Raw genomic sequence first — 117,500 nt, 5'->3', positions numbered from 1 at the left:
TGAGGGTCGGCCTCTACATGAGAACTCGGGCTCAGGTCCAATATGCTGTATTTGATGGTATTTGCAAATTACAAAATTGCTGTTCCCCTCTCTCTCCTCTCTCCCTCTCCCTTTCTCTCCCTCCCTCTCTCCTCTCCCCCTCTCCTCTCTCTCCCTCTCTCCCCCTTTCTCCTTTCCCTCTCTCCCTCTCTCCCTCTCTCTATCCCTCACTATCCCTCTCTCTCTCTCTCTCTCTCTCTCTCTCTCTCTCTCTCTCTCTCTCTCTCTCTCTCTCTCTCTCTCTCTCTCTCTCTCTCTCTCGTTTTCCTCTCTCTCTCTCCATCACCCCCTCTCTTCCCATCCCCCCACCCCCCTCTCAGTGGGTGGTAGCTTCCAGAGGTCAGGACAGCTAACAGGGGGTCCAGATCAGATGAGTGTGTGTGTGTTTAACTTCTCAGTGTCTTATCAGATCCCCCACAAGGCTAACCAGGACGTGAACGGATAAAGAGATAAGACCTTGGATTTTAGAACTGGCGTGTGTGTGCGTGCACGCGTGTGTGTGTGTGTGTTCATAGAAACAGCCATTGCATGAATGAAGCTTGCCAGATTGAATTAGTTTAATATGAAACATATTGAACGTAGGTCTCAGAGTAACACTTCTGCCCTGATGGGGAACATACCCTTCACTTCACCCAGGCTCTCCCCCAAATCTCATTTGCTACACGTTTGCCACAGAAGTGAACTCTAGACGGAGCTTTGTGGCCTACTTGTTGAAATACTGGACAGCGGGCATTTTACCGCCACTGAAGGGGGCTACGAGCACAAGAAGTCAGCTAAAAGAAACCATGTGTGCTTCTGGCCAAATGTATATCCACCAAAGCAGGTTGTGTTTAACTGTAGTGGGTCCACCGTGAAGCACACTAGTGGCTACCCAACACAGAGGGCTGGTCCGAGTCTGGTCTCTCAGTCTGGTCTCTCAGTCTGGTCTCTCAGTCTGGTCTCTCTGTCTGGTCTCTCAGTCTGGTCTCTCAGTCTGGTCTCTCAGTCTGGTCTCTCATGCTGGTCTCTCAGTCTGGTCTCTCAGCCTGGTCTCTCTGTCTGGTCTCTCAGTCTGGTCTCTCAGTCTGGTCTCTCAGTCTGGCTGGAATACCACTGACGATGACTCGGTTGGACGAAAGTTGGTTGTTGTGAAGACAACAAGCACACGCACAAACATACACTCACACACAAACACATACAGACTAACACACACATACAAGCACACACACACACACTCAGATTGACCCAAACACAGCTTTAACAGATGTCACATTAACACCGGGTCTGAAACCTGACACCCAGGAAGATGTACCTGCGACACCGAGGCAGGACTCGAGACAGGGGTCATAAGAGGGAGAGGTGACGTGAGAGGAACACACTTGTAAAAGCTCGCCCGCTCCTGCACACACACACACACACACACACACACACACACTCTCCTACCGTACATACTCAGGCGCTGGTCCTTGTTCCCTGACCTTACACACCCATGCCCGCTCACACTCTCACACACACTCACCGCGGACATAGGGGAATCTTTGCCCCCGCCCGCCATGTTTGGAATGTTGGGAAGATGTGGAACACATGTCAGACCCGGGGTCAGGCACAGTGCTCTCTGACAGAGCCTCAATCAGATCCAGAACGAGGATGCTGACTCTGCCAGTCAGACTGGGCCGGGCGGGACGAACGCTGACAACGCACAAGCCTTTCCTTCACAGGACTTCACAGGAACCGTGGCAGAACCCAGAACACCACACTGCTGTCGGGCGAGAGCAAAACTCCAGGTGTTCAAGTGACACGTTGACGAACGAACGAAAGAAAGAAAAAGTGGTTGTGGGTTTGGGCTAAACCACGTTTTAATTCAAGATAGACAGGCCTCAGGAAGAGCAAACAGGCAGGCAGACAGGCTGCAAACAGGCAGGCAGACAGGCTGCAAACAGGCAGGCAGACAGGCTGCAAACAGGCAGGCAGACAGACAGGCTGCAAACAGGCAGGCAGACAGACAGACAGACAGACAGGAAGGTAGACAGGCAGGCAGACAAACAGAAACAAACTGATCACTCTGTTTACTCCCTGTCTCCTTCTTCTATCTCTCTTCTTTCCTTACTCAACCCTCTGTGTTCCACTCGTCCATCCCCCCTCCTCCACTCTCCTCCTCCTCCTTCTCTCCTTTACTCCGCCCACCTTTTCTCCTCCTCTCCTCCTCTCCTCCTCTCCTCCTTTCCTCTCCTCCTCTCCTCCTCTCCTCCTCTCCTCCTTTCCTCCTCTCCTCCTCTCCTCCTTTCCTCCTTTTCTCCTCTCCTCCTCTCCTCCTCTCCTCCTCTCCTCCTTTCCTCCTCTCCTCCTCTCCTCCTCTCCTCCTTTCCTCCTCTCCTCCTCTCCTCCTTTCCTCCTCTCCTCCTCTCCTCCTCTCCTCCTTTCCTCCTCTCCTCCTCTCCTCCTCTCCTCCTCTCCTCCTCTCCTCCTCTCCTCCTCTCCTCCCTGGGCGTGGCTAACAGCCCCGGGCCAGAAGAGAAAACAGCGCGGAGGAAAGATCTTGCCTGTGCATTTAGTTGATGTCTTTGATTCATCCATGCGAGGGTGCATTCAAGGATCGGGCTCTGTTCATCAGACCGCCCTCCCCTCCTGCTCCCTGAGAGGCTGTACTGGGTCTCTGGCCTCATCTTTACTGGTCTGCTGCCACCGTCCTGCGCACGCTGCCGTCTGGCAGAGAGCCAGCACACACACTGCCATTACACCTCTGTGTTTTACTGCACCAGCCACCGCGTGTGAATGTGTGCGCGTGTGTTTGTGTGAGTCCATGTGGATGTGTGTGTAGTGTGTGTTTGTGTGCATACATGGGTGTGTGTTCTTACGTGTGTGCTCTTGTGTGTGTTTGTGTGTGAAGGCAAACTAGGATGTTTTTGTGTGCATCAGAGAACTTCCAAAGGCAGCTGCTGTTCCGGAGTGTTCCACTGAAGAGCAGCTCTGTTGATCTGTGTCTGGCCCAGCCCAGATAGACTCCACACACATTCTGGAGGTGCTAACACAGATTGACACTCCTGTGTGCATGTGTGTGTGTGTGTGTGTGTGTGTGTGTGTGTGTGTGTGTGTGTGTGTGAGTGTGCGCGGGTGTATGCGTGTGTGTGGTGTGTGTAGCCATGCGTCTAAGTGTGTGTGTGTTTTATGAATGGAGTAGATCAGTTCTACAGCTGGGGCTCTCATTAGACAACTTCTAAAACCTGACCCCTCTCTCTCTCTCTGCGGAGGGTTTGCACAACTCTGAGCCTCCAAGCGTGACGTCCATCTCCTTACCAGAGACCACTGACCCAGACCCCCAACCAGACCAGGACCAGATCAGACCACCAACGTCTCTTGTTTAAGTGGTGTCTGGTTACCTGGTTCTATATTGGTTGTCTTGTTACGCTGAAATATCAACTCAACTCCTCATGCTTGGACAAACAGTGCACTGTTGCTGTTTGTTTGCTCGGATAGAAAGAGAGAGAGAGAGAGAGAGAGAGAGAGAGAGAGAGAGAGAGAGAGAGAGAGAGAGAGAACAAAATGACCTTAAGGCAGAGAAACAGAAAAACAGCGGCAGAGAGAGTACAGTTTCATTGTGTGTTGAAAATATGTTCTCCAAGTATCTGGAGATTTGCTTCAAGGGGAGTAAAGTTTGATTTTGATCTAGGGCTATGGTTTGGCCTGGACAATAGAGGATCAAACGCAGACGCTCGTTTTCCCCCTCCTTTCTCTCCTAAGCTAAACCTCCTACATTACCCAGACTCCACTCACCAGGGACAGGGCTCCGTCCAGGAGTAGATACCATAGGTTAGGTTATTTATGACTTGATCAGACCAGCCCAGTCATAAAGCAGAGCGTTTTTAAAGTTCATGAAGTCTTCGGGCATAAATCTTCCGAGTGAGCAGAGATGGTGTGAGGTCCTGGACCTGCCTGGTCCAGCTTCTGCTTCACCTTCTGTTCCAACCTGTTTTCCAGACAGGACATTGTTGGATTGGGCTGCGGTGTCTCACACCTTCTGAGGAGGGTTGTGGAAGTCATAACCTCCTCTCCTCTCTCCTCCCTCCTCCCTCCTCTCCTCTCTCCTCTCTCCTCTCTCCTCTCTCCTCTCTCCTCTCTCCTCTCTCCTCTCTCCTCTCTCCTCTCTCCTCTCTCCTCTCCTCTCCTTCCCTCTCCTCTCTCCTTCTCTTCTCTTCGTTCCTCTCCATTCTCCTCCCTTCTTCTCGAGTCCTTTCCTCTCTCCTCTTTCCTGTTCTCTTCCCTCCTCCCCTTAACCTAGTTAGTATCAGATGACATGTAGGAGACTGAGTGTTTGTGAACAAGCTGACTGCTTCCAGGAACAGTGCTCTCCTTTGAAAACTGTTCACTTCCACGGAGAGAGCGAGAGAAAGAGAGAGAGACAGAGAGACAGAGAGAGAGGGAAACATGGAGGAAAGCAAGTTTGTGGACATTGTATCACCTCTCCTCTGACCCCCACATCCCTCCACACCCCCCCCCCCCACCCCCCCCACCCCAAGCCCTCCCTCTCCCCCCTTTCTCTCTTCCACTGACCCCCCACCACCTTGTGATGCCCGGCCAACACAAACACAGCCAGGCGTCAACGATCCGGTTACCATGGTGAGCGTTACGTTCACAGCAGGGGTCTTGAACAGTTCCGAGAGAGAGGTCATATTCTGTCCTGTTTGTGAGCCACTTTACCTGTTGGGGAGGGGGGGGGGGCGGGGAGGGGGGCTGCTGGAGGGGACCAACAGAAAACCCCTGTTAGCATCGAGGCGAGAAAGTGATGCTAACACATGGTGTCACCGAACGAGTCAGGCCAAACAAAGAGGTGTGTGTGTGTGGGTGTGTGTGTGTGTGGGGGTGTGCAAGGCCCATTACCAGTATGCTAAGGGGTAATGAGAAGGGATATTGCTTCAGGAGGTGTAATTACCTCAAACTAACATGGAGAAAAAGCCTTCTGGCGCCTGCAGGACAAATATGAAACATATAGATATGACTTTGTCCTCCTCTGCTGCGTGTGTGTGTGTGTGTGTGTGTGTGTGAGCGTGTGTGAAAGAGAGACCCAGAGAGAGAGACAGAGAGAGAGGCTGAGAAAAACAGTGGGTGTGCACTTATGGGACTTTTGTTTTGTGCTTAGTCCTGGCTCAAGAGTTGGTATCTCTTTCCTTAAACATACTCCGCCCCCGCTCTCTCTCCCCCAAACTGTCTCTCCCCCTCACTCTCTCTCCCTCTCCTCGTTCCCTCCCCTCCACTACTCAGTCTCCCCCCTCACTCCCTCTCCCCCCTCTTTCTCCCCGGTCACTATATCTCACTCCACAGGCTCTCTCTGGCCTTGAGAGCCAGACTTTTCTTTTTCATATCAAACTCTCTGTCCATCCCTCTATCACTACATCCATCCCTCTATCCTTCCTTCCATGCAGGGTTGGACTGGACAGCCCCTTACTATGGTTTCAATGAGAACATCTGTTGCATTTACTGTCCAATCCTTGGCTTTGAACCTCCCTATAAATCCCTTATCCCTAACTAGACTGGCCAGGTAGGGTCCCTGTGGGCCACAGTGGGTTGCCAACCCAGAAACATGGGGCCACTGGTCACCATGCCAACCTTTAGAGACAGCACAGCTGGCTCCCAGCGTTCGAGAACCCCGTGGCGCTGATGTAATTTCCACATTGGGGACAGTCTATCAGTCTATCACACCCATGAGCTTTTTGCAGGAGATGTATCAGGGGGCAGTATCGGGGAGCTGTGATTGGCTCATCAGTCCCTCAGAGAACATTCTGTCGTCACTTGTTGTCGCTCCGCCAAGCTTGAGTTACTTAACTGCTAACAGGGTGTTTGTGTGTGTGTGTGTGTATGTGTATGAACAGCTTGACTGGGCTAACAGGGTTTGGACCAGGAGGAAGGGGCAACAGAGAGAAGAAGGGAGGGAGAAGGATGAAGGGAGAGGAAGAAAGGGGGGGGGGGGTTAATGGAGAAGAATAAAAGGGGGGGGGGAGGGGTCAAAGGGAGAGGGGGAAATATGGAGCTCCCCACCCCCTCCTCGGGTTCTGGTTTATGGTCATCTCTGTTATGGTCATCATATCATGTCATCGTTGAGCCCCAACATGCTGAGGAGTTTACTGCCCGTCCTAGTCTGGCCTGTGAGCAACATTATGAGGTAGGCTGGAGCTGAGGTTGAGGCTAAGGTTGAGGCTGGGCTACAGTTGAGGCTGGGCTGGGGCTCAGGCTGGGGTTGGAGCAGAGACTGGGGCTGAAACTGAGAATGGGGTTGAAAGTCAAACCATCGACCCACGTATCTCTGGATCTTCTCAGGGCTGCTTCACTGTGTTCCTGGACAGCTGCCCTCCTCTGGCTTATCCCTCCGACCACGTGCCAGCTAACCCACAGATCATTAACCAGCTCAACTCAGAATCAGGTGCGTCTGATTGGGCCGGAGGGCACCTCAGAGGCAGTTGGCTCTCCCGCAGCAGGGTGGAGCTAGAAAAAGGGCAGCAGGGAGCCTGAGATGGCAGGGAGATGGAGAGCCTTGGACCTGGGTTACTGCTAACAATCATGCGGTGTGTAGAATGAAGCAGGATAGATGGAGAGCCCTCTCTCTGGAGCTACGTGGACCTGCATTAAGATGTTCTGGCGTCCTCCTGGCCTGGACTCTGGCCCTTAGACGTTGTTTTCTCTTTTCAGAAGGGAAGGTTGTTTGCCCACGGAGAAAGGTTCGCTGACTCGCCGACCCACTGTTTCCTGGGCAACCGTGTTTCCACAACCACCGTAGTTATTCATGTATGTGTGACCACTTGGACAAACACACGACCACAAAGCAGGCCCCCGGGCACATCACCTCTGGAATCAGTCAGTCAAACTTGACTGACTGAACTTGACTTAATATGCAGAGCAGGGTGTGCGAATAGTGTTTGCGCTGCCTTTCTTGCATGTCGAAATGTGAAAAGTCTTTTGAGACAGTTTGGACGTCTGTTTGTGTTGACGTCGTTGGAGATACAGAGCGAGTTGTGTGTCCCATCAGTTGCTAGGCTGGAGGATCCCAATAGGACCTGCAGCTGGCAGGGTGAGGGTTACATTTCAGGCAAGAACGATTGCAATGTCCGAGAAAAAAAGATCTGTGCTAAAGTAAGTACATTAGACTCTCTCTCCTTCTCCCCCCCCCTCTCTCTCGTTCTTGCATGCTCGCACACGCCAGGGGAAACTATTTTCCTTCAAATCCCCCTCTCTCCCTCTGGTCCTCCCCCTCTTTCCCTTTCCCTCTCTCCTTCCCCTCTGCAGACTCTGTCTATCATCTATCACTCACCTCATAAATACTGACAGGGGACCTGAACAAGGGACAAATTGCTGCACTGAGTTCTCCAGGGCCAATTAGGCAGAGCGTTAATTAGAAGGCTGACATCTACAGGCAGGGTAGAAGCACCTGTTAATGATGTCACAGTGTCCAACACAGCTACTGGGCCAATTATGGTCAACAGGACTGTTTTTTCTTGTTTTATAGAAGGAAGGACTGGAGACCCTAGATTGTTGCTCCTGGATTTCAGAATGTTTGTGTTCGATGAATAGCAATATGCTCTGCTGGACACATTAAGAGTCAAACTATCAGGAATCACTCCATACACACCACATACGCTAGCATTCACATGCACACACCGATACACACACACACCACACACATGCACACACACACATTGTTTTTATGTGGCCCCCAGGTTCACTTGCAGTTCATGGCCTGTTATCCGCAGATCAAGTGTTAAATAAAGTGCGATAATAACCTGGCCCTGGACTCCTTCTCCCTGCAGCCTTGGCACAGAGGGCAAACCAATAAATCAGGCCTCCATTTTGCGCAGTCATCAACGCTTTTAATCACTCCTATTAGTCGTCCAGTATCCTAAACGTCATCTAATCCACTAAAAAGGCCTGTGAAGGAAGGCTGGTCCTCACACCTAATGTTTCCCCAGTGAATTCCAGTGGGCGCCTGGACTCATTCAGACAGAAGCACGGGGGGACCATGAGAGAAGCCACTCATGAAGAAATGAGCCAGGGCACCATGGTTACTTTAGTGGTGGCACGGTGGCAGGGAGATTAACATGTCACAAAAGTGATTGTGTGTGTATGTATGTGTGGGTGTATTGCAGATAAGCTACCATGGCTATCACTTAGCACAACATGCCTGCTTCCTCCATCCCTCCATCCCTCCATCATCTCACCTCCACTGTTGTTCTAGGGAAATCATTAGAGTGGACAAAGGCGTTCCGACATAAGTCCTGCTTCACCCCTGAGGAAATCACAAAAATATTTCCCCCCGGCCATAGAGGCTGTTATATTGTGCTTGCTTGAGCCCTAATGTTCTTTATTTCTCTCTCCCTCTCTCTGTCTCTTTTCATCTCTCTATCCTACTCTCTTTCTTTCTCTCTTTCCGTGAACGTACAATCCTCTCTTGCACAATAACTCTGTATCCCCCCTCTTCCCCCCTCCACACACCCACACACACACACACGCACACACACTTGGGCTCCCAACAGTCAATTTGATTGGCCGAGTCCCTCCCACCATGACTTCCTGCTTCCTGGCCAACCAGAGGGTCCCATGCTGGGCCCAGGCAGTCTCTCAGCACGGGCGAGGTCTGATGACCTCATAATGTTGCTGGCCAGAGCTCCCCAGCAACTCATAATAAAGAGCCAACCATGGCTGAGGCCAGGGAGGCTGAGGCCCCAGAGGCTGAGGCCTGGCCTCCTCAATAGAGTCTGCTGCTTGTCAGCTATGGGATGTCTTTGTCTGTCTGGAGCTGCTAGTGATGTCTGGAGAAGAACACTCGCCCCCAGGAGTAGACTGTCCATAGATCAATATTTATGTATAAACCAAAGTGCTGTACAAGAGGTCAGATGTCACAGACAACAAAGCACACAACAACGGAGATGAAAGAGACATGAGACTAGAACTCAGACAGGGCTGATAAGCATTATGGGTTTTGATTCTTGATTCTTTACCTATATCCTCACCTCCCCAGGTCCAACACAGACCCAGTGTTCCTGCCCGCTGACCCGTCATCTCTCCCTGTGTTTGTCTAACTCTGTGGACCCGAGCCACAGTCTCCCCTACCGGGACCCTCCGGTCCCTGGTCCGGTCACGGTCCCTGGCAGGCCGGTGGTCTTCATTAAAGAGCCTGGGTGTTAAAGTAGCAGCATGACCCTCCTGAGCTAGCGATGATCACGCTTGAGCAGGGCTGGCCTGGCCTGGCCCGGGACCACACCCCCAGAAGCAGCAGGGTTTACAACCTGCTCACAGCACACTGCTCTCTGCTGAGACAGGGCACATGGAGACCAGAGCTGCTGCTGTTTAAAGGCGGTGTGTGTGTGTGTGTGCACTGCTTCTCGTGATCAACTTTTCTCTTTCTAACCGTATTTCATCAGTACAACAAGAGTGAGTATATTATTGACACAGTACAGTAAAGTACAGTACTAAAAGTATTAGTTTCTTCCCTAGCGAAGCCAGCTTTGTCCTCAGACAGGATATTAACATGAAATACAGAAACAAGAAAACCCTCTCTCACACACACACACACGCACACACATCTACACAAAGACAGAAAAGCTTGCTCTCCCATAAACCAGAGCTGGGTGCGAGGCTGACTGTCATCTTTATGACCTACAGCCTCCCTTTGAGGAGAGCTTTCACTCCGAGCGTGTAAATCACTCGATAAAGTGTTACTGGGTCACCATAGCGACAGGGGGAGAAGAAAGAGGGGAACATTAGAGGGATGTGAAGGGTTGAAAGCCCGGGGGGAGAGTGTTAAACGAGTGTCTGACCTGACCTGCGAGTAAGTGTACCACCCAGTCTACTGGTGAAGGGATGAGAGGAGAGGAGGATGAACGGACTGGGGGATGAATGGAGTGAGGGTTTAGGTTACTTGGAGAGCGTGAAAGAGAAAGAAGGACGGATGGAGAAGGAACGGATCAGGCGGACTTAGGAGAGTAGAATCATTCAGACACAGCATGACTTGGAGATTGGAGTGAAAGAGAGAGAGAGAGAGAGAGAGAGAGAGAGAGAGAGAGAGAGAGAGAGAGAGAGAGAGAGAGACAGAAAGTGAGAGAGAGACAGAAAGTGAGAGAGAGAAAGTGAGAGAGAGAAAGTGAGAGACAGAAAGTGAGAGACAGAGACAGAGAAATTAATGGACAGTCCCTAACAGTTGTTTGGTACATCGTGTTCTCTTCAAGGAAGTGCTGGCCCACACTCAATGTGATGCGTAGCCTACTGTGTCAATATGCAGCGACTGTGTCATTTACTGGAAAGCATATGTGTTTGAGAATGGAAGAAAAGACAGAAGAAGATGAAGAGAGAGAGAGACAGAGAGAGAGAGAGAGAGAGAGAGAAGACGACAGCAAGAGGAAGATTATGCTTCTGTACTCTGACAGAGACTAGACCAGTCTAGAACAAGGTGTCTAGAACAGCACAAGTCTAGAACAACAAATTGTCTAGAACACCCACCTTTTACACACAACCTCCGGGTGTTCGCCCCAAAATTCTGTTTACCTGGACGACCACGGCGGTTGCTAACGGTGTTGTCAAGGCGGGGAGGTGGTTGCCAACAGCAGTTAACGACGTCTGGGTCATCGAGTGTTTGAAAGGCCACTTTAGTCTCACTTCCTGATTGCAGTGACTTCATCCCTATTTCAATCAGCCCAACCAATCAAGAAGAAGCCTAATGAAAATCTATTTTCAATCTATATTTTTAGACGGGAAGTCACTTGGACGACTCTGCTCTTGCATCAGGGCCAGACAGGGCCCTATAAATCCACATAATAACTGGAGAACTCTGTGACTTAGTCTGACAGTGTAGCAGAAAGGGTGGGGAACATGACAGTCCTGGACTAATCGTACGTGATCTTGTTTCCAGAGCCTCCAGGTAACTTTTCCCATCTTTTCCCCTCTCTCCTCTTCTCTCTCTCTCTCTCTCTCTCTCTCTCTCTCTCGCTTGTTTTGGGGTTTGCGTCCATGTTTGCAAGGTTCGGTGATGGCTCAGTTGAGATGTGGTTTTGGGAAGTATTTCTCCTGCTCCTCTTCCAAGAGAACACATGATCTAAAATAGGAGGTTGGAGAGTCAGCAGGTCTATATTGAAGTGTAAGAATAATATACTGCAGCAGTCTGTAGTCAATTTGAGTAAACTGCTATGGATGTAGACATATCTCTCTTCCTGCCTCTTTCTCTTTTCTTTTGATCTCTCTTTGCCTCCTCCATCTCTCTCTCCTCTCCCCTCTCTCCTCTTTCCTACCCCTCTCACTCTCACTCTCTCTTTCTCCACTCCTCTGTCTCTCTTCTCTCTGTCTCTCTCTCTCTCTCTCTCTCTCTCTCTCTCTCTCTCTCTCTCTCTCTCTCTCTCTCTCTCTCCACAGAGAGACAGTCCTCCGTCGTTAAACCACTCTGTGAGTGTTTCTGTTGGCCAGCTGTACCAGTCACTTCCCATCTGTCTCATCTTCCTGGAACACGCAGCGCTCCATCACACCCTGTTTGGACAGTCACATGTCCTACTGCCTGTTTTCATAGCTGTGTGACTGTGTGTGTGTGTGTGTGCGAGTCTGTGTTTCCGTACACAGCCTATTTTGTGCGATAGTATGTGCGTGAGAGTGTGTGTGTGTCTGTGCCTACTTGCTGACACGCATGCCTCTGTGGATGCGTGTGTGTGTATGTGCGTGTGTGTGCTCAGTACACACATCGACAGTAGGATCCGTCCCTGCGCCACTACTGCAGGCCAGTGGTTCTGCATGTCCAGAAGGATGTTGATGGTATTATGGTACTGTAATGATGCCCAAGATAAACATTGTCTCGGAGCTTGTTGACTCAGACTGGCTAAGCGGATGGGTAGACCGGTCTGCGTCACCTTCCCTTTATTCCAGACGGGAATACGGAAGTCGAATGTGTCCTTATCCGATCCCTCACTCATCCAAATCTGTACCATCCTCCCCTCTCCTTTCTTCCCACTCTCTTCTCCCTTTGCTCAACTCTGTATCATTCACACCTCTCTCTCTCTCTCTCTCTCTCTCTCTCTCTTTCTCTCTCTCTCTCTCTCTCTCTCTCTCTCTCTCTCTCTCTCTCTCTCTCTCTCTCTCTCTCTCTCTCTCTCTCTTTCTTTCTCCACTTCTTTTTTCCACTTCTCTCCTGTTCTCCTCTCCTTTTCCTTACTGTTCTCTTTCTCTTTCCCCTTCTCCGTTTTCTCGACATCTCTCCACCTTACTCCTCTCCTCCTCTCCTCTCTCCTCTGGTCTCCACTTCTCTCCTGACTCCTCTGGTATCCACTTCTTTCCTTGCCTCTGCTCTCTCTCTCTAGTAGTCTTGGCAGTCTGTTAGAGTGATAACCATCACCTGGGACCATGACCAAGCACTCTCTGCTTACGTAAAAACTTAATGTGCCCCATTAAGACAAACAAATTACAGCCATTTTCTATTTATGTGTTGTTAGCATAATTCCTATATAAAAGGCACAGAATTAGATTTTGCTCTTTAGAGGCAGTTGGATCTCTAGTGTGGACTGAGGTCGGTGAAGAATGAGATTGAGGAATGAGAACAGTTGGAGTTTTTGGTGTTGGCCCTTACTGATGCAACATACTCTATTGCTGGTTTCTCTATGTCAGACAGATTATTCCCTTGTTGTTTGTGAGTGCATGTGTGTTGTGTGTTGTGTGTGTGTGTGTCATTCCTGTGTTTTAGGTCTTCTCCAATCAGAAACCCAGAGTGGAAAGTCCCTTGAAGTAGACTGACGGCTTTGGTGCTACCGGGCCTTCAAACACACCCACCCACACAAAAACACACACACGTACACACACAAACACACGCTAAACAGTGAATTCCATTTGGTAGTGGAGAAGTCAATCCTGTAATTAGCACAGACAGTCCAGGAAGTTTGTACAGGTGAGCAGACCTCAGGGGAGGAGATGGATAGGACAGGACAGGCAGGGAAGGGCAGGCTAGGACACACACACACACCCACACTCACACGCAGAGGCAAACACACACACTATTGCACGCACAAACAAACATACATTATCAAACGGTACGTGGGAAGGGCAATGAATGAACTCAAGAATGACATGATGCAAAGAAAAAATGGGCTAAACTAGAACGTTTGAATTGATTTGAAAAAGACAATCAATCCATCTGTGATACTTGCTATAACCCTATGATCCACTCTCAGAGATCCTATACACTGTCCTGTATGACTTCTGCACGACACAACTGTCGGTTTGATATTCTCACAGGGAAGTCTTCATCAACTAGAGGTTCAGAACAACACACCACTTTCATGACCTTGTGATGTCATCATAGTGGAGTGGGTCTCATTGGTGGAGGTGATGGGTGGGACCTGTGCCTCTCTATCGGCATGCATGTGGCAGTGAGCTGTAAACACAGAAGAACACTGTGCTTCTTGACCAAGCAGAGTTCACTACCAGGGAAACAGTGAAACACACACACATGCCCACTCACACAGTCAGTGCAACACATGGGCCAGCAGCAGGTCCAGATGACAAGCAGGAATAAAGAGAGAGATAAACAGATAGAAAACAGAGCATGGGAAGAAGAAGGATCTACACTGCTACATCATCCTAAAAAGACCAAAACAGCAAAGCTCCCTGCTGCAGCGTTGTCCTGCACTTGTTATTGAGTATTGACTGGTTGCCATGGTTTTAGTCAAACCCCCGTGTGATGCGGTGGACACCTGTGTTGCCGAGCCACCTGTGGCGGACAGAGATGTGTGTGTGTGTGTGTGTGTGTGTGTGGGGGGGGGGGGTGACAGCTGGATAACAGGGTTAGGTGATGACAGGGTACACAGCCCTAATTAGAAGAGTCCGTCTGGGGTAAAGAGCTGATGTCAGAAAACAAGGTTACAGTGACACTGCAGCTGCTGCAGCGGTCACACACACACACACACACACAAACACACACACACACACATGGAAGAGTGTAGAGGAGTTGCGAGAGAGAGAAAGAGAAAGAAAGAGAGCGTAAGAGAGAGAGAGAAAGAGAGAGAGAGAGAGAGAGAGAGAGAGAGAGAGAGAGAGAGAGAGAAAGCGCCTGCTCAGCCTCTGGGGAGGACACCTGGCCAGGTGTGGGAGGAGCTGAGGTGTCAGTCAGCTGGCGAGGGAGAGTACCTGCTGACTAGACACATCACCTGACAACTGTTATTACTGCTGCTCCCTGGGGATCCCCTGCCACCAGGTCACCTGCCTGGATACAGACACACACACAGCGTACACAGTACACACACGCCGTACACACACCCTACACACACACACACAGTAATATCATTACCAGGGCTACTGACAGAGAGAAGATCCTGGTGCTCCTGGCCAGCAGCCTCGTATCACCGTACCTGGTGACGTATCGTCTGACTGGTCAACACGTTTATTTTTCGACATTCCTGACATCTCCACTCTTTCCTCCTGGGCCCAGTGAACTATTATGGGATATAGTCTGTCTGAAGAAGTATCTGGGCAGCATTTCGAAGTCCACCCACACACCAGGTTTTCTAGACCTAGACACACACACACACGCACTAATAATAACAATAATACCAAACCCTGGCGATTATTTGGTCTGAACTTGATAAACAAGCACAAAGGCTTCATAATCTGCCCATGTATCTGTCTGGGACTAAGTGTTTTCAGTATTTAGACTGGCTCTCAGTCCCAGGCCCTTGGTTGGCCCACCTCCCACTCCCACCCCGACCACACCAAACTGAGGCTGAGATCACCCAAGAGCCGGAGCACAGCAAATCAGCTTTCCTCCAAAAAGGGCCTAATCGTTTTTCTCCTGCAGATACAAGCCGTAAAACACACAACCGGTGTTTATTTAAAGACTGCTTATCACCCCCTCCGCTGCCCACTTCACTGACCTCACACTCCCTGAGGGAGGACGCTGACATCATCATACTGCGCCAGCACTGCCCGATAACCCTTGAACTTATGTCACCCACCACTCAATCGCAGCGGTGGTGGGGGTGGTGTGTGTGAAAGTATGTTTGTTTGATTGTGTGTGTATACTACGTGTGGGTGGGTGTGGGTGGGTGTATATGAGTGTGGGTTTGTGTGCATGCGTGAATGTTGGTGCTTTTGCTCGTGCAGGTGTATGTGTGCGTGTGCTTTTGTGTATGCGTGTGTGTGTGTATCTTAGAGGGAGAGGAACTCTCAAATGTTTGAACTGATAATGGGAAATGGACTGAAGCAGATTCCCCACACACCTACAGATTAGCTTCTAGCAGCTGCACCTTCCAAACACACACACAGCAGCACAGAACCACCAACCATGCCGAACCGACACACCTCTGCACCCTAGTGAAGTTAAAGACACCTGCTCTCCTCTTCCTCCAAAACTTTATCCCTTCATTTGAAAGTAATAAAAGCAGTTTAATATGAGAGCATATGGCACCTGTACCCACAGTCTTCCACAAACTTCCCCAAACTTGGCATGTGTTTCAAAACATGCTTCCTACACGATGGTTGGTTCATGCGTGTGGTTACTCGTTCTGTGGGTTGAGCAGTCTGTTAATCCTTTCATGATTACTTTTCCAGCTTGAGATGTCCTCTAGGGGAGGGGGGGGGGGGGAGAGGACACAAGACAAGTACACACACACACACACACAAACACACATACAGGTACACATAATACAGACCATGTCTTTAATTGTTATTGGTCCTTTTACTAGTTTAAAATGTTTCTCTGTCCTCTTCCTTTTTCCTCCTCTCCCTTCTGTCCTTGTTGTTCTTTCTATTCCTTTCTTCCTCTCTATCTCTCCCTGTCTGTCTCTGCATGTGTGCCTGTGTGCCTGTGTGCATGTGTGTGAGCGGGTTGGTCTGTGTGTTTGTGTGTGTGTGTGTGTGTGTGTGTGTGTTTGCGGTTGAGTGATTAGCTAGGAGGCGGCCTGTGTGTAATTATGGGCAGAGCACCTCAACACACCCTCTGAGCCCAGAGCAGAGCACATATGGTGTCAATGCCTTTTAATTACTCTCTCTAATTCTCCCTTTCCTGTGCTGTATGCGCTAAGACACACTTCCCCCAGTAGATTTATCACCGTCGAGGACAATGTCGGGCTAGTAGGTGGAGCTACAGTGCCCCCTTCAGGCTGAACCACGGACTGCATGACCAACCCAAACTCGAAACGTATTCTCAGAGAGACTTCTCCAAAAGATTGACTTTTTTTTTCTATGAGAGTCCTTTTTCTCTGTGAGTAGCAAAGCTCTTACAGCACGATCACGTGCTGTATGTTGGACATTCCGTGAGACTGGTCCTCTTCAGGTTCTGTGGTGTTGAAGTAGATGGGGAAGTATGCATATGACCGTCTCCTTGAGACTTAACAGCCTAACTTCCATCCACCTGACTTTCACACACCCACAGCCCCCTTTAAACAGAGCCGTTTAGAGAGAGAGAGAGAGAAAGAGAGAGAGAGAGAGAGAAAGAGAGAGAGAGAGATCAGATGTGTGTATTAACGACAGAACGAACCGGAAAACCCATCATCTTGGATGTGTTTTACGCGAGCTCTCATAGTCTGCGACCCCTTGACCCATTCAGACTGCTACGTCGAGTACATCACGGCTCCCTCCCACGTTTATAACGTCCTCGATGTCTCTGTTAAGAGCCAGTCCCTTTACTAGAGCTGAGGGTTAGCGTTAGCCACGTAGCGTTAGCCTCTAATGTCATCCACAGCTCCGCTCTGGGCGGAGGATCGACGTGTCGGCGATGTGAGCGGAGCCTGTAAAAAGAAGGGTGGATGGCCAGCACGACCAAGGAAATCGGAGACGGCTCTGTGTGCACTTGAGGCCCACTGACATGTCTCCGGTCTGCTTGGTGGCCAAGGGGCAGAGCCAGAGGCTGACGTGAGGCTAGACGCTGGGCGCAGGATAAAATGGCCGCCAGGCTGAGTGAGAGAAACAGGATCTGTGAGGAGGAAGATGGAGGTGAATGAAGGCATGGGGAAGAGGGGGAAGTAGGTGAAGGGAAAATTAATAATGAAAGATGAGAAGGACTGTCAGAGAGAGAGAGAGAGAGAGAGAGAGAGAGAGAGAGAGAGAGAGAGAGAGAGAGAGAGAGAGAGAGAGAGAGAGAGAGAGAGAGAGAGAGAGAGAGAGAGAGAGAGAGAGAGAGAGAGAGTCATGGGAATGATGTTTAGGACTTCTGCAGAGCTTGCTCTCTTTCTGATGAAAACCAGTTTTTCAGTAGTACACTGTACACACCAAGGGAACTAGTTAACGTTTGCAGTTCCGTCCCACCCAACAATATCCAAACTGAATGCTTAGTTACGTAGACAATGCAGGGATATGTAAATAGGACAGATTGTCACAGTGGACATTCAACTGCTACATGTGAAATGTAAAATGTAAACACACACACATACACACACACTGTCGTTTAGTGAACATGTATGAGGTTTCGCTCAACTAATTCCCAGGTCTGTCTGTGCAGAGGACAAGTTCAGCCACCAGGCACCATAAAGCACAGTCACGTCTCATTAAGACAAATTGCTGCAGTGTGTGTGTGTGTGTGTGTGTGTGTGTGTGTGTGTGTGTGGCTGATGGTAGGTTATGAAGGCCAGAGCGTTGCGGTGTCCAGATTCCCCAGTAATTGAGGTGAGCTTGTGTTTCTGTGAGGAGGAATGTGGTGTGAGCCTCCATCCAGCACCTCTGTATTACAAGGTGAAGCATTTGTCACGACACGGCACAGACCAGGCCCTCCACCGTACCAGAGCAATGAGTACAGCACACACGTGACTCAACACACACACACACAGGGATGTAGGCTTGCATGCACACAAACAGAAACACACACATACTCTCATGCAGTACATGCAAACAGAAACACACACATACTCTCATGCAGTACATGCAAACAGAAACACACACATACTCTCATGCAGTACATGCAAACAGAAACACACACATACTCTCACGCAGTACATGCAAACAGAAACACACACATACTCTCATGCAGTACATGCAAACAGAAACACACACATACTCTCATGCAGTACATGCAAACAGAAACACACACGCATTTGCTGACTCACTTATCTCCTCCTAATCATCTCTCTGTCCGGGTCCGAGAGTGGGGAGTGCATGGACGTTTTCCCCTCTCAGACTGACCCCTCCACACACACACACACACACACACACACACCCTCCTCGACCCCCAGCCAAGCATGGGTCTGTACAAACCTTCCTCTGGCTGAGAAAAGATTTGGGTATGATTGTTTTAGGAGCCTGACTGTGACGGGAATAACACCATGGACTTAGAACACTGTGTTGTAGCAACGGCGGGCAGGGGCAGCAGACAGGGGTGGGACTTCAACCCTCCTGTGGTAAAATAATTCGGCATGTTTGCATCAGGGCAGGTCATGCGAATCGTTTTGATAGAATTCAATGTAACAGTATTGCCGATACCACAGGAGTAAAACAGAGGACTCGGTTGCCAATTTCTGAGCATGGAGCCCATTGCCTCACATTCTTCGTACCAGACGTGACTAATGAATAAACATGTGCATTGTAAAAGTTTATTTTGATTTTCTCCATAAAACGTGACTCGTTTCAGATTATTGTTCTCCAACAGGAACAATGAAGCCAGCTAACAGCCTCGCAGATGAGTGTCGGCGATGTCTTTATTTACTCTGGGCAAGAGCTGAACAAAGAAAAAACTGAGCAGGAATGTCCGTCCTGCGTTGCGTCCAGCTCCGGCCTGTCCTGCCAGGGAAGCCTGAGCAGATGTCCCAGGCAGGAACAGCCTCCCTCTGCCAAGCCTCTGGGGGACTTCACCTTGAGGAGGATAAAGATGGAGGGAGAGGGGGGGGGAAGGGGGGGGGTAGACCGAAAAAGAAAAGCGAATGGAGAGGGGGACTGGGTAGAGAGGGTCGATAGAGAGAGGCAGGTAGGGAGATGGAAGAGAGGAGAGAAAGAGGGAGGAGGAGAGAGATGGCGGAGAGGGAAGTGAGAGAAGACGGGAGAGAGACGGAGAGAGAAAGAGAGAGAAAGGAAGGAAGGAAGAAAGAAAGTAGTTACTGCATCAGTGATGTCCTACGCAGCGACTGATAGACGAGCGCTTGGAGATGTGTATCTAGGTGAAAAATTTATGGCTTTGGAAATATCCTTCAATCTTTCCCACCCACATAATGACACGGCGAAAACCGCAAGTCTCATGAAAAACATCTCGACACGGCCAACTTCACAGCTCCCTGCCTGACAGCAGTGTTGATGATAAGTGTGTTAGCTTGTTGAACAACATTCATCACGTCTAAGATCTGTATATGATGTCTACCAGCCAAACTTTTCCCTCACAACACCAGCCAAGATGGCCCCTGACCATAACCCCCCCTCCTTCGTTCTTTTAAACAAACCTATATCATCCAATGACACGATCACCATTTTGTCACGGCCAAACCATCAAATTCTGGGATTGGTCGGAAGAGCTCAACCAAGCATGACTGACCTCACAGGATCCCATGCTGCTACCACAAACATGCTGTCACACTCTGTCACATGCTGTACCGTGACTCTCGTCTCTTATTGGGCAAAAGAATGGTTGTAGAACAGAACGCTACCTTAACCAGGGTGACGTCACTGGGCCATGGGACTGTTTACTGATACAGGGCCCTGTATTCTTTATATCTGTGTGGGGAGGGGGGATGGAGGGGTGAGAGAGGGTGAAAGAGAGTGTGTGTGTCTGAGAGAGAGATAAATAAACAGTGTGTGTGTGTGTGTGTGAGAGAGAGAGAGAGAGAGAGAGAGAGAGAGAGAGAGAGAGAGAGAGAGAGAGAGAGAGAGAGAGAAAGAATGGGAGAGAGAGAGAGAGAGAGAGAGAGAGAGAGAGAGAGAGAGAGAGAGAGAGAGAGCAAAATTAGATAAAATATTTATCCTCTTCCAACTCTCCCAGAGCCTGTTAAAGGCATATTAAACTAATCTTTACAGAAACAGACTCTCTGACTCGCTCACTGCATCCTGATGCCTTCCTCCTCCTCATCTCCTCCTCTCCTGGCATCGCTCCTCATCTCGCCTCCTCTCTTTCCTAATGATCCCCTCCTCCTCTCCCTCCTCCTCCTCGTTCCACAGCCACTCCTCCCCTGCTCCTCTCCCCTCCTCATCTCCCCCTCCTCCCCTCCGGCCCCTCTCTCCCTCCTCCTCTCCCCCCAACACCTTGCCATTCAGTGGGTTCTCAGAGAGCTCTGAAGCATTTGGCCTCTGTCACCAGAGAGGGATGATGAAGGAGGCAGCAGAGCCCACGGCCATGGCTGGGATGGGAGAGGGTCAGTAAAGTCATGATATAGTTCCTCAACTCTGACCACTGACATACTCTTTGAACTATGCACTTCTGGTCCTTGATCTTCTGCTGTGTGCACCACAGCAGAAGTGCACCATTTGTCCGTTGCATTGGATGAAAGTATCTGCTAAATGAATGAGATGTAACTCCAGAGTCCAGGGCCTTGTGCAGTCCGTTCCAAGCCGTCTCTACACATCTGTTGCTCTCTGCTGTTTGGATGTCATCCTCTCTCCTTCAGGGTACACGGCTGCCCGTTTGACTCGCTTCTGCCCACTCACACACCCACCCGAGGAGCTGTTTGCATTTGTTGTGGAGGCCGAGTCTGAGCGAGGGTCTCAGGTGGACAGTGGGGGTCGGTGGGTGGACGGGGAGTGAGCAGCGTTTAAGAAGTGAGCAGACGGGCAGGTGAACGTCCTCATGAGGACGGGTCAGTTCTTTCAGTCTGGTCTCCAGCCCGTAACTCATCCCTCCCCCTTTCAACGGTTGGATGATGAAGGACAACTGGAGACGTTCTCTGTTTGGTTCATCCTCTCCACACGGGCATCAAGTCGTACCTTAAAAGGCATCGCTGCAGGAGTGTTCTGGCGGGAAAACCATGACTCAGACGTGATCTGTTCTCCCATTGGCTGGCAGCGAGTTTGGTATAGAACACAACTTCTCCGCTGGGGTCGCGGGGGAAGCGCTCCTTAAAAGAACAACACCTCTTTTCGGCATTCTTAGGAACCGATTTCACATTGACGCTGTTGTTTCCAAATACAGAGAACATTGAGGTGCATCTCCTTGCTTTGCGCTACTGTTCACATAGAACCTCCACCCCCACCCAGCGTCTTTAACTATAAACACATCAGCACCCCCCCCCCCACTCACACACACACACACACACGCACACATATGCAGCCATCCCACAAGCACATGCAGAACAGCATGCTATAAAAGCTGTCATAAACAGCAGTGAGGTGGATGGTAGAATAACAGGTCAGAGGAACCCAGGCGTGACGCTCACACTGTCAGAGCCGGGCCCTGCTGTTTGTCTTGGACCGGCCCGCAGGAGCCACGCAACAAACCAACGACCCCTGTGAACTTACAGTCTACTGTACTCTCTGGGACAGGGGTAGGCCCTTGTGCATGTGTGTGTGTGTGTGTGCAGGGGAAAATGCCTTTACACAGACACACACCACACACCACACCACACACACACTTTATGCGGGCGGGAGGTGGTCACTGTCAAGCCTTACTAACGTTTACTGGGGTCTTTATGAGGCTGATAGAGGCTGGGACTCCTCCCGCTGCTGTCCCATGAGCCTCTGCAGGGACCGCAGGATGTTGCGACATCAGCACATACATACGCACCAACACAGTACACACGCACACGCAAACATACTGGGCACACACACACACCACACATATACAGTACCAGTCAAAAGTTTGGACGTGCAAACACATAAACAAACACATACTCTGTGTAAACACACACAAACGCACACATTTTGTATGTAAACACACACACACACACACACATTCTGTATGTAAACACACACACACACACCCACACACAACAGCAAGAGTTAAAGCTCAGGCGGACAGCTGTGAAATCGTCCATGTGGGAGACTGCAGAAGTCCTGGGGATGTGCTACAGTAAAATAGTTCCCCCGCTCCTCATGCTCTCACCTCAACATCCGTTCCCCCTGGAGACTCTTTACCAAATGAGGTGGAAACCTCCTCCCGGGTCACAGGCTCAGGTATCCATGGAGACGTTAGTGTACACATGCTTTACTGCTGTGAGGAGTTTAGAGGAAGGTGTCCTGTCAATAAACTGGCCCTATAAATTCTGTAATTTACTGACATTTTTCAGTTGGTTTCAAATATACTCTCTTCCAACCTTCTTAATGTTCCTCAAGGTAGTGTTTTGGTTTCATATCTTCCAGTCTCCAGCTTCTGCTTAGTAGTGGTTTAGGAATATTGTACGTACACGCACACACTCATGAACATACAGGGCAGAGGAGGATGAAGTCATATTGTGAGCATATTGTCCTGCAGGTGACAGGGCCTTCCCTCCATGCTAGTTTGAGATGACTTCCTATTAGGGTTAAGTCACCTCCTGAAGCATCTCTCTCTCTCCCTCCCTCTCTCTCTCTCTCTCTCTCTCTCCTCTCTCTCTCTCTCTCTCTCTCTCTCTCTCTCTCTCTCTCTCTCTCTCTCTCTCTCTCTCTCTCTTTCTCTCTCTGTCTCTCTGTGTCTCTCTCTGTCTCTCGTTCTCTCTCTCTCTCTCTCTCTCTCTCTCTCTCTCTCTCTCCCTGTCTCTCTCTCTCTCTCCCTCTCTCTCTCTCTCTCTCTCTCTCTCTCTCTCTCTCTCTCTGTTGTTTGCTCTCTCCCTCTCAGTTGCTCTTTTTTCTGACACTGTCTCCGTCTCTCTTTGTCTCTCTCTCTTTCTTTCTCTGTGTCACCCACCTACACACACACGCTCATGTGTGTGCAGCCTGCTCCGAGACTGTAAACATGTGTCTGCAGTGGAGGTCTTGCAGCAGTGTCTCGCAGGCCCCTGGAGGACAGGGTCCATGGATGCTAGATTAAACTAGATTTATGTCCCTCACCCCTCCCTGTACCTCAGCATCCTCCTCCCAGGCCCACTGAAACAGATTGTGGGTAGAAAACCATGGTAAGGTATCTCCCAAAGGAAATATTCTTAGAAATCCCTGCATATTGCTGTTCTCCACCCTTGACACACACACACACACACACTTTTACATAAACACACCCTCAGTCACACCGACACAGGTCAGAGAAAGGAAGAGTTGGCTGTTTTCTACATGTTTCTCAGAGGGGTAGCATCTCGTTGGGTCTCGTTCCTTGCCTCTCTCTTTTTCCCCTGTATTGCTCTCCATCCCTCCCACTCTCTCTCTCTCTCTCTCCCTCTCTCTCTGTCTCTCTCTCTTTCCACTGCCAATATCTAACTATCTTCCTCTCTCTCTTTCTCTCCCTCTCACTCTGTCATCATTTTAATTTCTTTTGGAACATAAGAAGCATGAGAGGAGATTTTCTTCTGATTGTGGGTTTGAGGTTGTTTTGATACAGAAAGAAGGAGCTGACATGAGCGAGGTCAGGCTGTTAGCTGATTGAGTCAAATTCTTAAGTTTGTCATTGTTTCATATGCTCAGGTTTGGCCTCTTCAACGGTCATTCATCAAATCTGTCCAGAGACAGTGGAATCTACTCAGAGTGGAGAGAGTGTTACACAACTCCAGATGAAATCAGACTCTTTTAGAAAACAAAACACGCAGAGAACCTGGAATTGTTCCTCCAGGTCATTGAACGGAGATCCTGAGAAGAGAGAGAGAGTGCCTGTCTGTCTCAGTCTAGCCCGCCCGGACTGACATGAGGTGAGGAGACGATTTAGTGTGTTTTCGGGAAGAAACATTCTTGTCAACATTCCTCAGCTCCTCACGAACACACACACGCAGCGATGACCTGACATGACATAGAGGGGGAAGTGTGGGGTGGCTAGGAGAGATAGATGGCTGAATGGAGGGCAGAGGGTTGATATGTGCTGGTGGTCAGATCTAGGAATGGAGTGGTGGAGGGATGGAGGGGTGAAGGGATGGAGGGGTGGAGGGATGGAGGGATGGAGGGATGGAGGGATGGAGGGATGTGTATAAGGATGCCAGAGTTGGAGGTGTCTGTCCAGTAAAAAAGGACAGTGTGTTTGTTTGTCCAGTCTGATTTACCGGGGTGCTGACAGGAACCCCTGGACTTCACGCCTCGCTCCCTAACCCTAAATCCATCAGCAACTCTTTACTGCCCATCCTCCCCCACTCCCCTCCTCACCCCACTCCTCCGTGTCCCAACCTGTTTATAGCACCAGCCGGGAGGGCTGGAGGGGGCCAGGGGTGGGGCTGGAGGGGGCCAGAGGTGAGCCTGGCCTCGCCTGTGATGACACATAAACACAAGTACACACACACACACCCACACACAGACATACACACACAGACATATTAGTGCTGTTGATGGCTCTATAAGTTCTCTGCATGTTGAAAAACCAACGAGACACAGAAATTGGGAGGAAAAGTCAAACAAACACTATGATCTCGTCTCCGTCTACCTCTCTCGGTCTGCCACCTCATTCTCTCGTTCTCTCTATCTATTCCCTAACTCGACCTTTCTTCCTCCATTTCTCCCTTTCTCTGCCTCTCTCTCTATCAGAGCCAGATTCAAACAGCGGGAGGCCTGTGTAAAACCGCCAAAGGCTGAAGACAGAAAAAAGGCAAGAAAGAAAGCCAAAACGAGATGATGAATATCAAATGTATCAATATCCATTACCCGGGTTTTATTTAATCAATGTAATGTGCCATTAGATCAGTGTAATACAGCTCAAATGTTTGAGGATGGGTGGTCCAAACGTGAGCATGGAGAACGACCAGGGCCATATCCTTGGTAGACCTTGACTGTAACCATGTTGACTGGTTTTACAAACTAGACGATGTTTACAAAATGATTTGTTACTGTTGTGTATTCAGCCTCACACACACACACACACACACACACACACAGACAGAGTTCCTGCTGTGATCTGCAGGGTAGCTTTTGCTGCGCTGATGTTGTGTTGAGATCACAACTGGCTTCACTGTTGGTCTTGGCAACGTCACTGGACCCCAAATTTCCCCGTATGAAATCAGCCAAGGTTACAACCTTCCCTCTCTCCTCCTCCCTCTCTCCTTCACCCTCTTCCGCTCCCCCTTCCTCCCCCCTCCTCCTCCCCCCTACGACAGCTCACTACTCCTTCCTCCACCCTCCTCCTCACAACCTCCCCCCTCTCCTCCTCTCTCTCTCCTTCACACGCATCCGCTCTCCTTCCTCTAACCTCCTCCCTACTCCTCCCTCGCATGTTCCCTCTCCTCCTCCCTCATCACTTAAACCAACCCTTGCTCCTTCCATCACCTTCCACCCGCTCTCCCTCCATCCAGCTCTAGATTTTCCCTCCTTCACCTCCTCTGCTTTTCACTCCCCTCACCTTTCTCCCTCCATCCCTGCCTCCTTTGGCTGACAAGTTAAAAACTACTGTTTGTTTTCAGGCCAGCTAATCCTTGGTGGTTGAATTCTTGTGTGAGAGGGTGGGGAGGGGGGAGTAACCTTTTTATCGTCATTACACACTGGTTACCATGGAAACCCTTTTTTTCATCCCCCAGTTTTTCTATTGAGTTGAACCAAAAATGCAGACCAGTTAATCAGTCAGCCATTCAGTCGGGAGTGAAAACAGTCAGGTCACAGCTAGTCAGACAGTCAGCCAAGCCAGCCAGCCAGCCATCTAATTAACCAGCCAGTCAAGCAGCCAACTAGTTATGAGGACTTCTCAGTGTCTGCCAGGTCAGTCAGGACTGATAACATACAGTCAAAATCCATCCAGCTAAGTAATCAGCCAGCCAACAAGACAGCCAGCACACGTACTGGTTTAAGTAAAGGTTTTTTTAGTTTTGGATCATTAATAAAAGATAATTGCAGCAACTGTTGCTGTTATCGACTACTACTAAAACAAGCTATGTGCTCTGAAACCAGAGATCCGCTCCATCTCAATTAGGCCTGTGATGGCCAAAGCCCAGTTTGTATTAACACTTTATAAATCCTGTCTGTGAAGCATACAGATCCTTAGAGTCTATCTCTGCGGCACGCAAAGGTAGGGCCCTGGCTCACACTGCAATAAGGCCTGTTGCCCCGGTTCACAGAGGAATTACAACTAACCACAATCCGCCCAGAAGAAAAGGAGGAAAGAGAGAGAGAGAGAAAAGAGAAAGGAGCCTGGATCATGATTTTTTGATTTGCCTTTAGGACTTATTGCCTTTGTCTGCTGTAAGAAAAATATACATGTTTCATTTGTGGGGGAAATCAGAGACAGAGCACTGGAAGAGCTGCCAAAGGAGAGGGAGGGAGGGTGGGAGGGAGGGAGGGAGGGAGGGAGGGAGGGAGGGAGGGAGGGAGGGAGGGAGGGAGGGAGGGAGGGAGGGAGGGAGGGAGGGAGGGAGGGAGGGAGGGAGGGAGGGAGGGAGGGAGGGAGGGAGGGAGGGAGGGAGGGAGGGAGGGAGGGAGGGAGGGAGGGAGGGAAACCACTGAAAATTGTTACTCAGCTTGGCAGGAAATTACAAATCCACCCTTCAGACAATTGTGTTTTACCTGTACATCACTCAGTACTGAGGACTGGAGACCGTAGAGAGAGAGAGAAGCAGAGGGAGAGAGTCAGACAGAGAGACAGAGAGAGGGGTGGAGAGAGGGATGTATATAGAGAGTGCCAGAGAGTTAGGGATGGAGAAAGAAAGAAAGAAAGAAAGATAGAAAAAAAGAAAGAAAAAATGAAAGAAAAAGAGCACAACTTATATAGCCATATGAAATCTTTGAGACAATGAGGTCTATTAAGATTTGAAGACTGATTCATTCCATCAGTGTCCTTGATATCTGTCTGTTTGTTGTTCTTCTTAACATTAACACACACGTCTTCGTGCAATCCATCATGAATGCACACACACATAAACCAGCTGGCTGAAAATGCAGAGAACGATTCACTACCCGTTTCTCATCCATGGGAGGTCGGGATGGAGGGACAGAGAGAGAGAGAGAGAGAGAGAGAGAGAGAGAGAGAGAGAGAGAGAGAGAGAGAGAGAGAGAGAGAGAGAGAGAGAGAGAGAGAAAGAGAGTTTGATGAGGATCCAAGTGAACAGAACACATGGCTTATAAACGTCTGTCCAGTCGACATGGGGCCCATTAGGACCTCAGCACTCCATACTGTCGGGGGAGGAGATGGGCGATGGGTCTTTATGGTGGATGTCTTCCATATGAGAGAGAGAGAGAGAGAGAGAGAGAGAGAGAGAGAGAGAGAGAGAGAGAGAGAGAGAGAGAGAGAGAGAGAGAGAGAGAGAGAGAGAGAGAGAGGGGGGGGGTGTTTGAAGTATTTATTCCATATGCAGGAAGACTCTCACCTTGGACCTCGGTGATCACTGTCAGAGACCTCCAGGGAGATAAGGGCCTTGCTTGGCTATTGGCCCACAACTAATGAGGTCATCTTGTAGGTGGAGTTTCAGAAATCCAGTAACATTAATGTAGAGTTATCAACAAATGCTGGAGTGATGAGGAGTAGAAAAAGTATTATTGAGAAGAAACTTGCCTTTCTCTCAACACAGTTTTTTTCCCACTGGGGGTTCAAATGTGTCACTTTCCAAACCTTCCAAATTTTAAGTAACATAAGAAAGAATGAAAAGGAATGAATAGGAGGTTGGGCTGAGTTCCAGCCATGCTCGCACCATTAGCGTAAAACCTAGTTCCAACTCATGACCAGTTTATATAAACAACCATTTGAGAAGTGACTAAAAGAGAGAGAGATATGTATTTAAGATAGCTTTCAGTGGAGGGACCTTTGAATAATAGGTTGGCAAAGTGAAATAGGTGCCAAAGGAAACACAAAGACACACTCACACACGTACGCAAACATGCGCACACAAACCTACAAACACACCCATACAATACACTCCACGCATTGTGCGAACAGAAACACACACCACCACACAGAAACACACACCGCATGCCTAACGTCCATACCAAGGACCCATAGCGGGTCACCAGTGTGTGTTCTGTAAGCGTGTGTGTGCGTTTGGCCCGGCCCGTTGGAGCCAGTGGACAGACAGAGAAAAACAAGCCCTCAGCAGCAGCCTGTTTGGCCAGTCCAGTCCAATCCTCGTCACCAGGGCTCTGCGCTGCCACGGGACAGGGCAGGGCACCGCCTGGATGCTGGCACAGCCCCTGGCAGAGGGGCGGGAGGCGAAGTGCGGGGAGTGAGGCAGAGTGGTGGGGTGAGAGGCAGTGGGGCGAGGGGTGCGAGCGGTGGGGAGCTGGTAGCTGGGGAGGGAGGGGCAAACGCTGCCGTTAGAAAAGGACCCCCACCTCCCTTTTCTATCCCTCCGCTCCTTCACCCCGTCCCCCCACTCCTCTGTGCCTCCATCCCTCCCTCCCTCCCTCCATCCTCCTCCTCTCTCCTTCACTATACCCACCCCTTCCCTATTCTCCTGTTCTCCATCCTCCCAACCCAAGCACTCAAGCACGCGCGCTCACTGTTGGCTGAACAGAGTCATTATGAGTGTAATTAGAAACAGGGAAATCTAATATGTTACCCTTCTGTTGCTGATATTGGAAAAAAAAACGAATAACACACACTCATACACATACACACACGCAGTGCAATGTTTCACCAATCGTAAAATATCATCTGAACCGTAACAACTTCCTAGATGAAGTAGTGTCTGGGCAGCTAGCTGGTGAAAAGGTGAGGGGCTGCTCTCTTATTTTGAGAAATGAGAAGGCGAATGTACAACAGGTTCTCTCCCTTACTCTCTCACCCCCCCCCCCACACACACACTCTCATGCTGATGCCAATTCAAAATGTCCACCGACTCGTTCAACTCGGACTACAAATTGAATACATGACAGATCAAACTCATATGGGAAGAGTCAACGGAGAGGGGTGTGTGTGAAGTACTAGGCCTGTGTGAAATACACACGAGCACAGGCCCCGGGGCTGACGGGGTGCTCAGCACCCAAACAAAACCACCCGGCCCCTTGTTTTGCTGCTTAAACACAGACAAATAAAGCGAGCGCTTGGTCAATCGGGTTATTTTGGTTTGTGAACTGCGTGGCAACTGCCAGGGGGATCCGAACTCAGAACCACGCGGGGGGTTTTGGTTCTGGTGCTCTTTCTGCAGCCTTCTCACACAGGCTTGTTTCTAAAGCTCTCACCATTCCACAGAGAACGAGACAGCATGATGAGATTATAATTGAGAGCAAATATTATTACCTGACACTTGATACAGTTTGGTGGGTGTGTGTATGAGCGTGCTTAAGTAGGAGGTATGGTGATCGAGGTGCTATACAGGGAAGCAATCAAAACACACACGTGCATATATACACACAGACTCTCTTTACCTCTCTTTTTCTGTCTTTCGTTCTCGCTTTCCCTCCCTCACCCTTCCTCAAACACGTCACACAAGTAAGAGGAGGATGTGAGATTATGAGAAACTTCCAGAACTGAGACCACACAGCTAAACCACACATGATCAAACACCATTTAATCCACTCTCTCTGTCTTCCTCTCTGTCTTCCTCCCTCCCTCCCTCCCTCCCTCTACCTCCGTTTGTCCCTGCCCTCTCTTTCTGGCTCCCGTCCCATCCTCGAAACCCTCTAAAGCCTCTCTAGCGCGGCCCGTGTACCTTTGTCGTGGTCATTTCAAGGTCAGACAGTAATACTAGACGGTAACAGCCAGTCCAGACAGGTTGTCCTGTCTGAGGCTTGCCTCAGCTCGGTCCCAGTGTCAGACCTGATCAGGAGATCTCGAGGTGGGTCTACCAAGGCTCCAGTCACTATTACACTCTGACGCTGCTGTGTTCCTGCCACGGAGGAGAAGAAATGGCGTCATGTTACGGCGTCTCTTCCCCTGTCGTCTTGCCGTTTTATTCCCCCCCCCCCATCTCCTCTACTCTCTCATCCCCTCTCTCCTTGCCTTTCCTCTTCCCCTTGTCGTCTTTCTGCACTCCCCTCCTCTCTTCTCCCAGCCTTAACCGTCACCCTGTCTCTCAGCCCGTTCCGTTCCTCCACTTGATCACTGTCTTCGCCCATGCCTCCCCCCTTTCCATCCACCCTTCCTCTGCCCCCCCCCCCCCCCGGCATGCCACTCACCGGTCAGTGCAGTCTGGCAGCAACTCCGCCCTGGTGTGTCAGCACCGCTCACTGAGTCTGTTCACACCGTGCCCGCCTGTCAATCAATGAGTGTGGAGGGGGGAGGGTGAGCGAGAGAGAGAGAGAGAGAGAGAGAGAGAGCGAGAGAGAGAGAGATAGAGAGAGAGAGAGAGAGAGAGAGAGAGAGAGAGAGAGAGAGAGAGAGAGAGAGTCTTTCCACTGTCTAAATATATAGAGGTGACAGGGCTGATCACTCTAAATGACCAGAGAGGAGAGTTTTTCTGGAGGGAGGCGGAGAAAGAGACAAAAGGATCAAGACAGATAAAGGAAACACAGATAAAGGGAAAAAGACTGAGATAGATCATGTAGAAGTCTGGTCTATGTGTCAGTTTTTCACCAGTCGGCATTCTCTTTTCCTGTGTCTGGTCAACTACTCTTTCAACTACTCCCTGCCCAGTCGTCCCACAGACTTGCGTTATCAAGATGAATGGAATATGACACAGAGGATAATTCTAGAACCAGAAGTTTAGTGTTTTAACTTCATATCAAAGCCATGCTGGAGTAACCAGTCCCTCGGTATGGAAACACAAGATGCAGCATTGCTTGTTATTCAATGCCAGTGACCAGTCAGACTTAGCTTAAATACTGTCTACATGTTTGAAGATGACTTGCTAAAAGCTTTCATATTACTGTGAGTTGAAGGAAGCTGATTGGTACTTGAATAGGAATCTACTCTCAGATGTAATGTATTCACTCCATTTAATGGGTTTTAATCATAGGGATTAGGAGAACACGATGGTTTGTTGGATACAGTTTTACATTAGTCAATGGCGCCATCTGCGGTAAGAAAGAGAGTATAGCCATTTTTATCCGTCAGACGACCTATGGTTAAAGTTTTTAAAAGATTTGATGCAGATGCAGTTATACTGTACAACTGTGTTCCACAAAACTTGACACATAAGTTACATTTTTGCGCCTAACATCAAGTCCTTACCGAGATTAACATGTCCATTAAGAGTAAATGTCTTTCCCCGACGATAGGGCGACTGTCAAACCGTGTCTCCCGCCCGGTCTATCTCCGCCCGGTCTATCTCAGATCGGCACATGGCTTATCCAAACATTTGAAGAGATCCCACACACTCGCTTTATAGAGTGCAAAGGGGGTTCCACGTAGACCTAGGTGTTGGGAGTGACGCACATATAAGACGTACCCATGGTTTCCATGGTCAATGTCACGTTGTTTTTGGGGGGGGGGGGGATTGCGCAATGAGGGGCACCTACGTTATTAAATGCAATCAGTGGTTATCTCCTCTTCTTTGTGCTGGTTTTTACGGCCCTAATAGACATATATCTACCTTCTGACAGCCAGCTGTGGGCCCGTGTCCAAGGTGACAAGAATGAGTGAGTAATTGATTCTTATTGAGGGGGGATTATCCTGTCGTTGGGGTTCAAGGGACATTAATTTAATTAACATGTTATAAGTGAAAGCTCCATTGATCAGTGGAACGATCTCAAGAATTTGATCCCTATTGTTAGTTTGATTGATCTGAGATCATCCGCGATTAATTTAAAAGACGAATAAACATCATCTGCGATTGTGGAGACACCCACGCTCTCTTAAACGATCATTCTGTGAGTCACTCTTCAAACAAGACCCAAACGGAGAGTTCCCAGCGTGCGGTGCCATGGACACAAGGACCAGCGCAGTTTTTTGAGGATTCAACATCAAGGAGGCCAAGCCTTAGTTTTCATTTGCGTCACAGGTGTGGTTATTCGTTTGCTCTTGTTCCTGTGATGGCCAACTGGCCTCATACAGATAACGGATAAACGGAATGGTGGAACACGCGAGGACAAACTCAGCAAAACATCCATCTTGGTGTTGCCAATTCATGGACGTCATCCATGCGCTTTCTCCTACGCGTGATCTATTCCTTGTTTTTGACGTGTTGACAGGGATATATTTGATAAGACAAAGGGGTCAGAAGAACCGCTGTGGGTTATGTGGGTCAACTGGAAATCATGCATATTAGACAAACTAAATTTGTATTGGCTATCTTTTTTCGTCTGTCACTCAAACCCTCTTCAAACGTTTAGGCTACTTGATTATAGATTTATAATGATCATCCAATGATCCCAACCAATCAGCTGTAAGCCCTTTGTATGCCTAAAACTGGGTGTCTCTCTCACGTATCAAAGGCAGTCATATTACTAATTACCAACTCAACAGATTAAGCTCAGTCGCTAGGATGATTATGAAGAGTCTATTCGTCTGGCTCATATTCACACTGCAGATGAGCCTCGTGTCTCTCGTCAGTATCTCTTATGATGGGGTGTCCAAAGAGGCTCCTCGTTCGACTGTAACCAAAACTATTAAGAAGCTGGAAGAGCTGTTCCACCGGAACAGTTTGCCTCAGAGTTATTCGGGGCCGCACAAGAAGGCGCCCAAGTTTATGTTGGACTTGTACGACGCCGTGGCAGACTCGTACGGAACACCCCGGAACCATGAGGTCTTGGAGGGGAACGTAGTCAGGAGCTTTGAGGATAAAGGTGGGTCACCTAGTGTGCGTAATTGCGCACATAATGTGCTTTGTCCTGCCTGTGTTAAAAACTTTCATGACCGTTCAAATGACAATTTGAGAAAGATTCTGAATGTTTTATGCAATGCTATGTATGTAAGTTTAATATTAGGTATGTTGGTTCTCAAAGGACACACAGGTGAAAGGTTTCACTTCTTCAACCTCTCATCTTTTGCACGAGATGAGAAGATGATCAAGGCGGAGTTCCGCTGGTTCAGGCACAAACAAAGACAGTTTGGAGGGATGTCCTATGGACCCCACTTCTACAAAGTAAGTTGAATGCAGATTCATTTATTGTAGTTCTCCACGTCATAGGTTGTAGGCTATGTTTGTAGAAATGTATGCCAATTTCCACTGAATATCTGACACTTTCTGCGCAGGTGGACTTGTATGAAGTGTTGGACAGCAGAGTTAAGCCTTGGAGAGGAAATTTGATCACATCCCGTCTGGTGCCAATACACACTCAGGGATGGGAGGTCTTCAATGTCACGCAAACGGTAAAAAAAAAAAAAAAGAAGAAAAACATACGCCTGACATAAGTTTTGATTAAAACTATTTACTTATAAAATTGTGATCGTTCATGACAGGTGTCAAAGTGGATCCGGAACAGCGAGGAGAACAATGGCGTTCTGGTAGTTACAACGCTGCCTTCAGGAGACTGGGTGGAATCTGTGGTTTCGTCGCTGGGGGAAGATAAGGACGCTTATCTGGTGATATTCTCAGACGACGGGAGACCGGGCACCACTAATCACCAATCACCGAAACTAGGTATTGTTTTCATGATGAGAAGGTTGTTATTAATGGGGTATATATGACGATGCACTTCATAGGCTAACGTTTTATTGTCGGTTATGTACCGTACGCTTGCAGGGCACGCCAACCATGTAGCAGAATCTGGAGATCAAGAGAACAACCGAGCGAGGCGGAGGCGCGAGGCAACTAGTTACCTCCGCAACCGTCCCTTGACGTGTCAGAGAGTACCTCTTTTCGTGGATTTCGAGGAGATAGGCTGGTCTGGCTGGATCATATCCCCGCGGGGATACAACACCTATCACTGCAAGGGTTCTTGTCCGTTCCCCCTTGGCGAGAGTCTCCGCGCCACCAACCACGCGACTGTGCAGTCCATCATGTATGCACTAAAGGTCTCCAACGAAGTGGATACACCGTGCTGCGTGCCTGACAAACTTCAGTCTATCAGTTTGCTTTATTTCGACGATGAGGAAAACGTAGTTCTGAAACAATACGATGACATGGTGGCAATTAGCTGTGGCTGTCATTGAATGAGTTGGCATCACACACGTTGTTGTGAATTTACAGCTTATATTTTCCTCGTATTCAAATTATGTACTGGGTACCCTGCAGGAAAATGAATGAAATGTACAAACTATGTTGCGCTTTTTTTGAGGAATAAACTATTTAAAAGATGGTTTATTTGTGCAAATGCTCGGTGCTGGCCATGGTGCTGATGCCGCGCGTTCCCGTGGGTGGGGATAATAGTTCTCCCGTCCATTACGGTATATGGATTTTTTCGATTGTTCTTCTTAGATATTATAGATACTTATTAGTTTATCAGCGATGTTGTAATATCACCCACAATTAAATCAAAGAGTAGGCCTTGTAATTGTTGCTATGCACAATTATTATAATTGCACAATGTGAATAAAATACATATATTTAAAAAATTATCGAAATTAAAAAGTTGTGAAACTGATGCCCAAATTGCTTGGACCTTCTTTTACGATAGTAATGTTCTCACACTTTATCCAATTTATGTTATTAAATAGATTTTATCTGTTTTCAGCGATTAAGCGAACTTCTTCGCACACTAGATGGCCCACTGATCTGCTGATTGAAATCACCTTCGTAAAGTAGCCTATATTCTGTGTTGCTTTAGACAGACATTTTGGGTGACATATTTAGGAAAATCTCGACCGTAGAAGGTATCAATGTATGGCTAGAATCAGTCTTTAACATAACATGTCTTTATTGGAATGGTTCACAGACAAAATACAGCCCTGCATTATGTAGACATTGGATGCAAAATACAACCAAAGTGCAAGACATGTCCACAGCTCCTGCATGTTATAAAATATATAAAGTATTGCCACTTGTGCCAATGCCATTCAAACTCGCAAGTATATTAGCATCAAACAAAACATTGTCTGACAGACTCACCACCAATTCCATCAATTGAAAACCATAGTTCCATCAATTGAAAACTTCTGCATGCAAGATATTCTTTATTATACTCGGCCTAATGGGCATTTTAATCAAGACTTACTGAAACGTAGATCGAAACGCGATGCAAATACTTGAAATCTAATCTCATTTTTATCAATCAATTAGATAAACTTCTAATTGTGAGATTTAACTGTTTGGTGAAAAAATAACTCGAAAAAGAAACAGAAACTTTACACAGCATTAAAATCAATTTAACAACATCAACAAAAAACTGAAATATAGAGACCACCACTTCAGTTGAACATATTAAACTCATTTTAAGATTTACAATCAATCTGCCTGTCTTTGTTTACATGTAAAATACATAACGTAGGTCTACATGGAACGTCCATGTTCTTTTCACACTGTTATACAGTATTTTGCCAAATTGTACAAACTGCAAATATTATACAAATCATTCACAAATCCCTGAAACCAGACACCTAAAACGCGATTTATCCTTGAGTTCCATTTCTTACAAATTAATTCAAGCTCTATCTCTCTTTCTCTCTCTCCCTCTCTTTCCTTTCTCTTTCCCCAGGTATAAGTCGTATCTGTCTTTGTACAGTGTGGAGGAGCTCCCTCAGGGTTCAGGATGGGAGCAGGGCCACAACCAGTCTGCCCCCTCACCCTTCCTCCTCTGAACCAGTCTGCCCCCTCACCCTTCCTCCTCTAAACCAGTCTGCCCCCTCACCCTTCCTCCTCTAAACCAGTCTGCCCCCTCACCCTTCCTCCTCTAAACCAGTCTGCCCCCTCACCCTTCCTCCTCTGAACCAGTCTGCCCCCTCACCCTTCCTCCTCTGAACCAGTCTGCCCCCTCACCCTTCCTCCTCTGAACCAATCATTTGTATAAAACAACAACAAAGAGGACTCAGAATCCGTGTCAAAAGCTATTTAAATCAGTTAGTCAGCACACACAGTCCACCACACATTGCCTTTACAGTGCCTCCCCCAGGTCTGCCTCAGGGCTGCTGTCACCCCCGGGTGAGTGGGTCCAGAAGGCCACCAGCAGAGCTATCTATCAGCTCATGCAGTCCAGTTCCTCTGTGCCCAGGAACTCCCCCAGCATGTGGTCTTGTGATCGGTACACCGGCTCCAGGTAGGGGTGTCCCTCCCTGCTGTGCTTCTGCCTCGCCATCTCCAGACGCTGCTCAAACTCCTGCTCCTGCTGGGAGACTTGGACCGCCGACGGCTGCGCCGTCACGGACGACACCGGCACCGGGACAAAGCCATGGTACAGCACCAGCGGGGTGTTCAGGACCTCCATGGTGGAGGCCTGGGGGACAGCGCCCTCTGGAGGCCGCACGGGCAGCTGAACATAATTCCCAGTCTCCGGGTCGAAGAAAGTCTTGGTCTTGACCTGGACAGGCATGTCTACAACAAAGTACTGGCCCGAGTCGGGGTCCTGGAGGAGCTTGCGCTGAGTCATGGGGAAGGACTGCGTGACGATGGTGTGTTCCATGCTGGACTGGCGGGAGAGCTGGCCGGTGTAGCTCGACTGGCGTGACAGGTTAGCGGGATTGGACGGAGCGTCGGCCGTCTCGCTGATGTAGGTGTCGATGCTGCGGCTCCTCTGGCCCTGCCTGTCTCTGGCGGGCTTGTCTCTGACCCTGCCTCTCTGCTGTAGCTCCATGATGGAGCGCTCGATTCGCTGAGTCCTCGGGTCGGCCCTGTCGCACGTCGGCTCCTCACTCGCCCTGAGCCTGTGTTCGGCCTTGTCAGAGACATACCTGTCAATACTCTTAGACCTTTGGAGCAGTTGGTTGTTTTCAGGGACAAGGTGTCTGTCGCCGGGCAGGGCTTTGTAGACCGGGACGTCGCTGATGATCCTGTCGGCGCTGTGGTACTTTTCGTGGCTGTGTTTGCTGGCACCGTGTCCGGGACGCTGTGAAGGCGAGGGACCCGGGTGAACCTTCTCCCCGGTCTCTCGGTTGTGGCCGCCGTGGTCGCCCCCTCCATGATGGTGCCTGTTGCCGTGGTTGCGGCGGCTGTGTTCCGCCCTCGGTTCTCGGCCGTGCTTTCCGTCGCCGTGGCTGCTGCGCTCCGTCGTGTCGCGGCGTTCACTGTGGCCGGGATGCTCCGCCCTGTCCCCATGGTGTTCCTCCGAACCCGGGTGCCTCTCCTCCACACTGCTACTCTTCTGCTCCGACTTCTCCCCTTTTCGCTTGTTGCTTCCATGTTTGCTGCTGCCACGACTCTTGTGGGATGGCTTACTCTTGGCCTCCTCCTTCTGGATCCTCCTGGTGGTCAGCTTCATGGCCCGCAGGAGGGCCTTCTCCGATTTGGGTGGGACCACGGGGGGCTTGCTGGGGCCTTGGGAGTCGTTCCCGCTGCAGACAGAGCCCGACCTCTCACTGGGGACCTTGGAGGCCTCTTCCTCCGTGTCCTCCAGGACGGCAGGGTTGGACAGAGTGTCCGTGTCCCCTGTGTCCGCTGTGCTGGCCGCCAGGCTCTCCCTGCCCTCAGATGAAGGGCTCAAGCCCAAGCCTCTGTCGTTCTCCTGGGGCACTGCGAGGAAAGACCCGTACTGGCTGGCCTTGAAGCTGTCGGGCGCCAGGTTTGAGGGGGACATGGGTGAACAGGAGGAGGGGGTGGCGTGCTCGGATGTTTCTGTCGTTTTGATGGAAGGTTTATCTGATTTGGTGGCAGAATATCCTGGCTGATAGGGGTCAACATTGTCTTTGGGATGTTGGTGATCCTCTTCCCCTCTCTCAGAAGCACTCAGACTCTCTCTGGGCAGCTGAGGTCGATCGACTGGGTCGTGGATGGGCAGTTGCAACACGGGCCGTTTGTGATTGAACTTGTTGTCCTTCACTTTGAATAAAGCTGTTTTCTCAATGGTGGGGGAGCAGACGTTGCTGCTGGCAGGTGACTGAGTGGTTGGTGATAGGTTATTGGTTGGTGAACAGACATGGTTATTGGGCGGTGACTGAGTGGTTGGTGATAGGTTCTTGGTTGGTGAACAGACATAGTTATTGGGTGGTGACTGAGTGATTGGTGATAGGTTATTGGTTGGTGAACAGACATTGCTGCTGGTGGATGACTGAGTGGTTGGTGATAGGTTATTGGTTGGTGAACAGACATTGCTATTGATCAGGGATTGAACAACCGGAGATAGGTTGTTGGTTGGAGAACACACATCACTGCTGGACGATGATTGCACAGTTGGTTCTTGGCCCTCATCATCATTCCTCTTCACCACATGCGACCATAATATTTTTCTCTTGACCTCAGGGTGAGGTATTTCCACCCCTTCTGGCTCAGCAGCAGACATCTCTGACATGTCCTCCACTTCCGCATCACTGTCATGGTCACTAACAGTGTAATACTTCACTTCTGTCTTCCCCAGATCCTCTCCGACATTCTCCTCCTCCTCCTCCACCTCATCCATCTCATCAATCAGGTTGTCCAGGGAGTGGTAGATGGCGGAGTCGGTATCTGTGTTTCTGTGCAGGGTGCTCTCTACGGAGAAGTAGGACGATTTGGAGGACTGACTGCTCCTGTCTGGCGGACTCTGGTTGGACGTGTGAACGTTATGGAGGGATGGGGAAACCGTCTCTCCATGGACATCCACATCATAAACAAGTCCATCTCCACCAGAAGAGATGTCCTGGTGAATTGTATTAGGTGTTTGGGGTTTTTCAGTAGATGGATTCTGCATGTCTCCCTCTTTGTGTGCTGGGCTTTTGTGTTCCTTAGTGTCCCTCTCGTCATCTGGTCGTAAAGGGGCCTTCCGCTTAATTTTAGGCTGTTCAAGTGGCTTGGTGTCGTTTTGTTCGGACTTGGGTTGTTCTTTGACAGTCTTTGTTCTGAGCGCATCCGTTTCAGTGTTTGCTGCAACCTTGAGCTTTTCAGTATTCCTCTCTAGACCTGAACTTAGACTCTGGGTGACTTCTTTCTCGGTTGCAGCCTCGCTGTCTTGGCCTGTGGGTTGACCTCTCTGTTTCAAGGCTTGGAACTCTTCGCTATCCTTCATGATGCTCTGCCAGATGTCCTCACACACACTTTCTGCGTCTTTCTCGCTGCTCCCATCTTTTCTACTCAATCCTTTCTTAACACGAGGAGGAACAGGTGGCACTTCGGACCTGCTGTCTCTCCTTTCCCTCATCTGACTTTCATTTGTTTCGACAGAAGTCTGTCGTGATACATTCGTAGAGCTCCCCTCACTGCTGTCTCTGTCGTCATTCACGTGGACTTGCTTTTTCTCGTTCAGCCTCCCTTCATTTTCACCACTACCATCACCGAGGGTCGTGTCTTGTTCTTCCTTGGACCAATTTATGATTCTGTGGAGTTCTGCGCCGACTCTTTCCATGCCAGGCTCATTGACCTTCGCTCCCGCCCGGTGATTGTCACCATGTTTGTTCTCCGTCTGGGAGAGAATCTGTTTTATGTGGTTGTGATCTCTCAGATCTCCCAGCCTCTCTCTCACTTCCTTCTCTCTCAGCGCCGATGCCTCCGCGCCATTTTGTTTGTCGTCCGCAGCTCTTTGGGCGTCTTTCCTGGCTTGTTTGCGATCGTGTACTCTGGCAACGTAGCTGTCCTCTTGCGCCTTCCCCTCAGGCACCGACTTCCCGTCTTCTTCCTGGTTGTTCGAGCCTTTATTCTTCAGCCTCTCCGTTATGACCTCCTCCAGCGCCATCTTGGCCTTGTCGTAGTTGTCGTTGATCAGCGATTTGTTGACGACGACGTTGCTGTCGATCTTTTCGAACGCCTCGCGCTTGCTCTGCTCTGGCTCTTTCTTGGCAAACGGCTCCCTTTTGGAGAAGGCGTTGCCTCTCATCGACAGCATGCCCCGTTTGATGTTCCTGAGCTCCCTCGAAATGAGGTCGTTTTTCACCTTGGCTTCCTCTTCCATGTGGCCCGACGTTTTATTCTTCACGTTCTCTCGCTCGCCTAGCCTTGCCCTTTCCAGCTCCTTCAACGCATGTAAATCACTAATGATATGTTCACTGTCTTTAATCTCTCTTGGCGCTATCGGCTCTGGATGTGTATCGTCTTTCTTTGAGTCCGTGCTCAATCCGTCCTCCTCTCTGGGCTCGAGGTCCTCCTCCTCTTCCTCTTCCTCTTCCTCTTCCTCTTCCTCGCCGCCGTCTGACACCGCGGATCTCTGGCTTTTGATGTAGTTGTTCTGTCTGGCTGAGAAGATGTGTTTCAACCGGCCTTGCTTTCTAACTGGCGCCGTTTCTTTTGGCACGGATACATCATTTCCTGTTTCCCCGTCGGTGAGTCCGTCCCTGGCCTGGTGCTTCTCAGGTGGTCTGGCGGCAGCTCGTCTAGGTACTGGAGGTGGCGCTCGTCGAGCACCACTGTTCCTAGACGCAGCTGTGGAATCCTGTGCTTCTGTCCTATCAGGGGCCTGATGTTGGTTGTCCTCAGGAGACCACACAGCGCCAGTGTTCCTGGTCAGCTCCTTGGTAGTCAGCGCCTGTTCACCCACATCCTTCTCCCTCGACTTTATCGCTTCTTTGGCTTGTTTCTTGGTGCTTTTTGGAGTTGATGCCATGGCTTTGTTTTTCGCGGCGCTTATGGCGTCCTTGGCAGCTCTGATAATGTCCATCGTAGTCACCGTTTTATCTTTGGCGTCTTTCATCTCGGTGGCGTCTCTGGTCGGCCTTGCCGTGCCGTCCGACAGGGGAGACACTCCTTTGGTGCTTTCCCATGCAGGGTTGTCGTTGGGAACCGAAAGGGTGTCTCTGTTTAGTGTTTTCACCTCTGTCTCAGGACTAGCTTTCTTATACAGGTTCAAGGAGGGATAGCTCTGTTTGTTGGCGAGTGGACTCTTGTTTGACTTGGAGTTTATGAAGGGGGAACCCCCATATGTGCCTGTGTTCTCCTGTGAGTCACTCAGACTCCTGCTGCCCGCCGCCTCTCTTCTGGTTTGCAATAGGTTTGATATCAAGTAATCGTCCGATATGGGCCTTTCAGCTTCAAGGTATTTCCGAAGTGAAACCGTCTGGCCGTTGGAGGACTCCAAGAGCGGACTGCGTATGGGCTGTCCATCCTTCAGAATGGCCGGCGTGCTGAAACCAGAAGCGGTGCCGTCCGATCCAGCGTAGGAATATTTGAAGAGAGTCGGATCCAACCTCGGAGACTGATTACTGCGGTCAGTCAGCTCGGACGTTTTGAACCTGGACGGGCTGTACCTGCTCTTGACCCTCTTCCTGTTGTCCTTCAGATTGAAGAGCAGACTCGAGGCAATGGACTTGTAGCTCTCCCGTTTGACTGGTGGTTCGGGGGTCACCTTGGCCTCGGAGCCGGGCCTCAGGGGCAAGTCCAAGGCTGAGGACGAGAACACCATCTGCAGGACCTCCGAGGTCTCGGTCGACTGTCTGGACGGGATGACCGGAGTCATCAGCTGGGAGATGTTGAAGGGAGTCGAGGGTACAGAGCCCGGCTCCTCCACCGCCTTCACCTCCACCTCTTTCTTACCCGGTGATGGACTGACGTCCGCCTGCTTGGAGGTGTCGTGGGGAGGGGAGAGCACACCGGGTTTGTTACCCAGGGCGGCACTTTTGGCTCTAGCTCGGTTTCGCCTCCAGGGGGCGCCAGCCTCCCCTCCTTCGGAGGAGCACCTCTTCTCAGCCAGGGAGATGAGGGGTTTGGGCAGGACCTTGGGTGGAACAGGGGGAGCAGGAGGTGGGGTGGGTTCCACAGGGGCAGAGTCCTGGAAGGTTTTTGTCTCCTCTGTGGGCAGAGTCTCTATCCGATGTGCCTCCGTCAGCTCTTTGTAAAGAAGCGAGTCATACCATTTTGGAAGGTTGTCCGAGGGGATAATGGAGGTGACAATGTCCCCCTGGCTGAATGGAAACCTATGTAAGTTCCTCCACGCCTGGAAGGGGCTGAACTCGCTGTGCAGAAAAAAGTTTTTGATGTTGAGTTTCCTCAGATTGCTGTTGTTGCTGGATTTCCCATTTTTGTTTTTGGATTGGGAACCGTCCCTGCCAGACTTCTTGGACGTCCCGTCCTTGGAATTCTTAGAATGGTTGAACTGTCCATCAGAAAGGATGCTATGGTAATCCGAGGAAAACTCTGACAGCTCCTGTTGGATGCTGAGGAGAGCCGACTTATCCCAGGAGTAACCGTTCTTAGTCAATGAAGCCTCGCCGCCATCCTCCGCAGTGCCGAAGGCCTTGAGGAGCGACGACACCGTGGACGACATCTCCTTCTTCTGTCTCCCGCTCTGAGGGCTGCTGCCTCCGTTGGTAAGTTGCTGCTGCTGCTGGAGCTGTTTCTTCAAGAAACCCTCTTTCAGAGTCTTTTTCGAGGCCATCTCCACCAGAGGCTTGTGGCAGCTGAAGGGAGAGTATCCGTAGGAGAAGTCATCGTTGTAGACAGCCTCGTCTCCGACGCAGAGGCTGCGGAAGGCGCGGTCGGTCAGGCTGCTGACCTCACGGTCCGTCTCATCCATGAAGACCTCGGTGAAGCCGTTGGGGAAGCGGTGGTGCAGCATGCCGACCCCTCCGGCGCGGTGGCCCAGCGGACGCTTCTCCACGCATGTCATGGCGGCAAAACGGGAAGTCCCGGTGAGGACGTCGCTGGTCGCACACCTCAGACCTCAGCAGGTTGTCTGGTGGTTTTGATCAGTTGGGACTCTGACAGGTCAGCTCACCATCCACAGTAGGGTCAAGCAGCCTGGAGAGGAGACAGAGATGAACAGAATTTGAATTACCGTCTAACTTTTGATTTTAGTGTACAGTATGCCTGCATGCACATATCAGAGAGATGAATGTGACTAAAATGTGGGAGTGAAAGACAAACAGGAGACAAATACAAATGGGATGAATTATTGTACTGAATGTACAAACATAGACTGAATGTTGACTATCATTAAAGCAGGCACAGTATTTTTCTGCCTTGAAACCAAGGGTTTAATCTTTCATTATGTACATTCATGTGTCACATTGTCAACCTTTTCCAGGCTTTGGGATGTTGATAATGTGACCCCTAACATAACATGCAAGCCCATGTTCAATTAAATAGCTTTATCATGCCTTTGAACCCCATAGATCCACCGATGACCTTAGTGTACATGACATGCCAAACCAAGGCTTCCTGTCGCAGTGTACAGCACATACAAACAGTCCGTATCGTGGCCAAGCTATTTTAGGGACCGAACGGTGTAGCTCTCCTTGTCCCCTCCTGAATATGAGCTATGACCATGGCAGTAAGTGGCCTGAAAATAGTCACTAGTGACCCTAGGGCCTCGTAAATATTCAATCTTTATGGAAGCCACCATAAAAACGTCTGTTCTTGTTGTCCCTTGTATAACCTACGATAGGCCACGGCATGGCTGTCTAAGTTTGCTGTAAATCCATGAAGGTGTGTCCAAAACAGATATCACTGGAATCCCATGTTATTTGTTGGACCGTTTGAGATTACCCAGTGTCAGCATAGCGCGTGCGCTTGTGCGCGTGTGCGTGCGGGTGTGTGTACGCAGCGCTGTGTTGAGAGAGTGGACCCGAACTCACCGCCCTGTGGTCACCTTCAAAAGATACAGTAAGACCTTAACATCTATTCCACCTGTGATTAACGAGTGAGGCTTACACAAGCCATGCCTACGGCACAGCTACTAAAAGCTGTAGATGGCGACTAAGTTTAAACTGAGCGTTGAGAATGCAAGTAAATCACAACATATCACTCCCGGTCCAACGTAGCAGCAGCTGTGTAGCTTAGTTTAGCTATCTGGGTGAGGGCCTAGAATAGCTCATTAACCCAGATATACAGTCTGACCCGAGAGCTTTACCATTGGCCTATAAATCACCTCTTATATGTTCCCTCAAAACCACTCCTTAAAAGTACCACCACTTCAGCAAGGCAGAGATAAACACAAACACAGATAAGCATGTTTGACATCATGTGTATGTGAAGAATTGCAGCTAAAGTGTTTCTGTTGAGAGAGTTTGTTTCTAAAACACCATGGGAAGTGGAGAACAGCCATGATCATGGTGGAAGATGGATTGACGTTTATCTCCGAACGGATATCATCTCAACTGATTCCCCCAAACAAAGACTGGAAGTCTGAGGAGTCCTTTTCCCTTTGATACAAAACACTAAACTGGATCCAGTACAAACTGATGATGGTAGGCTGGAGAATGCACTGGCTCTCCAGGAGAGTTTGGCTGTTGTGTAGTTATTTCCCAGAGTCTGATTATCTGATCCGTAGACCAGGGAACCTTCTCAGCACCTGCTGCTGTATTTATACCCAAGGGGGAACCACAGAAGAAGAAGCTCACTCACCAAGGAGCCTAAAGGAGCTCTAGATAAACCCATACAGTAGAGAGATAGGCCTGGTTTAGTGCCACACTGAGCATTTGGTGCATCAAGCGTACACTGTAGTATGCAGCATACTGTGGCATAACCTCAGTCCTCCCAAAGGTTCTGTCTATATGCTTGATTGAAAAAAAATCAAATGGAAATGATTTCTCATGTCAAATGATCATTCACTATTACCAAATAACATGTAGAAGTTGTCGTTCAAAACCTTTTTCCTGAGTATTCATGAAACACAACACATTGGCTAATCTATCCGTTTCCTCATGTCTCCAGGGAAAGGCAAACATTGACCAAATTCAAGTTCTAAAGCTTCCTCACCTTCCGATTGGGTATCCCATAGGGTCATAGGGTCAAAACAAGCCAGGAAAAAAGGTCATAAGAAAAAATCAGTAGAGTAAGATGAATCCACAACACCTGCTGAAAGAAAAAAAAGGGTTTGTAAGCAACTTTTTGACTGACAACCAAAAACCAGAAGCGAAAGAAAAAACAGCCAAAGGCAGCTAACGTAGCAGAATTCACTTCAAGTCTCCACACTTACATTGAAATGCGATGGGTGAACGGGACCCAGAGGTGAGCACCAAAGACTGGCTACCGAAATAGCCTCGGCGGCCAGCGTGGCCAAACTGAGCAGTAACCCTGGGAGCAGTTAGCTAGCCCGCATGTTGGAAGAAGCTCTGGGTGTCAAGTGGCAGCAGCCTGGCATTCAGATGGGATGGAAACGGTCACTGGCTATTTTTGTCGCCAGCAGAGCGTTGGTCCGAACCCTGAGCCTTCTTTACCTTTAAGTGCTTGTATGAGACTACACAGGCCATCCAATGTGAGGAGGTTGAGTGGAGCCTTCACTGGCCTAGCTGCTGGACACACAGGGGGGCTGGGTGTCAGAGGGGTGGGCTAGGTTAGCGGTTGGCTAACATTTAGCCCGTGACTCCATACAAACAACTTGTCAGATATAGAATATTGCATAATCTGGGCTGCATGAGTTCCACACACACTCACTGGCCGTGAAGAGGAGGCTGATGGGATTGGAGTATCTGATGACCCCTGAGGGGAAAGGTCTGGTTTCAACACTGCTGCTGCTCACCCAGGCTTTGTTTACCAAGCCAGCCCAGGCTGAACTGGTGGACAGGGTTGCACTGGGCGGGTCTATGCTTGGCTGGGCCAGGCTACACTAGGTGTGGCTGCTGGAGGGTAGGTGGTCTTGCTTTGTGACTGAAACATGTTCTTGCTGTGAATATCAGAGACATATAGATTGTTGGTGACTTTAGCTTAAAATTAGCCAATGGGAGAGGAGAAGAGTCCCATTTGAGACTGACTTTAAACATTCCATTGACATGAGTTTGAATCCATTAAAAGTCATGCAAACGCCACATGCTTGCTTTCCACCTCCCCAACTCTATACGACCCCCCATGGTTTTCCAAGTCCCTAAACGTCAATCACTGTGTGATGCCCATGTAGCCCTGTGTACAATACTGGAGGAAACTGCTCTATCTGACAGCTGGGCTATTTCGGTAGCCTTGTATTTCATACAGTAACCGCCTGTCTCTCATCTCGTCACACCTTCCACGTCCAAGCTAATCAGTCACATGTCAAAGTCACACCTGTTGGAGGCGGCCATGGCCAGCCTCGCTCCTGCAGGCGTCTGACACTGGCTGTGCTGAGTGGACAGACATACTGTGCAGACTGTTGGCTGAGGGGGTAGACACAAGGGGAACGGGTTTGTCTTTCAAGAGAGAGGGTAACAAGTTCACATTTGAAGTGAGAGATTGTCTTAGTTGCTCATACTCAGGGATTGTTTCACAGCCTGTTGGAAGATGCAGACTATCACTTTTTAGTGAAGTCAAAGTCTAACATTTAAGTTTCTTGAAAACATTTGAGGATTAAAAATGATCCAAGGGATGAAGATGTGATTCCTTATGGTAACTTTTTCTGACGAGGGAAAGTCCCTTCAGTGTTTGGGGGATATTTGGTTTCTGGCGCTGTCAGCACTGGGGCGACATTTTAGAGCAGTGCAATCTGAGTGCATTTCCCTTTACTATCTACAGTCCAACTATCTCTCTCTCTCTCTATTTTTCACTTGCTATCTGTAACCTCTCTCCCTATCCCCCATTGTCTTTACCTCCATTTCTCTCTCTCTCTCTCTCCCTCTCTCTCTCTCTCCGTCTCTCTCTCTCTCTCTCACTCTCTCTCTCTCTTTCTCTCTCTCTCTCTCTCTCTCTCTCTCTCTCTCTCTCTCTCTCTCTCTCTCTCTCTCTCTCTCTCTCTCTCTCTCTCTCTCTCTCTCTCTCTCTCTCTCTCTCTCTCTCTCTCTCTCTCTCTCTCTCTCTCTCTCTCGCTCTCTGTCTTTGATTTCCTCTGTTCTCAAGCACACTCTTCACACTCTACACACACTGTTTCTCACCTTCTGGACCACCATGATTTTTTTCTTAAATCCCCTCCTTCTCTCATACCCCGCCTAGCAACCCAGCCTCCAACCCCAGACCCAGACGGTCTCTTGTATCCGTTCCTCCAGTCAAACCCTCCTCCAGCCAGCCAATGCTATAATAGGAGATTGGAGCTGAGGACTCCTCTCTCTGGAGGATACCAGGCATGCAGGCTGGGCCTGTGTGACCATGTGATGGACAGCCACACATGGGTCTTGGAAAGGCAGTGCTCGGGATGTGGCTGGATGGCTGCCTGGATGCCTGGCTGGCTGGCAGAGCATCCACGGAGCAGTCACGCAGACACAAGTGTGGCTGACTAACTGTCATGGCTGCCCAGTAAAAGCAGGTATTTCTGTTTCACTGACCGCAGTATGTGGATGAGTGGCAGCTGGATGAATGCCCATAGTTCCTGTTTGCTGCTGAAAGCTAGCTAGCTGAACTGACTGGCTGGGGAAACCTGCCCTGTTGCTATGGTTCCTCCATATCACCAACCAGGTTCAAACCTTGGCCTGCAGAATATTTCTAAAATCAGCCAACCTGTAGAACAAATGCCTAGGCCTCTCAAGCCTTTGCTTCTCAGCCCAGTTTACCTATCATGCACCCAACCATCCTTCACACTTACTTAACCCCTGACCAGTGCAGGTGTCACAAGGGACTGGGTTCACCCGAAGAGGTGGAGAAAACAAACAAGGGTACCGCAGAGTCACAGGATCAGACAGACTGGAGGGAAATGGAGGACACCAACCAGACATTCTGACCCACAATTTCGGGGACACAGGCATCACTGTCATGCAGATGGAATGACTAAAACATCATTCCTTATCCATATCGGATTGGCTCCCTTCATAGTCAGGAACTAACCGAAACGGTATCGACAAACGCAAAATATTTATAAAAGGTTTTAAAAATAACCCTAACCCTACAACAGTGTTGTGTTTAAATACTATGTGAAGAATGCACTCAAAACGTTGGACGTTGGTCTGAAAATAGATGCATGCAACCAAAGTCTCTCTCAAATCCTATTGGTTGAAAAGGCAAGAAAGAGAAATGCTGGGAAAGATTCAGACATAACCCTTAACCCTTAAACACACAAGACATTTGCCAGACAATAAATGCATGTAACCAAAGTTAGCAATAAAGGATTATGGAAGACCATAGTGTGAGAAGGAGCCGGTCTTGATCTTGACCACAGCTCAACCCTCTAGTGGCCACAAGGAAACACAGGCGCCAGGATGGGGATGGGCAATAAACTGGTTGGAAGAGTCTGAGATGTATGACTCAGTATGAAGAGAAATAATAAAGAAAGATATCTTGCTTTTCTGAGCTCAAATCAAATTAATATGTTTGGATCTGTAAACCTCTCACAGTCGTGGGGAGCATTGTGATTGGATCAGATGGGAGCCAGAAACGCCTTAGCTTCAAACTTTCAAATCTGTGTCCTTATGATGGGATAATTGGGTTGGGTTGATGGTTCCAGCAGAATGCTGGAGGGTCTGGCCTTGATTACTTGAGCCTCTGGTTTACCCAGCCTGATCCCACCTCCCTCTCTCTGCCTGTTAGCTTCATCTAATTACAGAAATCCCTCAAAGCCTGATGTCACACACACATACACACACAATCACACTGCAAGCCATGTCTGTCTAACAACCTGCAAAGGCCCAGATCAGATGTTAATCTCAGTCACTTCCGTTATCTCACACACCTCTCTTCTAATCTACACGCGTACACACAGTATGTGTACAAAAGGGTGTGTCTGTGGAGGAGATTGCTAACGTTAGCAGCTGGTAGGCTGACGGTCTCTGGCTCTCAGTCCAGGCATGCCAGGCAGCTGACGGGGCAGGCCACTCCTGCTTCACATCTACACTCCTCCAACGATGAAGCCTTTCATTCAGGAGAGACATGAAGTGTGAAGGGCGAGATGGAGACGCTTCAAAGAGGGGAGGGTCAGGCTCAGGCGCAAACTGGCAGGGTACTCTTACAGTCGTCCCCTTGGAAGATCACATGGGGTCTCTGCAATACATACTGGAGGTTTGCTGTTTTTGTGGGACACGCAGCATTGTTGTAGCTGAAGTTCGGGAAGAACAAGAAGGTGTATAGGGAACTGTTTTTTGTTGAGAAATTAGGCATTTGGTGGTAGTCTTGTCTTTCGACCATGGGGATATCATCTTGGTCTTGTGGGAGATGCTTGGGGGTTATCTATCAACACCAATAATAGAGTATCAGCGTGTTTCTGAGCATATCCAAGTGTGTGGAGGATGGTTGTTCGCGTGAAATGGGTGTTGTCCAAAGGTATTCCAACCCCTCGCCAGGCGTGCTTCTCAGAGCTGGGAACCCTTTGGTATCATGTTTGTCTGTTGTGGTGGAACATGACTGTGCTTGTCTTTGGCCCAAATACCACATGCAGCGTTCACTGCTCAACAACAACCACCATATCACACATCCCATCCAACATTCCGCCACCCAACATTCCATCGCCCAACATTCTGCAGCGACTCAAGACAGATACAGTTACATGCGCTGATCCCGTTGTGTAAACAAAATATTTATTCTCGTGAAACATCAGCATGCAATAAACAGCCATCCCAGGTCACATGCAGTTAAGTGCCCTGCTTGTTAAATAGTAAGGCATGAAGACAAAGATGGTATCGATTTATCATGCCGTGTACTGTGACACACACTTAAACACTCTATTACAGTAAGTGTCCATACTGACTGTCATATGTCATGTCAGATAAGGACAGAGACTGAGGGACAGAGATACAGCAGAGACACAGAGAGAGAGATAGACATAAAGACAAAGAGAGAGACAGACAGAGAGACAGAGAGACAGACACACAGAGAGACAGAGAAAGACAGACAGAGACAGAGACAGAGACAGAGACAGAGACAGAGACAGAGACAGAGATACAGAGAGAGAGCCCGAGAGGGAGACAGAGATACAGAGAGAGATGGAGAGTGAGAGATAGAGAGAGAGACACAGAAGCGAAAGAGATGAACGCCAGTCAAGTTTCCGAGGCAGAAGACTGTTGAAGCTCGTGTGCCTTAGAGTGCTGGGTGCGGTGCTGGAGGCTGGACTCAAGGCTGCCGTCTTGGCGTTCTTTCATCGCATATAAAGCTTTTTTATGGGTCACACACAGGAAATGGTTTCATATCTGCGCTCACAGTACCTCCAGTAGTTTTGGCATAAACATTGAACCAAGAAAGGGAGTGAAAAGGACCGAACAAAGGAGAAGGACTGACAGAGAGAGGCATATCCAGATAAAGCAATGAAGATGCTTCAGAAGGTTGGCCGTTTTGCAGCTCTAGAAGTCGTCATAACTGGTAAGTGCTGAAAACCACCTATTTGGTTTGCCCTGCTAAATAGATATCCAGTAGCTTTCACATATTAGCTGAATCCTTATCAGAACTCCTTGGTGAATCATCGTGACTTGTAAATACACTCAATCCGAGGATGCTGGCAGTTTACCTGGGCCATGCTTACGACTGTACCTTGTGTAGACAGAGTGTAAACATGAGCGTGTGAGACACAGTGAGAACCCTCCCTGACGAGATGGACAGGCACATGATGGGTGCAAATCCTTGTTTAAATGCAAGGATACAACTGGTTATTCAGTTATACAAATAAACAATTGTCATTCAATGAGCCGTGGGGATTCTAGCCAGCCACTGTAACAGAAACAGGAAGTCCTGCTCCTTATCAGCCCTGAGACGGAGATCTCTTATCTCTTGCTTGTCAACCTGATTATTCGTGTCAACGTCTGTGTCAACGTCTGTGTCAACGTCTTATCTGTGTCAACCTGAGGAAGTGGTGACGACTGCCAAACTGCTAAGAAGGTGAGGGGTGTTGCATCACGGTGATCTTCTTTATGTTTCAGAGTCTGTGCTGCGATGTGTGACAGGAGACGGACTGGAAAGCGACAACGAGCCAGGTAAATTGTTTTCACTATGTATGTATCTATCTATCCAATGTGCTGATCACATGTTGAGTCATCTATTAAATCCCTTGTCCAAACATCGCTGAATCTGTCTGATGACAGCAATCAATCAAAGTGCCATTATTCAAAATCCCTGGGGGAGCTAAATAGTTAAAACACCCGTGTTTTTACTACACTGTAATGGAACTGGAACTGGAGACAAGACTGAGTTTCCAAATGAGTGCTCCAGTGAGGCAACAACAGCAGTCTGATACTAGCCCAGACCCAGAGGACAGAGATTGTGACTGAGATATCTCCCTCCCACTAAGTGAGGATAACGTAAACAAGTTGCAAAATCTATCATCGCTCACGTGGGGTCTGGCCTCACTTCCACTAAACAGGAACTGGATATGAGCAGTTGGTCAACCTGCAGCTGCTATCACAACATATTGTTTTTGACTTGGAACATGTGTGACACGTTACTCCCACAACCCCCCTTGTTGGTGTTTGTTTGTTTGTTTGTTTGTTACAGATGCCACATACGCTTGGATCGGAGCAGGGATCGGGCTCTTTTTGGCCATTTGTTTTTTGGCTTCCATGCTATACATGATGAAGAAACACATGCTTGACAGCAACCTCGAAGGTGATCCTACACTTGTAGGGAACACACATCACACTTCTGAACACTGAGCTCAAACAGCCATCAGCAGTTCACAGTGGCACAGATGAGGTGTTCCTAAACATGTGTTTATTTTGAATTCAGATGATATGAGAAGACCATCTATAAGGTGACGTGAACTTTCTGGAATTAAGGCTTAAGTTGTCATGATTCTCGTAAGAAGTTAAATAAAATGACTCTATTTAACAATAAACAGTTATCTAAATTAAATAGCTAAGTTGAAATGAACTGTGTCTTTCCTTCCTGTGGTTGACAGAACTGTGGACATGAAGTTTGAATACAAGAGGACCCTTTCAGAAGATACATGTTGAGTTTGTGTAATGTACTCTTATGCTGATACAGTATTGTGTGAATCATCTTTACAGCTGATACAGTATTGTGTGAGTGCATGTTAAGGCATTTTTATTGATGCATTTCCACCAGTATTCTTAGATTTTTCATTGAATGTGTAAATATCAAATCAAATTACTTTATACATTTGTGTAGATTATAAACCAATTTACAGTACAACCCTTGCCTGTAGTCATGGATACCCATTTAGATGAAGGCTCATGGGTTTACCCTGAACCTATTGTGTGCTCAGAGTTGCGGGTGCTGTTGTGGGGAGGGGAAGGGGGAACGGTACCATATTGCCTGTGTCTAGAATGCGCTGCACCACCAGCTGACCTTGGCCTTGCCTCAGACAGGCTCAGCCAATCAGCTGGGTGCAGCCCAGCTGTGAGCAGAGCTGGTTGGCAAGACCAGAACCCCCCAGAAGCTGCTCAGAGGTCAAAGGGCAACAAGTTTGTTCTTCCTTACATTCTCCTGCATGCCCCTCCTCCAGGGTAAACTCTGTGGGACTTAAACCAGCATGTTCACACTTAACAAGTGATCCTTTTACAGTTGCAGATGATCTTGATGGGAAATGAATAAACGTTTCTCATCGCAAGAATAATTCATTGTAATTTTGTTATCCTGTCAACTGTTTGAACCTGTTAAATGCCTATCAATTCATACTTGGCTTGTCATGATTTGAAGGAAGCTCTCTCTGTGACAAATAGTTTGTGGTCATAAGAGTTGCTTTTGACATGGAATTAGCAACTTGAGTCATGTAGGCTTGTTCCTCCTTGTTCCTTCCACGTCATGTAATGTGTTTGATGACCACGCGGTAACTTACTCATCGAAGCACCCTCATGATCATTCATGAAAGATAAGTGCCCAAACATGCTTTTCCGAGGCCAAAACATACGACATAAGCAGTGCTGTATCATTAGAATCAGCAAGTACGATTTGAAATAATCACGCAATTGCGATTTTTTCCACCAGAGGGCAGTGTTGTGCACTCATAACTGGACCCCTTCAGTCTACGACGTGCTTCACCCAGCCGACTCTCCTCTCACATCTGAGCTCCAGGCGAAGCTTGTAAACAAACACGTATACTGAAAACCCTCTCCCGCCACCACAGTTAGCATAGGCTTCACAGTGCTGCCAGACAGATGCCCTGCAGACCCAGACATGGAGATGATGAAGCTGCTGAGCTGGCTACTGGATGATGTCTCTGTCTGTCAAGGAGACACCAGACCCATATGAACACAACAGAGTACAACAGAAGTGAGCGTGCAGAAGCTGCACTTATTGTGTTTTTGGATTCACTAGAGGTTGGAATACCCTACCCGCTCGACAACTAACCCCCCCATCCCTTGTGTGTGTTGTCTTCTGTCTGTGTGTGTTCCCGGGCTCCTGCCAAGTGTTCTGGATGCTGCCTAGCTCAGCAGTCTTCTATGAAAACACAACCAGAATGATTACATTTCCAGTCTGAGGGACTGAGAAGGATTCACAGATCAGAGCCCAGAATCTCTTGAAACGGTGACAGGGAAATTAGCATATTTGTTGTTGTTTATGTTTTTGTTATCTGTGTTTCACACAACAGTGGAATAGTTACAATACAGTAACATTTCCTTCCTTGGGGTGGGACAGATTATAAACTCTGACCAACAACTTCATTCGAAATGAGAATTTTGCATAAAACTTTGTGCTTTTAAAAGGATTGACTGTGTGTCAACTGTTCTTTTGTCGAGCGGAAAGAAGAAAAGGAAGCCCTGTGTCCCCGATACAGAGCTCCTCTGAAACGACACAAGGATTCCCTGTGGGATCCAGTTTAGGCAGACAGAGACCCAGACTGGGCACTCTCTCCATCCTCTCTCATTATCAGTGAGTGTGTGTGTCTGTGTGTGTGTGTGGGAGGACAAATAAAACAGTAGTTAGAGTGTCTGCCTGTCTGGCTTTCTGCCTGTCTGTCTGGCTATCTCTCTGCCTGTCTGGCTTTCTGCCTGTCTGTCTTGTCTGCCTGCCTGGCTTTCTGCCTGTCTGTCTTGTCTGCCTGCCTGGCTTTCTGCCTGTCTGTCTTGTCTGCCTGCCTGGCTTTCTGCCTGTCTGTCTTGTCTGCCTGCCTGTCTTTCTGCCTGTCTGTCTTGTCTGCCTGCCTGGCTTTCTGCCTGTCTGTCTATCTGTCTGCCTGTCTGGCTTTCTGCCTGTCTGTCTATCTGTGTGTCTGTCTGGCTATCTGTCTGCCCAACTGTGTGTCCGACTGTCTGTAGTCCACAGCTGGAAGTGTGATTCTCTCTACGTCAACTTCCCAAACACACTCCATCCCCTCCAGTACAGGAAATTACATTTCCCACTTTTTTGCCAGTGAGTGTGTGTGTGTAGGGGGAGGGGCGTGGGTGGTTCTAAGCTGAAACAGAGTAACCCCTGTTTCATATTACACAGAAGAGCTGAGAGGAGGAGAGATCCTAAGGCTTCCTCGCTTTCTTCTGAGACATTTACCAGGCGTTTATGGAGCCTGCTGGTCTGGAAAATGAAGATCTTCTCCCTGGTCACAGTTCTCCTGACTAGAACCTTCTTTACAGGTAGGAACTTTCTTCAATTCTGTTGAAAACTGTAGAGTATAGCAAAGGAGAGTTTTTGAGGTACAGTCGCAGATATCAAACTGTCAACAGCTGAGGAATGTGTGTTGATGGAGGGATGAAGGGATGGAGGGATGAAGGGATGAATAGATGGAAAGAAAGAAAAACAAACCGCTTGACTACAGGTCAAAAATTGGAAATTTCTTTTGTTGGTGTTACTCTTCAAACAGTTCAAAATCAAATGGAGTAAGACTATGGGGTGTTTTTCAGCATGAAAGTTTAACTGACATAACAAAGCTTTGAAAGTGTCACCCTCTTTTAGTGTAGGCAACGTTTTGCTTTGAAACATTTGACTTTAATTTGATGTGACGTTTTCCTGTCACCCCTTGTCAACCACTCCTTGAGTTGAGGAATGTTATTCTGGGATGGTTGAAGCTGTTCCTGAGACAGAAATAGGCTCATTGTCTGTGAAAAGGAACCAAGGGTGAAAACACAGATGTTGCAACAAGTTAGCTCATAAAGTTTGTTCCTCAATAATTCACCCACTCGAGCTGGTTACATGCCAAAAATGCATGCAGTCCTTCCCTACAGAGTAGCTGGACAGAGAAAGACCTTCTTTCTAGGCTTTCTAGCAATTCTATGACCCCCACCTCACACATGTGTGACCCCCACCTTACATATAACCCTCATCATGTAGTACATACATATGACCCCCACCTCAACACCCACGACCCCAACGTACCCACCCTGACCCCGCCTGCATCTCATCCTCTCTGCCAGATGTCTGCTCTGCCATTAACGTCACGGTAAGCCCCGCCCCCTTCACGGTGGCCGAGGAGGGTGAGAACGTCACGCTGTCCTGCGTGGTCTCCCAGCGGCGCCGGGCCAGCTCCCTGCCTGTGGTCCGCTGGACCTTCCTCCCCGCCGGCGCCGACCGCGAGGACCAGGAGCTGCTGATCGCACGCGTCAACATGCGCAAGGCCCGTTTCTATGGCAACTACACCAAGAGCTTCCCATGGCCCAAGCTGCGTCTGACCGTGGTCAAGCAGGGCAAGATCTTCGAGCTGGTGATCCTCAACGTGTCCGAGCAAGACCGCGGGCTCTACATGTGCCGGGTCCAGGAGTTTAAGAAGCACGACACCCGCTGGAAGGCCTCCACCAACTCTACGGCCGCCACAGAGCTCAGAGGTAGGTCAACTCCGGTCTGGTTTGGACCTCAGCTCAGCTGGATGAAGGACCTCACCTCCTCCAGGTGCAGGACTTCACCTCCTCCAGGTGCAGGACCTCACCTCCTCCAGGTGCAGGACCTCACCTGCTGCAGGTGCAGGACCTCACCTCCTGCAGGTGCAGGACCTCACCTCCTCCAGGTGCAGGACCTCACCTCCTCCAGGTGCAGGACCTCACCTCCTGCAGGTGCAGGACCTCACCTCCTGCAGGTGCAGGACCTCACCTCCTGCAGGTGCAGGACCTCACCTCCTCCAGATGCAGAACTTTTGGTGACAGGAAAAAAGGTTTGCAGGGTTGCTGTGCTGCGGCAGCAGCAGTAGCAGCAGCAGCAGCAGCAGCAGTAGCAATAGCAATAGCAATAGCAATAGCAATAGCGGTAGCATTAGCAGTAGCAGTAGCAGTAGCAGGAGCAGCAGCGGTAGCAGTAGCAGTAGCAGTAAGAGTAACAGTTGCAGTAGCAGTGGACACAGAGACATAAAGACAGCAGCATTGGTTGAACCCAGTAAAAGGGACCCCAACTGTATGATCTAATTCACGTTGCATCTAGCATGCAGAAGATTCAATAATGCGTAATGGAAGGTCCTGGTTTTCATTAAGGAATGGTTTGTGGTTCTGGAATATCTAGAGTGAAAAGGATCCTTCATGGAAATAAGTTGCAGCATCCTGCCAAACAAAATACATCTTTAACTTCTAGAGAGTTTCAATTTGCAGGGCGTATTGTCATAGGTTGTTCATCTTGTGGGCTGGTCCGCTTCCTCTAGCCTGTTGTTCCATGTTCCACGTCCTGAGACATTCAAGCAAAAACACATTTTCAGCACACGAAAACTGTCTATTTCAATCACCGTCACCACATTATCTGTGTAAACACCGGGCAAACACAGAAGCTACTTCTTCCCGCCAGAGCAGAATTTAAAGCTTCAGAAGCTGAAACCGCACTTTCCATGGAAGCATTCCTGTCAGGCGGTGACAGTGCCCTCGGCCGAGCAGCTGGACCAGGAGCTGCCGGGAGAACACTGGCACGGCCTCATCTCTCGTCTCGTCCAAACGGCCCCATATTGACTTTGGCCCGACAGTGGAGTTTCCCTGTCCTTGTAGAGTACACACGCTGAGCTAAGTATGGAGACTCCGCAGCGAGACAACGTGACATGGCTGAACCGCAAGGTTTCGTCGGAGAGCCATGAAGGTGTTCAGAGGACGGACAACCGTCCTCCGTCCATCTTGGGATCAGCTATTAAGGGGATGCTACATTTACTGTAGGCCTTCCATGACTTCCAGAACTGCTGGATGGTATTTACAGAAACAACACTAGAGAACTGGAGGGAGACCCCAGGGACTGATTTATAGGTCAGAGGTGGTTGATGAAGAATAACAGCCAGCTGTGTGTGTGTGTGTGTGTGTGTGTGTGTGTGTGTGTGTGTGTGTGTGTGTGTGTGTGTGCGTGCGTGCGCATGTCTCTGTGGATGTGAAACACCTGGTCACCTGATGTTTTCGAACCACAGGAATTCCTGTGTTATGACGCAACCTCCAGGCTTACTACAGCGACACTCATGGCTTGTTTACATTTGTGCTGTTGACCTACTGCACACATAAAGGTGAGTGAGGTGAATCTATTCAGCTGAGCTCAAACTGAACCTCATCCTTAAATGCAAGTATACACCCATAAAAAGTTCAGAGTTTAAAACCAACTGAAAACAGAGTATTCGACCGGGGCTGTCCCTAGCATAAATACAGCTCCCAGTTTTAAGAGTGCAGAGGTATTTGTGTGACCTGTGTGTGGGCAGGGAGCTGTTGGGAGTGTTTAAGGAGCAGATACCTCTGCAGGGGCAGGATGTGGTGTAGGGGTTAAGTATAGAACCACTGTGGGCCTAGCATAATCCATGGTGGGGAAGCTGGAATGAACCCAGAGTTCTAGAACTGAGGGCTCCCTCAGTCCCTCCTGTTTTGAGCTCACTGGCTGGGAGAAACAGAGGATCGCTGGAAGTCAATAGATAGTGAAGGAAGGAAGGAAGGAAGGAAGGAAGGAAGGAAGGTAGGAAGGATGGAAGGAAGGATGGAAGGAAGGAAGGAAGGAAGGAAGGAAGGAAGGATGGAAGGAAGGAAGGAAGGAAGGAAGGAAGGAAGGAAGGAAGGAAGGAAGGAAGGAAGGAAGGAAGGAAGGAAGGAAGGAAGGAAGGAAGGAAGGAAGGAAGGAAGGAAGGAAGGAAGGAAGGAAGGAAGGAAGGAAGGAAGGAAGGAAGGAAGGAAGGAAGGAAGGAAGGAAGGAAGGAAGGAAGGAAGTATAAGACTGAAAAAGAAACAAACAAACAAACAAAGGACTGGGGTGGATGTCTGGTACTTTTGGTAGGGCTGTTTATACTCTATCTGCTTTCATCAGTATAATCTATATTCAACAACTTGTTCATTGACTCAGTTTTCTCTTTGTGGAAAGACAGAGTTAATTATTCATCAAACAGAGCTCCGATCCATCAATGATGCCCTGTGTACAGTCTCTGGTCTGCCTGGGGCAATATGAGAGGGTTCCCGAAAAGAAAAGGGATGTGATATTTGACCAGCCTGCGGAGGAACAAGGCTGCATGTGTCTGGACGTTTCCAGAAGACTGGATGCTGTCTTTCAGACACAGTTGTAAATGCATGACATTTTCATCATAGGATAAAGACACTTTTATGACGTACAGTACTCTGTGGTAGATGTATGTCAGTGTGATTGTTCCAGGATGTGCAGCTGGTACTGTGTAACTATGAAGAGGCCATGTAGTACTCAAGGGCTAAAATTCAAGCCGAAGCAGACTAGTCTTTTAACTGTTTCCAACATCTTTGACAGAGATGGTGCTCGCTTGATTTCTGATGATCCCGCATTCTCAGAAGGACACAGGGATGCAATGCTACAGAAATGGCTGACAAACAAGCCTCAAAATGAGGTTAGGCTGAACAGAGTAACAAGAAGTAGAGTCTGGACACACACAAGAAAATGGTCTGCTCTGGCCAAACCAGATCTGAGAGTTCGGCTTGTCTCTGAGAAGTGTGGTATGTGAATGTAAGTCACACACATGGGCAGTGCAGCCATAGAGGGTTCTGCTTCCAGGGAGAAAAGTGCTCCAGAAGTAAATCCCATGTCAATCCTCTGGATTGTCTGAAGATATGGATACCCTCATCAAAGCCACGATCAAATGTGGGTCACCTGCTCTGCATACAAAGTGGACATTGACTTGGTCCAAGTGCACCGGTTGGGCTCACTTTCAGTCCAGACATCTAGCTAAGTATCGTTGTGTGTGTTGTGTGTGTGTGAGTGGGAGAGGCTCTGGTAGCCTGCATGGCTAGCCTGGCTGTCGTCAGCTGCTTGTGTTTGGTGTATTTCAGGCCAGTCTGGGTGGGTGTCAGCCAGCGCTACTGGAGCAAAAGAGAAGGAAGAGAGGGAGAGAGGAAGAGAGCATTAGGAGGGAGTAACCTCAGCACTGTCATCCTCCGTGGCTGCACCTACAATTAGCTTTATTTAAACATAACACGCTGTATAATCAGGATGACAGGCAGGGAGCTCAAGCCCCAGTCATGACGATGGACTCTCTCTCTCTCACTCTCTCTCTCTCACTCTCTGTCACTCTCTCGCTGACTGACCGCTCTCGTTTCTCCCTCTCTCTCTCTCTCTCTCTCTCTCTCTCTCTCTCTCTCTCTCTCCAGTGCATGTCCTCCCAGTCACAAAGGCCAAGGAGAGCCTGTGGAGCTTGTTTCAAGGTAAGACTCTTTGTACTTTACTGTGCTGCTCTGCTGTCCTTGGTAATAGTATCCCACCAATAACACTATAAATGGCAGAATACATCATGTTCTGTGGATTTTGCAGAGAGACTGCTTTTCAAGTCTTTTTTATCCAGAAGTGAGCAACAATGAAAATACGAGTCTTCAAGGTTGTGTGGGCTGTATGATTTATAACTACCAAAGTATCGTCTGACTGTGTATGTGTGTGTGTGCTTGTGTATGTGGTGTGTGTGTGTGTTCTCCAGATGTCTACCTGTGTGCTGTTCTGATCTGCTCAGTGGGGCTGGTGTGTATGTGTATGTTCACTGTCACAGTGACCTGCCAGTACATACAGAGGAAGCAGAGGTTAAAAGGTTCGTTTCAACCAGCATCACATCATCCTGTGCAGCTCTCCTCTCCCCCTCTCCCTCCCTCTTTCTCTCCATCTATCTATCTCTCCCTCCCTCCTCCTTCCCTCTGTCTCTTTCAAGCTCTCTCTCTCCTCACACACACACACACACACACACACAGACACATAAACATGACCTTGTCATTATTTCAGCACTGCATTACATTGTAAGAGGATTTTGCTTTTCTTTAATTGGCAGACAGTTACCATCTGGTCAAGAGTTCTCAGAACAGGTGAGCATTACCCAGCAGTATTACCTTACTCTCTTTGGTATGCATCAATGTTTGAATTCTGTCGCCGTCACCCCCCCCCCCCCATACACACAGTCTCTCTCTTTTTCTGTCTCTCTCTCCAGTTCGGGGGAGACTGTCACCAGTGTGACTTCTGTGTCTCCTGCTCTGCCTAAGAAAGAGAGGAGATACAGGAAGAGGAGGCTCAGGGAACAGCAGGAGATACCTCCAGAGATACCAGCAAAAGGTAAACAGTGTCTCTATCTATCTAAACACACAAGGACTAGAAATAGACTACACTTTGTTTTAAGCACTTTATGTTTGACTTGTCAGAATGTTTATGTTTGATTGTGACTCAGTCTGTCACTGAAGATATCATGACTATGTTAGGATGACAGACATGTAAACATTGAGAATAGAGATTGTATATGTGATTTGGGTTTTTCTGGAGAAAATTTCCTCCCTTCAGCTGAATAATGTTTTAGCCAATCCTTCTCTGCTCTGCTTTCATCGGCGTCTGTTTCTTCTCAGTGCCCATTGCAGACAAACTAAGGAAACCCAAACTCTTAAAGGCCCAGCCCAGAAAAGTTGTCCTGGTGAGATTTTAAATTCTAGTCCTCGATGTTTTAAGGCTTAGAAGAATGTCTTTGTTGCAGAAAATACAACTTTTAGAAGTAGAAACCTCTTTGTATATAAACTGCACTGTATTACCTCAACAGTAAAGACAAACACACAACTGTAGGTGTAGCTGTGAATGTGACTCTTCTCCTATCCTCCCCCTCTCCCATTTCCTCTCTCCCCCACCAACACCACGCCGACCCCACCCCTTCACCACAGCCAAAGATAGCTGAGGAGAGCTTGACCTATGCAGAGCTGGAGTTGGTCAAGCCTCTGCCAGACAACAAAACAGCCTGTTCAGGAACTGTCTATGCTCAAATTCTCTTTGAGGAGAGGCAGGTGTGAACACACACACACCTACACACACCACTAGCACCTACACACACCACTAGCACCTACACACACCACTAGCACCGTGCTTATATGTACGTTGTATTGATATATGTACAAAAGTGTTTATTTATATCCAGTCCATTGTTATTTTATTTTGTGTCAATGATTCTGTGACGGACATTTCACAAAGCCCAAAATGAAATGAGATCATTTGTCCAATGTTTTCTTGATGCAAACATGTCGGATTGTACTTATGAATTTATTGCACAAGATACATAATATGTTCTTGCTACCTTTTTTGAAAAACAAGTCTGCCCCTCAGTAGTCTTGTGTGTATAGTCTGTCATGTTCTCGGCTACAGTACAGAATACTGTCTCACTTCTGCATCTATGAAGGGTGACATTAAGGCAACAATTATCCTCATTGCCACCCTGGGTAGATAAGGTCCTGTCATCTTGTTAAAGCTTTGATCTGGGGCCAACAGCAACAAGCATCAGTCCACACAGCTGCCTCGCAGAGCCAGCGGCTGAGACTGAACAATGTTGCAAAATGAAGGAGTGTTACAAAGCTTAGTCGCAACCTGGTTTCGTCCGAACGTTTGAGAAACGCCTTTGCTGACCTTGTTATGTGTGAGAATGTTACTTCATAGTCCTGGGTGATATGGCTTGAGGTTTGGACCAGAGTACCTTAACAACCTCACATCTGAGATGTGGTACGGCTTCCTGACTTTAAAACGTGTGTAAAATTGCCCTGTTTAACGACCGTGGATTTGACACATGGAAAAGTGTGGGGAATCAGAACCACTCAAGGTTTTTTTTTGTTTTTTTCCTCTCACAGCAAGCTCAAACTCCAGACACACCGGCACCATGCTTTACCCTTCCCCCACCCTATCTCACTATCATATGTGAAGATCTGGGTTTTCATCATTCCAAAAGAATTGTACTGAGAGGCATTGAAAGTTCTTAATAAGGGGGAAAAGGACTTTTCCTTCACGTATGACTGCAGGCATGCCTGCTTCTGTAACAACTGAAGCGACATCAGGGATGAAAGAAATATCCCAAACTTTCTTAAACTGTGAAAATTAAAGTCTCCTCCCGACCACAGAGCAACTTAATGGGAGGCTGCTGCACGGCCGCTAACAAGAAACATCTGTGTGAACTCTGACACTGCTCTCTCTCTCTCTCTCTCTCTCTTTCTCTCTCTCTCTCTCTCTCTCTCTTTCTCTCTCTCTTTGCACTCTCTCTTTTTCCTCTCCATTCTCTTTCTCGTCTCCATTCTCTTTCTCGTCTCCCTCTTGCGCTTCTCTCTCTTTCTATTTCTCCCTCTCCCTTTACTCTTTCTAGACTTTCCCCTCGCTCTCCCCGCAGTCTATTGTCCACTCCCTCTCTCTTTTCTTTCGCCCTCTCCTCTCCATCTCTCTCTCTTCTCTCTCTCTCTTTCCTCTTTATTAGTCTGTTTTTCTCCTGTCTCTCTCTCTATCTCTCTTCATCTATTCTGTCACTTGAACCCAACCCAGCATAGAAGAGGCAGCAGACCTCCCCACTCCCCAAAAGGTAGCAGACCCATTCAGGACATTGTCATCTGAGTCAGACATCCCAAAATGACATATGGAAGAGAATGAATCAACATACAGTCTGTAGAATCAGATTTGGTGTTGGTACTCCCCCTGCTGTCATGTTTTGGCATGACACTGTGAAACATTTTAAAACATGTCTGAAGCCTGTTTCATTGTTGTAAAGGAGGTCAAAGACATTCTGATACTTTAAAGTTTACCCTGTAAAAATGTTATAATAACTAAATTTTAAATGTAAAATAATTATGTATCTGTATTAGAATCTGAAAGATAATTATTTTGGCACTGATCACATGTTTTTTTGTTTTGTCTAATTCTTGTTTTTCAGTTTTTTATAATTGAAATATCAATATTGGAAATGTATTATAGTAATGCTTGTTATCCACGTAAAGACATTTGAAATTCAGGATATGTCTTGTTTGTTATACTGTATGTGAACAAAATACATTGACTGTGTATGTTAATTTGAAGGACTATTGTTATGATCTGGATCAAATGTTCAATAAAAAGAACACATCTTAAATCTCACAGTACTTGTTTAGCTGAATGTATACATCATGTATTTCTATATAGTACTATTACATATTAGTGTCAATGAATAGTAGGCCAGTGTTTCCAGCTTATAAACTAGCTAGTGTGCACACAGCTTTGTGATAAACGTTATAGTTTATAAAATACATATTATTGTTGGTATCATTTGTCTCATTATATGCTATGTAAATGTACTAGGCATTAAGCGTACTTTATCCTCCCAAAAGTACATGTAATTTAATTTAAGTAACCCAAACAACTCTGCCAGCCCAAACAGAAAGTTTACCAGTACTCTGCTTGGGGAGCCATTAACGATGCAGCATAAATACACACACAGAGAAACCCTTTCACTATGCAAACTGTTCCATCAACAGGTCCAAGAACACAGTGACATTTGGAAAACAAATACAACCACAGTTTCAGTTTGTGTACACAAACGCCACCCTTTCTCCAACACCCTGTGTCGAACTGGGACAGATACTGTAATTACAGTATCAGTTGCCAGGACCCCATGCAGATTACTCCTCTGAGTGAGCTCAGTAAACGACCTTTCTTCAGTTCCCTTTATGTTGTCTACATTGAGCAGCAACAGCATGTTACAATACACCATGCTGCAGAATGCCCTGCAAACAAAGCAGTCAAGTCTGACACACACTGTTTCTGTTTCAGTAAGATCTGATATATATGGGATTAATTAAAGGTAAGCCATTTAAACCATTGTCATGATATTTATGGGACAGTATTACGTCTCTATGGTAGCCTCTAGTTCAATAAAAGGCACTAGGGTTTTAAGGCGGAGTCAAGTGTTCCTGTGGAACAAAACTGTTCAGCTAAAGTATAGTAGGCTACTGGAGGGACTTGTCTGGTGCTATCAGGTAGCTATGTGTACTTATTCTATGCTTGCCCTTTTATTACAATATAGATACACCATTGTGTCCGGCATATGAATCAGCCCATACAGTACAATACATTATTTGACTTCAACGTGGCAATGATTGCTACAAGTTTACAGTCAGTGAAGTAGGCTACCTTTATGTTTTGCACGTGTCTTATTTTTATTTATTCGTTCATTCTTGACGCGGTTATTATCTAGTGTTTCTTTTTCCCCCCAAAAAAATTGAAAATATAATTTTTGAGACATGTCTTTCGCGCCAGAATTCCGCTTAATTCCTTGCCCATTGCAATATCTGTAAAACCGTTGGATTATTGCATCAGCCTTCGTAGTCATTTCCATTAAAATCCACGAACGAGAAAGTTTATATGCAAATGGTAGGCAGGCAGAAACTTGCCACGTGTTTAGTGTGTTTGACGTTCCAGCAAAGGGTAACTGGGCGTGATCATTGTTTTTCCCTTAAGCAGTGTTGAATAGTTCACATAAACGTTTTTAAAATCTTACGAAACTGAATGAAATAATGTTGGTTAGAAAGTCACTTAACCGGTTGCCATGTAGTGGAACAAGAGAAGATATTTAGCTTATAGCCTATCTAATTTTAAATCTATGTCATTTCTGCACGCAGAAAAGAAAATTTCGGAGCATCGGTAGCCAGTTGTGAACCTGCGTTGTGTTAACCAAGGATCACAGCACAGGCGTGTCGTTGACGTCTTTGAGGAAATAGCATCCCCAGCTAACACAGTTACGTTGCCCTTACGTTGCCGCAACGTCACTCGTTGACCAAACATACGTTGCCGCAACGTCTTTGGCGACGTTGCGGGACCGTGCATCTGTGGGGCGCCAGTAGGTCAGTCCGTAACCGCAACGTCGTGGCAACGTTATTTTCCGACGTTGCCAGTCCGTAACCGCAACCTCCTAGCAACGTAACTTTCCGACGTTGCCAGTCCGTAACCGCGACGTCGTCGCAACGTTATTTTCCGACGTTGCCAGTCGGTAACCGCGACCTCCTTGCAACGTTGTTTTGTGACGTTGCCAGTCCGTAACCGCGACCTCCTAGCAACGTCATTTTCCGACGTTGCCAGTCCGTAACCGCAACCTCCTACCAACGTAATTTTCCGACGTTGCCAGTCCGTAACTGCGACGTTAATTAGTAACCTATATTTCTCAGTTCTTTTGCGTATATTGGGGCGGTTCATATGCAGACCTCTTTTACCCCAAATGCTACTTGTTCTTGTATAATAGGCTACATAGCCAACTTCAGGAGGACTATGTTTGTGTGGTGTGTTGCCTAACTCAAGCTAATCATAAACAAGGCAGCATTTCCATGTAACATTCAGTAATTTTATTTCAAACAAAGTGCCAGTGAATACAGTGAATGAAACAGTGAATGAACATCTTCTGCCAGTCCCCGCTACAGGTCCTGTCTGTTGGCCCTGACAATGAAGCACAAAATAAGTTAGTGTCCTATCAACATAATTGCACGTACGAAAGGGGCTATACAAGTCATAAAAAAAATCACATCTAGAATAATATACATCATCAAAAAAATATTATGGGATTCTAGTTTTTGGTCACATAGCCATGTGAAAGGTTGGATTGGGAAGCTGCCATCATCATTCATTCACCTGGCTTGTTTTGAATGGGCTGCCGGGGCGTGTTTGAGTGTCTACGCTGTGAGGAGCTCCACAGCCTTCTCTCCTAGTCCTGTCTTCCACTTCATCACAGAATCTGCAATTACAAGTCATGAACTTATTGTTAGCACCAATTTGAACGTTGAACACTACGTGTAAGCCATAGTTCACAACATCTCAAAACACCTACCACTCTTTCGGAACTCCAGCACCTTAAGGCGCTCCTCAAGGTCTTGGGGTACAGCCTGTGTTTGGGCCACCTGTAGGTCCATCACTGGCACCTCTTCAGCATGTTTGCCCTGTCGTCGCCTGAATAGGAGAGCCTCTCGCTGGTTCTCCTCCAATGTCTCCATCTTCTGGAACATAACCTGTAATGTGTGTCAGTAAAGACAAGTAAAACAAGTTTACAAGAGTTAACATGATTGGCATACACTGTGGTTCTTCTAGATTAGCTGTAACATTGATGTAAATAACACATGTTACCTTGAATGGCTGTATACAAAGCATTTGTAAGACAACATTTGTTGTTTTGACAAATATGTATCCCCCTGCCACGATCAGAACAACTTAAGTATGCCTTACAATGAGTTGGCAATGCTATTGAGAAGCTTTGAGTGTCTTATATTTGCACTTGCCTGGCTGCCAGCTGTTTTCCTGGACCCCATATGGGTTCTCCTCTACCAGACCAGAGTTGACACCTAGGAGTCTGGTGATGCAAAAGTTTTAAGTCATGCTTTTGCTTCAAAACATGGTTGCCATGGTTCATACAATTATTGTCACTGTTAAAAACGGTCATTCATTACTTTACCATAATTTCCCAGGGACACAGTGCTAGGCCGTGTGACGGTGGTAGGATACTCTGTACAGAAATGAAAGTGGAATGTAGTTTAAGTACATAGTATTAGCATTTTGATATAAATATAACAGGATCAGCATCGCACATGTGTGATCGTTCGAAAGCAGGGCCCCACACAGCGTAGCGTCGCACATGTGTGATTCTGAACATTACAACCTACTATTTTCCAACAATGTGACAAATGCTATACTAAAGCCTATAGTATGGCTTCAAAATTTACAATTAGTAGGCTAACAAGTAACCCTAGCAGGTTGGAGCATTGCTACGAGTATTATGCTAGGTTGCTATACGGAAGCTAATAACAGCTACCTAGCTGCCGTTTTGGGAAAAACTCACTCGTGGAAGCGTCGGAAAAACTCACGCATCTTAAGGTCAAAACGAATAAACGTATCCAAAAACAGATGGCATGTACAAATTGGAAGAATTAGTGACTTCATACTTTTATAGACGCCATTGCTGTGCCGACTGATCAAAACGTGATCAGCCACGCGCTAGCTCCAGTCTTCCAGGGCTAAATAAACTATTTTCGGACAAGGTTTTTTCTAGTTCTGAACGTTTATTTGACTGATTCTTTTGTGGGTGATTTGTGAGACGCTAAACTACGTATGTATTTTCAGTATTTAACTTTCTGGAGGGTTTAGCATAACTCTACAGTACATTATACTAGCTGTACTACTAGCTAGTAGCTAGCGAAATCCTAACGTAAACAATGTTAATCTGAAACAGATAACCAGGCTTAATAGCCAAAATTTCAAACCTATACGTAATAGCATCCTCCATCCGATTTCAGAAAATATGTTTATATATTTAAATCTATTTCTGTAAAGAAACTCACCTTTGAAGTAGCTAATTTCCAGTTGAAAGTTGAAAACTCTTCTCTGGAATCAGTTTCAGAGATGCAAAAATAACGTCACCAGCCGACCAAGGTACGACGTCGCGGCAACGTTGCCCACGGACCTAAAAATGACGTTACCAGCCGACCAAGGGACGTCGCGGCAACGTTGCCCACGGACCTAAAAATGACGTTACCAGCCGACCTAGGTACGACGTCGTAGCAACGTTGTCCATGGGACCAACTGGCAACATTCCCTTTATAACGTTGCCACAACGTTGCCACGACGTTGCCAGAAGGTAACGTCGCGGGTTACCAACTGAACACCTACTGGCAACGTTGCCGCAACGTCATGTGTTAGCTGGGTCGTTGGTGCTTATTAGAAAAACACGTGCCTTTGTCGGGAGATGTCTGGCTTGCTTCAATTAATGAATAGTATCCAAGGAGGAGCTTGATGTTCACATTGCAAAATATGTTTATATTTTAGGTAGCTGCGGGTAACACAAATATACTTTCGACTTCCCTTTGTGTTTACTTTTGCTCCACACATCCCTTTACAGCCTGCCCTGTGCTCCACGTGGCTGGCGGTAGAATCCTCTGCTGGTGAGTCTCGTATCGTATCAAAATAGATTAGAATTGTGTCACATACGCTAATATATTGGGCTAGATGTGTGAAGGGATGTTACAGGTACTTGGTAGACAGTGTAGCTAGTTTAGCTTGCTCGATAGGCACTATATAGTGCCTAGCTAGTTTGCGTTATGCAAACTAGCTACTAACGACGATGCGATGGGAACCGCAAAAATACATTTTCGGTAACAATAACTGGTATTCACTATGAGCCAGGGCATTAACTAACGAGCTGAGCTTGAACCACTAATTGGGTGTACACACGTTACTTGGTCAAACAAAGCAGACAAGAGGTTTCTTTGTGGAGCACAGCCTGTCAGTGTTACTCAAAAAATGTCAATTTCCAATCCGAACTGAAATTAGACATAAAAATAGTCAACCACGAAACACGCAACCACCCCACTAACCGTGCCATCTTTATTTGAGCGATATATCTCATGTAAGCTACACCGATTCACTCTGATTCTTACGTTCCAACAGATGGAGAGAGAGAAGCTGGCATTGCCTGCTGACGGTGACCTGTCTGAGATACCAGAGTCCCAACTTGGCAGCCCCTCTGCAGAGAGCTTTGAGCCAAGCTCGACAGAGCCCCCTGTCAGAGATGGGTGGGACAGTAAAATTGAGTATTTTCTAGCTCAGGTGGGCTTCAGCGTTGGTCTTGGAAACGTCTGGAGATTCCCCTACCTCTGCCATCAGAATGGAGGAGGTGAGTTGAACCGTAACTAGATATTATCCTTGTCAATCATCTAAATGAGAAATTCATTTGTAATGTAACTGCTATGAATGAACAACATATTGAGTTTCCATCATTTTATGTGGATTTATATGGATGTATCATTTTGCATATGTTTATATCCTGATCAGTGTAGGGTAAGAGGGATGAAGGGGGATTTGAACCTGCAAACTTCCGATCTGTAGTCAAATGCTCAGCCACAGAGCTAATCCAAGTGAGTGTAATCATCAGCTCCCCCTGATCTCCCTGCGTCTCTCAGGAGCCTTCCTCCTCCTGTACGTGCTGCTCATGATCGTCATGGGGATCCCTCTGTTCTTCTTAGAGCTGGCGGCCGGCCAGGCCATCAGACAGGGCAGCATTGGGGTGTGGAAACACATCTCACCCAAACTCTCAGGGATTGGCTATTCCAGCTGTGTGGTAAGTAGGACACTCCCCACAGATTGGCTACTTCCGTTTCCTTGTTATCAGGCATTGGTTGTTTTTATGCAGCCTGAGAAAACGCTCGTAAAAAAAAAAAAAACGGCTCACCCATTCAAACACAACAAACCCAAGGTTGAAGACCCGAACCAACTTTGTCTAGTAGTTTTCCCTGCCTTCCCCGGCATGATTTGTTTACATTCAGTGCTGTAGCTAAACCCTGTTACCGTCTTTCCCCCTCAGGTGTGCTTCTTCGTAGCTCTTTATTACAACGTGATCATCGGCTGGAGCCTGTTCTACCTGGGGAACTCCTTCCAGTACCCCCTGCCCTGGGAGAAGTGTCCTCAGCAGGGTAACACTACAGGTAAACACTCGCTCATCCAGGCTGCTGCTGGGTGAATCTCTGACTGAACTACTACTGTTACTACTACACCCCTGCCACCTGATCTGTACCCGAGGCAATGGGGAATCGATATAGAAAATATAACTTAATATATTGAATCAAGAACCAATATGAAGCTTTAGCTTGTTTTTAGGTTTTATGTTTCAAGCCTGAGGGTTGCTGCTGAAGAATCATCTTGACAAAGCTGACAGGACTTCAGCCTGTATGAACATGCTGTTCTTCATCTGTCTCCAGTGCCGGAGTGTGCTGCCAGCTCGCCCACCACATACTTCTGGTTCCGGAAGGCTCTGGACACCACGGACTCCATCAACGAGACGGGCCAGTTCAACCCAGTTCTCACCTGCTGTCTGCTGGGGGCCTGGACCATTGTATGCCTGGGGATGTTCAAGGGCATCAAGTCCTCCGCAAAGGTACTGTCTGTTCTGGGTCGGCTTGGCCCAGCCTGTGTGTGTGTGTGTGTGTGTGTGTGTGTGTGTGTGTGTGTGTGTGTGTGTGTGTGTGTGTGTGTGTGTGTGTGTGTGTGTGTGTGTGTGTGTGTGGGGGTGTGTGTGGGGGTGTGTGTGGGGGTGTGTGTGGGGGTGTGTGTGTGGGGGTGTGTGTGGGGGTGTGGGGGGGTGTGGGTGTGGGTGTGTGGGTGGGAGGTAGGATCACAGACCTGTTTTGACGAAGTCATGAAAATAATGACCAGGTTTAAGAAATTGAGGTGTCGAGACATGTGGCTATCTCACACAGTTGCCGTTGGCCTACACGTTCATGTAAACCTCCTGTCGGTCATTCCTATTAATAAAAGCTGTATAAAGACACAAACTTCAATAAAAAGTTGTTCCCCAACATGACCACACTCCAATCACACAGGTCCTTAGTGGCTAACATGGATTCAGTGGCTAACATAGCTGCCTAACTTGGGCTCGTTCTGCCGTCTCTCCAGGTGATGTACTTCTCCTCTGTGTTCCCCTACGTGGTGCTTCTGTGCTTCCTCATCCGAGGGCTGCTATTGGACGGAGCCACCGACGGCATCAAATACATGTTCTACCCCAAGGTACCGCCATCCACGACTGCTCTACCTGACTGAAAGAGAGAGTAATGGGAAAAGATGGAAGGGAGCTATTTTCAGTGTGATGCATAGAGTATAGTAGTATGATGAAAAAGTACTGCTTGACCATCTCCAGTTCAGCTGCTGTTGAAAAAAGCAGATAACATTTTGGACATTGTGGCTACTGAACATGATAGACTCTGACGAGTCCCACCTGCCCCAGCACCATCATCTTCTTACGTGTGTGTGTGTGTGTGTGGCGGCGTTGCAGCTGAAGATCTGGGGCGACGTGCAGGTGTGGCGCCAGGCAGCTACGCAGGTGTTTTTTGCCCTGGGTCTAGGCTTCGGCTCGGTCATCGCCTACTCCTCCTACAACCCCAAGAACAACAACTGTCACCGCGATGCCTTCACCGTCTCCGCCATCAACTTCCTCACCTCCGTCCTGGCCTCTCTCGTGGTGTTTGCGGTGCTGGGGTTCCGAGCCAAGACGTATGCCTTGCAGTGTGTCGCCAGGTGTGTTCGTGTTTACGCAAGGAAGGGCCACGTTGTCGATATCTTCCCAATCGCTCTCTCTTGCTTTGTCTGGCTCTGGTGCTGCTGAGTCACATGTCATCTTTTAACAGCCCTACCGGTGCTTTTGACCATAACTGGTAATCTATGTTTAAATAGTGGACTGGCTGATGAGTGATAAAACAAGTTGAATGATCCCACCCAACTTTATTTATAGCCTGTACCACTTCGGAGTAGGGTTGGTAGCCATGGTAAACATACTAATTAACTTTCTGGTTTCTTCTTGAGTTCTGTCCTTTTGGAAAATACGCTTAACTGTAAACTGAGCATTCATGTTATTAAATATATAGGCCCTATCATGAAAATGAATTTTAAAAATCATATTACGGTAACATCTTGGGCCATTTCATCCAGCCTTACATCTTAGACAACGAGTCAACTTGGACCTTCACACTCATGGTCCACTCAGACCTGTCTGCTCTTCTACCTAGGAATGTGAGGAGGCTGTCTGAGCACAGGTTGGACGAGAGCCTGTGGCCCAGCTTCAACATGTCCGCTCCAGAGCTGGTGTCCCTGGAAGAGTACTCTGGCTGGTACAGAGCCCACGGAGCCCAGGCTCCTGGCAACCTCTCAGACTGCAGCCTGGAGAAGGAGATGAGCACGGTAAGGGCTTTACTCCATTTTAGGATCCCTTGTCTCCCCAAGTCCCTTGTCTCTCCCCACTCTCTTTCTGAGCTGTGTCCTGAGTCACTGGTTTGCTTCTTGATTTGTTAACCAGTGCACCCCAGTTTTCTCTGACAACCCATTTCGATGTGACAAGGTTTCTCTCTCTCTCTGTACTCTTTCTCTGTCTCTCTCTCCCTCCATCAGGGTGTGCAGGGGACCGGACTGGCCTTCATAGCGTTCACAGAGGCCATGTCTCTGTTTCCAGGCAGTCCCTTCTGGTCGGCCCTGTTCTTCCTCATGTTGCTCAACCTGGGACTCAGCACCATGTTCGGCACCATGGAGGGCATTCTGGCGCCCCTAACAGACAACTTCAAAACACTTTCCAACAACAAGACTAAACTCACAGGTAACGTGTGTGACTGTGAGTGGACGTGCATATGTGTGCATGTTCAAAGCTCAACTCTACCTTATGTTTGAAAGGACAACTCAAACGATAGGTTTTGGACTTGTTTTAGGAGTTTTATTGACGTAGTTTTAGTTTCTATGTGCCTAGTTATCTTGGTGTGGTGTGTGTAGTTGTGTAACTGGGTGTATGACTCTTCTCCTCCCAGTGTTCGGCTGCGTGACTGGTTTCCTGTTGGGCCTCGTCTTCACCCAGCGCTGTGGGAACTACTTTGTCATGATGTTCGACGATTACTCCGCCACCCTGCCTCTCATCATTGTGGTCGTGTTTGAGACGTTCAGTGTTTCCTGGCTATACGGAGCCGATCGGTGAGCACTCAAGATTGATGTCCTACCCCGCATAGTGCCTCTATAGATTATTACGAAGGAAAATTGTAATATCAAAAGATTTGCCATTAATAATCTTAGAATAGTTTTAAAGTGGATGAACCTATTCACAAAAGGGTTTCTGTATGAGGATACCTCTTTAATAGTTTGACTATATTTTCTGTGGTGCGTGTGTGTGTGTGTGTGTGAATTCCAGGTTCCTTGACGACATTGAGAAGATGCTGGGCTGGCGCCCCCATGTGGTGTACAAGTACCTGTGGAAGTACGTGTGCCTGCTGGGCATGCTGGGCCTTCTGGCTGCCAGCCTCGTGACCATGGTCATCAGCCGGCCCACCTACACCGCCTGGAACCATACCACGGTACAGGGACCGGCTCTGGGGCCTCAAGTTTGACCTTGGTTTTTGCTCAATTTCTTATTTTATTGTGCCAAGTCACTCCCTATAATGTACTGTACTGTCCCAAAGTCAACAGCAGCACATCTAATATAATTGAATGATGAGAATTCCCCGTAATCTTAAACACATTGCTATTGTAATATGAAACAGTAATCCATCCATTGTATTATGATCATATGAATCCACGGGATCACTGATATTCACATGATGATGTGTCCTTTGTCTGTTCTTCTCAGGCGACCGAGGTGACTCTGGAGTACCCAGACTGGGCCATCGCCGTCCTGTCTGGCCTCATCCTGTTTGCCATCATGCCCGTCCTGCTGGGCTACCTGCACGCCACGCTGAGGAGCAGAGCCAAGCAGCGTGCTAGAGACAGAGAGGCAGTCACCTACAGCAGGTGTGCCACAGAGTAGAGACCCCCCCATGTTGCTGTGATGGACAAACAACACCGTGAACAGAATGTCATGGCCAAGAACAAGAATTTCCCCCCAGCCAATGAAGGATGTCATCCCTAGAACAAGAATCTTCCCCCTAGCCAATTAGGGAAGATCCACCCATAGAGAGGAGTTAGACAGAGCCTTTTGCTCTGCTGATTCTGTGTTTCTGTAAAAAAAAAAATATAGTAATTTTATTGTTTGGAGATGAAAAAAAAGCCAAGAAAGAAAAACAACACCTATAATTCAAATTATTCTAAATCCCTCAAATGTGAATTTGCGCACTTATTCAGCATTTGATATCAAGAACCAATCATGGTGAACCAGGAAAAAACCAGAGAATACAATTGCATTGGACGGTCACACATGCATCAAGGCAAAAAAAAAGTATGCCCACGTCTCTGATCTTTGGCTTGCCAATTGATGTGAGATTATTTTTATTTTTTTATTCATCTACTTAGGGTCACAATATTTGTCAATGTACAAAAACTGAAGATGACAGTTATGGGAGTTTAGTTTTGTTGTTGTTCAAATTCTGTAACCTACAGAGGTACCTCTCTGAGAAGAGAACTTCTATCATGGTTTGAATCAATGTGTCTTATAAAAGGACTGATCTTAACAACTTGATCTTTACTGTTGGGAACAGTTTTCAACTATCAACATGTGTTGATTAAACCTACCTCTTCCTTGCCAGCTTAAACATTGTGCCGTGATCTGATACTGCCAGGGGCCAGTGCTTTGACATTGTGTATTTCTTTTATCAGTGTACATGACTTTGCCAGAACACACACTGTGTGTTTTACATATATTTTCATTCACTATTTCAGATAACTACCAGAAGTATCTTTTTGTTATTGTACATGGCATATTTTCAGACTAGTGTGAGAAAAGAACAGAATTGATATCCCACCATCTCAGTGTTGGGTTTGTTTGTTTTACCATTTTGTTTGCTAACAATGTCAACATTGTTTGTTGGAGAACACTTTGTATTATACTTTTTAGTGTGAAAATGTAATTTAATGCGAACTTGTTTAATATATTCCTTGTTTTAAGGGTTGGTGACCATGTAGAGGCAGAAATGACATGCAGTCGTGTACATAACATAAGGCCATTTAGTTTGTTTAATAAAAGAGCAAGCTATAGACCTGTTTTATAGGAAAGGTAACCTTAAAGTACTTACTTATTATTTTGTGATTTGGCACTATAAAAAATAAATACAAATAAATAGATTTTTTATTAAATTTATCAACTTGACCTTCCAGGGGTGGTGGGGGGTGCTGTGGGGGGGGGGGGGTAATGGTAGGAGAAACACTGGTCATTCAAATGTTGCCGTGAGTGTATGATCCAGCATTTTAAGCACATTGTTTGCTTATTTTTGTTATGTGCCAACTATCTGGCACATATTTATATCTGAACTATGACCCTTTTCACCCCAAAAAGTGAGTTATTTGTTGTTGTATGACAATGTTTTTTTTTGTAACTGTAATAAAAAAGTCAAATGCTTGCCATGTTTTGCTTCTCATTGGGTGTGTTTGTCTTCATGCAGCATGCGCTGAACACACCTATTCACACACTCTGACATACTGACAGAGAGGCGGAGCTGATGATGAAACCATAAACATTTCAATGTAATAGTATATGATTTCCACACAAAAGAATGGAGGGCGGGGGGAAGTGTTATAGACCGACTTTGGGGGGAGATGTGAGTCGTGACTCATGAGGTCGTCTGGTGGTAGTATGGGACAAAGGGGGACTGCCTGAATACATTGCTATGGAGATGTGATCAACATTTATAATGCACACATCACACAACATGTCACATGTTGCATCAACGCCAGATTCCTCAAGTTAAATTAGGAACATCTGCTGTATGTATGCTGTGGTGTCTTCATGGTTCATTATCATTAGTCCTTCATTTCAGATACTGAATGACTGAACAAACTCACATTTGAGCGGTCAAAAGCACTCCATTGGTTGTTTTTTAAAGCTCTGACTTTTATCAAGTCAAATCAATATTTATTTGTATAGCCCTTCTTACAGGCAATGTCAGAGAGAGCCTCACATATGCCATAGAACTGCCCTTCAACCAACCTAAACCTTAAAGACAGACAAAAACTTTCAGAAAAACTCGTGAGGAGAAAAAAATTGAAGAATCCTTGGGAAGAGCAATTCAGTGAGGGATCCCTTCCTCCAGAGATGGTTAATGAAATCATTCTTACACAAATATACAGTCTTGATACATCCTACAGGTGCTTCACTTGAACTAGCAGTGCAAAAGGCTCTGTCTAACTCCTCTCTATGGGTGGATCTTCTCCCTCATTGGCTAGGGGGAGGATTCTTGTTCTAGGGATGACATCCTTCATTGGCTGGGGGGAAATTCTTGTTCTTGGCCATGACATTCTGTTCACGGTGTTGTTTGTCCATCACAGCAACATGGGGGGGTCTCTACTCTGTGGCACACCTGCTGTAGGTGACTGCCTCTCTGTCTCTAGCACGCTGCTTGGCTCTGCTCCTCAGCGTGGCGTGCACGTAGCCCAGCAGGACGGGCATGATGGCAAACAGGATGAGGCCAGACAGGACGGCGATGGCCCAGTCTGGGTACTCCAGAGTCACCTCGGTCACCTGAGAAGAACAGTGATCCCGTGGATTCATATGATCATAAAACAATGGATGGTTTCATATTACAATAGCAATGTGTTTAAGAATACGGGGAATTTTGATTATTCAATTATATTAGATGTTGAGTGCTGCTGTTGACTTTGGGACAGTACAGTACATTATAGGGAGTGACTTGGCACAATAGGGGGTCAACTCACCTCCTCCATTCTGATGGCAGAGGTAGGGGAATCTCCAGACGTTTCCAAGACCAACGCTGAAGCCCACCTGAGCTAGAAAATACTCAATTTTACTGTCCCACCCATCTCTGACAGGGGGCTCTGTCGAGCTTGGCTCAAAGCTCTCTGCAGAGGGGCTGCCAAGTTGGGACTCTGGTATCTCAGACAGGTCACCGTCAGCGGGCAATGCCAGCTTCTCTCTCTCCATCTGTTGGATGTGCAGAGTGAATCGATGTAGCTTACCTTAGATATTTAATTTGAATAAAGTCCAAAATGAGATTTGAAGGTTTAGGGGGAGGCTGCGGGATTGTGATTTTTTTTCAGTCGACGAAACTATACGACTATACGCTGGGAACAGCAACATTTGATTTTTGTAACCATGTCTGACATTGAAGGCCAGACAATGTCAGGCAACAAAAAAGGACCAAGCCGATATCAGCACCGCGGACAGCGGCCCCAGCAAAGAAATGGGCCACGTCAACGATGGGAGAGTGAGCTGTGGGGAGTCGCAGTTGTCACCCTCCAGTACTATACTATAGTTAAAACTGTTCCGTCCGACAGGAACACTTAACTCCGCCTTAAAACCCTGTTCACAAAAAGAACGGCCTTTTATTGAAGTAGACTACAAGACAGCCATATGTTATTGTGTCGACTCGATGACATTGTTTAAATGTCTTACCTTTAATCCCATATATATATCAGATCTCACTGAAACAGAAACAGTGTGTGTCAGACTTGTTTGCTTTGATCTGAATTGTTGTCTGTTGCCAAAGGATTGATAACTTGCCCTTGCCATAGAATGTTCAAGTTCTAAGGAACAGCATATGAATATGCCTATTCCTTCTGTTCCATAAATTCACCAGTAAACTGAAAAAACATGGAATTATCTTGCCTGTGGATTTAATATGGAAAACAAACCATCTGACAGCAACCCTTGCGAAGCAGGATAAAAAAATAAATCTTTTTTTTTTTTTTGTATCCATCTGGATCCCACGGTAATTGAGCTGTATGCATACACAATGCATTTCTGTATTGTATAATTATGTATTAGTGTCAATTTACAGTAGGCCAGTATTTCTAGTATCTAGCTTATGAACTATCTTTGTGATAAATGTTAAAAGTACATGCAATTTAATTTCCTCAAGTGGGCGAAACAACTTTGCCAGCCCATCAGAAAGTTTACCAGGACCAAGTTTGCTCGGGAAGCTACCGCAATCCATCGTGATTAAAATATATTTTTGGTAAAGGTTTTGCAGCACAGTGACAAACATGTTATCCAAAGTGACATACAAATAGTGTATATGGAAAGTACAGAATACAGAGTGTGTGTGTGTGGGGGTGGAATCTGATCTAAGCTGATATATGACTGATCATAACAGTGTACTTGATCTTTACTGTTGGGAAAAGTTTTTAACTATCAACATGTGTTGATTAAACCTACCTCTTCCTTGCCAGCTTAAACATTGTGCCATGATCTGATACTGCCAGGGGCCAGTGCTTTGACATCATTATTTATGCATCTCTGTTATCAGTGGCATGCCTGACAGAACAATACACAACTCGTTAATGTTTTCGACAAGTCGTAACATTGTCATTCTTTTTTCAGATAATTGCTGAAACTGTCTTTTTTTCTTTAATTATCACCAGGCTATATGCTGTATTGACTTTTGAGCAAAGAACAGAATTGAGATTCCACCATTTCACAAAGTTTCAATTGTTTCTTAATCTTTGACCATTATGATCCAAAAGAAGAGATACACATTGTTGCTTTCTTAGAGTTAGTCCTATTATCAAGGGTATATGCCCACACGTCTTTTCGAACAATTAACTTTTCCACCCCAATAAAATGCGACAAAGTTAGTTGATGTCTTGCAAAAAAAATTGTGTGTGACAGTAATTAATAAATGAAATGACAAAATGCAAAACGAACCCCTTGAGTGTCGTTTTTTCTAGGTAAGTAGAATCCTTCGTTTGTTTGGGTATGGAAGTGGCAGGGGAGTGTGGTTGTCCTGGCAACAGTCGCTGTTTACCTATCCATGGAGATTGCAGGTGAAGCTGGTATGAGGTACTGAGGAGAGACTGAGATCATCACCCTTGGTAAGAGAGAGACCGGGTGTGGCACCAACAGCTAGGGTGTATGACATTGAATGTATGAGATACAGTGATTATTTCTCACCAACATCAGGTAGGCCTATGCTCAATGTATGTTTTACTATTTTCATTGTGTAGGCCTAGCTTATGTAGGTTTGTATCTGAATTGACACTTTAACACGTAGGGTTTCATTGTGGTCGTTGATTATAGCAGCATGAAGTTCAACTGTGATTTTGGAGAATCTATAAACCTTAACATCAGTATTTGAGTACCCAGGGTTAAAGTTCAGTCTTATTGGACATACAGTAAGCATGAGGATGACCGTGAACAGTGGATAATGTAATCCCCAAAGTATCAACTTTACACAACTGACACATTTCTCGTCCAAGGTCTAGCTGTGCTGGTATGGCTGCTTCTCTGAGATGCATGGCGGTGCTGTGCTCCCTCTGTGTGCTTCCTCCGCTGGGCTGCTCGCAGGGGCCCCCTTCTGACCAGAGAATCAACAACCCCCTGGCCCCCCAGTCCCCCCTGGCCCCCTTGGGAGTGATGCCGCCCTCTGCTGCCCGCATACAGGACCTTCTCAGGGAGGAGAACAGCCACTTGAACCACAACCGCATGTGTGAGTGACACGGGATGGGGGGTTGTGACCTCGTTGAGGGAGAAAAGATATGCTTTTTTTACTTGTAGAATTGTGTTGTACTTAATTGTAGTTAGTAGTTGTACTGTGATAAAAAAATATAGAAAATATAAATATTGTGACGGATTGGAAACGTGAATTTAAAAAAGCAAGCCATGTGGCTGTTAGGCATCAAGAAGTTTGCCTTCTTCGCATCGACTTCACAAAAAATACATATATTTATCAATATATGTCACCGTCATGGCAAACATTGGGTGATGGATGCATGGCCACACATCGATCTACATCCAGTCAGCACATCTTGAGCAGCCGCCCATATGCCTGTCTCTCCACAGACGGCTCTGTAGCGAAGGACAATGAAAAACTAGCAATATTTATAGCTGCTGCTGGGGGTACTGTTACACTGATGGCTGTGATGTACTGCATCTACAAGAACTTCTACCCCAAGAGCCAGTACCTTCACACCCCTCTACAGGATGACACAGGTAACGCAGACTCCTGTTCTATCTGACTTATTGCAAAGTAATTCAATCGGAATTTAGCTTTTAGCATGTTATGTAACATGTAACCACTGGCAGTTTGTGCAGATATTTTATTGTTGTCATCCTTTGTCTTTCTCTCCTCCTCTTTTTGTATCTCTTCCTCTCTCTCCCTCTGTCGCCCTCTCGCTTCCCCTCTCTCTTACTTTCTGTCTTCCTCTCTCTCCCTCTTTCTCTCCGTCTGTCTCTCTCTCTTGCTCTCTTCTTCGCTCTCTTCTTGGCTCTCTCTCTCTTTCTCTCCCTGTCTCTCCCTTTCTCTCTCTCACTCTCTCTCCCTGTCTCTCTCTCTCACATGCCAGACTTAACCCCTGACTCTCCTGAAGCAGCGCCAGCCTATTTCCAAGGCTCTGGAGTGATGGATAGAGACAACAAAAAGATGTGGGGAGCTAGTACAGCCTCCATCTCTGATACCCCCTCCATCATCAATGTCCCGCCCAGCCTGTCCCCTCCTCCCTCCCTCGTTCCCTACCCTCCCCTCTTCCTCTCATCCTACCATCTCAGAACGATATCAGCTCGGGATCTGGAGAGGAGCTGTGTCTGATTTCACACCTCAAAGCCAGTCAGTGAAAACTTTGTCGGTACACCATTAGTCTAATTAAAAACGAATTAAAACTTATTGTTAATCTTTACAGTTCTACACTATTTTGTAGAGGAAGTTATTGATACACATGTACACAAATAATAAACAACAAACATGAACGTATTTCACGATGTATTTTGTTGCTATAATCAATCATAACATTCAAATAATGTTTACGAGGGTGAAAAGTACATTTGCTTGTTTTTATTCCTATCATTAATTGAAATATTATTAAGCATTAAAACAGGTAGTAAAGCAACGAACAGCTTGGCCGATTTAGAATGGTATGTGTTTCATATATGTTTCTATCGAAATAGCCTCAGCGGTAGAGGCGACAACTTTCTCCACCTTTATTTATTTATACTTAAAAACTGCAGGTTTTATTATTGACTAATCTGATTCTTTTCATTTAGTATTTGTTTAGTGGGGTCCAGTACGAGAATAGCATCTTAAATCCATCCACGGACTGCGGGGGAGGAAGTGGCACGACATTTCACTACACACACAGATTAACCAATAATCTGGTTGCAGTTCCATGGAGAGCGTCCCATCGGCCGGACACTGCTTGTCCATTCAGTCGACATTTTTTGCAACCCAATCTTGTCATATATAATTTTTAGTGAGAGGTAAAGGTACATCCTTAGCGAAAGGTAACGGGGATTTGACATGACAAAATGCACTTTTAATTGACAATGTAGCGCGTAAAATGTAGTCAAGTTTGTTTTAACATCCAACTTAAGACAATAAAGGACTGCTGTCTCAAACTGACTTTACAAACCTTTTGCTAAAGCGAAACCAATTTAATGGTGTGTTAATAAGAGGTTAAGGGCGGAGGGAGAAGGTGATAGGGAAGAGTGCTGCGCGCTCAAACGGGAGTGCGCACGGATATCAAATCGGTCGGAGCCTGGAGTCGCGAGGATGGAGGTCCGGCCAGATAGGTTTAAGATCGTCGCTGCTAGGACCCTCGGTAAAATAAACAAGTAAGTGAAACAAATGATTGTTTTCATACTGTATGAATTATTATGTTTGAATGTATGTTTGATGTTCATAGTGGCATGACATTCCGGTGGGAGACATCTATTTTCTTCCTCTTTTGTTACATGTCTTTTTGCCTTGCTACATCTGCCTATAAATATCGTACAACTTATTTAAAAAGTTAATAGGTTATTTGAGACTTTTGTACAATAATATTTAAGACGTTTTCAATTAAAAGTATTCTAACATTGGCACTTATCAAGATCAAGATTCCGATAAGGTTGGATTAGTAACGGGGTTAAATGACCTGGAGTAACATCTGTTTCTAAGTATTCTATTCAGAGTTTTACATTTCATGAATGATAGCTGAGGTAAACTTCTCTCAACATGCTGCGGACTATCTTTGCGCATACAGTCTAAATGGCCCCTGTAGGCCTGTCTGCAGCCCACTCAAGACTATTAGACAGATTGTCTTCCATTTTTTACTTGAGTTGAAAGGGGTTTACTTTTCCAAATCGAAGGCATTCGTGGAATGCGATGATGACAGTGTGGGGATGTAAATGCATTTACTTTACATTGACGTTTAGGTCGTCACTTTCATTAATAACTTCAGGCAGTTAGTTTGTCCAGTCTCGTGCATCTCAACTGGTGTGATATGCTTTACACCTGAGATTTCACAAAGGCGCAGATTTTAATTCCAGATTAAGATTTGCCCCGAACTCACCTGTGCTGTGTTCCAAGATCATTGGGATTGAGATAGCCTCAAGGCCCACATATCACTATGTCTCTGTGGTTGTGGCTGGTGTATAAAGATGGTTTTCATGAAGCCCTGCATTGTCGGACATTGCAGTAGCAAACCGTGATATATTCTGGGGCCTTGGATTGTCGGTCGTATAAACAATTTAGGATTTATATGATTTATTAACGGAACTATGTCTATGAATTATGGACGAACGAGTTTTGAAACAGTGTCACTGATGAAATCATTGTTGGACATTTGTTGGCAGTAAAACTATTTTGACATTGCAGACGTCTAATGATTCGTCACTGCGTAATTTGATGTTGACAGGTAGGCCACTCTGAAGCCTGAAATATGTAAAAGAGCAAATCTAATAACTTTATATTAGTAAATATGACTTGACGTTGGCTTTATAGCAAACTTAAACAGAATTAAATAACATAATTATTTTTTTTACTGTAGAAACACTGATTGATATCGTTGTGCTAGGAGTTGCGCCTCTTGGGATTTGAAGGAGCGTCTAAACACGTAAATCCTCTCCCAAAATAGCCTTCTCCCTGTCCAAGCTGTCGTCCCACGTAAATCCCCCTCTCTCTCTCTCTCTCTCTCTCTCTCTCTCTCTCTCTCTCTCTCTCTCTCTCTCTCTCTCTCTCTCTCTCTCTCTCTCTCTCTCTCTCTCTCTCTCCCTCACGCTCATTAAGTAACCACGGATACCTATGCTCCAGGTTGCTCAGTCCTCAGGTCTAACACGCGTTATCAACCCCCACCGCACTTCCGGGGCATTTACTCTCTGGATTACACAACGACGTGATAGTGTCCGTGGTAACACTTTATTTCCACCACGCACGTGAGCTAAGGTGCCTCCTCCCCTCCTCCATACTGTGCGTAAGGCGGAGACCTCACGAGCTAGGACAGCGTGTATCGTGTCTCGTGAGATCATGGACATGGCCGCCTTGAAAGTTTTTTGAAACAGTCAATATTGATGATATTTAAGTTTGACAAATACTAAGTTGAATCAAGTCTCATTCCAGAGTTGATAAGCAGTGCCCTAGTAACAGCCTAGTGATTAAAGAGTAACCCGAATCTCATTTTCCATCTCACAAACCCTTTTAGCTGTATGCACAGAAAAGCTTTAGGCTCAATTTATACATTCAAATATGTTTTTTTTTTTAACTAGCAGTTTGCAGTCTGCCACACACATACACAAACATGTATCATTACACAGACATTCAAAACACAACGATCAGAATATCTTAATTGTAACCTATTCCTTTCTGCTTCTTGCTTTCTCACAGAATGGCTGAACATGTGCTCATCCTACTACATGTATTTGTTACTTTTACAACCTGGGTCTGAAGGTTGAAGCTAGGTCATTCCGGTGGATCAGGCTCATTTAAATTAAAACATCTTGAAAACGAGGCCCTGCCTGGCCTTACAGCTGAGTGGACAGCAAGATAGATAAAGGGTGTTGTTTTACTTCCTTCGTTCAGCTGTGCTACTAAGGTTTTGGTTGAAGTCTAAACCGTGCTACTCAAATGTCCTCATGCTCGGCCTTGACGAATGAATCAAAAGATTACACTTGGGTGTGAACCTGCGGCTGTTAGCTGTGGCCCTGACATGTGGATTCAGACTTTTGGTTGAATGCCTACCGGTTTTTACACAAAGACCCCTAGAATGTTGTCCATATAGAACCTCAGGTCTATACTCCAAATGCTGCGGGTGTTTGTCTGAAAGTATGGAAGTGACTAGATCGTGCTTAGAGCGACATAAAGAGAAGTAAACGGCTAAGGATTAAGAAGGATGTACTTCACGGTAGGGTCAGACCATAGGTCAGACGAAGGCAACCGGTAGTCGGCTAGAGAGCAGTTTACAGTTGACAAACGGATACAAAAAATGAAAGTTAGCAGATGGTTACTGAGGACAGACGGATTGACGTCAAGGAGAGTGAGATATGATAGCCTGCTGCATCGGTCTGAATCGTGAGGAGGGAGGAATCCTCAGGTGTCCAAAAGGGAGGACGTGTCAGGAAAAAATAAGTGGTGCGAGCGAGGTGTGAGATGCAAGGAGAATGGAAATAGAAAAGACAGGGGTGAAGATAAGATGAAAGATGAGCGAGAGACATGAGGAACGGAGAGGCCCCCGAAAGACAAAAATAGGCGGGAGAGAGATATTAATTATTCAGCCTCAGTGAAAGTCATTAATACTTGATCAATGTGAAGAAGAAAAAAAACGCTGGAGCCTGGTCATGTGCGAACTGAATTGTGCTGTACTGGAAGCACGCTGAGTTGTCCCCGGTTTGCTTTGCCACATGTGTGGGTGACCATAGTTTGCTCGTTGACAGGTACTGGTTTTACCAAGGTGCATAGTTGAAAGGACAATGATTTTGTACCAAACAATGACACCACAGCGAATCCCCTGGTGTAGTATGTGTGGTGTTGGACTGCTGTACGACATCACACCTCACCCAGTGCTGCTTGGGAAGGTCACGTGATCAATCCTTCAAATACAGTTTTAGTGGAAGATAATTGCGAATTTTTCTCCTTTTCTCCTTTTCTCCTCTTAATTGAATTAGGTGGTTTTACTATTTAATGCAGTGTACGGCGGAGAGAAGGAGATGTTCTTACTTTTGACTGTATACAGTCCTACAAGAATGTGCTCATCTTGAATATCTGATGAGCCCCTTTTCAGTTCACATTTTCCTATTCTCTCGCATACTTTTCCTCCTCATCAGCTGTTAAATCTGCCCACTTCTCCCTACACTGTCTTAAATGCCTGCCGTGACTGAATGAAAGGGTGAGAACTGGGAGAGGGGGGGCGGGGGGGTACTCCCTGCCGCACAGTTATTGTTGGTTGTTTCAAAACAGTGCATCAATTTAGACAAATTAACCGAAAGTCAAACTATCCACTTGATGGGAATCTGGAAGCGTTCCATTTCAAACCCTTCTTCTGTGTTCGCAAGGATCTTCGAAAATCTATTTTGCACTGCCCATAAAAAATATACAGTTTGCTCAAATATCCATAACTTTGCACGACGAAAGACTATACTCAAAATAAAGACATACGCTTTAAATAATGACATCAATTGTATTATTCAAGTGTACTGGGATATGTCAACCCCAGTGCCTCAGCCCCAGCTCAGCTGAAGTGCTGCTGGGTCTGCGAACTCAAGCTAGCCGTGTGCTGGGCCAAGCTGATCTCATGGTTAATGGATGAGGTGCCAGCGGTGGATACATATTTGATGTTTCCCAGACAGGAGGTTGCTTGGTGCCCGTCGTTAGCATGGCTGTTCATTGAGCCGGATGAAAGAGGAGAGGAGGGGAGAGGAGAGGAGAAAATGTACGAGTTGAGGAGTGGAGAGGAGGAGAAAAGAGGAGGGCTGAGGAGAGGGGGAGGGGGAAAACAAGAGGAGAGGAAAGGAGAAGAGAGGAGAGAAGAAGAGAGGGGAGCAGAGCAGAGGAGTGCTGAGGCAGACAGGTAATAGAGAAAACAGCCTGAGAATCCGCCTGGAGGAGACAAGTAGCTGTAATCATCGTGTAGTTGAGGCCTACTGTATTGCCCCCTGCCTGCCAAGTTTGTCAGGCAGGTCGTGTCAGCAGAAACACAACAACCCCCAACATGTCAAGGTTATTCTGATGAGTCCCGGAGGTAGCGGACATTGTTTTGGGGAGTTTGACTGGAGGAGCATTTCAATGTTCAGAGTTGCCTAATTGTTCCACAGGGGAATTGTGTAGGGGTTTCTATTTGCTGATGTACCAGACAATAGAGAGAAAGACATTCATCACTGACACTCTATTTGGAGACTGCAAACTCGTTGCATAAAGCGAAGCCTCTGTTTAATTTACTAAGTCGATTTATGCACACTATATACCCACGTAAACAATTTACCTCCGATTATAACAACGTGTGACATCAAATCCCACAAATATATTATTATCCACACCTTCAAGCTTGCGTCTCATGACAGGTATGCATCTCAAAAGCCCACAGATGCAGAAACAAATCTCGACATCTCAACACAACCCAGGGACCCTTGTCATCCAACTCCATCTGACAGCGCCGCAAACTAAATAAATGATGACTTGTGACCCGGCCCAATCTCCCTCCCTCCCTCCCTCCCTCCCTCCCTCCCTCCCTCCCTCCCTCCCTCCCTCCCTCCCTCCCTCCCTCCCTCCCTCCCTCCCTCCCTCCCTCCCTCCCTCCCTCCCTCCCTCCCTCCCTCCCTCCCTCCCTCCCTCCCTCCTCCTCCCTCCCTCCCTCCCTCCCTCCCTCCCTCCCTCCCCCTCCCCCCCTCCCTCCCTCCCTCCCTCCCTCCTTCCCCGGCTCCTCTTTCTCCCCTCAGGGTCCTAGAGAAGCGACAGGAGAATGGCGAGACCATCGAGCTGTCCGCCGAGGGCCGCCCCGAGCTGGTGGAGGAGAAGGAGCTGCCCGTGGTCGACTGCACCTGCTTCGGCCTGCCCCGCCGCTACATCATCGCCATCCTCTCCGGGCTGGGCTTCTGCATCTCCTTCGGCATCCGCTGCAACCTGGGCGTGGCCATCGTCAGCATGGTCAACAACCACACGGTTTACCGAGACAACAAGGCGGTGCTAGTGGTGAGTGACGCCCCGTTTGGAGGGGGGGGGGGGGGCGAGGGAGTTTGGAAGGGGGAGACGGAGTTTGAGGATGGAGAGGGAGTTTGGTGGGGGGGTGGGCGGGTTGGGGTTGTCAGGTGAGAGGGTTGTAAAGGGGTTGAGGTGCTGTATGTTGTCAATCAGAATCAGAATTGGTGTTTATTCGCCATGAAAGTTTGCACAGACAAGGAATTTACTTTGGCAGGAGAGCCTACAATGGGTGACTGGGTTGCTAGCGAGGGTTGCTAGCGAGGCTTACTGATTCTCTCTCTCCCCCTCTGTCCATCTGTAAACAGAAAGCTCAGTTTGACTGGGACCCCGAAACGGTCGGGATGATCCATGGGTCCTTTTTCTGGGGGTACATAGTAACCCAGATCCCGGGAGGGTTCATCTGTCAGAAGTTTGCAGCAAACAGGTCAGTTCCCATTTAAGGTTTATGAAGCCTATTTGGTTTGGAATACAAGTCTTATTGCTGGTACTTTTCACTTCCTTTAATTTTCCCATTCTCCCCCACACTCTCTCTGCCCCCCCCCTCTCTCTCTCTCTCTCTCTCTCTCTCTCTCTCTCTCTCTCTCTCTCTCTCTCTATCTCTCTCGCTCTCCTCTTTCTCTCTGTCCCTCCAGAGTGTTTGGCTTTGCCATTGTGGCCACCTCAACTCTGAATATGCTGATCCCCTCTGCGGCACGGGTTCACTTTGGCTGTGTTATCCTTGTCAGGATATGTCAAGGACTCGTGGAGGTGCTTGGCTACCTTCCCTCGACCCTCCCCCTCCCCCCTCCCGTGGTTCACACTTGTAGTTTGCTGACATCTGGTTGTGTACTCTATCCTGAGTTGACACTGTGCCAACTCGTTCTGCTGAATTTCATGCACACTGGATGACCCCATAGCTTATCCACCCTTCAAGTTATGTTGAGTACATTTGGGCAGCCCCCTGTTTGACACCCCTTCCTGGTGTTACTGCGTCTCTCCTGCAGGGGGTTTCTTACCCAGCCTGCCATGGAATCTGGGCCAAATGGGCGCCTCCGCTCGAGAGAAGTCGATTGGCAACAACGGCCTTTTGTGGTGAGGCCCTTTGGACCTTCTTGCCTCCTCTTGGTTTCCGTAGCCATGAGTAACCAAGTCATCCTGTATATTCTAGTTTTGTACATTCTGTGGTTACCGCCTCCCCTGTCTAATCTTATTTGCACAACTCATGTTAATAATGTAATGGGATGTCAAGGGACCTTATCATACTAATGGCAAAGGCCTAGAGGTGAGGGAACTGCACTTAAGGTCTTGACCCTGGAACAGGCTTCTATTATGGGTGGAGGGAGCAAGCCATTTACCACCTCCGTGTCAAAGTGGTCCAGTTCCCTCCGTAGCTCTATAGAGATGCTAGTCAGGACCCACAGCACCGGCTCCTCCGCAGCACCCTGATGTCTCCCTGTCTCTCCAGGCTCCTATGCTGGGGCTGTGATCGCCATGCCTCTGGCTGGGGTGCTGGTTCAGTACTCGGGGTGGTCCTCCGTGTTCTACGTGTACGGTAAGGACGGCTGCTTCTGTCTGTTCCCTATATGGATGCAATTACTGCGGAAGTACACACGCTGCTGCGTGTCTGGACTCCTGACGATGTGTCTTGATAACGTAAGGTGGAGATGGCGATGTGTGGATGAGTGATGCTGAAAAAGAGGACAGTGAAATATTGACATGCAGCACCCATTGTGAGCTCGTCATGTAAAGTCAATGATGAAAATAAATAAATACATGTGTGTGTGTGTGTGTGTCTCCAGGTACCTTTGGGATCCTCTGGTATTGCTTCTGGATCCTGGTGTCATACGAGAGTCCAGAGGCGCACCCCACCATCACAGAGGAAGAGAGGATTTACATTGAAGAGGCCATTGGGTCGATTAACAACTCTGTCCCTGTGACCGTTAGTAAATCCTCTCCACTAACCGCCATCTCTCTTTATTCTGTCTGTCTGTCTGTCTGTCTTGATTTCTTTCTTGCTTTCTTGCTTTCAATACATGTGAGGCATCTTGAAGCCTAGGCTATCTTTAATTTAAAGTCATTCGACCTTTCTGTGCCTCAAGACTTTAATCAGTTTTCATAAATGTATCTCTTCTTTTTTTGTACAATTCCCAGAAATTCAACACACCTTGGAGGGCCTTCTTCACCTCTATGCCAGTGTACGCCATCATTGTGGCTAACTTCTGCAGAAGCTGGACCTTCTACCTGCTCCTCATCAGCCAACCTGCATACTTTGAGGAGGTCTTTGGATTTGAGATCAGCAAGGTAAGAACAATCTAGGAATTGGCAATGTATGCAAGCATGGCCGTGTACTCCGGAGTATAAAAATGGTATAGCTTAGAGATGATTATACCACGGTACCCTTGTTACCCCGTTATTAAAACATAAATCTATCTTCTCCTACCCTTTTCTTTACGCCCCATTTGACTCCCAATCCAAACTTCTCTCCCTCCATTGCCCATCATCATCTACCTCGCTGTTCCTCCACCTACTTCCACCCTACCCTCTCTGTTGATCTCTCTCCCCTCCTACCCTCTGCCCCCCTCCCCTCCCCCCAGGTGGGCCTGGTGTCCGCCCTCCCCCATCTCGTTATGACCATCATCGTGCCCATCGGCGGCCAGCTGGCCGACTACCTGCGCAGTAACAACATCATGTCCACCACCAACGTCCGCAAGATGATGAACTGTGGAGGTGAGAAAGGAGGAGGAGAAGGAGATGTGGAAAGGAAGAAGAGGGAGAGGAGGGGGAGAGAAATGGAGAAGGCTAGGAGCAGGAACCGTAGGAAGCAGTCTTGAATTTGTTTTTCTTTGTTGAGAGCTTTTTATATGTCGGGGTTCTAACAGGCGATTTTTGGCGGACACTTAGTGCCAGTTCAGTACCAGTTCTCCTTTGGAGTCTTCGTCTAAGTGTACAATCTGGCAGTCTGCTGGGAAGATTCTCAGCCAGATCGTGAGGTACTCTCTAATGTGAGAAAGAGATCCCTGAGAGCCGCATCTGATGACTCATCAAGTAGACTATTTCTGACCTGCGCAGGGATCGATAGAGGAGTGAGCGGAATCAGAAACGTGGGTGCGCGCCGTCTCACTGAGGGGATTTGCTTGTAGCTTGTGGAGCCAACTTTCGGTCCAACTGCTGATGCTCAAATGAGGGGGGAAAGTTTCGGCTGGGTATTTGTTTGGTTTGGTCACTGTCTTCCTCTGCTCCTCGCCGGCGGCGGCGGCAGGCTTTGGGATGGAGGCCACCTTCTTGCTCGTGGTGGGGTTCTCCCACACCAAGGTCGTGGCCATCACCTTCCTCGTCCTGGCTGTCGGCTTCAGTGGGTTCGCCATCTCAGGTGAGACGTGCCCAGACTCTCTCCCTTCTCTGATCTCTAAAGGCTCGTTACCCCTGATCTCTTCTCAAGACACGCCCCTCCGAGGTACAACCCCTCCGGTCACAGATCAAAAGAGCTCCCTGCACCAGCAACTCCTCTAAACCCAGGATTATCCTCCTCAGCACCCAGGCTGGGGGATCCCTGGTGCCCCTATGAAGAACTGTTCCCCCCCCCCCAACCCTCCCCCCCTCCCAATCCTAATTAGAGAGATTGACTCAGCTCTTTGTGTACGGGGGGTTTAACTTCCACTGAATGAATCTGTTGAAACACACGCGTATTGTTTGAGCAGTAAGTCGTTTTGAATGCTGTACTGACTGGAGCATGTCTCCTCGGCCCTGTTTTAGGTTTCAACGTGAACCACCTGGACATAGCTCCTCGATATGCCAGCATCCTCATGGGCATCTCCAACGGTGTGGGGACGCTCTCTGGAATGGTGTGCCCCCTTATTGTGGGCGCCATGACCAAACACAAGGTAGAAGCTGACTCCAGCGCATGTTGTGGCCACCTGCTTTGTCCTGCAGTGTCGCAGACCGAAGCGTTACACTTTGTGGAGCCTAGACAAACAGAAACACTGTCTACTCCTTGCATGAAACACACAGTTCACGTTGCAAAAACTCTTAGCTTCCAACGCATGCTCGTATTTACCTAGCGAGTGCAAGTTTGTGCATTTTATCATGTATAATTGATTGATTATTTGCCCTGTCAAAACACAGCAACCGCCTAGTCTGAAAACCCGAAGGGCTGTTTGAATGCTAAATATGTACAGTGCTTTTTTTTAAGTATTAGCGTTCATGAACACTTACATGATTCATCCCGACACCGAATCTCCTCGATGACCTCACTCCCTCTTTTCAAACTGTGCTGTATCTTTCACTCTGCCGTTATTTTTCCCTTTTGACCCATTCCTTTCACGCTCACCTTTTCCCCTTCCTCTAATGATCACTCTTTCTCTCCTCTCCTCTCTTTTTTCCTTTCCGTCTCTCCCTCTCTCGCCCTAGACGCGGGAAGAGTGGCAGTATGTCTTTCTCATTGCTTCACTCGTTCATTATGGAGGTGTTATATTCTATGGTGTGTATCCCTTCATAACATTCATTTGTATCCCTCCTTCTGATCTCTTGCAGTGTTATGGCCTAAAAATAACAATAAGGATAAATGTTTAGTAAAATTAGTTATCGTATTTATGATACATTTGATCAGCTGGCTCCTTTCCTCATTCCTTATTCCAGTGTTTAAACTTTGCAAACTCACTTAACCTCCAGACTGACCATGAAATGCCATAGTTTCAATGACATTTACTAGCAAAAACATCCATGTTTCATGAGAAGATGTACATTTTCTATATTTATGTTTAGTTTGTTGTACAGGATATTGCTTATTTAGCTTGTTTTTATGCATTTACATTATAATAACGTGAGAGTACAGCCGGGGTCAGCTCAAGTCAAAAGGAGCACGGCCTGGAAGGGTCAGAGCGGCTGACGTTGTCTCTGCCTCCAGGGATCTTCGCCTCTGGGGAGAAGCAAGCCTGGGCTGAACCGGAGAGCCTCAGCGATGAGAAGTGTGGAATTCTGGGGGAGGATGAGCTAGCGGACGAGACCGAGGAGTTGTATCGTACCAGCGGAGGAGGAGGCTACGGGGCTACAGATCCTAACGGAGGAGGAGGAGGAGGAGGAGGAGGCTGGGTGTCGGACTGGGACAAGACAGAGGAGTACGTCCAACCGACCGGAACCAATAGCTACCTGTATGGAGGGGAGGACGACAGGGACCTCTCGTAAGGCAGCCGGATGGCGATCGTACTGGGAGGAGTGGAGCGATGAGGCAGAGACGGATAGACGCGTTTAGAGAAAAGGTTTTGACAGGGGAGTGTAAGAAAGAGGAAAGGTGGATGGCTGGATGGGGTGTGCGAGAGAAAGGCTGGTCAGCGAGTCTGATCAAAGAGTCGTGTCTGCGATATGACAGATGTGACCATTGTATGGACATGGAAGGAGTCTGAGCTGTATCGGAAAAACAGTATGTGTGTGTGTGTATGTGTGTGTGTGTGTGAGTGAGTGTTGCATGGGTGTGTGTGCGTGTGTTTGCATGTCAGCATTTGTGTCCCTGGTATGACAGACAGACTCATTAGGAGTATTTTAGGGCTCCAAAGCCTATTTGGTGACACTGGTGCAACTTCCCTACCTGAGCAGGAGTTGGTTTTAGGCCTAGTTTGGTTGCTTTCTTTAAGAGTGTGCTTATTATACACAATGTACTGTCCAGCAGTTAAATGATTGTATCATTTTTTATTTTGATTTAACAGTACAGTTATTATTTAGGCTTGTTTTTATTGTGATGTTTTTAAAACTACTTGTGGATGTGCAACCTATTGGCCATGTTTGGCACGTCACCACTCGTGGCTGAAATCCGAGTGAGTGAAATTGCGAATTTAATCAACATAATTTTCACACTGTTAAGACAAAGCATCTAACTCGTGCCAATACATTAAAGTATTAAGTTCTGTAGTATTGGTTTGCTCATACAGAGAGATTCAGCCACTCTGAAGTTACTCATGCATAGGCACACAATAGAAATCATGTACTCTTTAAGCTGTGACAGTATGGTCTCACCACCCTGTTGTAGTACACAAGTGTTAAGTCAGGCTTCTCAATGTCAAGCAATTGTATTAGGATTCCAAACTGTCTGCCCGGGTAACGTGGGAATTGAAGGCCTTGTACGCAAGGGCAGCACTTGTACAGGACAGTGGGAGACCAGCTAGATGTACAGTAGAGCAAGTAATACCAAATACCAAAGACAGTCACCACCATCACCAACGTCACCGCCCAAGTGCTGCATCCACAACTACTGTGAAGTGTACTTTGGTTGAAGACTTAACCCGTTTCATACCCTTCTGGTACTGGACCTGATGCGTTTCCCTGACATGACCCCAAAACCTCATGTAACATTTGACGGTTTGGAGGTGATTCCAGAGGAGGTCATTTACCGTTCCATGAAGAAACAAAAAAAAAAATAGTCCTTCTCTGTCGAGGCTCCTATTTCATGCGCAAGATGTCCAGCGTAGACTTTCCCTCCAGTGTTTTTGAGAGCGAGGTCACAGAGGCTTGGTGATGTCTGCAGATTGTCATCGTTGTTATTGCCAGTCACGTTTGACCTAGTGCCAGTCTCTGTCCCTTTGGACTGAGGCAGCTGCCACCAAGAAGCCAAACCCCCTCACACACACACACACACACCAGCCTGTGCACACTGTCCCAGTGACTAAGGAATAACAATGAGGCAAGGTTGCGGCATCACAGTCACACCACCAGAACATGTTGACTGAACTTGGGCAGGGTGGAACACCAGGTAGATAAAAAAAAGAGTGCATGAAGCAATATCACACCATAGGCAATGTTTGTCACAATGGAGGTTCATCATGACTCCCCAGCCTCCAGATGGGGTAGAGCTCTCTCTCCCCAACACCCTTTTTTTCAAAGATGAACCACAACAAAGTACTGAAGTAATGTCAGGCAGGAGAAATCTGTCTATGATCAGTATATTTTTGTTTTCGCTCACTCTTAGTCCAAAAAAAGAAGCAATACAAGATTAATCTTTTGTGAGACAGAATTTTTTTGGGGGGGTTACACTGTAAATACATCTGAACTTTACTGGAAATATGTATGTGTTTAGTTGACGTTAGAGTTGAATGTTGAATCTCTCTTGTCTTGGGTGAGACTACTGTCTTACTTTGGCAAGAGAGTGTGGGTTGTTCAAATGGAGATCCAGTAAACTATTTAAGGGGTCTCTTTCACACTAGAAAAAAGACTAAATATGAACTGTTAGGGTTTTTACTGTTGTTGCTGTTGTTGTTGTGTTGTTTCTGTTTGTTTCTTTTTCAGACTGGTCTGCCAGTTGCTTTTTTCTTTTATTATTCAACTGTTTTGTTCTTGATTGTAACATGTAAAATTGTATATGTAAAAACATGTACATGTCGAAAAAATATTGTATATTAAAACGTAGAGGTGATTATTATTTATTATCAATATTCCTGTTTGTATTTTATTTTTTACCAGTATTAACAATTCCATATCCAATCTTCTTCTGCACCAGCCTGCATCGCCCAGACACTGTATAAATACACAAAACAAATAATTTGACCGCATTTCCAAGTTTCCCAAAAAATTGCTAACATACATATTTTACGTAAAGCAGCCTGGTCCTGGTCTCTACTGCCTACATTATCTTTCTATCCTCCCAACTTGGTTTGGCCACTAATGGATGTTTCTGTCGCTACTCCCAGACTCCCAGGTGTCATGTTACTCCAGTGCTCTGCTCTTCCTCTGACCAGCTATCGATCCCTGGGCTATAGATATTACCCCAGAGGAAGTAAGGGAGAGAAATTTAGATTTGTATAGGATTTGAAACGGGGGACATTCTGAGAGTGTCCATGTCCACTGAGCTCTCTCTTCCTCTTTCTCTCTCTCTCCATTTATCTTTCTCCCTCCATTCTCTCTCTTTCTCAGTCCTCCCTTGTGTTTGTCTACAGTCAGGGGGATAATCCTCCTCCCATCTGCTAGAGGGAGAGAGGGGGAGGCACAGGGAGAGTGAAATCAGATAATGGTGTTACACAATACCTTGCCTGGTTTCTATTTGAGCTCTTTCTTGAAATTGTTCTGGAGGGGGGAAGGGGTGGGCATCTCGAAAGAGGATGGAGGAAGGTGAAGAGGAGAAAAAGGAAGGAGAGAAAGACAGAGGGGAGGTAAGTGTCAGGTAAGCTGAGGTCTGTCTCTTGACACGCTGTGCTCAGGAGCTTCCTGGAGTGAACAGCAGGTCCAGGTAATTAAAGTCAAGATGGATGAGTGCAGGATTCTCACCCTTCTCTGCTCATCCTCTCCCCAGCGTCGCCCCTCCCTCTCAGCCCCCCCCCCCCCCCCTTCAGCCCCTGCTGTCCCTCTCTCCCCCTTAACCCCCTCGAGGCCTTCTCATGCCTCTCTGATTATTGTTATTTCAACACAAGGTGTCCGAGTTGAACCATGCACATCCAAGCAAAGCAAGAGACCATGTCACACCTCAACTCTTTATTTAAGCATTCATGATAATATTGCCTGTTAAAAAATGAAACAGTCATATTTAAAACATTGACTCATGTTTCCATCACATCTGTCATCTGTCAACATTGTATGACACAACTCCACAATACACTAAAAATTGCTAACAATCCTTTAACGATACATGGTACAGGCACTCAAAGATATTCACAAGTGTTTTAATTATTACACTATAAAAAATGTTTTAATCATTCACTCTTTATAAAAAGTGCGAGAGTAAAACATATCGCGAGAATCATGCATTAAGTCATAGAAAACTCCCCTTCAAAATACCCTTCAGCTTTTTATCTGACTATATTAAGCATGCAATTTATGTACAAGGATCATAAAGTTGATTCACAGATTGACAAATCCACTAACCCTCCAATATCATGGACATAAATGATTTGCTCGATCTCAGCAAGATTTATTTGTAGTTTCATAAAAACCTTTGACTTTGTAGCTCAGTAATTTTGGTTACCAAATCATTTGGTGATACAGTGCTTTCTTACGTCGTCGTCGTCGTCGTCATCTACCGCTTGTCCGGGGATCGGGTCGCGGGGGCAACGACCTAAGCAGGCTTTCTTACGTTAATATAAATATACATTATATGTGCTTAAGAGTCAACTACAGCTATGTCATATGGGAGTAAGCAAATTAATGATTGAATGAATAGTTACAAGGGTTGTTTCACTAAACTGGTGACTCTTTAATGGTTTGATATGTTTCCATTACCGGTTACGGTATGTATGGTTTGGGATACCATCCAGCCTGCTACGCTGGTTTGGTGCTCTGATTACCCTCACTACTTGGCCACCTGGGACCCCAGCTCGGCCCTCCCTTCAGCCCCTTGCACCGGCCCTAAGGTATGGTACACCCCTTCTGTTTCTGGCTCTGTTTTCAAAGCTTCATATTCCCCATCCTTCTTCTTTTCACCCTGGGCATCTGGCTTCACGGTATGGTAAACCCCCTCCGTTTTTAGCTCTGTTTTCAAAGCTTCATATTCCCCATCCTTCTTTTCACCCAGGGCATCTGGCTTCAAGGTGTGGTACTCGTTGTCCTTGTCAACGACTGGTTTCAGGCGGAGTTGCTCGTACCCTCCTGCTCCACTAGAGGACGCTGCCGTCACCGAGGTAACCTTCTCCTTGGCGCTGCGTTTTGACTCTGGGTCGCCAGCTACAGCTTCCAAGGTGTCATACTCTGCCTGGTCACGTTTTCGGTTTAGCTCCTCGTAGCCTCCGTCTTCTCCGCCCGCCTTCACCCCCGTCATCGGAACATCTTCATAAATTCCTTTTGGGAAAACAAAAGCACATTTACGAATGAAACGTGAAACTTGTGAAGCCCTTTTCTAAATGTTCAAAGACGCTTCTCAGAGTGAACACACAGGGCAAAATCATTGAGTAATTTAGCTTAAAAGATTAGATACATAAAAGCCAGAGGAAGTATGAACTAGAAGGGTGGAGAAGGGAAAGAGATTGTAATTGTGCTTTCCAGTCTATCCACTACTGTATTATTCAACATCTCAGGTAGATAATTGGAAAGTGCACTTACCATCAGCACTAGGCCTATTCCTCTTTTTGCACCTGAAGACTACGATGAAAACTACAACTATGAAGAGAAGCAGGCCTGCCACGACGACCAACGGCATCAGCCAGTCAACAGGTTCCCCGGAAACTTGGACAAAGACGGACATTGACAATACATGACATCAATCAAACCGCTAATATCACTACAAGTATGCTTAACTGCAGGACCATTTATTAATACAGGGCCTTTGAAAATAATGGAACTCACCAACATGGATGTTGCTCATAGATGTTCGTCCATTCTGCCATAAAGCTCTGCATGCATAGCTGCCAGGCAGTATTTTATCACTGTAAGATGGACCCGTTACTTTATGTACCCATGGTTTGTCAGGCTCTTGGTAGTACCAACGATAGTTGGTGCCATGGGGACACATGGAGCATGCACAGGACATGCTCATGGTCATGGTCGTGGAGAGAGATGCTCTCGGAGGGGCGTCTGTGAAATATAAACACGAAAGGGAGGATTTAAAGGAATAGAACTGAAATAAAACGATGTATTTAAATGAATACACACACACACACACACACGGGGTGGAGAGGCTCATCCACAGCAAACCATGCCTACCCATGACAACCAACTTCTGAACCTCGGAGGCGTGTTTGACCATTCGTCCCCTGGTCCCGTTGAAGGTGGCCTCACACTTGTACGACCCCTGGTCCGATGGTGTCACTCTGGCGATGGTGAAGGAAGGGTTGACACCGTCCCGGATCAGTATTTTGTCCTTATAGAACACAGTTCGCTTAATCTTGAACCCTGGATTGACGCATTCCAAGGTCACTTCATCTCCCAACGTGGCTGTCCACGGGGTCTCCATCAGCACCTTCCGTTCTAGGAATAAGGCAAAGCTGCAGACTGAGGGGATGCTACTGCACATGTCATTGCACTGTGATTATTGTTTTAGATCATATTCATGTTCCCCAGCCAGGGGGGCTGAGATGTGGTCACTTTTCCCTAACACGGATCATTCCTTGGGTTTGACCACTGAAAGGTTGTCAGAACTAAACACGTCTGATTCTTCATCTTCTGCTGTTAGCCTACTTTCTGGACTGTTCTCAGGTTGTTTTGTACCCTTTTTTCATTGTACATAACGTGTATGGATACACAGAGACGTATAGACCATACTCCACATACAGTATATTCCAGAGTATCTGGTGTTACCTGAAGTCCTCAGAGTGACCATGCTGCTCCTCGTCTGATTGGTCGGATCACTACACCAGTAGAGGCCCATGTTTTCCTGCAGTGCGTAGGGCTGGAATACTACATTCGTATTGTCGGCAGTCATCAAAGTCTTCTTCATTCTCATCTTGACGACCTCTCCATTCTTGTACACCCAGCAGGTCCAGCCCTTAAGCCCATCTTCTACCTCCAGGTTCAGCGTGACTGAACTGCCCCTCTGGATGACTGGTCGGCCCGAACGGATGGAGAGAATTGAAGGAGGGAGGTAGGCTGTGAGGGTTGTGGGGTGGGTAGGGGAGTGGGTGAGGGTGGGGTTGAAGGGTGTGGTGAGGTGGGGAAGTGGCGGAGGTGGTGTGGTGTGGGAGGGTAGGTGAGTGGGTTGAGTGTAGTGTGGAATGGGGTTGAGTGTAGTGTGGGGTGGGGTTGAGTGTAGTGTGGGGTGGGGTGGGTAGGTGAGTGGGGAGTGTGAGAAGAGGAAAGAGGAAAGGGTTGAGGGGAATCACAAGGAATACATTGTTATTATTTGCGTACTTGGGAAACAAGTACAAGCCTTAACACATGCCTGCAGTTTAAAGGACTTACTGAGGAATGATCAAGATGATTAAGCATAAAGTATTTCAGTGAATAACTCAAAGCAGGCCTTCTGTATTTACCCAGAACAGAGATGATGAAGTCTTCACTCCTCTCTCTGTTGGACTCACAGCTATAGGAGCCAGAGTCTTTTGCAGATATTGCAGTCATCTGCCAGTCCAAGTTGTGTTCAGGTGACAGGATGTTGTTGAAGAACCATTTCACTGAAGAACCCCTGTTGTTACATGTCAACTTCAATGTATCCCCGGCATAAACTGGATTCAACTTTGGGACCATGGAAACTAAAAAGGGTTAGAGTCAAATACACAGTGAAAATGGGGGAGGGGAGGGTATTAAAAAGTATAAATGTAATGTAGAGTAGTAAGTCAGTTAACAATGTGGTGCTGCCATCTACTGGGTATTAGAGAAGTAACTTTTAAAGGAAATAATAAATAAAATAATCTAAATAAATAGGAAATAGAGAGAGGAGAGGGAGAGAAACACAGAACAACAGCGTGTAAGAGCAGGGTGTTTACTTCCTCACCCTGAGGTTTCTGAGTCCTGACCAGGATGAGCAGCACTGTAGAAAAGTCAGAATACAGACAACTCTTTGGTTACCGTGGCAACTGTGCACACTTATCAGCAAATCGGCTGCCACACAGAACTCTGTGAGAATAGAAGAAGCATTAAGAGGTCTAAACATATCTGAACCATTTTCAGCTCTTTCCGATGCTGTTTGGAACTCTGTATGGTTTTATCTGACTTAGATAGGGTTCTTTAGAGAACCCTTTAGAGAACCCTAGTGAGAGCTTCTTCATGGAGATTTTTGAATCAGGGTTATTTCTTTATTTTAAATGTGTGCATATGTAAATGTATGTATACTACCCATAGTTTTTAGAAACAGTAGAATACAGTTAGAGCAGAGGTGTTCAACCCTGGTCCTCAGCGACCCCGTCCTGCATGTTTTAGATGTTTCCCTGGTCCAACACTCCTGATTCAAATGAATGGCTGTTACCAGGCTTCTGCTGAGCTCGATAACGAACCACTCAGGGAACATCTAAAACATGCAGGACAGGGGGTTCCTGAGGACCAGGGTTGAAGACCTCTACAGTAGAGCTACGTACAGAGTTTATCCAAGTTTAACCAACATTTTGTTATTATTCAATTCCTGTTTATACTCACTTATCATAGTCAACGTTCTAAACGCATTTAGGAATACACCGGTCAGCTTTGACCAAGCAGGGTCAGCTCTTATGTTTACTAAATTGAATGGGATGCATGGTGGTTGAAACAATTAGGTATACTTTATTACTCTACGTACATATTTTGGCAAATGTTATTTAATTTTTCATTATAAATGTCATATAAATTCAGAAAATCTGAAATCAGATCAACAGAAATCATGCAGAAGGACTATTAAAAACACAACAAAAAGAGCGGTTGGTGACAGAAATAAATATTTTCATCTTGGGCGAGTTCAATAGTTTATGAAATTCCTCTCTTAATTTTTTCATGGAAAAATGTAATGATAAGAAATTGATATTCCACCCAACCAATAAGTTCTATATTACTTCAAATGTCACTTAGTCCTACTTCAAAGCTTTTTAATTATGTTTAATGCGCACGCAGAACATAGAGGCACATTTTCAATATGAGGATAATATGCATTATAGCCTGTAACGTATAATTTTGACTTTGTTTTCATGTGATATTTATAATTGTATGACTCATGTTAGTTTTATTTTTCATTTCCTTATTATTAAAATCCAAAAGGCCAAATTCTCCACGGCCATCTCGTTACCTGACCACAAAATATCACAGTGCAGTACGAAGACTGCGATAGAAGACTGTGAATTTCCAAACACAGCAGTTTTTTTTTATGATTAGGATTGTAGAATTGTAATAGTAATTGTCCTAATAATGTGCTTTATATTTTTGACACCTGTTACACCTTTCTCCTTAAATGTAAATGATATGGAAAACCAAATCGGATGTGTCTGCATTCTTTCATGTTATCTTCACAACATCTTATCAAGTAACAACTTCAAACTGCGGTAATAACTCTGGAATAAGCTTTATCTTCCCATGTTTGGACCTTCTGTTTATTTACTCATTTCTATTCTGCTCTTGTACTCTTGTAGGCTACCCTTCTGGCTTGTTTGGTTGACTTTTCATGGTTAGCCTATCCTGTATCTTTCCTTTACTCATAAAAAGAGACACAGGGTTGTGATTTGCACAAATCAATCTTGCTGATTTAGAGACAGACAGTGTTGTGCTTGCTGATGTCACAAGAGCTAATTAGCTAGATTGGCAGAATAATTGAACCCACAAAGCAGAGAGCACAGAAGCATGCAAGTTACAATCTCGTTATATTTTGATTAAATCAGCATACCTGATATTAAGAAGAGCTGCTTTGTCACACCCATCTCTGACACTGTCCGGACTGGGCTGAGGCTGATTGATATGTGACGGCAGACTGAAAGTGAAGGAGCTGCTGTGGAGGTTCAGGGACAGTGAGACATTGAGGAAGTTGAAGTCAAACAAGGTCACAGCACGAAGGTCCAAGGAAGGGTGCTCATCACTTAGTGTCAGTGAGCACAATTTGTTTACCGAATCATAATTCTGGAACAGAAACCTCAGTGATTTCTCCACTCTTTCTCAGGAGAGTTGTCTGTAGAAGCAATTTTTTTTTTTAAGAGACTGCATGCTCGCAAAGAAATATTTCAAGTTATAAAAATCAACATGTACATATAAACCTTTACTGTTACAATTATAAGAAAATGATTCGAACTTAAAGTGCGGCTTGTCTGGGTTGTTATATGTGTGGAAACTGCAAGTGGCAGCTCGGATCTAAGACGGATTCGAGAGACCGCAGATAGAGTGCAGCTTGTCTGGTTTGTTATATGTTTTAGATCTATTACTTTTATCAACTGTATTATTGTTGTTGTTGATTTTATGTAAAGCACCTTGAGCTGCAATTCTTGTATGAAATGTGCTATATAAATAAAGTCTTACTTACTTACTTAAATGTACCGTATTTGGAGTTTCCTCCGCTCTGAATTCTGTGCAAAAATTGTGAACACATTATGGGTTGGTCCAAACACTTCCTTCTTGACCATAAGATGCAAAGCCTAAACTTGGTTTCAGTTGTCTGACATGACACATTTATTTGTGGTGGGATGACTAATCATACCCAGAAGCTACTGTGAGAAAGTTGTTGGTATGGAATGGTTTGAACAATTCAGAGAAAGGTGTTAGGCTTGCTCAGTAAAATTGGGTGTGTCTGCAGAAAGAAAAGTGGCAGGCGCTGTTTTGTCTTGGTTTCACAGCAAATTCTTCGGACCATTGTTTTTTTTCTTCCTTCTTGGAATCAAATGGGTGTCCCATCCTGTTGCATAATCACCCAGCTCTTTATTGTCTGTTATGGACTTGTTATTACTTAACTTAAGGGAGTCGGGGAGTATGTAATATGCAAACGGTAATGTTATTTTGGTTTTGGAGTATTTCTTGCTGTAAACCATAGATTGAATGAACTATCATTCCTGGTAGCGGCAGAAACATTTCACTGCCAGTGTAAGAGTTGTTCTCAGTACTTTCTTGGTTGAGGTTCATTATTACCCTAAAATGTTGCTGCAGGATCTGTGGTTTAATGCTAATTCTGAAACTAGAAGCTGTGGTCAAACTGTTGCAAAGTTCTCCAGCAATGTGCAAATTGACACCCATTACTTGAAATGCAAACCAAAATGCACCACTTTGATGCCTTTTAGACAGAAAATTGTCATTCTTGTTGAAATGTAATTTATTTGTTATGCTCCATTTAGTCTCTGGTAGAAGGCTTCTGTCCTCGAAGTTCCCATGTTGGCCACTAGAGCACACCACTGCCTTGCTTCTTGTGCTTTATCAATGGCTTTGAATAAGAAATTATATTTACTGACTGTTAAAACTGGTTTGAGTGTTCTACACTTTAATTAATCTTTATTTCTTTACCCCCCCTTACAATGCTTTTTGGTTCTCACATGCTTATACTCTCTCTCTCTCTCTCTCTCTCTCTCTCTCTCTCTCTCTCTCTCTCTCTCTCTCTCTCTCTCTCTCTCTCTCTCTCTCTCTCTCTCTCTCTCTCTCTCCTGTCCTTTTCTCTCTCTGTCCCTTCCCCCCTCCGTTTCTCTCATTCCCTCTCTATTACTCACTTCCTTCATTCTTTCTTGCTCTAGTTCTCACTTTCAACAGACAACACACACACACACACACACACAGATCCTTCCTCTCCTCCATCTGCCCGTGACCCAGTTCTCCCTCCAGCAGCAGCAGGGTTAACCTTGGAGGCGAAGCTCCTCTCAGAACCGGGACACAGGACAGCCTAAACAGAGCTAACAACAATGCACCTCTGAAGTGAAGGTGAATGTGCTGCACAACACTGTTGTGAGATGCAGGGAGCGGGGAAATTCAACCCCTAAGAGCACACTTGGGCTGGGCTGTAGTGCAGTAGACAGTAGGCTGAAACTAGCCTGGAGAGAACAGATAGGGGAAGCTCTAGATGTGCATGACTCACTGCAACATGCCTTATTATAGGAAAAACGCACTCAGCCCAAAACCTCACAAGTGACTGTCATCCAGCCGTGCAGGGGTTACACCACCCTGAGAAGTACAAATAACCCCCAACTCCGACCTCAGATAACAGTTCCTCAAACAAGATGATTGCCCAACCTCCTCCTCTAAGAATCACAACCCACAAGCATCAACGATGCTTTCAAAACATGGTTTGGAATTACGTCAACCACGTTCATGGTTCGTTCTCCACGGATTGCTGAAGTCGTCCGCTGTCGGTTGGAGTTTCAAGGTCAGTCGCACGGATGCTGTCACACGTGACAGTTTATCAGAATGGTCCAGTACAGTAGCAGCTTCCAGCTCCCACGGCTGCCTTCCTGCCAGCTACCTGCCCCCCCACCTGTGTGTCAACACTAATCAGAAGTGAAACAGCGATGGGTGACACAGCTTTAGATCTCAGCGCAAGCCACGGTCCATTGGGACACAGATGTTAATGATATCCACGCACCTCTCTCACAGCACTCACCACCATAGAGATCACACAAAGCAGTCTTTTTCTTTTTTTCCCACTAGAGAGGTGTTGAGATAGTTTGTGTTTGTATGTGGAGGCGGGGGGGGGGGGGGGGAGTTGGTGGAGAATAACCTTTAGGATTTCATCAATGGAAGGAGCCCACTGCCTATTCTTTGGATGTTCTTTTAGCTACAGTAGGAGACGAGGAGAGATGGAGATGGACTGACCCAAGCTGCTGCATGTGGAGCATGGGAGTGAGGGTGGGAGGGGGGTATAATATCATGGGATCAACAGAATGATTGTGTGTGTGTGTGAGAAAGAGAGATGGAGGGAGGGAGGATGGTGAGCGACAAAGAGATGGAGTGTGGAATATTAGGGGGGGCATGAGGGAAATTCATTCCTCTGTGAGAAAAGAAAGAGGGAGAGAGGGAGAGAAAATGGAGTAACAAGAGCTGCAAGGGGTGTGAGGTGGGGGGGGGATGAAGGAAATGTATGAGGGAGGAGAGTGGAGGGATAGAGGGAGTGAGGGAGAGATCAACCCGCCAGCAGTGGAGAGGGAGGGAGATAGAGAGCGGGGCTGTTTGAATGGAGAGTGCATTAGAGTGTGTGTTCGTGTGTGTGTGTGTGTGTGTGTGTGGATGTGTGAGTGTGTGTGTGCAAAGGAGAGCTAGAGAAGGGGTTGAGTAGGTGAACGGATGTGTGTGTGAGTGTGTGAGAGAAAGAGAGAGAGGGGGAGGTAGAGAGGGAGGGAGAGGGAGAGAGAGAGACAGAGAGAGAGAGAGAGAGAGAGGGGGAGAGAGGGAGAGAGACAGAGAGAGAGAGAGAGAGAGAGAGAGAGAGAGAGAGAGAGAGAGAGAGAGAGAGAGAGAGGGAGAGGGAGAGGGAGAGGGAGAGAGGGGCAGACAGAGGTTGTCAGACCCCCCTCGTGTTGGAGGTTGCTAAGCTGTGCTGCTCCGGATCCTTCTGGTGCACATTCACAGAGTTGGGGGACAAGAACATGTGATATTGAAAGAGACAGGACATTCATTTTCTTTTTTTATTTTGACCCCCCTTACCTTTCCTCATGTTTTCCCCAACTGGATCTTTTCCTCTCTTCCAAGCTTGGTCTCTACTTATGGTTTCGTGAAGGAGGTCACTGCGGATACAAAGAGGAGCAACACAAAAAACCGAGGGACCCGCACAAGAAGAAGGTATTTAACTCTTCACCGTGCCTTTCATAAACATGTATTTCCCTCGTTTCTCCTGGTCAGAGAGTGCTGCTGTTTAAACGAGGTAACTCCTGGTGGTGCTGCAGCTGTTTTGAGACCGGACAGGTTAATGCTGAGGGTGCGAGTGACAGAGAAGCGTGTGTGAGAAATACAGGAAATAGCTGGAAGTCACAAGTTAAGAGTGATAAGGAAGTAACAGTTCAGAAGAGCATCTTACACAATGCACCCCTGCTGGTAAACCTCCTATGAACTCTTTACAATCAGGCAAAGTTGCAAATAAGACAGGACGATTCGACAAAGAAGAAGTTAGCAACGCATCTGTCTCACACTGAGTGAGAATCTGTGTGTTGGCGGGGAGGCGTGCGCTGTCGTCAGCGCTGTGTGGAGGGTGATGCCTGAGTGGGGCTGGAGGGCTCCTGTTCACATGTTTTATGGAGATCGGACGCCCAGCTAAGTGGGACAGACGAGGAACGACGCGATCTCAGAAGCTTTAAAGCAAAGCACTTGTGTAATAGAGCACGTCACTTAAGAGCAGATCCCGGGACAGGGTTTTTTTTCCATCAAGGCTAAGCGCTCGCTTTTATTGTCCACTTAACTGTCTACCGTGCACAAGGTACAATCAGCGTATTAAGCGAAGCTCAAAGTGCCTGCTCCGTGCAGTTAATGGAGGTGAAGCCAAATAAATGGTCTTTCTTTTTTCGTGTGAATAATTGATTTAGAGCAAATGAAAGTCCACGCACTGAGGCCACTTAAACCAAAGGTTGATGATCATCTGGTGAACAAGATGTTCAGAACTGGTGTATAGTTCACAGGATTTTGTGGGTAAACCAATTGCCTACCACACTGAACAATGTGTGAGATAGTTTTCTGAATACATTTGAAAAGTAGTACAGAGCCAATAATAGCCTACAGGGAAGAAAAAAATAATATGTGAAGGTTGGCGGGAGGTTGACATAATATTCAAATTCCAGACAACCAATGCAAGGTATAAATACTGCTACCCTGATAGGGAGCAAAATATAAGTCAACATTACTCTGACAGGAACTAACATGTGGATGGGGGTGTTGATGAAGGTCAGGCTGATGAAGCAGAGATGTGAAGGATATCAGACAACAGCTCATCAACACCTGATGTCACAAGTTTCCTGTGTTAGTTGGTTGTCATTACCTGATGTTCCTCTCGCTACACACCCCCACAACCACCATCCCCCCCCCCCCCCCCCACCAGCCCCCCCCCCCCACCCCACCCGCCTACTAGCGTCACGGCTGACACGTAGCAAACCCCCTATTATATGTACTGTGTTCATGTCATAGTGGCCAGGGCATTCACGTTGCTATTTCCCTTAATGTGTCCATCTCTAGGGTGTCATTTTGCGGGCTCTACCTTACTGTATAAAACCACATGACCACTATCCCTAAACACAAGGCCAGCTATGCTGTCGTGAAGCTAGCGGGCAGCCATCATTTGTACTGAGTAGTTGAACTAATTTAGCTAAATTATACTCACCTGATTAAAGACATTCCACACACAACTGCAACCCTAGCCTCAATTGTTATTGGTCACGGCACCACTGTCACAAGCAGTTCCTATGACAAAGCATCCGTGACCACCACTTACCATAAACCCTGCATTACCACCCAAACAACCCAGCCGAAAACAAAGAGGAGTGAGTTGAATCATTTTATCTCATTTGCATGCGTGTGTGTGTTTGTGTGTGTGTGCCTGTGTGTGTGTCTGTGTGTGTGTACGGTATCTGGGGTCAAGGCCTGCAGTGCGGAACGTGTGACGTTCGCGAGGCACATGAAAGTGTGCCAGAAGTTGACAACGGTGAAATGAGTTGCGCACCAACGATTCACACTGCGAAGGCACGTTCGCAAGCCGCGAAACGGGGAACGCTTTGATCTTATAGATAGGGAGTAATTGGCTTTACTGGGCCTCTCTAGGCATCGCATGCTCTGGTCGGCAGCCCATGTTGCCAGCAGTCAGTGCTCAGGACTAATAGTGTCTCCCTCTGTGCGTTCTCCTCTGGGGACGCATCTTCACTGAGAACATACACAGGATGCAATCTGGAGAAGATGGGCAGCGGGTAGGTTTACGCCCCCTTCACCCTTCAACACAGACCCATTCATTCGACACCCCTTCAGATGGATCAACGACTATGCCATGAACCCAACTGAGCCTTGACGGGCATGGAGGGATCCCAAAGAAGGAGTGTGTGTCATGAGGAACTGCGATTCATTAGACTCGCTTGGAGAAAACATGTGGATTGTGATTACCCGAGTCTCAAGGGGAATGTTTATAAAAACGGTCCTTATGGTCTCCGCCCACCCTGTAATTTGAGAGTACAGCAGAGTAGGAATGGAGAGGTCAGTGTGTAGCAGAGGTAACTATGGTAGCTACAGTATGTGCTGCAGTGAGTCTCCTGAGGCTTAAGTGGGGGAGAAGAGGGAGCCATGTTGAGAATGTTCTCAGTGGCCGGCTGGCTCCTACAGAACATGAGAGTGAAGACATTGAAGCACAGAGAGTTGCTCTGAACAGCAAGATACAGAATCTGCACAACAATATTGCCTAATTCACTCCCATGGGGAGGATTTTAACTGGGACTCTGCAGATAGGGGTACCAGATGTGCACACACACGCACGCACACACACAAAGGCACACACACACACGCACGCACACACAACACGGATTCACACACACACACGCGCGCGCTCGCGAGTCCATCAAAATGTGCATACACTCACACAGATGCAGAGTCACTCGTGAACACACCCTGTCACTTGTGCACACTCAGGCAATCGTTTAGAAGTGCGGCAGTCCTAAGTACCCCACAGATGGAACACGCGTCTCCCTACCTGTTATGTTAACTAAGTGCCGTTAATGACGAGCCTCGAGAAGGATTTGCATGAACAAATATCAAGCTTCTTCAGATGTCCATGTTAATGAGCCTTCCTGTTGTTGTCTTCCCTTTGCGACACTCATTAAAAGGTGGAACACAAAGGAACTTCTTGCCCTCCTGACTCTGCAGTCTTTTCACACAGTACAACACCGGACACCCCCTTGGGGACATCTCCGAGGATTTCTGTAAGCCATGCAAATGCAGCCTGCTAATCTGCTGCAAAGTAGCCTGGCTGAAGAACTAAAAGCAACGACCACAAAGATATTTCACAAACTTCTCTAGATTTAATGAAGGCCCGTCCAATGTATTCGGTCAATGTCTCCAGGAAGTGTTTTCTGAGCGACTGAAATGTTTCACGCTTGTCTGAAGGCGTCGGTGACGGAGGAGACCAGAGAGGTGTGAGATCGTCTAGCCATGAGAGCCTTGGTCCTGAAATACAGAGGTGTCCGTCGGTGAATCACACCACTAATCAGTTAAGAGGAACTCTTAAGTAGAGCAGACAGGCCCATCTCACAGCCTTTCCCTGGCAGACGTCAAACGGGCCCTGCTCTCATCAGCCGTATCTGACAGGTGGAACCACCACCTTGTTGGCTCTGGTTCGCCTCCAGCGACACGAGAACCCTGTGGTCCACACAGACAAACACCGCTAAGTGAATTTGTCACTTAGATTGGGGCTCTGAGGCGAACGGACACAGGACGTTCGTGATGGGTCTCCTACCCTGTCGTGGCTGGGAGTTCAGGCAGTTCGATTGCAACGGTCTCGCCCTAATGGCCAGCGGGCCATACACGGCATACTTTCACCTGAGTGTTCAGTCTGAGTGCTCAGGGAAGATACACCCCTGTCCTTGAGAGGTGCCCCCTGGGACATTGTGCACCATCGCTGTGATGTTCCTCTGGCCATCCGGTCTGTCTGTCTGTCTGTCCGTCCGTCTGACTGTGTTTCTCTCCCTCCTCTGTGGAAGTGAAACAGTGGGGAATCCTCCAGCCGTGCCCCTTTTGAAGTTCAATGGCTCGTTCCGTGGCATTTTAATGTGCTCTCTGTCAGAGCTTTTCAGGAGAGGAGGGTGCCGGGCAGGGTGCTGCCTCGTCTCCTGTGTAGTTCAGCATATAAAGCAGCCTGCTGTAGCCGCTGCACCCTTCACTGAAACCTTACTGTAAAAGACGGGCTTCATTTTGTTCCCTTTTCATCACTCGCGAAGCGCCTGAATTACTGTCAAGGGACACGTTGACTGCAGTATTTCGGTGTGACAGAAAAGTCCCTTAGATGAAGTCATCAGTTTTCTTTTCTATGGGCCCATTTGATGACTGAAATGGTTGTTAAATCTTTCTATTGTCGAGTGGGATTCAGTGTGGGTTCAGTATCACCAGAGTTTTACCCGGGCAGCACAGTGACAGTCATTAATATACACTATACATGTATATATGTATTGAATTCATATGACAGCTCTGCCTCATAAGAATTGAAAGAGAGACACTGAAAAAAAAAATCTGTTGCTGTTAATAAATTGATGTTGAAGATTCTAAGAAGGCACTTACTCCAAGTTTTAATAATGAGCCCTCTGACAAAGTCTGTCTGCTTGAGAGCTCTCATGACATTGTGTGTAGCACTGGATTTCAGTTGACACAGCAGAGAGGATGTTTGAGCTGAGATGTGTTCAACCGGCCGGGAACTCTACCCTCCCTCCCTATCCTAGTCCCTGCCTCAAATACCCTACCACCCTCTTTCACACCCATCCTTCTCTTCCACATCCTCTCTACCTCCCTCCCTCACTGTCCCACATTACTCCCCCCCCTCCTTCCACAAGCTCCCCCACTCTCCCCCCTTCCCATCCAACCTTCCCCCCCCTCCCCAAACCCAGCGCGAGCACGGCCTTCAACATATTCCAGCTGACCCATTTACTCCCAGTCTGAGGGGAGAAAGAGATAGCCGGTTTTGATCTGCACCAGACCTCCAGCCATGCCCAAACCGAGCGGTCTGGCACTAAACGTCTCCTTGCTGACCTTTTCCAGGACAGCTGGGTGGGTGAGAACTGTCTCTATCACGAGTGTGGTCCTGGGCTCGGTTTGAAAAGCCCATCGGCCCGGTTGGCCGACCCAATCCAAAAGAAGGATCCCCCCCTCGGTGAGGTGAAGCCGGAGGGGATGGAGCAGGAGAGCAGAACAGAGGGACAGCTACTTGTTTACCGTGGGAGTGAAGGCCTGGGGTAATTATTTTAATCAAGCAGTTAATTAATGATTAGATATAATTTTTTGTTTGAATAGAGGTTTGATTAGCATCCTACAGACTGTTTGATTAAAATGAATTGGTTTTATTTCTCGGAGAGGCCGGATGTAGGTTTCCCAGCCGTAGGGGTTAGGAGAATCACAGGAGAGGATGTGGGCTGATCCTGTTATTATTAGGTCTCTTATCAGGTTATTATATGACTAATTAAGGCAGCAGGGATTGTTTTCATGTACAGTATCTGGTGTACCCTTTTCACATATTTTTTTCCAGTCAGTTTCATTCTTGACATCACATAGTGATTGTAAAAAACTGTAACATTAGTATTTGTTTATTGTATTTCGAGGAGTGGTATTCATAATAAATTCATTCTGATCTCAGTGGCCAGGACATCTAGACTATCTTGACTGCTTCCCCCTTTAAGTGAAGTATGCTAATTGTTGCCTCCAGAAATTCATGACAAAATGTTCTAGAACTTTTGACAGCATTCTAAATGAAACATACTCTCATTGTGATTTAAAATGTAATCTTAGTTTCACTACTTATTCACCGTCTGTCTTTGGCAAAGATTCTGTTTTAATTACCAACCTCAAATGCATCTGTCAAACGTTGATACGTGTTTATCGACTTCCTGTACTGGGCGTCACACAGGCTGGTCTAGCTCCTCCCTCACGGCCAGTCTGAAGGGATAGTGTGTGACGTCACAGCGCTAGCGTTTCTGACCACACCCCCTAACTGACTCTGAGGCAGGTGCTTCCCATACACACAGCTGATAGGCTACTTCTTGAGACAGACCTCCCTTGTGTTTCTCTTGCCAGTGTCTCTCAGTAGCATATTCAAGAATGTTCCATACTTCCCCTTAAAAGGGGACTACAAGTGTGAAAGATGTTGAAGGATGGAGACCCAGTGAGAAAAAGAGGGAGAGTAGGAGGGAGAGAGTGATAGAATCAAGGAGAGAGTGTGAGAGAGAGAGAGAGGGAGAGAGAGAAAGGGAGAGAGAGAGTGAGGGATATGGAGGACAGAACTTGGCCGCTCCACTTTTACAGGACGTAAAAGTGGGACAATCTGTTCCTTGGATGATCTCCAATTCTACTTTCTGGGGACCGCTACACTGAAAATATATCTATACACATGCACTGTCCTACATAGAGAGAGAGACAGTTACAGAGAGGGAGAGAGAGAGAGAGAGAGAGAGAGAGAGAGAGAGAGAGAGAGAGAGAGAGAGAGAGAGACTGTGAGTGGAAGTCCGTGCCTTTAAGACCTGAAAAATGCCCTGTGCTATGGCCATATTTATGGCTTCTCCCTTGAGAGTCACCCAGGAGCGCGTGGAGAAAGCCCTGCATGATTCAATTCAGACTTCCGATGACATGCTACAGCCACCATGACACAGAACCTGGACCTGGGTACACAGGAAGCACACGTCATCGCTGACATATTCACGGAGTAGCTCGAGAACATTTCACATCCAAATTCGATTTTGTATCTTGAGGTGGATTCACATGAAGGATCGTCCTTTGTGCTCAAACTGTTCTGAGCAGGCGGAAATCGTCAAACCAGACCAAAGTCATTGTGCCTTGGTGGCATCTCAACAGCGCTGGGCTTCTACATCTAATCTCTCTTTAGGAAGCAGGAGAAGACAGATGGAGATGAAGATATCAGCAGTCCTGTCGCAACTGCCTCCCCCCTCCCCCCCATCCATCCATCTTCTGCTTCCTGGCCACTAAGGAGGGCATCCATCTCCGTCCCCCGGTTACTGTGGTTACCGTGGTTACTGTGATGAATCCCCCCCCCCCCCCCGCGCACCTGATCCCATCATTGTTCGGCTCGGCCTTCTTCAGGTTTTTCTAAGGGTTTCACCTCGGCTTGTTCATCTGCCCCCACGTGCCTGGACCTCACACGCCTCCCATACGCTTCTCACCTAGGCTTCTGGCTCTGGTCGAGTTCAGGCCTATATCATGTGTGTGAGTGTGTCCGTGTGTCAGTGTGTGTGTGTGTCTTATACCATACTGCTTCCTCTGAGAACGCTGTCTCTCTCAGCTCTGAGAAACCGTTGCCATTTCATTGTTCTCTGTCTCTTGTGTTCTCAGTTCGGCGAGTCCGGGGGGGGGGCTTAGCTCCACGTGAATCAGTTGGACAGACCACAGCGTGTGATTTTAGTGGTTATTGAAAGGACAAGAGACTTTCCTCCTTTCATCTTTGCTCTATTCCACTCTGGCTTTATCCTTCCTTTGTTTCCATAATGGGGGCTGCTGTCTTCCCGTGGCCTTTCCTTGGCAGTATTCCTTCTAATCTTTTCTGTTTCTTAAACATGTTACTACTACTTTCAGCTTCACCACTCAACTTGCCATCACTCTCTGACCCTCCCTCCCTCCCTCTCACTCTCTCTCTCTCTCTCTCTCTCTCTCTCTCTCTCTCTCTCTCTCTCTCTCTCTCTCTCTCTCTCTCTCTCTCTCTCTCTCTCTCTCTCTCTCTCTCTCTCTCTCTCTCCGTCTCTCTCTCTCTCTGTCTCTCTCAGTCTGATTACCCTGCTTCATGCAAAATGCATCTGCACCCTGTTCTCTTTCTCTCTCTCTGTATCCCTATGTTCTTTCCACTCCTCCCTTTGTCCCTCTCTCCTCTCTCCCCCCCACCCCAGTTAGTTAGCTTGTTTGGCCCGTCTCCCCTCGGTCTTCCCTCCTCTTCTCTTATCTCCCCCGTTGCAGACTCAGAGTCCTTAAATATTTGATGATGACGATCTACATGAATCAACCTCATCGCATTCCTTCTTCGTTGACCGAATAATGGTGGTAACGCACCAGATCGTTGCAGGTGCAACTTGGGAATTATCAAGTTCAAATCAAACTTTGGCTGAGGCGTGGAGGTCTTCAGAGCATGTTTGTTGTGGATCGTTCAAAGGGATTTCAGCTTAAGGCTTATTTCATTTTTTTGTTGTACTTGCTGGATCGTTGTAAAGTGCAGGCCAGTCACCGTGGTGCTTCTCTGCAACGTCTATAAATTCCTTGTAAGTTCTCTTCCTGTTCTTTGCCTCATTGATTTCCTTTGAGACTCGGTACAGATGCTCCGACCCTCCAGTTTTAGTTTCGCATGTCAACAGTTTTGGCGTACAGAGAACATCCGACACTTACCCCCTCCCCCTCCCCCTCCCCCTCCCCCTCCCCCTCCCCCTCCCCCTCCCCCTCCCCCTCCCCCTCCCCCTCCCCCTCCCCCTCCCCCTCCCCCTCCCCCCTCCCCCCCACCTCACCGTGCCACACAAGCACTCCCTTACAGTGAAGACCGAGCGGCCCTGTCACTCATTGGCTCCTTAAGGCCAATTTATACTTCTGCGTCTCCGTTAACGGACAGACGCACGCACGGAGTCGGACGGAGTTGGACGGACTGGTTGAATTTATACTACTCCGACGGCTCTGCGTGCTGAAAGCAATTCACAGCCAGAACAGTATATGACGCTGCACTGCGATGCTAGCTAGGTTATCGAAAAGTCAGAGCAAATTTACAAATGAACCATTTCATCAATAAAATAAGCACATTTTCAGCAACTACACTGTCCATTTCTCGTCACATTTTAATTCAGATGCTGATTTACATGTACTGTTTAGCTGAAATAAGAGTTGTAAAAACGTACAACAATGGCGGTCAAAGGATTCTGTTCTCTTGTTGGTCGCGGCAACCCCGCCCCTGACGCAATACGGACCAATCATAGCCAAGGGGTATCCGTAAAAAGACGCACGGACAGACGGATAGTCAGGAAAATCAGGAGGCGCACGCAGAGCTCTGCGAGGGCTCTGCGAAGACACGCAGAGGGCGTTTCTTGAAGGAGAGGGCGTTCCCCGTGTGCGTGTGTGTAAAAACGCAGAAATATCAATCGGCCTTTAGGGGTTAATCCCCCCCACCCCCTCCCCTCACACACGCATACACCATCGCTCTCTCTCTCTCTCACTCCAAAACTACTTCTCCCTTTCGCCCCCCTCGGCCCTTACTCACTCACCCCCACCATTCAAATCTGCTGCCTTGGCACACTTCCTCAATCCAATGAGACATGACCAATCCATATTGATGTCCTGACCAGACAGCGCTCCTTCCTGTCTCTCTAACAGCTGTCAGCTTGACTGGCATGCTCAAAATCGTGTGTGTTTTATTTTTTGGTTACAGTCCAGCATCCCCTACAGTAGCCTGTCTCTTCACGTCATGCCTTGCATGTGTGTGATTTTTGTTTTTCTGAGGGTAGCCTGCTGCCCTAGTTCACCCCCCCACCCCCACCGACCCCCCCCTCCCACCCGAAGCGATCGCCGTCCTCGCAAGACGCATGTGATGTTTTATTGAGCTCCATCTGTCCGTAAGAAGGTTCCGGTCTTCTGTCTCCGCTCCGCCTCCATCTCCCAAACTCCATCTCTGATTCAGAGCACGGTGCAGGAATTGAGGCGTTGGGGGAATCCCGGCGTCATCCACCCGCGTTGAGGCGTGCTGTCCAGGGGTTGCAGCCAGGCGACAGGCCCACGTGCCAAACACCCAGAAAAGAGAAACTGTGTGTAACTGCGTGTTGTCTGGCTACCATCGCTGAGGTGTGCCAGAGAAAGCAATATGGGTTGCGACTTCATTAACATTACAGTAGGCTAGCCTAGTGCAGCATTAGCTTACCCACTTGGGATGACTAAACTCCCGTTTTCTCGCTCTCCTGCAACAAACCTGGGATGCAGATTCATAGAGTTTATTAATAGTCGGTCTTTCTTCAGTTCTGCTATTCCCTCCTGGATGCTCAGCAGCTAAATGGAAAATGTAGACTGGACTGGTTCACATTCTGCATTTGGGATACCAATGTCACCCTCCTACTCACTCCTGTCACACATCACTGTGGGATTTCTGCACGACTTTCTGATGTGTACCACCTAGTTTCCTCACAGTCTGTTTCTCCAAACGATGGAGTTCAGAGTGGTTAACAGTGTCCTTCTCCCTCCCTGTCTCCCCAACAGGATGTCTTTCAGGGTGAAACTGATCTCGCACGGGGCGGCCATGTCGCGTTGCCATGACAGCACTGTCCCCCAGCCCTCCCTGCAGTGACGGCGCACCACCAAGGATGCTGGGAAACAACAAACACTTCTATCCAGGGGAGGATGACAAGGATGGGGAGGATGAGGAGGAGGAAGAGGAACAGGGGAGGAGCGGCAGGAGAGGGGAGGGAGGGCGAGAGAAGGAGAATGGAGGAATGGAGGGTCTGGTGGGGGTGGAGATGAAGGGGGGAGACGGGAAGGGAAGGGAGAGGGCGGCAAACCGTCCGCTATCGTGGTGGGGCGACAGAGGGGCGATCGGCCGCCGAAGTCCAGTAACCTGGGTAACCGGGGAATCCCTTACACGTCCAATCAAGTCCCCCCTCACCTTCAGCCAACTAGCAAGCTCCATCTGGCCGCAGCCAATCAGCAGCACCATCACCAGGCCCCGTCCAATGCGCTGCAGAAGAAGCGGGCCCACATGGAGCGCAGCATGACCACTGTGGCGCCCCTGGAAGACACCCACCTGACCATGATGGTGTTCCGCATCGGAATCCCCGACATCAAACAGACAGTAGGTGCATGATGTCAGACACTGTCAAGGTTCTCAGGTCATGACAGATTGCAGTCCATCTTTTTCCAACACGTACTGTAACATATAAGCCTAGACCAGTGTTGAACGCAGCTGTAAAACCACCTTCTATGTTTCATAGATGCCTTTAAGAACCAAAAAAAACATACCAAAATACATTCTTTGAAGGTTTCACTTCTGGTTCATGCAACACCCAAAAGCCATGGCATTAATAACCTGACATAACCGGAAGCCGCTTATGGTCATAATACTAATATTCTCAAGCAGGGAGTTACAGTAACAATAATTCACACAGCCTCCGAATGGCAGAAGCAGTTAAGAAGTACTTTGCTGCCCAACGCCTCCACACTCCCAGACAGCGCAGGTTAGAACTCCAGCCCCCCAGCCAACCCCTCCCCCATCATTATCTCCACTTTCAAATCCCAGAACATTGCATCGACTGTTCTACATGTCAGCTAATATGCCCTCAATATAACTGTAATTGCTAATTATCTAATAAGGTTTTAATGAGTTTGGGGAGGGCCGGGCTGGAGAGTGAAGTGAGAGGCGTGAAGATGGAGCCGGAGAACGGTGTTGGTCTGAGGGCAGCGTCACCAGAGGGGGTTGTGGCCCGCCCACCGACCAACACTAACACTGCCGCCACCTCGCAGGTGAAATATAATCGGTGTAGAGGGGGATGCAGAGAAGGAGGGAGAGGAAGGGTATTAAAACATGGTGGAGTTTGAGAGAGGGAGAGGGAGGGAAAGAGAGAGAGAAAGAGACACAAGGAGGGGAAGGATGCAAATAAAAGGGAGAGGGGGAGAGGAGGGAGGTGGAGAGAGAGAGAGAGAGACAGAGACAGAGACAGAGACAGAGACAGAGACAGAGACAGAGAGAGAGAGAAGAGAGAGAGAGAGAGAGAGAGAGAGAGAGAGAGAGAGAGAGAGAGAGAGAGAGAGAGAGAGAGAGAGAGAGAGAGAGAGAGAGAGAGAGAGAGAGAGAGAGAGAGAGAGAGAGAGAGAGAGAGAGAGAGATAGAGGCTGGACACTAGAGAGAGCCAGTGTGAGAGATAGAGATGAATAGTTAAACACAGTGGGTATTCACACAGCTCTTTACATTGATCTGAGTCAAAGGATGACGTATGAGTCATATTGCTGTGCTGTGCTTTATTAGAGAGAGCTTCATGGAAGCACATATCCAGACAGAAATACAGCCTGAGATAACTATTTGCCAGGAAGTCACACTCATATATATTACAGTAGTCTCTCGCAGGGAATACACACACACACATATAGTGGCACACACAGAAAAAGGCACACACAGAGAGATACTGGCACGCAGTTATAGGCAAAGACACACGGATCGTGGCACACACTCATGTAAGCACACAAGCCCTCGCACGGAAGAACGTGCACCCATGCAGTGTAAACATGTACACAGATAGACACGCACACACACAAGCACGCGCACCTCTCTTCATGCGGTGTACCTCCCAGGGACCACCAAGGCATTGCTACGGCAACGGATGCCTTGCTCCTCTAATGAACTCGTTGCCATGCCAATGGTGTTGGCTACAGCATAAAACAGGTATAGGGAGGGGGGTGGATGGGAGGAAAGGGGAGGGGCCGGCACGAAAAGGCATTATGCTGAGCGCTGCAATTTCACTTTATAAGAATGGAGAAATTGATGTGGTGTGGTTCCATACTGACCACTGTTCTCAGGCTGGTGGGGCTGTAACAGGTTCATGTTTGACTGGGATGAAAAAGCATTGTCCTCTCACTGTAAGAGGTATAGAAATGGAATTGTATGGAATATGGGCAACAAAAAAATGACTGTAAAATCTAATTATGTGCAGCACCAGACGAATATAAAACATCAAAGGCTTTGGTCCATTGTGACCAGCAAGCCCCTGGTGTATGTACAGTATGTATGTGTGTGTGTGTGTGTGTGTGTGGGGAGGGGGGGGGGGGGGTCTGTGTGTATGTGTGTGCGTGCGTGTGAGTGTGTGTGTGTGTGTGTGTGCCTGTGTGCGAATAGAGCTTTATTCTCCTAGTGACTATTTAAAAATCTATCTCTCATTGATTGCTATGCAGGTCTTGAGTTTATGCAGACAGAACAACTTAAAAAATAGCCGAGAGGAAAGAGAAGTTTCTGCTTGTGCTGTTGCTGGTAAACTGGAGGAGGAAGTGTTGTGCACTGCTCCACTTTTCAGGCTAATTATAAATCGTGTTGTTTAGATCTTTATATCAGTTACGGACATGGCAACTATTTAATTATTAACTTAATATTTCATTTGCATGCAACACACACACACACACACACACACACACATACAGACACTTTATTTTGCATGTATCCTCACCTTCCTCACTCAACAAACACACACTCACACACACACACACACACATGCAACCCTGAACTACCCCCCCCCCCTTTGCTCAATCCCCTACCACACCCCTGCCGTGTTCATTCCCCCCAACCATACACACACACGCACCCACACACATTTTCATCCCCACCTCCTTTGCTGCACACACAAACAAACACACACTCGTACCCCCTTTAAAACACCCATGGCTTGACCAACCCCCTCCCCCCTCCCCCCTCCCCCCTCCCCCCTCCCCCCTCCCCCCTCCCCCCTCCCCCCTCCCCCCTCCCCCACCCCACCCCCTCGTCAGAGGTGCCTCCAGTTCGACCCTGATGACATGGTATGGAGCGCCAAGCACCAGGTCATCTGCACCCTGACTGAGTCGCTGTGGGACGTCTACAACTACGGCCTGTTCCAGCCGGCGGGAGACGGCCGGGACGCCAAGTTCCTGGACGAGGAGCGGGCCCTCCGAGAATACCCACAATCCTTTGAGAAGGGGGTGCCCTATCTGGAGGTAAGGGAACAGGGGGAAACAAAGAGACCAGGTTTTCAAAGTGAGAGAGATTCAATGAGGAAATGATCAT

At 47.3% G+C, this 117,500-nt stretch overlaps 8 protein-coding genes and 2 long non-coding RNA genes across 31 annotated transcripts in view; 7 read left to right on the top strand and 3 right to left on the bottom strand.

The window, feature by feature from the left end:
* The first annotated feature begins 32,066 nt into the window (after positions 1-32,066).
* Positions 32,067-34,005, top strand: LOC146259972 (bone morphogenetic protein 2). Its single transcript, XM_084670650.1, has 5 exons — positions 32,067-32,550; positions 32,710-32,849; positions 32,960-33,076; positions 33,167-33,347; positions 33,450-34,005. Exons 1-5 carry the CDS (start codon positions 32,250-32,252, stop codon positions 33,857-33,859), a joined length of 1,149 nt encoding a protein of 382 aa, XP_084526776.1. The 5' UTR covers positions 32,067-32,249; the 3' UTR covers positions 33,860-34,005.
* A 540-nt stretch (positions 34,006-34,545) lies between these two features.
* Positions 34,546-44,949, bottom strand: LOC146259971 (uncharacterized). Of its 4 annotated transcripts, none has more exons than XM_084669960.1 (3): positions 44,592-44,949; positions 44,391-44,489; positions 34,546-42,431 (listed from the first exon to the last, which is right to left on the bottom strand). In XM_084669960.1, the coding sequence occupies exon 3, from the start codon at positions 42,298-42,300 to the stop codon at positions 35,821-35,823; it is 6,480 nt and encodes a 2,159-aa protein (XP_084526086.1). In that variant the 5' UTR covers positions 42,301-42,431; positions 44,391-44,489; positions 44,592-44,949; the 3' UTR covers positions 34,546-35,820. The 4 variants fall into 4 exon arrangements, with proteins under 4 accessions (XP_084526086.1, XP_084526084.1, XP_084526085.1 ...); XM_084669958.1 differs by having other exon boundaries at positions 44,611-44,949; XM_084669959.1 differs by having other exon boundaries at positions 44,391-44,486; positions 44,611-44,949.
* Positions 44,950-49,088: 4,139 nt separating this feature from the next.
* LOC146259970 (uncharacterized) lies at positions 49,089-52,079 on the top strand. Of its 2 annotated transcripts, none has more exons than XR_014729516.1 (5): positions 49,089-49,814; positions 50,369-50,422; positions 50,940-51,050; positions 51,171-51,195; positions 51,343-52,079. It is a non-coding gene; the product is annotated as an uncharacterized LOC146259970 (long non-coding RNA). The 2 variants fall into 2 exon arrangements; XR_014729517.1 differs by having other exon boundaries at positions 49,095-49,814; positions 51,171-51,241.
* A 1,025-nt stretch (positions 52,080-53,104) lies between these two features.
* Positions 53,105-62,618, top strand: vstm4b (V-set and transmembrane domain containing 4b). 5 transcript variants are annotated; one of them, XM_084670119.1, is made up of 10 exons: positions 53,105-53,276; positions 53,838-53,974; positions 54,752-55,159; positions 58,874-58,927; positions 59,194-59,301; positions 59,536-59,569; positions 59,692-59,813; positions 60,098-60,162; positions 60,404-60,523; positions 61,355-62,618. In XM_084670119.1, exons 2-10 carry the CDS (start codon positions 53,923-53,925, stop codon positions 61,481-61,483), a joined length of 1,092 nt encoding a protein of 363 aa, XP_084526245.1. In that variant the 5' UTR covers positions 53,105-53,276; positions 53,838-53,922; the 3' UTR covers positions 61,484-62,618. The 5 variants fall into 5 exon arrangements, with proteins under 5 accessions (XP_084526245.1, XP_084526244.1, XP_084526241.1 ...); XM_084670118.1 differs by having other exon boundaries at positions 53,835-53,974; XM_084670115.1 differs by lacking the exon at positions 53,105-53,276 and having other exon boundaries at positions 53,841-53,974; positions 60,404-60,519.
* A 608-nt stretch (positions 62,619-63,226) lies between these two features.
* On the top strand, positions 63,227-74,109 carry LOC146259967 (sodium-dependent neutral amino acid transporter B(0)AT2-like). Of its 6 annotated transcripts, none has more exons than XM_084670512.1 (13): positions 63,256-63,321; positions 67,393-67,435; positions 67,941-68,166; positions 68,453-68,610; positions 68,854-68,974; positions 69,248-69,423; positions 69,942-70,052; positions 70,318-70,559; positions 71,048-71,219; positions 71,427-71,628; positions 71,834-71,993; positions 72,208-72,370; positions 72,643-74,109. In XM_084670512.1, the coding sequence occupies exons 3-13, from the start codon at positions 67,941-67,943 to the stop codon at positions 72,817-72,819; spliced, it is 1,908 nt and encodes a 635-aa protein (XP_084526638.1). In that variant the 5' UTR covers positions 63,256-63,321; positions 67,393-67,435; the 3' UTR covers positions 72,820-74,109. The 6 variants fall into 6 exon arrangements, with proteins under 6 accessions (XP_084526640.1, XP_084526638.1, XP_084526639.1 ...); XM_084670510.1 differs by lacking the exon at positions 63,256-63,321 and adding an exon at positions 63,439-63,496; XM_084670511.1 differs by lacking the exon at positions 63,256-63,321 and adding an exon at positions 67,020-67,131.
* LOC146259968 (uncharacterized) lies at positions 64,833-66,856 on the bottom strand. 7 transcript variants are annotated; one of them, XR_014729563.1, is made up of 6 exons: positions 66,836-66,856; positions 65,953-66,003; positions 65,780-65,842; positions 65,335-65,512; positions 65,139-65,241; positions 64,833-64,946 (listed from the first exon to the last, which is right to left on the bottom strand). It is a non-coding gene; the product is annotated as an uncharacterized LOC146259968 (long non-coding RNA). The 7 variants fall into 7 exon arrangements; XR_014729564.1 differs by having other exon boundaries at positions 65,780-65,850; positions 66,836-66,854; XR_014729560.1 differs by lacking the exon at positions 66,836-66,856 and adding an exon at positions 66,337-66,444 and having other exon boundaries at positions 65,780-65,850.
* A 3,604-nt stretch (positions 74,110-77,713) lies between the features above and the next one.
* On the top strand, positions 77,714-79,623 carry LOC146259966 (uncharacterized). 2 transcript variants are annotated; one of them, XM_084670988.1, is made up of 4 exons: positions 77,714-77,771; positions 78,156-78,385; positions 78,739-78,888; positions 79,242-79,623. In XM_084670988.1, the coding sequence occupies exons 2-4, from the start codon at positions 78,172-78,174 to the stop codon at positions 79,481-79,483; spliced, it is 606 nt and encodes a 201-aa protein (XP_084527114.1). In that variant the 5' UTR covers positions 77,714-77,771; positions 78,156-78,171; the 3' UTR covers positions 79,484-79,623. The 2 variants fall into 2 exon arrangements, with proteins under 2 accessions (XP_084527114.1, XP_084527113.1); XM_084670987.1 differs by having other exon boundaries at positions 77,725-77,859.
* An 817-nt stretch (positions 79,624-80,440) lies between these two features.
* Positions 80,441-90,997, top strand: LOC146259965 (vesicular glutamate transporter 1-like). 2 transcript variants are annotated; one of them, XM_084669986.1, is made up of 13 exons: positions 80,441-80,502; positions 85,576-85,828; positions 86,143-86,261; positions 86,470-86,584; positions 86,821-86,908; positions 87,282-87,368; positions 87,616-87,749; positions 87,968-88,117; positions 88,411-88,543; positions 89,076-89,186; positions 89,570-89,697; positions 90,224-90,293; positions 90,720-90,997. In XM_084669986.1, the coding sequence occupies exons 1-13, from the start codon at positions 80,441-80,443 to the stop codon at positions 90,995-90,997; spliced, it is 1,728 nt and encodes a 575-aa protein (XP_084526112.1). The 2 variants fall into 2 exon arrangements, with proteins under 2 accessions (XP_084526112.1, XP_084526111.1); XM_084669985.1 differs by having other exon boundaries at positions 87,616-87,755.
* A 3,262-nt stretch (positions 90,998-94,259) lies between these two features.
* On the bottom strand, positions 94,260-100,185 carry LOC146259964 (uncharacterized). Its single transcript, XM_084670632.1, has 8 exons — positions 100,002-100,185; positions 98,154-98,189; positions 97,693-97,911; positions 97,022-97,309; positions 96,428-96,691; positions 96,071-96,298; positions 95,828-95,950; positions 94,260-95,566 (listed from the first exon to the last, which is right to left on the bottom strand). The coding sequence occupies exons 1-8, from the start codon at positions 100,033-100,035 to the stop codon at positions 95,082-95,084; spliced, it is 1,677 nt and encodes a 558-aa protein (XP_084526758.1). The 5' UTR covers positions 100,036-100,185; the 3' UTR covers positions 94,260-95,081.
* Positions 100,186-114,299: 14,114 nt separating this feature from the next.
* The window catches only part of LOC146259963 (SH3 and multiple ankyrin repeat domains protein 1-like), a 27,535-nt gene continuing 24,334 nt past the window's right edge, over positions 114,300-117,500 (top strand). The window contains 2 exon segments of the mRNA XM_084670498.1: positions 114,300-114,551; positions 117,227-117,430. Of these exon segments, the coding sequence (XP_084526624.1) occupies positions 114,459-114,551; positions 117,227-117,430 (297 nt within the window). The 5' untranslated portion in view covers positions 114,300-114,458.

This window comes from Hypomesus nipponensis, chromosome 13, assembly GCF_054491055.1.
Source record: "Hypomesus nipponensis isolate SF chromosome 13, ASM5449105v1, whole genome shotgun sequence".
In the NCBI taxonomy this organism is placed as follows: domain Eukaryota; kingdom Metazoa; phylum Chordata; class Actinopteri; order Osmeriformes; family Osmeridae; genus Hypomesus; species Hypomesus nipponensis.
The sequence above is the reverse complement of the archived record's forward strand: the minus strand, read 5'-3'. Positions and strand labels throughout refer to the sequence as shown.

Coding starts and splice junctions, on each gene's coding strand:
- LOC146259966 (XM_084670988.1), top strand. CDS start 78,172: ATGGCTGCTTCTCTGAGATGCATGGCGGTGCTGTGCTCCCTCTGTGTG. Junction 78,386..78,738: donor CTTGAACCACAACCGCATGT/GTGAGTGACACG, acceptor GTCTCTCCACAG/ACGGCTCTGTAGCGAAGGAC. Junction 78,889..79,241: donor CCCTCTACAGGATGACACAG/GTAACGCAGACT, acceptor CTCACATGCCAG/ACTTAACCCCTGACTCTCCT.
- LOC146259972 (XM_084670650.1), top strand. CDS start 32,250: ATGATTATGAAGAGTCTATTCGTCTGGCTCATATTCACACTGCAGATG. Junction 32,551..32,709: donor CAGGAGCTTTGAGGATAAAG/GTGGGTCACCTA, acceptor TGGTTCTCAAAG/GACACACAGGTGAAAGGTTT. Junction 32,850..32,959: donor ATGGACCCCACTTCTACAAA/GTAAGTTGAATG, acceptor CTTTCTGCGCAG/GTGGACTTGTATGAAGTGTT.
- LOC146259965 (XM_084669985.1), top strand. CDS start 80,441: ATGGAGGTCCGGCCAGATAGGTTTAAGATCGTCGCTGCTAGGACCCTC. Junction 87,369..87,615: donor CTCCGTGTTCTACGTGTACG/GTAAGGACGGCT, acceptor GTGTGTCTCCAG/GTACCTTTGGGATCCTCTGG. Junction 87,756..87,967: donor ACAACTCTGTCCCTGTGACC/GTTAGTAAATCC, acceptor TACAATTCCCAG/AAATTCAACACACCTTGGAG.
- LOC146259964 (XM_084670632.1), bottom strand. CDS start 100,035: ATGGGTGTGACAAAGCAGCTCTTCTTAATATCAG. Junction 97,310..97,692: donor CTTCATCATCTCTGTTCTGG/GTAAATACAGAA, acceptor CAACCCTCACAG/CCTACCTCCCTCCTTCAATT. Junction 95,567..95,827: donor GAATAGGCCTAGTGCTGATG/GTAAGTGCACTT, acceptor TTTTCCCAAAAG/GAATTTATGAAGATGTTCCG.
- vstm4b (XM_084670119.1), top strand. CDS start 53,923: ATGAAGATCTTCTCCCTGGTCACAGTTCTCCTGACTAGAACCTTCTTT. Junction 60,163..60,403: donor AGCCCAGAAAAGTTGTCCTG/GTGAGATTTTAA, acceptor CCTTCACCACAG/CCAAAGATAGCTGAGGAGAG. Junction 60,524..61,354: donor TTCTCTTTGAGGAGAGGCAG/GTGTGAACACAC, acceptor TTCCTCTCACAG/CAAGCTCAAACTCCAGACAC.
- LOC146259967 (XM_084670514.1), top strand. CDS start 67,941: ATGGAGAGAGAGAAGCTGGCATTGCCTGCTGACGGTGACCTGTCTGAG. Junction 69,424..69,941: donor GCATCAAGTCCTCCGCAAAG/GTACTGTCTGTT, acceptor CCGTCTCTCCAG/GTGATGTACTTCTCCTCTGT. Junction 72,371..72,642: donor CCGCCTGGAACCATACCACG/GTACAGGGACCG, acceptor TGTTCTTCTCAG/GCGACCGAGGTGACTCTGGA.
- LOC146259971 (XM_084669960.1), bottom strand. CDS start 42,300: ATGACATGCGTGGAGAAGCGTCCGCTGGGCCACCGCGCCGGAGGGGTC.